At 44.7% G+C, this 144179-nt stretch overlaps 3 protein-coding genes across 5 annotated transcripts; 2 read left to right on the top strand and 1 right to left on the bottom strand.

Annotated features, from left to right (window-relative positions):
• Window positions 1-4306: 4306 nt before the first annotated feature.
• On the bottom strand, window positions 4307-32913 carry LOC135366350 (phospholipid scramblase 2-like). The gene is made up of 9 exons (XM_064599019.1): window positions 32829-32913; window positions 29421-29498; window positions 26848-26913; window positions 25497-25562; window positions 23185-23345; window positions 11097-11270; window positions 7162-7284; window positions 6456-6524; window positions 4307-4393 (listed from the first exon to the last, which is right to left on the bottom strand). Exons 1-9 carry the CDS (start codon window positions 32896-32898, stop codon window positions 4307-4309), a joined length of 894 nt encoding a protein of 297 aa, XP_064455089.1. The 5' UTR covers window positions 32899-32913.
• A 23140-nt stretch (window positions 32914-56053) lies between these two features.
• Window positions 56054-85198, top strand: LOC135366386 (uncharacterized). 2 transcript variants are annotated; one of them, XM_064599068.1, is made up of 4 exons: window positions 56054-56168; window positions 60693-60793; window positions 65120-65686; window positions 83377-85198. In XM_064599068.1, the coding sequence occupies exons 2-4, from the start codon at window positions 60788-60790 to the stop codon at window positions 83389-83391; spliced, it is 588 nt and encodes a 195-aa protein (XP_064455138.1). In that variant the 5' UTR covers window positions 56054-56168; window positions 60693-60787; the 3' UTR covers window positions 83392-85198. The 2 variants fall into 2 exon arrangements, with proteins under 2 accessions (XP_064455138.1, XP_064455137.1); XM_064599067.1 differs by lacking the exon at window positions 56054-56168 and adding an exon at window positions 56653-56710.
• A 13780-nt stretch (window positions 85199-98978) lies between these two features.
• On the top strand, window positions 98979-110209 carry LOC135365827 (uncharacterized). Of its 2 annotated transcripts, XM_064598529.1 has the most exons (3): window positions 98979-99021; window positions 101685-101908; window positions 109341-110209. In XM_064598529.1, the coding sequence occupies exons 2-3, from the start codon at window positions 101858-101860 to the stop codon at window positions 109770-109772; spliced, it is 483 nt and encodes a 160-aa protein (XP_064454599.1). In that variant the 5' UTR covers window positions 98979-99021; window positions 101685-101857; the 3' UTR covers window positions 109773-110209. The 2 variants fall into 2 exon arrangements, with proteins under 2 accessions (XP_064454599.1, XP_064454600.1); XM_064598530.1 differs by lacking the exons at window positions 98979-99021; window positions 101685-101908 and adding an exon at window positions 107707-107796.
• The last annotated feature ends 33970 nt before the right edge of the window (window positions 110210-144179 follow it).

The following is a 144179-nucleotide window of genomic DNA, read 5'->3' as shown; positions in this document are numbered from 1 at the left end:
CTAGATAACCAAATGGTTTCTGTGTTGCCTGCTGAAATCCACTGATAAAGTACGGTAATTGAGCTTTGCCAAAGATCTGGAGTCCTAAAAGTTCCAGCTGCGTGCGTGACCTTAAATTATTAAATAATATTATATATGTGCTATTGTGAGATAATGTTCTATAGTTGACGTCGTTGTAAAATAAGTACTGACAACGAAAAATAATGGATGCGTTCTGTGGGGAAAAAGAGGACGAAGAAGTTGGGAGGTTGGAGGTTTTGGGGGCAGTGTGGACGTGGAAGCACACGGTAACGGACCTCAAGACGGTGGACCTGGAAGCGCGCAGGAACACACTGTAACATGTGAGTCATTAAAGCAGCGGTTGTTAAGTATATCTTGTAGTTGCATTTGTGCCTCGCTTTCCACGGGAGTCGAATGAACGGGCTTTGCCCCCGAGAGTGGGAGTAGGCTCCCACAGTTCTTACGATGTGATGCTCTCGTATAGAGATGAACCATTTCTTGCATCACATTCTTCTCAGTCATAAGATCGTCGACTATAATCAAAGTAGGCACGCTCTTTGGCATGTCTTTGGTAGCTCTTTCTGGAATGGAACATCATTTGCGAATTCATTTTGCCAGGTCGCATCATATTTGCTAATGTAAAAGGTTTGCTGTGGGACTACAGTGAATACTGTAAGATTTCTTAGAATGGTATGAACGAGATAGGCTTTACCCGACATGGAAGGACCGCAAATAATAACCCTTGCAGGGTGGATAAAAGCAAACCGACTGCGTCAGACATCACGATGCAAAAGTAAACGAGACAATGAATAAGTGATGATGTGAGAAATGGATTTATTGTACATCTCACCAATCGATTTGATCGTCTTGACTTTTTGCGGAACGACGCTTCATTTCTATAAGAGGCTCGTGTGCGAGGAACCTCCTCACAGCTTCTGCTTTTGCTTCATATATTTCTTGTTTAAGTCGCCATTTTTTCTCGTCCGCCGTCTCCCGCTCATCATATTCCTTTCCAAAACATCGAGTGAAAAGCTTCCATGCAACTCCCATTTTATGTAGAAAGTTGATAGGTGAGTTGATCGTTGGTAAATGAGAATTGAAACTCTCCGCTCGGGGATGTAATAAAAGATGTGGAAAAGGAATAAGATGTATTTTGCATGTTCATGCATGTTCAAACGCGAGAAGGAAACCCCTCTCTACGCGCGGCAGCGAAACGCGCGGGGCGGTCTTGGCGCGCGCTCCTCCTTGGGCGCAAACTATCTTGCTCCATATACCCTCCGATATCAGACGAGGAGGATAGCGATGGTCGACTCTATCTCCCTATTTCATGGAATACAGGGAATCTCCTCCACCTTCTACTACTCACGAGCTATCCCATCGGAAAAAATAGCCGAATATCATGCTTTTCGGAGAACCGGACCATAGCGCGCGATGACTTTTTGAGCGCAATCGCCCGCAGTGCGACGAAAGGAGGTTCCGAAGCCAGCCCACAGAGTGATAGTAGAAAAAGTAACAGTTCCTAAAATTGGTAGAGGGAAAACCTTATCCCAGCGAAAGTCGGACGTGATGAGCTGTGCCTGTTTTATCTCTTTTTGAGATGTCGGGGAGGGCTGGGTTTCCAACCTCCTTTCGTCGGACTGACAAAGATTGCGCTGAAAAATTCATCGTGCGCTATTCTGTGCGACCTCCGTAGAGCATGATGTTCGGCTATTTTTTCCGATGGGATAGCTTCTGAATATCCCTGTCAATTATCATGAATTTGACTAAATTAGACACGCTCTTCGCATTGGTGGGGTAAAAAAGTGACCTTTACTAGGCAAATTTCCGACTTAAGCTCTCATAAATTTACATAATTAAATTTACGTTACACGACATTCACACGAGGAGGTGGCAAAAACCCAGTAAGAACAAATGCCATTGATCGCATGACTCTAGGTGGTGTAGTTTTTTTATTATAATTCAATGACACGTTTTCTGGGACACCCTGTATATACAGGGTGCCCGATGAGAAAGTGTAATTAAATTTCTAAAAATAGGTTTAACCTGAGAAAATTATGAAACTACTTAAAATACACACAGACATACTTTTGGCACAGATTCAGGCCGTTTGCATTCGCGTCACACATTAATTAAGTTAATTTTGCTAATTGAACTCGAAAATTAGCTAAGCAGAGGTAACTTCTTTCTTCGTGAACTAGGAAGCCAATGGCCAATGGCTGTTCCAACCGAAATCACCGTTTCTTTTTTTTTCTTTCGGAAGATTTGCATAAAAATTTGACACCCGCAAAACCGTCAGTTGGCAAGGCGTGCTCCATGAAATTTGCGTTTGCGTAAATGCTGGCTCTGCCTTTATCGAGCGGAAACAGCCATACCCGATCGAGGGCATTACCGCGGTAACCGACGTTATCAGTGGCTGGGGACTGACGGTATGCACGTTGATAAGGGCATGAAGGCGTGATTATGTCCTTGTTCGCATAGGAGGGAGGGTATTTCGATGGAACGAAAAGTTCCGCACACGTAAATGAGGTGCGCTCACCAAGCGCACCTCGCACGGGGACGGTTTTGCGGCTGTCAAATTTTTGTACAGCTCTTCTGAAAAAACCTGGGATTTCGGTTGGAATAGTGTGCTATGGACATTGGCTTCCGAATTCATAAAGAAAAAGCGTTACTTTTGCTTCGCTAATTTTCTAGTTCAATTAGCAAAATTAATCTGTGGCACGAATGCAAACAGCCTGAACGGCAAGTATGTGTGTGTGTGTCGTTTCATAATTTTCTGAAGTTAAACCTATTTTTAGAAATTTAATGACACTTTCTCACCGGACACCTATGTACATGTGTGTGTGTGTGTGTGCATTTACATTCTGACGTGCATTTTGTGTTTCACAACTGGCTTAATATGTACTTGTAATATCTTGATTTCGACGGTCACCTTCAATGTGTAGTATCTGTGTTGTCTTAGAAAGCAAGTACGCTACCTTTTTAAAAAACAATGTGGTCCATTATCCGGTTTTTGTGAAAGCTACCATTATATCTAAAAGCGTTTATTCGTTTCCGAATATTAAAGCCTACATGGGGCCAGCTTGCAATGAAAATTATGAGGACGCGAATGAAGAGAGGCAAGGCACGGACGACGCTCTACTACACTCTAAGTAACAGAACCTCACCGCATAGCACGCTGTGCGCCAACCATTGCCTCGAATGATATGGTTATCGTTTCTAATTCGAACAGAGACGGGGGCCAAACGCCTTTTTGTGGCAATTCGGATATATGAAAATTGTCACAAAAAGGCGTGCGCCCCTCTCTCTCTTCAAATCAGAAGCTATTACCCTATCATTCTTCGCAATGGTTGGCGCACAGCGTGCTATGCAGTCATGTTCCGTTTTTAGAGTGTAGCATCATAGTAAACTAGCACTGCAAGCGACGACAGACAGCTAGGGGTGAAGACAAACACTGTGCTAGGCTTCCAACAAACGAACAATTTATTCACAACCAAACATGCTCGTTTTATGGATACCTCCGTTGTTATCTTTCACGTGTCACATTTCAGTCTACAATTCAAGCCCCTAGCGAAGTAGGATAAAGGGGCGGAATGTTTTGGGGTCTGAAGTTGGGGAAGTGAAGGGGCCTAATTTACTACGACGGATTCACACCAACTTGCCCGGTTTACCACCGCCATGCAGGTCAACTAGCAACTGGTTAATCCAAAAGTCCTTCATCGTGGCCTTGAAGATACCACGGTCAGTGGGAGCAGCCTCTGTCGAATGCCTACCTGCAGTGGGACAGGAGGAGCACCACCGCAATCCTTACGCGGAGCTATCCCATTGAGTCATGAATCCCTTCCGTCAGGGACAAAGGGTGATCCCCGCCCTGCCTAGTTATCGTGGTCAACCCTGCAACTCAGCAGGCGAAACTACCGACAGGCAGCGTCTGCCACGGCACAGCAAGCTGCGGCGGTCTCCGTTGAACCGTTTGCACGACAGTATCTGCACGGAAAACCCTGGTAAGACGTCTATGCTGCAGCATAGTATAGACACCGGTAATGCGAGGACATGGCGCTGTAATTCAAGACGTTTGAGCTCACGTAAGCGTGCTTTGTTAGACGCTGCTTTAAAAGAAATGCTCCAAACCAGTGCAGTTCGGAGGTCCCATAGCCCGCCGGCTTTCCCTGCCGTCCTGGCTCCGAACCTTGATGCGTCGAAGTAATGCGTCGGCTGTCGTCGACTTAACGCAGTAACTGTAAGGGACTCTTATCCCTACCAGACCATCCAGTCAATCGTGTATTCCTTGGGCAACGGCGCTGCGTTTTCAATGCTTTATTGCATCAGGTGGGTCTCGCATATCCAAGTTGTCTTGGAGGACGTCCGGAAGACAGCCCTTATCTGTCATAGGGGTCTGTTCGAGATTGCACAGAGACACCTTTCAGTCTGTGCAACACACCAACCAGTTTCCAGCGGTTAATAGACACCGTACTCAGAGATGCAAGGTACAATTTCGCGATGGCGTACACGGATGATGTAGAAGTGTTCCCAGAAATTAACAGGAACACTTGTTAATTGTCCTTGCATGGACGAAGAAGCCGGGATTAACGATCAGCACCCGCAAGGTGCAGTAGGCATCGCATACGATCAGTCTGCTCGACTTCTTGATGGACAGAGGTACTATCAGTCCTATAATGATGACAAGCTAAAGATGATCGTGAAGTTTCCCGTTGCCGGTAACGCGAAAGCCCTGCAGTGTTCTCTAGGTGCGGTTGGTTTCCACTAGCAGTTCATTTCGAATGGTGCTCAGTTAACGCAACCGCTTAACCCGTTGTTGCGCATGCCACACAACCCTCTCGTCAAGATGCTGCATTAATCCACCGAATGCGACTCGATGTGGCCTTTACAGCTCAGTGTCGTTATCGCTTGAGACAAGTTGACACTCCCACCTGCTGCCGCTGTGGTGCCCCAGAGGATCTGGAGCACATTCTTCTTCATTGCCCCCACTACCATCCTTCCCGAACCGCACTCTCCGAGTCTCTTCGTCAGCTGGACTCGCGCCCCTTCTCCCTCTCGAAATTGCTTGGTCCCTGGCCCATTCGGCGCAGCTACGATCAGCGCTCAAAGCTCTTTGGACATTTCTGGACACCATCGGACTCCGATCGTTATTGTGAAGGGGCTCCGTATTTCATTCCCCACATCCCCACCAGCAATGGGGTAGAGCATCGCCTCTGGCGATGAGCCTCCCCACTCTCCTTCTCAATATAAAGTTGTTGTTACGCTGGCATTGTGGAGAAGAAGAGTAACAAGACCTTCAGAGCTGTATATCCTGCAATCGCTGGTACGGCCAGGGATATATGCCCCACCTAAGCGAACCATTTGTCGTGCAAGCAGATGCAAGCCATCACGATGTTGGCGCTGTCCTCTTGCGCGGGCATGACGCTACTAATTGTCGGGTGATCTTTTCAAGTCGCACCCACAATCCGGCGGATCGGAATTATTTCGTCACGGAGAAGGAGTGCATGGAGATCATAGTGTCTCGCGTGAAGTTCGATCTCTACCTCGATGACAGTACCTGTACCATTCAGGCAGACCACTAGTTACTCTCGTGGCTACTGCGGCTCCAAAACTTAGCTGGACGTCTCGCCAGGCGGGCCCTGAAGCTACAAGGCTATTCCCTGAAGGTGGCGTACAGGCGGGGCCCAGCAAATGTGGTTTTGAAGACGCACTATCGCGTGTGCCTCTATCGGAGGGAAGAGGGGGAAGGTACCGAACCAAGGGGCACACAATACTGGACCCATATTGGCTGACCATTTTCGACGCTGGTCCAATATGGTACCCGTTTTGCCAGGATTTTTCCCATATTCGCTCAAACTTCGCAATATGGGCCCCTTATTGCAAAGTCTGAGTCAATGTGGAGAAATTCGTGACAATATGGGCCCATATTGCAGGAGTACACCCCATATTGATTGAAAATAGTGAAAATGGCACCTAGCCGTGTTGTACAAATGCGCAAGCAGCACGACAAGACTGGCTGTTGGAGGGTGTGAAATGCCCAATTCAATGCTTCGTTACATCCAACAGTTTCCCGCAGCAGATGCGCACTGTTCGAAACAGTCAACATGCATGGCAATCCCACTGTAACATGCACTGGAACTCAGCTTTCCACTTGCTGCAAACAGCCGCCATATTGCTTCGCGATGCCAATGCCAACCGCTCGGACCGGCTGCGAGCGATACCACGCGTTCTACAACTCATGCGCATGCGCGGCACACGGATTGGACGCTTCATTAGGGCTAAAATGTCGTAAGTTCTTCTAATGACAATGAAATTGCGGCAGGTCAAGTAAAAGACAGAACGGAAATTAGCGGCAGAGGTCAATTGGACTACTGACGCGCACGCAGCGATCGCTTACTCTATAATAATTGGTGAATGATTAATTGACTGTATATACGTGATTACAGACTTGTACTTACTTCACTAAAATCCACGGTTTGGAAACAACTGAGCCCGTCCCATTTTTCTTCCGTCGTAGTACAACATTTCTGTAGTGATCACCATTCCGCCTTCACAGTCATCGTAAAGAACAAGATAAACTGAAAAACACCCTTATGGGTGTAAATGGCTTGTCCTATAACTCACACCACTTTTTACACCGTATGGTTTGGAACACACTTTTTACAGGGTGTATTCTGTGTAAAACACCCTCTGAAAGGGTGCCTTTCCTTGCAAATGCCGTCTTTTGTACCCTTTATACACCCTTTTAGGAAGGTGTTTAACAATCTTGCAACCTCCTAAAAGGGTGTTTAAATGGTGCAAGAAAAGGCATTTTCAATTAAAATCACCCCTTCAGAGGGCGTTTTGCACAGATTACATCCTTCAAAAAGGGTGTTTCACACCATACGGTGTAAAAAGTGGTATGAGTTATAGGACAAGCCACCTACACCCATAAGGGTGCTCTTCAGTTTACAGTGAGGCTGGACCTGAATTCTTGACACTCTGCCGTTGCCAAGATGCACATTTTTGCTTTATTAGTCATCCAAATTACTGTCAAGAGTGAACTATGCTATCAAGTGCGGGCAAATTTAAAACCAATATACAAAAACCAATATCTTGCATTATTTTAAATTAATTGCTGAGGAGACTGCAATGTGTCGAATGGAAACAGAATCAAACACTTACAACCAGAATTGCGCACCCGATAAGACACCCTTTGATGTGGACATCCAGGTTAACGGGAAAGGAGACGTTGATAACCCGTGAGACCGTTATCTGGCCCACGACAGTGCCTGCCACTGTTTTTACCTGTAATGGGAGTAAAGCATTACTTGCGTATTTGATAAGCCCCAAAAAGAGTCCATCTTGGCAATACTTCGGGGTTAGGAGTCATAAGTATGGTAATGCAGGCGTCAGTACGTGAAGTACTCAGATGCAATAATGAAAAATTAATGCATAAGGAATTATAGCTATACTTGCTGTTCTGGCATCACTACACTACGACAGAGTGCTCAGAGTTATCATAGCTTTGACATTTGTGCTTAGAATCACCAGGCGTGTTGGAACTCTGGCACTTTGTCACATGACATTATTGGAAATGTGAAAACAATTTGGACTACATGCGCTTATAGCAAGCAAGGTGCCACTCTCACATTTCAGAACTGCACAAATTTTGTAATGGTGTGCATGTTGGGTTCTCACAATTTGGGCTGGTACACGAATGAATGTATGAAGAACACGACAAACGCGATAAATAGAGGAAGCTGCGTATTTTTTGTTTTGTCGTTTTTCGCGGACTGAAAAACGGTTTTAAACTGCTGGTCCTAGGGAAGTCTGCCAACTCCCAGGCAGCATGAAAAATCCCAGAGGAAAAAAAGCAAAGGGAGGAGCGGGAGAAGACATTAAAGTAGGGACGGTTGTCTTTCTTACGGGGAGACAGCAGAAAGTAAGAAAATACGAACGTGCTCTATCTTTACAGCACGGAGGGACGAGACAATTACCAAACAGGTACAGCCTTTAGTTCCTGTACCTCTCTTTGAGAAGCTGGTCAACGCGCTAGCGACATAAGAGCTAAACAGCGCTAGAGATACGTAAAATACTACAACAGCGAGATAACAACAGATAAGCTAGGACATAACATCTCTTCCCCCTTGACAGAGTTATTGGATTGAACATAAAAAGAGGAGGCAAACAAGCAGGTGTATACGACTGAACGGAAACATCTCATTGAGTCTGAGCAGCAACGCGCGGACGAAAACAGGACGGGACAAGAACAGACGACAACGACTCGAAACCAGCAGGTGTAAGAGTTGGAGTTATTAAAGCAAGAGTTATTAGCATGATTACTTAGTACACAAGTTAGAGTACCGCAGCGTATTACAATCAATACGTAAATCCATCAGTCCTTCTAAACTTCCCGGTAACGCAAAACATAGCCCTGAAGGTACCTTGGAGGATATCGGTTACTGCGGGGCCTACCCTTCTGTCGATGTTCTGGAGCGCGTCCTCTCACAACCGGTTGACCTTCTACCCCCTCGGTGGCAGGACTCGAGGGCTTCTGTTCAGTCCCGGTCATCATGCCTTCACTAATCAGTTCACTGGTTTCCTTCCATACATCCACGAAGGAACCACAAATGTCCATACTTCAGCCGGACGTCTTGGCCGTACTGGTACCAGTTGTGAATATCCCGGTTGAATCCTGCTTCGCGCTATATCGAAGGTACGGCAACGGTACAGCGTGAACGTACACATGATGCATCCCTGAACGGCATACCGCCGCTCACTAGGTGGAGCTCGCAGAAATCTTTCGAATGACGGGATCTTCATAGCCTGCGCATGCGCGCGAGACGAAAGTTCCAACTCGCCATTTCAAAATAAAGTTGTTGTTAACTTAGGAAGAGAAACAAAGAGCCTGGTACGTTGTGTATCGCTATACCGTTCACGGGAACGGCTATTCAGTAGTATGTTTTAAGGCACATTACCGTTCTTGTGTCTTTTTTCTGTTTGGAACTGGTTAGCCTCATCTCTGAAACTTCAACTGATGTCTCAGATATATTTACCCACAACATGTTTGATACGAGATAAGTGTCCTGTTACTACACAGTCTCAGGTAGCTAGCAAGTTTCCTGACGACATCTCTTCCGTGCTCAAGCCTGCTACTGACTTGTAATGTACAGGGTTCGCCAAGATAAACTTCGGGGTTTGTAACGGAGATAAAACAAATAAGAACAGTGCCGGAAAGGTAAATAAAGTGTTAGAGGATGTATTATGCCCCAAAATTTTATGTCGATACTGCCATTTCGTCCGTTCATCTGCGGATAAATCGTGAAAATTAGAAAACCGCCGCTGCCTAGTCGGCGATACCTGTGTTTCAGCTCCTTTCCGTCAGATGGCGAAACGGTCGAACGCGGCGTTGCAGACGACATCGAAACCTGAACAAGTCAGAACCACGGTGGTCAGAACAAGTGGAACTGAATGCAGAATCGTACTCTGCAACGCCGCGTTCGAGCGTTTCGCCATCTGACGGAAAGAAGCTGAAACAGAGGTATAGCCGTTTAGGCAGCGGCGATTTTTTAATTTTCACGATTTATCCACAGAGAAACGGACCAAGCGGCATTGTCGATATAAAATTTTGGGACATAATACGTCTTTTAACATCTACTTTGGCTTTCCGGCACTGTTCTAATTTGTTTTATCTTCGTTACAAACCCCGAAGTTTATCTTGGCGAACCCAGTATATGTGTGCTTGGCTCACCCTCCTGTCTCACACATCCCAAATTCATATTGATGAGACGATGCGATCTGTGCTATTGCTGAATTCGGCAGAGGTTAATATGATTCCTTCCCTCATTGTTAAGGACCTTTTTCGCTCGCATATTAACAGTGCTATTTAACAGATCCCTTCATCTTCTGTTTTTCCCCATGTGTGTGGAAATCACCTGTTACGGTTCCTATATACAAAGGCGATTCGAGAGCTGAAATAGCAACTGCAGGCCATTTCGTTGTTGTCGTCCTTCTCCAAAAGCTTTGAAAAAAAATATATATATCTTGAAACATTTACCGTTCATTTCTGAACACTGCACAACATGTATTTCTACCGAGCAGGTTCGTTAAAAGAAATCTTGTTCCTTATATTAACTAACTAAGCATCGAAAGCAAATTGATTCTGTGTATTTTGTCTTATCAAGGCATTTGATACAGTTAACTATGGTTTGCTTACAATTACCATGCTATGGAGTGGCATTTGAACTGTGCGCTTGGTTTTGTCATATCTTCATAATCGCTGTAACTACGTTCGGTACAAGCGCTCCAGCTCTCGTCCCTACTATATGTCTCCTGGCGTCCCACGGAGAAAGTTGACTTGCAAACCTTGTCTCAACTGTAGAGCTTTTAAAAATTGCGTCGTCTCGTACAAGCTGGTACACACAGTACTCCCCTGATGTACTACGTAGAATTAATATCGATGCTCCATCTCGTTCGCTTAGATGTCATCTCTTATGTCGACCGGATGTACCAGCATTATACAGTAGATATTCAAGCCTATACAAGTAGTATATGCAAGTATATGCAAGTATCACTCATCTCCAAAATGGCAGAGTGGGCCTGTTGGTACATGACTGAATAAAAGAGGAGCTAGAAACACGGACAAGAACATACAAGGACATAGGAGCAAGTGTCGTCCTGTATGTTCTTGTTTGTGTTTCTAGCTCCTCTTTTATTTAGTATAACTCATCAGCTTACGTGCTTGAATAAGCTCGAAAATAGTGAAAGGGCGCAGACTTGCTGGTTCATACTGACGACTTGAAGACCCGAGACGTGGAGGAAATAAGACAATTTCTCAGCTGTTCGAAAATCATATTCGCGAATTTTTCAAATTATTATTAATGCAATCAAATCAATTGTTTAATGCTTAGCTTACGGAGTCTCCCCTTCAGCTGTTGCGTTTTTATCAAGACTTGCTTTAACGTGTGCTGCTTCGTCTACTGCATATGATGTGTAGGTTCCTGGTATTAATCGTTAGGGCACCATTACCCAGACCTTTGGGTCGTTGATGGGCACCTGATCAAAACTATTCTTACCTAGCTTTCTATCACGCATTGCTATCACTACGGCAACTTTACCTTGAACACCGCCGGGGACATCAAGCCCCAATAATACGATGGGAGGGCGGGGCCAATAACCCTTAATACACTTCTACCCTTGGCATCATAGATTGTGAGGGAGGTATTGAATATGGTCCAATTCTCAGAAATTGAGGCTATTTGTCTTCCATCCGGAATTCCAATCGTCATTTCCTGAAATGGACAAAGCATGATAATTAATACTGAACAATAATTCAGAAATGTATAAGGTAGCAAATAAGATGGATACATAAGGTTTACGAGTAGCCCGTCCTGACTCTGTCAAGACTAACCTTTCCATATTTTTCTTTCACATCCAATCCGATCCAATGAATGCTTTGCACAGTTCGAGGTTATGAATAGCATTACGGTAAAAACAAGGTAAGAAGAATAGGGTTTCCAATGACCACAAGTGCATTAAACAAGGTGATCTGCACACGGCAGTTCTCAAGTCGCAAGTAGAGTACTGTCTGAAAACTTAAAACAATAACATACAAAAACGTATTACTAGAGAGCGAACTTCACATCAAGACGCTGCCTACTCTATTCAAATTTATCCTAAGACGATGGCTAAAGAAGTCGTCTGCATGACAATGCATAGGGTATCCCAGAGTAACCATGTCAAAAAATTGCAATAAAAAAGTACGCCACTACGGCATTAATTTTATGTCCTCAATTTACCCATAGGGTGGGGCAAGTTGATGAAAATATGTAGCCTGTCATTTTTTGGCTCGTGCGAAATAAATATCTAGTTTAGCACCACAGTAATTTGTGGATCATTTCTCAAAGGTTCGGGGATTCCGTTTACATATTCACACGCGGCGTGAGGAAGTTGGTACACTCTAAAAACAGTGCTTCACCGCATAGCACGCTCTGCTCCAACCATTGCCAAGAGTGATAGGGTTATCGCTTCTGATTCGAGGAGCGAGGGGGTCGTACGCCTTTTTGTGGCAATTGGTGACGTTCTGTTTTTAGAGTGTATATAGGTTCATCCCAGACGAACGTAGTAGAAAAGGTGCAGTTTCCCAATCCGCGCCTCAAGATTTTTCCGTCCGTTCCTGTAGCCGTCGAGTGCTGACAAGGTTGAAGGAATCGCAGGAAGTCGACGACAGAGAGGCCCACGAGCGTGTAGAAGCTGATATCTTCCTGTTATTCTTCAGTTTTTATCTTTACTTTCCGATTGTTATAGAAGCCTTCTACGTCCAGCTAAAAGAGCAGTACTTCTTTCTTGCGCAGTAGTCACAGACGCGCACTGTTAAAACAGAACTTGACCACATAGCACGCTCCTAGCCAACCATCATTCCGAATGATATCATGCTGTGTTGTCATTTGCTGAAAATGGGAGGGGGCGCCTATCTGGGACACATTATGCGTGTCCCAGATAGGCTTCTCCCCCTGTTTTGAACGAATCATGACGCAGAATGATGTCATTCGGAATGGTCGTTGGCTACGAACCTCCTATGTGGCGAAGTTCCATTTTAACAGTGTACGGGGACGGATGTTTCAGAACCTATAGGGCATGCTGTCTGTGATATCCGGAAATGTGTAAAGGGTTAAGGAAAGGAGAAAAGGAAATGTGTCACTTTCTTCTAGGGATGTGCCAACCGAATCCGTGAATCCACATATCCTCGAATCCTAGGCACACTCTAAAAACTGAACTTCACCGCATAGCACGCTGTGCGCCAACCATTGCCACGAATGATAGGGTTATCGCTTCTGATTCGAGGAGAGAGAGGGGCGTACGCCTTTTTGTGGCAATTGGGATACATGATAATTGACACAAAAACACGTAAAAGACAGGTACGCCTCCCTGTCTCCTCGAACCAGGGGCCCTATTCCGAGGTGCCTCGCTCGCGCAATCGAGTCGTTTGCAAGCGACGGCACGTTGTGTGTGATGTCATCGAACGACAACGCCGAGAATTTGGTATTCCAGTGCTTCCAGACGAGCCGCGCGTGAACGATCCTGTCGTTTGACCGATGCGCACGCTTGTTCAGCGGGGAGAGCTCAGCAGAAGGGAACGTGAAAAAGAGCAACTTTCAACACGAACCACCAAAAGGCAATGGCAAAAGGGCAAGGGTGCAGGCCAGCTGGTACATGGTGAAATTCTTTTTGGTGAATTTGTTTTTGGTGAATTGGGGGGGGGGGGGTTCATGGTGAATTTCTCGGGTTCCAATTTTTTCACCACCAGAAGACGACTACCGCCTGGTTCTGACCCTCAGAAGCTAGCAACGTGTGTAATGATTTTTTTTTCTACATTCTATAGCGGCTTCCCGCTGTAGCAAATTTGTCCACGGCTGACAGTGAATACATGCAGTGAAAAGCAGTCGGAGGTGCGAAAGGCAAAGGCAAAGGAACCACTGACAACTTCCCAATCCGTTGAGCAGCTACCACATGTAGTTCCGGACCACCGATGGTGTCTGTAGGCGAAGCGATCGAGGCGGCGGGAACGATACCTGCCACTTTTGGTATTTCGGGTTACGTCTAACGATCGCGCGTTTGGGTTATTTACTATCGTTCAGCCCGTCGACGTGTTCAACGGCACTGTCACGCGGATCCGAGATGACGACGACAAAGCGATTGCACGAGCGCGTTCGCAAATATAACTTTGTGCATTTGAGATAAAAGCAAACATAGCTCAAGCAGCACAATGTACTGAAAGTCGGGTGCAATAGGGGTGGACGGGTAGGTGGAAGGCCTTGAACAGGCTCGTGAAACTAAAGAACATTGATAAGACACATAACGTCCACCCCTATTGCACTCGACTTTCAGTACATTGTGCTGCTAGGGAGGCAATAAGAGACGACGCAAAAAAAAAAAAAAAAAAGAAACAAGCTGTGCTTGTTTTTCTTTTTTTTGTATAATTTCCTCTATCTGCGATGGATTCACCGGTACGCGCTTCACGTCCCACCTTGGAGCAGTTTCACATTGTGCTCGACTATGCGGGGGAGCACCGTAATGTCTCTACGGGTGGGCTGTCCGCTGGCTTCACATCGCAAGACAGAAATAGGGAGTGGTGCGAGCTGCCTACACGTTTGAACGCCAGCGGTGGTGCAGTGAAACCCGTTGAGAGGTGGAGAAAGGTGCGTAAATTAGTATCAAATACGAAACACCAACAAAAATATCAAAATTCGCGGCAGCAGTGAAGACTGCAATATCCCCGTCATCGGCCCTTGGGACACCGCGGCCCACCCCAGGGCGACCTTACGTCTTGTAGTTGGCTCTTTTGAGGCGACAGGCCTAAGGAACTCATTATGACCCCACCAGCGCTCTCGGACATTTCCACCATTACGATCACGTTCATCATCGCCATCGCCGCTCCGATCATTCCCGTCATCTCTCATTGTCATCACTCATCATTGTCACCACTCACATTAGAACCCCTAGCTATGGGGTAGCTTTCCACTCATAGAGTGCAAAATCGCCCCCCTGCATCATCAGAATATATATGTTGTTTTTGTTGCAATATCCCACTGAAGTTGTGTTCAATGGGAACTTTTAGACGTGGACCAACTGGAAAAGCGCCACCAAAGTCAAGGCAGCTCGCATCTCACAACACACGCGGGAGACGGGAACAGGTCCCCCACCGAAAGAATCGCTCTCTGAGCTGGAGGAGCGGCTGGCCTCCGTGATTAGGCAAGTGGCGACGACCGGGATGCAGGAGACTCGGGATACGGGCACTGCCGGCCTCGGAGTCCGCATCAACGATCATTTGTATGGCACTGCCCGAGGCAGCTTCTGCCTCACAGAGCGATGAAGGCAGGTCGACGTGCACATAGGTTCCGACTGCGTTGGCCTCGATAGCAGCCACGCGAAGTAACTTGCAGCCATCTCCGTTGAATGCTCTGGCTACTCGACAGGCCAAACGACTGGGTCCGAGAAATCGCTCGTGCACCGACACTCAGCCGATAGCATCGTTCACAAGCGACACGTTTAGAAGTCAAGGAAATACCAAATGCTCGGTGCCGTCGATACGTGACATCACGCATCACGTGCCATCGGTTGCAAACAGCTCGATTCCTCGTGCGGTGCACCTCGCGATTCAAGCACGCTATCGTTAGACGCGCCGTCGGAATATCAAAAGTTGCATGGGTCGTTCCCACAAGGTCGATCGAGAGCGAGCGATCCTCGCCTACCGACAGTGTCGGTCGCGCGCAATCGGTAGCTCGGAATAGGGCCCCAGAAGCGATAACGCTATCATTTGTGGCAATGGTTGGCGCACAGCGTGCTATGCGGTGAAGTCCAGTTTTTTAGAGTGGCAGGGCTTCGAGATTCGCGAATCCGAGTCCCAGTGCCCAAAACGGAGAATCGAATCTTTCGAATCCACCAATCACGTTTATTCGTTTCTTTTTGAAATTGGCGCCTCCGGAGTCCGCCGAAAGCCTCATTGGACGACGGGTATTTTCTTGTTTCTTTATTTACATTGCTCTGAACTAAGAGAATTCAGTCAGGAACTGTTATGTTACAACCTGTTTCTTTTTTGTTTTTGTTTTTTTAAAGTAACCTGGTCTTGCTTTTGATTGTTGCTTAGTTTTACGGAAATAACTATATGGGTATATTTTTTTCTCCTGAAACTGAAACATTTAATTTGCTATTCGTGACGTCACCGGTAGTCTCGGGTGGGCCACCGGCTGTTTTTCGGGCTCGCGCTTTGTAACTCCTTCGTGTCGCATGGATGACCAACTCGTCTGCTTCCTCGATTTCGTTCTAAAATATTCACCAGCGGTAAAAGCAAAGCCTATACAGACAGCCGTACACGAGGAATACCGGTGAGGTGAAGCACAGTGTTGCTGGACTGCTTTTCCGCAGGAGGAGCGCCTAATCACTAATCATCGGGGCCACTTGGGGATCCGAAATTGTATTCACTAAAGTGTCATACGGTACGGATTGATGTCGCACTGTTACATCAACACGTTTTTGGTACGGAGTCTCCCTTTAAACTCTTGTTAGAGAAATGACTCGAAAGATACGAGATTCGTAAAATTCGTGGGTTCGTAGAACCTTCCTTATTGCATTCGGATTTGAAACATTTTGGATTCGTCTCATCTCTATACTTTCTTCTGTCCTTCGCACATGCATGGTACGGAACAAGGTATCGTCTCTCCGGGGATCTCTGTACTGTTTGGCTCCCTTTTACACAGAGCTCACTCCCTTTTGACGTACGCACGCGCACAGCAGAGGTGATATGCGAGAAGGGGAAGAGGTGCCCTCATCCAGGGTGCACGATAAATTCGCGTGTGAACGACAAGTGTCCAGGACGCACCAGCTCCGGTGGCGCAGCGGTAACGCGTGCGCTTGGAGACTGGGAGGTCCGCGGTTCGAATCCGCGGGCCGGCTGTGCCGTCTGGGGTTTTTCCTGGGTTTCCCTCAGATGTGTAATAGGCGTATGCCGGCACAGTTCCCCTGAAGTCGGCCCATGGACGCAGCTATCCTCCCCCCGAGCGGATTCCGCTCGGTCTTCCACTTCACCCTTTCCTCTCCTCCTCTCCACCACCTTTCCCTTCCCGAGAAACATGCCGCCTAATCAGGCAGGCAGACCTCTCGGGTTCCTCCCAACGACACTCCTCCTCCCCTCCTCCTGTCCAGGACGCACGAAAGCATTGCTAATGCAGGGGTGGCGACCACGCATTGAAAGTGCATGCTTTGAGGAACAGCCTGATGTCAGTTCAGAAAGAATAACAGAGAGAGAGAAAGCGTCGGGAAAGAGCGGCCGCAGAACTTTCGTATACGCTCGAAAATAGTACATTTACGCGTATCTTTTACCAGGGCACAAAAAAAGAGCTGCAGTTTCATATTAGATCGAATTAGACATTCGAGAACTGTGCTCTGTAGCTCGGTAATTGCGCGGTCATCCTAATTTCACTAATTATGAAGATTCATTATGAAAGTTAATTAACGACTGCACTAACTGCTGATAGACGACCACTTTTGAGTACGCCCACGTCCAAAATAGGTGTATTCAAAGTCTTTTCCGAAAGAAACTGCTGATCGCGAGCTTAATTAAATTCTGGTCACTTTTATGTGACGCACCCTGGCTATGCTGTCAGGCATTGAAGAACGAGATAAATATTAGTCACAATGAATGTTAGTTATAGCTTTTTCAAATTGATCGACGCCTTCCATTGCGCCAGCAGGGCCACGTAAATTGTTCCATTATTCTACGTTTCAAAATTGTTTCCATTCTAGTGTGCTGTGGTGTAGGCAATCCGTCTTTGTTGAGTAGGGTACGTGCCACTCCGTATCAGGTGACACATAAATTTCAATGTAGTGATAGTTCTACATGGCTTGAGAGTTGATATTTTATTACGTTTCTTTAGCGCCGAAGGAGAATCATGTCTACCATTCTTCTTAAAAGAGCATGGAAAGGAAATTTGAATGGCTGAAAACCGTTTTTAATTTGTCAAAAATCATTCTCGTAAAATATTTCGGCTGAACAATGTTTTGTTACAGCGCAATTCGATTTATAAAATCGCTTCCGTGGCGGGAGGCTCGCGTGCTCCAGCCACAAGCCACTCCCCATTGACTGTGACGTCAAACGTTAAAAGTGCTCTCATTTGCAACGGAAAATTCGTCTGCTTCGGACAGAGCATGCTCCTTGTTGACAGCGGTTCATTATGTTTTGTTGGTTTGAGGCATAAAACAGAGGTGCAAACGAACAATAAAGCATTACGCTCATAATGGTAACGCGATCGTGTGTCTTATAGTCATAGTTATTATATACGTCTCCAACTAACAAAAAGTACCAGCGTCTCACATGAGGCAATACGCAGGGTGGCGGTTCCTGCTGTTCGCGAAGCGATGCAACATGACGCGGCTCACCTCGTATCCGTTGCTGGAAAACAAGACAAACAAAGTGCGTTCTTTCTGTTTACAACTTCTTGTACTAGTTCAACGATCGCAACTTCCACTCGCACTGCACCTGCACGTCCCCATTCCCTTTTGGAGCAGTGCTGACCTCAATCCACACGCGAGTTCCCGATTTCGTTGCACTGCGTTTCTTCACTGTGCGATCGAAAAGAATCGAAGAAAGTTCACTGGCGGCAGACTGATCAGACGAACAATGTGGCCGACGCCATGTTCTGGAGAAAAAAGAAAAAAAAAAAAAGAAAGGCAGCCGTTTCTGATGCGCATGCGTCTCTCGGCAGAATAACGCGCGCGAAAGGAGCCCTCCGTCACCTTGACAGTTGTCGGTGTCAGATCGCAGCCGAGGTCACTTGCGAGCCCTAGGAGTGGACGCAACGTACAACGTCACATCGTGACGGAGGTGCCCGTCACTTCTCACGTGTCTTCCACAAGAGTAGGAGAGCTCTCCGCACTCGTGAGAATCAATCGACTGCTGCACGCGATATTTTTCTGCTACGCTCATATGTCTTGCGTGAAAACGTTATTTAGTGATCGGACATTCCATCACGATCAAAAACTATTATTTTTCCTCTGTCTTAGACTGCTCCTTTAATAGGGCCCGGATCTGTAGGCACTAACAGGGGTGCTCTTCACCGCATAGCACGCAGTATGCCAATCATCATCGCGGATGATATCGCTCTGTCTCCCGATAAGCTGACAAAAGGGGGCGCGCCCCTTTTATGTATCAACATTCCTTCATCGAAAGATAAAACAATACGGTTCTGAAGGTTGGTTGGCCTATATCCGACGAACAGCGCTACCTGATGGCGCCTAAAAATTCGGGTCTTACTATTAAAAATAAATCTAATTGCCATTTCCACTATTTTGTAACGTATTAATGTCTTCTGTACTGGCCGGATCTCAGATGGTTCTAGCATATTCGAAATTGCACCTTGTGTACGGATTATAAGCTGAAAGATTCAGGTCTGATGGAGCGTATTTCAATGCCTTCAAAAAATCCAAGCCTCCGCATTGGGGCAGAACTGAGATCGGAAGCATCCTCCGGTTACCGCGGATGAGAAGTGAGCGTAACTCCTAAGCATTTATATCCATCAACTGCTGGGGTTACCGTTCCGTCCATTACAAACGAGTACTGAAAAAAAAATTGTAAGTAAGATTCCCCAGAAAAAAAAAAATAATAATAAACGCAATTTCCTACAGATGTCCGAAAGAGATCCCAGTGTCCATATCCAGAAATGGACGTCAGTGGAACTTCCTTGAGATATTTACGAAGGGATAACCGAATATCCCCAGGAGGTCGTGTCGAGGTTGTTTCACGGATTATCCGAATCAGCTCTATGATGGTATGCTGTAGGGATCATGTTTTGCAAGAGAGAGAGAAACGGCGGAACGATGTGGGGCACTGCACAAATTTGACTTTCCATGAATCAACTCAATTTCTCGAACCAAACCAGTAAGAAACACAGACGTTACCTCCATGGTGACTTAATATGCCAATCAATTACTCATTTCAATGGTGTTCGTCTACGCAGTCGAATTGAGCATCTCAACCTTCATTTCGACTCACAGGCGAATAGGGCTGTCGTACGTATAAAAGCTCGCCAGAACACAAATGTACAATGTCTCTTTTTTCCTTTTTTTTCTTTTCTTTGCCATCGCCCTGTACTAAAGTTGCCGTTGTTTTTCTTTTTCAAAGTGAACGCCTCGTCGTTTCCGAAGCTCTTTGGCTGAGTGACCTAATGTCTTGTTGTTGTTATTGTTGTTGTTTTTAACCGTTTCGCTCATTTTCCGTCGCAAAGTGAAATTTGGAATGACACCTAACATACTCGTCTTTTGTATTGCCAACTGTAGGATGGGACAAGCATCTCTATTTTAATAGACCATTTTAGAAAAGCAAGCGCCACCTGTGGTACGCGAGGGCTCATGGGAACTTCGAGCGCCTCCAAGCATTACGATACGGCCAGAGGCGGAGGCAGAAGAACAACAACAACATTCCCGGTGTGCGCAGCATCAGCGTTAGCCGATATAAACCATATCCGAAGCAGACGACGGAGCAGTGTCCCTCAAAGTTCCCATGCTGCCTTGCGCCACGCGTTTGATGGCGCGCGCATCTTTTTAAAATGGTTTATTGAAGGTCGCGCGTGCGACTGAGTGTACACCCGGCAGAAGAAAAGAAAGTCAGTCAATTGGTGGTGCTGTGCGAGCGGACATTACAAGCGCGGCAACGCCGTTGCGTTGCTCGCCCTTTACCTAACCTCGGCCGCGGTGAGAATGGATCAGTGGTTAGCGTGCTGGCCATGTCACGTCGAGACTGGGAAGTACCCGGGTTCGAATCCCGGTGCCGGCTGTGCTGTCTGGGGTTTTTCCTGGGTTCTCCTCCGTGACTTCCTAATCTGCCGAATCCCAACTCGCCGAAAACTGGGTGACGCCGGTAATCCCCTGACCTGGAAGTATGGACTCCCAACTGGCCGAATGACCCAAGAGGTCCAGTCTTAGTTGGCCGAATAGAGAACCGTTTGCTTAGGAAGTTCGCCCTCTAGTTCCGCCTTCGCTCTTGACGGTGACATTCGGTAATAAGGGATAACTGAGCACCTTGACACTATCAACCATAGTGGGACCCCGGATTAAGTGAAATATTGTTTCCCAAAGGCTGTTACATGAAACACGACTAGTTTTCCATGTGCGCGATTTATTCCAAGTGCAAAAGGTAGGTGATGGCATCAATATATTGCTGAACTGTGCGCTGGCTGGCTGTAAGCTGCGCTTTCAGGGTTTCCCGCCTCTGGTTCAAGACGCGGTACTTCCTTCTTGGTGGCGGGACTACGTGGCGAGATTCGAGTAAAAGCTGTTGCCGCTCATTCGTTTGTTGATTCATTTGGAGGAGCTCCACAAGCCGGTATACGTTGCCATGACGAAGATGTTCAACCTGTAATGCCAACCTTCGACATCGTTGATAGTTCTTCTGTCGTCGTTTTCGAAGTGGTTCCAAATGGCTGTGAAGAGTAGAAACAAGAATTGACCGTCAGCGCTAGCTCAGCTGTGCATTACCTTTTCTGTAGGCAACTATAGTTGCCTACAGAAAACGTAATGTATACATAAAGGTAATGTATACATTACCTCGAAAACATGGCGGCTTCATCTACCCACGTGTCGACAACGTAATCATGAAACGCATGCACCTGCGGCAACGTTGGGGCATGTTCCTGCACCCAGAGCAAGACGTCCTCGACTAACTGGAGGGGAACAAACGAGAGTGCCGCGCACCTCCTTATCCACTGCCTCGCGTCTTCGTTCTGCATGTTGGATGATACCAAACACAGGCGTTGCACCTTTCTCCAGATGCACTGGCAGTAGTGGAAGAAACAACCTTTCAGCTCGCTTCGATGGAAGACATCGCTAACGGCGCCTATAGCTGCCAGCTTCGTATAGTCACATACGACTCTCTCCGGGTTGAATTCGTAACCAAACATGCCAGCCGCCTGTTTGACGTGCCTCAAAAGTATTCTATAAGTCTGCAGAGACTTGTCTGGCAGAAGCGCATAAACAACTGGGAAGATTCCGCCAAGGTACTCAGCGTGCAGTGTGTACAGTTGTGCGAAAAACTGCGGCGTGACCTTAAATGTTCCATCAATAAAGATTGTCGGTGCACGGCGGTGCTTCTCCAAGTTTGCTTTCGTTGAAAATATCTCAAATGGCAAGTAATAAAATGACGGTGTTAGTGCATTCACTACATTTGTAATTTACTGCGAATTCTCACCAGAAGTTTTTCGTCTGCCCCATCGTCAACCATGAGAAAGTTGTCGGCATCTAAAGTTCTTCGCCAGCGTCCCCGGAGGTTTATCTCGCTCCTCCAAGGTGGTAAAGCGGGGATGCATTTGTTACGGGTACGATACAGTACCGCAGACCTGACCGCACTGAAGGATGGCATCGTTGAGGCTGTCTCGGTGTTTGTGACGGATGAATCTGCCTCGTATCTGAAGGAAAAAACACCTTAATTTAACACCAAAATTAACTGCTGGCATTCTGACCGGAAATAAATGGCGTACAACAGAAGGCACTCTTACCTGTACACTTGAAGGATGGGCTTCATGGGATGGCGGAGTACGGTGTCTTTCAGGTTGGCAATATGACGACTTGATGTGACCTTTGCCGTGTCCGGGGGGCGGTCGTGCTCTCCACGGTGGCTTCTATACATGCCGTCAGATAACATGACAGTGGCACGGCATCCTTTCGCGCATTTATAATATGACACCACGTCCACCTTCTTTGAAATTTGATAGATATATCCTTCAAAAAGTAAATGTCGGCCACGTCGTTCCATCTGCAGAAACTCAAACTGCCTCTCTGCCATCCTGACAAGAAGTGAGCCTTCCTGTGGCATAACAATAAATGTGTCCACCCGAATAAATTTGAGTAATTGACGGACTCAGTATCTTCCCGTAAGTGCTACGGACCCCGCTGTCCCCTTGTTATTCAGGTCAACTCCGGGCTTTCCCATCTCGCCGAGGAGCTGCTGCGTCCCTTCCCATTCCGCCAAAAAGTAGTGACCTTCCCCCCCCCACCCCCCACCCCAACCCAGGATAGTCCTCTTATCAGCATTCGGCGAATTGGAATTCGGCAGATTGGGCTGTGACCGTTCTCCTCGGAGGCTTTCAGACATATGTCGGCACAGTTCCCTTAGAAGTCGGCCCAGGACACACATTTCCCCAGGGCGTCAGTCGTGACGTTGCCCACCTCTGTGAGGCTGAAAACGGAAAGCCCTTTGACCACCACCTCGCCGCAAAGGATAGCTGCTGTATTGCTCACAGACCACGAACGAGAGCTGGAATTGTGTCTGTGTGGATTGCTTTTCGTAGCTTTTTGCCAATATGGAATATATTTTATACGTGTGTTGTGCGGTCTTTAGGATGTGGTGCTGGTGTAAGGGGGCTGGCGTGGGAGATGGTAAAATCCCTGATCTTGATGACTGCGGAGGTCCAAGCGTTGTCATCCATTTGTGCCACAAGTCGTGTAGAAGGTCATACCTCTATGTACATCAACGCAAGCGTCGCTAAGTTATTTGTAGCGTTTATATCTGCACGTCACTCGTCTCCACCCTTCCTTATTGTGTCTTCTGATGCCGTTTGAATTCTACGCAATGTGTAGTTACTACCATGTTATGAATGCTTGCGCGATTCCATGCATTGAAGTCCGCCTGCAGCAAATCTCCATATGCGAGCTGCTTACCTGCCCGAGGCAACAGCAGAAACAGCCCTTAAGGCCGCCCTGAAGTCTCAGCAGGCGTTGAAAAGACATCGTCGCGGTGCCTTTCGTATCCACCATACGAGCAGTGAAGGATCCACTTGCAAGCGAGAAGCAGTCCTGAACCATCTCGCACGGCTCACTTTCTGCACAAAAATAACAAAATGAAATGGAACATATTATGTATGTAGAAGTTATTTATAGTGAGCAAAAGAGATAAATAAGCACGCACAGACAACTGAAGAACTAAATACAGTGCAACTCTCATGTTGTATTCTGTACTATTGCCAGCATTGATTTGGCTGTCTCGCTCATTATCCATCACTGTCAAGCACCATGTCTAGTTAGTGATGTACGCACACTTCCGATTTCATAATGAATCTTAATGTTTGGAGAGCACAAAAATTATAACATTCAACGCGACCTAAATTTTGATTAGTGAAGCGCGCACTGCATATTTCAAATGCTGGAACAACCTTATAGCAGAATAACATTTTGTAAAAAAAGAATGTACACAATACGTGATATACACGCAGAGAAACGTGTTTTTAGTGAATAAATTCAGCAGATATACTCTGCACTCTGTTGCAGATTCACAGGCATGGCTTCGGCTTCTTGTTTTTGCATATCTTTCACGGTATTACAACTGTTGCACACCAGTAGAATCAGTCTCGGTGTCACCCCACAATCGCCTCGGCACGCGTGCCTTCCACGCATACCACCAGATACCGGCCAACCAACCTCACATCCCGAAGACTGCCATCACGACGCCTTTCGAGGCCCATCCAGCCCGTGGGTGCCACCTTGCCACATGAAGACAGTGCCTGGGAACTGCTTGGCTTCTTCTCTCGCATACTGACAGCAGCTGAGACCCGCAACAGCACTTTCGGCCGGGACCTGCTCGTAGACCACTCCGCCGTGCGCCAATACCAGCACTTTCTCAAGGGCAGCAATTTTGCGCTATGCACGGACCACAAGCCTCTGATGTATATTCCTCGCATACCACCTCGGATAAACATTCGCCCAGCGAAGCTCGCCACATGGATTATATCATGGAATTCACAGGCGATATCAGACACATTGCGGACCGCCATACCGCAGAGGACGTCCTCTTGCGTGTAATGGCCGCCCCAGTCTCCAATATTCGGCAGCCCGCTACCATCGACTTCAAGGCGCTCCCCGTTTTGCGTCGTCATTTCGAGCAGCTCCCAGTTTCTGCTGCACGCGCCTCACTCTGGTATAAGACATCTACTGGCTCCCCACGACCTATACGTACCATACCACCTGTATTCCGCTGTCGTGTCTTTCATGCCTTCACCGTCCTGCGCACCTTGACATTCAAGCCTCCCAAAAGGTACTCCAGGAGCGTCATAACTGGCTTTCCATAAACCGTGACGTAGCCTCATGCGTTCGGTCCGGCCTATCCTGCCAGAGGTCCACGGTCACCGCCATACTATATTTCCAGGACGGTCTATAGTGCAGTGCTGGACAAAAGTTTACGGCACACGCTCCAGCGCACTCCTTCGTCAGGGTGAACCGCCAGCAACAAATGGGACTGTACGGGCTTACAGACATGTGCCTAGGTAATCCAGTCACCGGTTCACAAGTCCACGCGTTCCTATTCGCTGCTAGCGTGTCACTGTGATAGAGGGATGCGCCGAAACGTGTTCCGTAAACTTTTGTCTAGCTCTATACTTGACGCACGTTTCGACCGCGTTCATACTGAACAAGTAGGCCCACTCCATCCAGCCAAAGGCAACCGCCGCCTCCTCTCTTGTATAAACCGCTTCACCCATTGGCCAGAGGTCATTCCCATTCCAGACATGTCTGCGCTAACCGTGGCCTACGGTTTCTTGACTTGTTGGATAACACCGCATCAGGGTTCCCTCTAGCGTCACCGCTAACAGGGGACGTCAGTTCAACTCTAACCTCTTCCGCAGCCTCTACCACTTACTCGGAGTCAACCACATAAGTATCGCGACCTACCACCCTCAAACTAACGACATCATAGAGCGCCTCCACTGGCATCTTAAAGCCGCCTTAAAACTGCATATTATTATTTTTGCATGGAGCTAACATAAAACAGAAAACCCAAAATGCATTGAACTCAAAAAAAATCTTGGACGGCTCTTCACCCATGTTCTTTATTTTATGATTGGCATCCGTAAAGCATATATTACAAATAAGAGCATATCCCGGACGAAATTGGTCATAACTACCCTGACCCGTCATAGAAAACTTCCGTTGTCATTTCTGCTCTTATTTTGTGCAATGAATATTTCATGAATGCTACGCACCTTTGTTGACAATGAATAGGGGATTATTGTTGGAACCTTGCACGGTGAACATCCAGGCGGGATATGCTGCATGAAGAAACGAGTTAATTACAGGGCTCGCTCACTACGTATGCCGTGAAGGGAAATGTGGCACATAGCGGGTTCGCTTTGGGCATTCGGCACGCCGGACACTCGTGAAGTTTGTCGGCCTAGCTGAATATGTGTCGAATATGAGAGTGTTTGTGTGGAAGAGTGTTCCTGGGATGCCTGTTTGAATGGCATTCGGCCTCCGCAACGCCGCTCACACCCTTCCGGCGATCCACTCTGGGTGTCCTTCGCGGTCTGCCCTATTGTTTCGCCTACCCACGACGACATTCTCGTGGCCAGTTCCACTCCCGAGGAACAGGCCGAACAACTTCGCCAGTTGTTCCAGTGTCTACAGCAGCATGGCGTAGTCATCAATGCTGCTAAGTGAAAACTCAGTGTTCCTTCCCTCACCTTTCTCGGCCCTCGCATTGAGTGCACTGGTATCACCCCCCTCCGCATGAAAGAGGAGGCCATTGACGGCTTTCTCCACCGTACCACACGGCGGAACCTTCGCGAATTTCTGTGCTTAGTGATTTTCTATACCGCGGGTTCATACCGAACCGCGTGCACACCATCAAACCGCTATGTCATTTGCTTGCTAGTCCTGGCGCTCTGTCGAAAACCATCGCCGGCCGCTTAACAGGCTTTCCAGAAGATAAAGCACGACATCGCCTCCGCCTCACTCTTGGCCCATCCCATGCCGAACTCGCCACTAGCACGCTTCGTGGATGTTTCTTCACAAGCCGCTGGGGCTGCTCTGCACCAGCTGGGCCCACACGATCAGTTACTCCCGCCATGTTTCTTTCCTAAACCCCTCAAGCCATCCGAAGCATGGTACACCACTTTCGGACGAGAGCTACTGACAGGGTACGCGACTGTCAAACATTTCCGCCACCTTCTTGAGGGATACTACTTCATCTTCTTACTGCCGTGACCGATTTCTTACTGCCGTTACCTGACTTCGCGACAGGTATAACACTCCCCCACAGGTTGCAACGCTCTTCTCGAGCACATAATTACAAGAGTTAGCTCTCTGTGTTTTCGCAATTTGTCGCAGTACCTCTTCAAAAATAACGTTTATTTTGTATGACTAGCAAATCAGAGATGTTATGTCTACAAGGATGGTGTGTTTATCTTTTGTCTGCTCTCCAGAGTCAGTGAAACGTGACTTAAGACCACATTAGCGGTGGTCGAACGACATGCTTAACGATAAGTATTGCAATATCTTGTCTTCTTTTTCCTCATTTTTTCCTAATGACAAGAAAACATCACAAGTTCCACTCACTGTAGATCTTGTAGTAGTTCTCATAATCAGCATTAAATCCCGTGTATGTTCTTGTGTCGCCAGGACCTGAAAAACACACATTGAACTTAACATAGGTAATGATTGCAGCGTTTTTCGTTTTCGTGTATCACAAATTGGGGAGGGAAAAATCGAGTGCTACTTGAACACGAGAATTCGGGGAGAAATCGTGCGCTATATGATCTACGATATGTCGCCGGGAAATTTTCGGGTGAAGCGAAAGGCATATTAAACATCATTCGTTGGCATTATTTGGAAGTGGTAGTACAGAGTCAATGTAAAGGCTCTGTCCGATAGCACAGTTCACCCAGTCCCAGTTGCACCACTTGCAACCGGTCCATGTGAGACTGTAGAAACCAGTTGGGTCAACTGGTCCCTTTTCAATAACACAGTTTACCACGTCCTAGTTGCAACCGGTCCAACTAGGACTGGTTATGAGTTTCCAACGCATGACTCATCGAGGAAGCAAGAACTTGCAAGTGTAACTATAACAATGCTAACATTAGCTTTCGTTAACACTAACGAACCTTACAAACAATTGAAATATGAATTTTCTACGCTATAAAGTGACTTCCTGACCGTTCCACTAAATCCGTTTTGTAATCTTTGTAGATATTATTGCAATCTTGCCCCGGTACCGAAACCGAAACTTCCCCCAGGCGTGGGAACTAGTCCAGCTTGATGTGATGCCATTCCTGTCTCCAGTTGCGGTCAGTCCAGCTCCACTCTGGTGCCATGTAGTTGTTCAGTTGCCTGGAGCCCAGCTCAACCTAGTGCCAGTTCGCTTTCAAGTTGCCACTAGTCCAGCATGAACTAGTCCAGCTTGGTACAAAAGTTTGCGGGACACGCCACTGGCGTATTTCCTCATCGGAGCTTCCCCACGTGCTTCAGGAAGCGGTTAAATGAGAAACATGTCAATGGCTACTCCGCCCATCGCTCAAAATCTCTGTCCGCTCCTCTTTGTTGCTAGGGTGTCGCTCTAATGGAGAAATGCAACACCCGGTATTCCGTATGTTTTGTCCCTAGCTGCACTACACAGTGCCCAGTTGCCACCAGTCCAGCTTGAAGTTGAACCACATTGTGCCCAGTTGCCACCAACCCAGCTTGAACCTGTACCAGTTCACTTTCTAGTTGCCACCAGTTTAGTACCAGTTGGATCCAGCTGATCACCAGCAGAGTTCCCTGCTCATTTTTTCGCCCGAAATTGGTGGACAACCGAAAAAGATCAAGTTTAGCGCTGGGCAGCCTTGCATGATCACGACCAATGTTAAGCCGACAAGTTGAGAATGCAGCTCGACTGTGCTAGCGACAGCGCTATGCAGAAAGTGAAGTTGAATGTATTGTGCTTACGTCAAGGGCAACACGAAGCTCAACATTGGTTGAGTTAAGCGTAACTGTTGAAGCTTCTGCTTGATTTCCCATTCTGAGGCGAACTTACACTACCGTACTCATCCGCAGCACTATCTTCACACAACGACATCTAATGCATGTCACTATCTGATTATCCGCAAGTCGACAAAAGTCGATAGGGACTCTCAGCGAGGCACGACCTACTGCTATACTAAGGACCTGGACATCCACAATGCTCCCAGCACCGGGGTAGTAGTTCTTGCAATCGCCGCTTGGCTACGGGGTTTGGCGCTAGCTCGCACTATTCGTTACCACGTGACTTGTCGAAACCGCGGCGATGTATGGTAGTCTGTATTCACAACGACGAAGCAGTACAAGAGAGAGAATAGCGCGTGCTTAGCAACAGCCTGTGTATCCCTATATGTAGCAGACTAAAGACGGTGGCAAGGGTGACAGAGAGTGATTCCCTTTCCCCAATAATGCTATGTGGCGCTTGCAGCGGTCACTGACGTAACTAACCCGTGACCCGTCTCCCCAATAGGGGATCGCCAGCTGTCCATGTCTCTAGTATAGAGTAGGTCGTGCAACGAGGTGTATTAGTACAGCAAGGAGCATCCGCATTACTTGACTCTGACGACAAAGTTGGAACGTCTGTTTCTCACCAAAGCGCATGGTAACTCTCGATTCCAACACGCCAGGAGCAACCCCAGTGTGGAATTCGCATACCTGTACGATCTCTATACCCGTAGATAGATAGCCCATAACGGGAACCTTTCCTCGGGTTATCAAGAGAAACATATCTACCATAAGAGTGAATTTTTTCAAGGGTAATCTTCACGCTGTCATGAAGTTCTTATTCATGCAAAAGGAAACTCCTAGGGAAACTCTATGAATGTATTATACAAACACGAAGTCACAAGTGCTCGTTGTACACAGCCTTAAGATGTTTGAAGGCATTGCTTGGTCGTGCATGTGGAATCCATGGTGCAAGTGTGTTTAAAAATGACCGATTTCATCAAGGTTTTCTTTTCTTTCGTTTCTCTTTTTTTTTCATTTCAATCTGTTCTCCAGAATAAAGGGAATGCTACTCTGAGCTAGCCGAGGTTGCTTAGATTTTATGTTCAACGAGCGGCATTTACTATATTGTCCTCCTGCCCTTTGAAATAGTATTGTGTCGCATGAATGGATTTACGTTGTCGACTCACCTGAGACAAAACACAACACTACTTTGCTCTCCTGCTTCAGACCCTCAATGCCAGTTTTTCCTCGGGATATGGGGCCACCTGGAAAATACATATTAACCTTTACTTCACTAACGCATGGACAGTATGGAATGCACGCGGCGTATCTGTAGCCCGGTTGTACATATGAGACAGGAAAGTTTTTTTTTTTTTGTTTTATCATTCCGTTGGAAGAAGCAGATACATCCCACAAAAACGATGCATAAATATACACAATATCAACACAGGACAGAAGAACAAAGCCTATCAGCCAGGCTGCCAGGTAGAAAAAGCCCCATATGGCCAAGTTTTTAGCTCACGTAACCAAAAGGTAGCCAACCGGGCACCGCTCTTTGTAGCCGAAAAGCAGACTGTTCCACGACTGTTATTCCGTACTCCTCTATGAACAGAGGAGTGGTCGAGTCAGCTGTGGATGTGTAAGCGGCATTTCCTTGAGCGCGAAGAATAGTTATAAGGGGACAAGCAGCAAAAACAGACAGGTAATACAGCGAGGTTTTTGAGGCTGTGGTTTTGAGGCTCGAGTCATATTGCTGTGTGTACACCAAAATAATGCGGAATTCGACTAAGATTTACGCATATTCGTTGAAATGCCGCCATAATCCCGTATAAAATTCTGCCGCAGAGCACTCTGAACCCCTGGTGAGCGTCACCGCGCTGCCGTAGCAGACGACGGAAGTGACGCATATTGTTCCTCCTGTAGGAATTCCTGACGTTCATTTCGCGGCTGCATTGCGATCAGAGGATGATTTTACCGAGAAGAAAAACTGTGCATGCTAGTGAAGTGTTTCCTGACTGCGCTACAGCGTGTTGCCGACTTCCTTTTGGGCAATGCAGGGACAGAGTCTTTCTTGGACGAACGACACACGAACAGACAGCAGAAACATAGTGTCAGATATTAACTGACATTTATTACAGCCCTACCAAGGCTGCCCACCCAAATGCTTCCGAAGGAAGGTCACCTCATTCTCTCTAGGGGTGGAAATCTTGCTGCTCACATTGTTGTCTGACTCGCCTCGTGTTCGGCCAGAATATGTTTCAGAACCAACACGCTCTATACTAGCCTGCCGTTGTTCCCGTTGTCGAATTAGTCATCGGCTCTCGGCGGGTAGTCGAGACCCGATAGTCGTAGTCGATAGACCGGTAGTCGTCCCGGCAGTCGCGACTGGTAGTCGAGGGATGCGTAGTTCAAGTACCGCCAGTGCCTGACTTTTTCGATGACTGTCATATTTAAGTTATTTCCAAAAGACGGGAAACTTGTTCTCGCCGCGAATACGTCTAGGCCTACACTCTTAAAAATGAACTTCACCGCATAGCATGCTCCTAGCCAACCATCATCTCGAATGATATCGTTATCTTCCTTGATTTGTTGAAAACGGGAGGCGTATGCCTTTTTGTCACACTTATGCGGTTCATAATTGTCACAAATAAGGCGTACGCCTACCGTTTTCAACAAATCAGGGAAGATAACGATATTATTCGAGATTATGGTTGGCTAGGAGCGTGCTGTGCGGTGAAGTGCATTTCAAAGAGTGTACTTGGAGACAAATAGTGGGCGGCACATTTTGTTGAAGAATTGTTTTGAACAAATCCTGAGGTTCTCATTAGTCTCGGCTTGTCAACGAAGTACATTAGGCTGAAAGAAGGAGCGGTTCCTTCTGTATTTCCACAGAAACGGAAGGCACAAATCTTCACCTCCTCTTGGCCTTTTGGCGTACGTCTCGTTCCAACTGCGACGTAAAGAAAAATAATAGTAAAGAAAGGAAGAAAAATAACGAACCAATCTTTCATCGGAGATGTCTCCTTCAGACTTCGACGCGATCAGCGAATGGAACATATTCAGGCGTTGTTCGGAATTTGCCGTTTTTATCACGTTCGCATAGCAGCCGCCCATGGAGCTCGAGGGACATCTGACGTCACGCGCTCCTCAAATTCTCCCGCAATGCTTTGCGACAGCGGGCGCGCTCCACAGGCGATCGTGTCGGGCGGGCGGTCCTGCGGCCTCGTAATCGTCCAAAATCGGCCCGCCCGTAAGCCGCGCTCACAAAATACTGGGGGCACCATAATCGTACGTAAGATGTGCACCTTCTTCCAGCCCTTTGTTGCAATAGACAAATTTCGCTTCCGTTGTCCTTTAATCGTAGTGCCAAAGTCATATTATGAACGACTTATGGCGCGCCGTTCAACTGCGATTGCAACAGACGCGACTTGAAATTTCGCGAAAGGCTGCAGCCCGAGAGAAAAAAAAAAACCCTATAATTATGTTGTCAACGTGTACGTCATGCCATTCCACTGTGACTGTGACAGAGCCCACTGCATAATTCGAAAATGGGACAGCAGAGAACTTTGAAACGGACAAAACCATTTTAATCACTGTGCCGGTCATATTATGATCGACTTATGTCACGCCATTCCACTGGGACTGTAGCAAAGGAGACCATAAAATTCGAAAAATGGCGGCAGCAGAGCGCTTTGAAACCGGCAGAACACCTTTAATCATCTGTGTAATCATCCAAAGACGTATTATGAACAACTTACGTCACTGTGATTGTCGTAACAGAAGCTACTGCATTATTCGAGAAGCCTGATAACAGAGTCATTAAAGGGAGTAAGCTTTCTTTAGTCATCATGTCAAGGTGATATCATGAACAACTTATGTCAATTCGATTTCACTGGGATTGTAGTAGAGGCGACATCAAAATTCGGAAAAGACGGGCGCAGAATCCTTTAAAGCGGGCGACACCCCCATGTGCCATGATGCCAGCCGCATATCACCAACATGATTCATTTGACGTTTAACATCACATCGTAACGCATAACTCATCATCAGTTACATCATTGCCCATCACTAAAGTCAAGCAGAACATCCATCTTCCCCATCATTCAACATCAAACTCAGTATCACATCACGCCATTTCCACCACACCACATCAAACGCAACATCCCATCACGTCACTTCCATCACTCAAGATCAAACGCAGCATCATATCACATCAAACTCGCCATGACATCACATCGTTGTCCATCACTCCACATCAAACTCAACATCACATCACGCCAATGCCCATCACTCAACGTCACATTATTCTGAGTGATTAGTCTGAGTGATGTAATGGTGAATGATCTCGGTGAGGACCATCATGATTAAATTCGCCCACTTATGCAGAGGCGCCCCTTAGCCCTCCCGACCCCGTACCAGATGGGCTTCATACAGAAACCCCACTTGTCGTATCCTAACGTGACCTAGCTGCACATTGAGCTTTGCCACGAACGCCGTAGCCTTCAGTCTACTGCTCCTGGCACAACATTATGCATTGCGTCAACATCGGTGCGCTGTTGCGCCAAGTCCTTGCCGTACTTGAGTCCCAGACTTACCTTGTAATTGTGTTTGTGACCGCTCTTGCTGCGCTTTCATTGTTTCTCTAACTGGGCGCATTGCAAGCATACCTTCTATGACCAATGTACCCTGAACACTCAGCTAGAAACCTCTTCTTCCTCACACATCCTGAGCCTCATCCACCAATACCGCGGTCTCCTGAACGTCTCGTTTATTTGTTTTTATTGTACAGACTCTCACTGAATGCGTAGCAGAGTATTGAGACTGCGTCGAATAGCCCGTGCAAGGGTAGTTAGTCATACCGAAAAGCAATCGCTTCAGGTACTAACCTTTAGGACGTGTCAAGATGATGGAGCGCAGTAGCCGTAGGGTTGTCAGAAAATGAAATGGTAAACAGTAAAACAGCGGGGCAGGCGTTGCGGAATGCCCGCACCCCCTCCACTATAGGCTCCGCGCGCTAACCAATGGGCGCGGCGAAAATTTTACACGCGCGCCACTTGTGCAGAAAATCGGTATGACTGAACTGAGCGCTGGCTGCTGTCGTGCGTTGCGCAGTGGCGAACACAGCAGCTAGCATCAAGATCAGATGCGACTTGCGACCTCCTAAAAAAGCAAGGTTTTTCTTTTTTTGATGTACAACGGTACAAATGTAGAGCAAGGAAGGCTTTATGAGTCCGGACACGTTTCTGAAGAGGGAGACGTCTTCGACACCCGGTAGGGGGAGAGTGCGGTAATAGCCAACGTGCCTTTTCTCAACTCGTCTTCCCGTTTCAGCTTCATGTATATCTCAGGCGTAGGTTTTGTGGTTTTTGACATTTTCCGAAAAATGTCAAAAAACACACCCCGAATTATTATTATATTATTATTATTTATTTTGATTTTTTTCAAATTCGGCATATTCCGAAAAACCGGACTGCCATGCGGAGGTGAGTATGCTCATGTATACCCTTGCATTTATTACGACAAAAGATAGGTATTCCTTGTTTGCCTGTTTTGTACTGACTATAAACAGCATTGTTCATTTAGTATTAAACTTTTGCTTGTTGGTTGTTTCCCTCACTCACAAAATAGCCATTACTTCGCGTGCAATTAAATCGACGCTCGCATTCGGACATCGCGTCCGTCTCGACGGAACCCAGTTGCAGAAAGAATCCGTTTTTTAATAAACCATATAAATGTCGATAAACACACCCTGAATTGGCTTGAAAGTAAATGCCGAAAACCACAAACCCATGAAGGGACACTGCGAGCGTAAAACGGGAGCGGTGCTGCACTGGCGATATTCCTCAATCTGCACGAATTTGCGTCTGTCACCGATTTGCCACAGTGGCGAGTATCAATCCCAATCTCGAAAGGAACTAACACAAGCCTTATTGTTTTCAGCACCAGTTATTTTCTGCTATACGATGAAACTAGTGTTCAAACATTACGCACAGCAGATGACGTGTGTACAGAAGTTTTACGTCGATGCTTTTGATACAACGTAGTAAAATAAATTATATGCAGACTGCAGAAATGAAGACGTTCACATTTATTGTAGAACAGGACGCATGTATCACATGAGTAGAATTTGCAGGGTAGATCATACTTCGTTGTCGCGCCAAGTGACGTCTATCCACCGTTGGCTGTGGCCGCGCTTGTACAGCCGGGCAGGGAAACGATAAAACCTCATACTTCCCTTGGTTCTCGGAGCTGCAAAGGCGCAGCATGCGAGCCATGCGGATTATGGGTACCCAAACGTACTGGTAATTGCGAAAGTCGAAAAAAATCAACAGCAGCTGCATACGGCAGGAAGGAGAGAGCGGATTCGCCTTCAGTGCCGTTTCGCACCTCCTCGCCGCTTGGGTGGCTTGGGGCGCTGTCTTCGCCTCCTCGAAACACTAGCGCACGGTGCCTATAGGAACTGTGCGACAAACTGGTGGCGCTGCGATGCGGCCTCCGGAGAAAGTACCTTGCGTGATAGCCGCCGGGTAGCCAGCTTTGTTTACATGTGAAGCGCGGGAGTATTTTTTTGCAACACTGGAACTGTTGCGTCGCTAACTGTGTCAGCACCTAAAAGAACTCTTTATTAAGGACCAGATGTTTCATTTCTCGTGATTTCTATGCTTCCAATACCACCGAGGGCACGCAGCGAATAGCGTTTGTGACGCGCGTTCGGCCATTGCATGAGGTGTGCACAACATGAGCGAATATATTCTATTTCTTTTGTTCTAGTTTCAATGAAACTGAATGAGGACCTGCAAAATGATCAGTGATTTACAGTTGCCACTTTCGTGACGGTGAAACGCCGCTGGATACTGTATCACCGTCAAATGCACCGACCAAACGGCAGCCTATTTCGAGATCATGATTGAGGTGTTTCATCGCCAGTGCCCAGAGCTCATATTGCTCCCGGTAATCTGGTTGACGAGTCTCACAGTGAGAACAGGAGTTCTACGTTGTCCAAAAGGTTACGCACCGACCATTTCACAGCTGTCGTGCCGCCGGCGGTAGCCGAGGTAAAAACTCATAGAATTTCTTCTTTGAGCGTTATCTGAAGATATTGGAAATACTGCACTACAAGTTCAGACAATAAGTTGTGACCTTACGTGTTTATTTGTATGGATCAAACGGACGCACGATGTAGATTTCAGTGACGACGGTATGTGTGTGCAAAGAGGACGAAAGGAATACAAGACTCTGTCAACAACATGATATTACAAATGGCTGGAGTCAGAGAAATACAGGTATAGTCTTCGCCAGCAAGCCAGGGGCTTAATCGCTTCATCGTCGTTACGGTCGTTACAACCTAACGAGTGGCGGGAAATTGAAAAAGGTGGGCACGTGACACATTGCGCCTGACGTGTACCACGGCATTCACGTATCGTGCGAAGAGCGCCGTGCACATGTGTTATCACGTGCCCACCTTTTTAAATTTCCCGCCCGCCTTTTTGAATTTCCCGCCACTCGTTAGCTTGTAACGACTGTAGCGACGATGAAGCGCAAATAACCATTCTCTCGACGTATCACTTACAGGTGTTTTGACCAGAGAGACGCCAGTGGCTGTTCTCCTTCCGCACTGTTAGATACATTATAAATACGGTGGTTGCTTCTGTGCAGTTTGTCTCCATTATCTTCGTTCGCGCCCGAGAAAGGTTCCACATTATTTGCACTTCGAAAATTAGCGCTTCTAATTACGGCGGTCCCCACGCAAGCTACGGTTCCACTTGAGAATGCATAGAACGAGCGGCGTGGTGTCACGTCGGATACTTCCAAGACCGCCACTGGCGGCGCTGTCGCGACGGAGCAGCGCGCCCCCTTTAGGTGTCGCACGGTCCCTATACGTCTCGTGACCATTATCATGAGCGACGGCGCAGTGGTCGGTCTGCGGATTAATTTGTGCCGCACGATGGTTGTTTAAAGGGACGGTCTCGTACCCCCTGCCCCTTTCATAAAGTGTACCATTCGATTACCCTTTGCTGAAAATGGAATACTGCAAATTTACCCGACAAAACACGCCACAGTTATTAAATAACTGAAATAAATTGAGAAAGATTGTAGAGCCTGCCGCGATCTGGGTTGGCAATAATAAGAACGGCAACGTCGACCTGCGGGAAAGTCCATGATAGGATACAGTTTTGACGTGCGCTATAGTGTATCGGCGTGAGCAGACGACTTTCAGAAGTTACTGGGCACCGCGGCAACTCTCGCACGTTTTCTTTCAATTCTCAGGTGAAAAACGCACATTCTAAGAAGTGGCAAGCATGGTGGCTTACAGTGATGGCCACAAACTACTTCTACAGTAGTTTAACTATGACTACTAACTACTTTACGACGGAGTAGCTTAACTAGTAGTTCGGCTACTTTTCAGAGGAGTAGTTAAAGCTACTTCTTTAACTACTGTAATGTAGTTTAACTACATCTATAACTGCTTAAACGTTGTCCATCAACACCAATCCCTTGTAGTGTTCTTGGACACCTAAATATGAGTCACAAGCAATGATGAACTTTGGCTCAACCCATTGCTACGATCGTCAAATACAAAGCTTGCGGCGGGATTCTTTCTGTGCCTACTCGATAAACTAAGTTGCAGAATTACTTCACAGCAAATGAGGCTTCACTGGACAAGCATTAAAGGGACCATGAAAGGATATTTGACAAGCCCACGATCATTTTTAGTTTGTTCCCCCGTACTAAAGCATTCACTCTGTGAAATTTCAAGTTAAAAATGGTTCAAGTAGCGAAGATAATCTATATTAACCACGGCCGTGAATGGCAGCTGCTACGGCCGGCCTCCGAGGCGATCTGGCCGTGACATCATACACAGAACATGTTGCCGATTCGTGAACAGGCTTTTGCGAGCAAACTGCAAAATTTGCAAACAAGCTTGCATACTTCGCCATGAAATATGTTTTAATTTGACCTGGAGACAAGATTGTATCTAACCATTGACACAGAATCCTACGAGAAATGTAATATAGCCGTTGACTGTCAGCATGGTTATCGGAGCACGTTTTCCTCTTTGAACTTCTTCTTCGTCAGAACATACCTTCGTCGGTGACATTCTACGAGCTGCTGCGTACCGAACGATCCACAGACGCCGTGTGTGTTGCATAATCTCTTCCTCCATTGCTGACAATTTGCCTTTCGCCATATTTCAAGTGATTTCGACGGCAGATATACAACGTCGCTGTTGTCCAAATCGAAACCATGCACCCACATGGTCCCGCGGGGTGTGTCCTCCTCATCGTTCACAGTTGGATGCGAGAATTGGATGGCGATGACGTAAGCCCGCTTCGAAGGCATATATCCAGCGGTCACGCCCTGTTATTTTTGTCTGATAACTGCGCTCCCGTTGTACTGAATACAGTAAAAAGTCGATATGTGTACGATAGTGAGAGATCATGAGAACGGTTTCCTGCAGAATACTCGGAATTCGCGAAAATCATTTCATGGTCCCTTTAAAAGTGAAGGTTTAGTACACATGCACGGCACAATTGCTCTGCACTTCCGATCTCATCAGACAAGTAGCTCAAGGTAAAAGTCAGAAGCACAATCGTGCCGTAAACCTTGCGGCAAAATCAGAGGTAGTCGACACCTTCAGTAACCTAACTAGTGTACTTAACTACTTAAAATAGTAGTTTAACTACATGTAGTTAACTACTGGCCATCACTGGTTGTTTAGAACAACTATGTTAATCATCAGAGACAAGTTAAAAGTCGCAGGACAACCCCATCCACAATCACAAATCTGAAGTCGCTGGCCATCGGCGCGTGCGGTCACATTACAGCTCCGACCAAAAATATATTACGCCTGCTTCCATTACACTCCCCGTTGCTCACTGATCATGCTTCGAAATGAAGTGCCGCTGACGACGTACATGGAGAAGGAGTGTGTGTTTATTTAAAACCCGCATTAAATAATCGCGGAAAGAAAACACGTGACTTAGCTTCCACGTATCCGATTATGCGCCACATTATCGGAGACCCCACTTCATTCTCGGCTCGCGGAGGTATAAGCCTGAGTGTCCCCATTTCGAGAGCAAAGGGGATGACTCAACCCAACGTGCTTCTGCAAAAATACAATTACCATGACAACGATGACGTAGCCGCAGGCCGAGGTCATACGTGACGTATGCATTAGAGAAGCGCAGCTTTCGTCGTCTGCTATTACGGCACGTTTCGACAAATTCCTCGAAAACGACTTGGTTATTCCGAATGAAACTTTGACGGTTGTATGTGTACAGTACTCGTGAAGATAGTTTTGGCTAAGTTTCAGAGTCGCCCCGGCTGTACGAGACCGTCCCTTTAACGTGCGCAATCCCTGCACACAGCACACCACATCGAATGTCACTCGCTGGAGAGGGCGTGTCTTAGCAATTTGTAGCTACACTCTTAAAAATGAACTTCACCGCATAGCACGCTTCTAGCCAACCATCATCGCAAATGATATTGTTATCTGCCCTGATTTGATGGAAACGGGAGGCGTACTCCTTTTTTTTTTTTTGTCACAATTATGAACAACATAAGTGTCAAAAAAGAGACTTACGCCTCCCGTTTTCAACAAATGAGGGCAGATATCATTCGAGATGATGGTTGACTAGGAGCGTGCTATGCGGTGAAGTTCATTTTTAAGAGTGTACCTCCAAGCTGTCGGAGCGTTCGGCCGGTGTAAGACCAATAACCTCCAGGTCGGCTTCACACATGTGGATCTTCAGCAAGGGATCGGCAGGCAAACTGCGTCTTTCTGTTTGGCGATGTACAGCGTGATTCACGAGCTATGTCATTTGGGGTTTATAAGAAAACGGTAGAACGGAAAAATATGCGGTCAACGTCTCCCGCGCGGTAATTAAGTTTGCAATCTTCAAAAATTTTGTTTTCGAATTTCAATTGCAATAAATTGAAATTTCTGAATTGTACCCTAAATTTTGTCTAGTCAACATAACGTCTTTTTTTTTTTTACAGAATCGGGAAGTCCGTGCACTTTTAAAAATGAACTTCACCACTTAGCACGCTCCTAGCCGACCATCATCCCGAATGACAACGTTCTCGCCCTCGATTTGTTGAAAACGGGAGGAGGAGCCTATTTTGTGGCCATTATGTAGGCACAAAATAGGCTCCTCCTCCCGTTTTCAACAAATCAAGGGCGAGAACGTTGTCATTCGGGATGATGGTCGGCTAGGAGCGTGCTATGTGGTGAAGTTCATTTTTAAGAGTGTGGCGAACTTCGTCGAATACACCGGAAGCTGAAATCTCTAATGCTACAGCGAGTGCAAAAAAAAAAAAAAAACTGTGAAAATCGGCTTTTTCTGACGCGCGCACTTCAACGGCGCACGAAATCGGTCGCAAAGATGCGATGAGAGGAGGACATGCCCCTTCCCTGTACCAAAGGAATCCATATATGTAGGCTCCGATTATTATCGCGATGCCTCTTCCCTTCCACTTGTGTTTTTTTTTTTTTTTTGTTCAGTGTTTTGTCTGTCATCTCCGCTCCTGCTCAAGGATCACATGTGATCCTTGAGATGGAACATTACCGCGAAGGTTCCTAGAGATGCAGAGCGTATACTGTTACATAAGCCAGTCAGATCATTGTCAAGAAGAATAGAGCAAGTCGACTTCTTGATCTTGGTCTAAAGCATGATCATACGGTTTCAAATCATTTCCAACAGCTGCCGATCTCTTAGAGGCAAAAACACTTTAAGGAAGAACAGCGAATTTTGCAGACTTGTCAGTGTGTAATAGACGTAAGTTCCTCTCAGACAATTCATTGCACACTGCCTTAACAGGAGAGAGATTACGGCTTAAGGGATGGTTTCTGGAACCCAAAATGTGCGAAATGCGGTACCTGAACAATGAAATACGAGGATAAGGAGGGATCAGTTATGACAGATGAGACCTTATAAATGCAAGCACCTACATCTAAACGGGAACTAACCTGCAAGAATCACAGGAGCAAATTCGTCCCCTGTTTTCAAACGTTGCTTATCAGATCCCCCTAGCTTGTGGTTTCTGTGATATTGGCCAGCCAAAATGTTGCTGAAATGATCGTTCGCAAGAACATCCATTCAAACGAAAAAAAAATAAAATGAAACTTCAAACACCAAAATTGCTAAGCATTTCGAGGAATGTTCAGATCGCTTCCCTCTACGTGATGAAACGAGATCCGGACATTTCGGTGCACGGACGTTTCGGTGCACGGACATTTAGGTGCAAAACGTTGCTGAGATGTCCCGGAAAAAAGGTATCGGGAATGGCTGTCACGATGTCGACATATCGTAATAAAAAAAAAAGGAAGAGGGCGGCTTGGTATCAGAAGTGGTGTTGTCAAGGAATTTTGTTTACATAGAGAAGAGCGTGCTTTGTGTATTTTTTTGTGTATTGTTATAGATTTAAGACCTGATCTGCATGTGTTCGTGATCTCTCGTGGCTTTTAAATTTTGGGGAACTTTTTTTAAATATTGTGCGCCCGACGTTCTGGTCGGTGCTGTACAGATATTCATTTTTTATTTATTTTTTCAAGAGTAGATGAAGATTTGCTTTGTCCTTTGAAGCGACCACACGGAACAGCGGCAGCGGGCGGGGTGGCGTCGAGCGACGGGCTGAGATCCACGACACACTGCGCTGATTACCAAGCGATCCTTCCAGAAGCATCTGCTCCTTCGCTGGCATCAATCTCTAGGACGGGCCGACGACCTTGGAGAAGCTTCGGTATTTCCTCCTCTCCACAGCCGCGTGTTTTCCACAATGTTCACCGCTGTGTATAAAAGCTTGTGAGCTCCCAGTCGGAACATTATTCGTCTTCGTTCTGTTTAAGAGCTGTGTTAAGCAGCTAAGCAGCTGAATAGAGTGTTCGCCGATTATTTGCCGTCTCGCTCGTCTGTTTTCATCCGCGGCAATATTACGTATGCAGATCTTCTGTGTATTTTTTACATGTAGACTTTTAAAAGGTCACTTGTGACGCCGGTGCGCGTCGTGAAAGCATTGCTCCACGCTATTTCATGTTTCTGGTACTATGGCAACTTTAAAAATTCGTCACGCGTGATAAACAAAAAATGCACCGGAGATACTTTCAGTTTTGGAAGCCGACATAATGGTGAGTACCACGGTGCAAAATTCGGACCCGTAACTCGTCCACAATGCCTTTTTTTTTTCTCAAATTCTCAAATTTTATTTTATGTGCCCACGAACAGCGGTAGCCTCAGTAATGGTGCGCAAGTCAACTGATGGAAGACTGACAATTAACAAGTAAAAGTGATCGATAAAAAATGCACGCGTTAGCGTTAAAAAAAATCAACATGCGGAGAACGTTTCATATAGGAAGCAAGCATACGTGACAATGGGGAGAAGGTTTATCGAAATCTATGATCAAAAAGAGCGCTATTACGGAGAGTTCGCCCAGGAACACGTATTGGAATTGAGCAGGTCAATTCAAAGCAATCAAACATTCCGTGCTTGAGTCTTCTAACATATGTACGATGTACAATGTAATAACTCCAATAAGCAGTAGTAGTCATATAGTAAAGAGATCGACCAATGTACCTGTCATAATAAATCCCAACAGAGCGCCGTTGCACACGCTCAATTTTATTACTGATTGTCTTCGAAAGAGAATTCCAGCAAACGGAAGCAAATTCCAATTTTGTACGAACAAAAGTATTATATAGTTGAACGAAACAGTGAGGATTTTTAAAGGAAACGGTTATTCGTGACATGGACGACAAGCATACAGTAACTTGCACTAAGGATAGAACTGACATGTCGACCAAATCAAAGAGAGGAATCAATGTATACACCCAGATCCCTAGTAGCAACTTGTTCAATAACTCGATAATTCAAGGTATAGGCATTTTGAGTGAGAGCACGCCGAATTTGTCGATATTTGCTCAAAAGGCGAAATTCGCATTTTTTTTTAAGGAAATGAACCATTTGTTACAGCACCTGATATATTTTTCTGTGCAATGTATTGGTACCTTACTCTCCGAGAAAAATATAATGGGGTGCTTTGAGCCAATGGTTGTTAAGGGGAAAAAAATCATAACTTGGCACAATGCGCGTTGACCTTGCTCGTCCAATATGTTTTAATCCGACGATCGCTTTAGGTACGGAAGCTGTCAGAGATGAAACTCTCCTTCTTCAACACGACCTAATTCAATTTTTTTGTTTATTTACAGCCGTGTTCCCCCATCAGTGCCCAAGCGCCGCCTTGGTTTTTGACCCGCAGCAGACATTCGGTCCCGCCCTACGGCCGTTCTACAGTGCGTTGGAAAAGAATATTTTTTCTAATAATAATAATAATTGGGGGTTTACGTCGCGAGAAATATTTTGTCTGGTACACAATTACGCATGTCCCAACATCTTTTTTTTTTTTTCCTCTCGGAAATTGACATTGGTCGAGCAACACCACTGAGACGATGTACACGCTTGTGCTATAGCTCAATGCCGTTTTTGCAGTTGAGCCCTACGGCCGGGCTGACGTCCCCTCGAAGAAAGTATGCAACTGTGAGATCACTAATTACCTAAAATTCATTAAAGAACCTTTAATTAGGGGATTTCGGGAAAAAGCGTGAGGTCAGAATCAGAGACCGTGTACTGTACTCTTAAAAACTTCACCGCATAGCACGCATCTACACTCTTAAAAATGAACTTCACCGCATAGCACGCTCTTGGCCAACCATCATGACGAATGATATCGTTATCGGCCCTGATTTGTCGAAAACGGGGGGCGTACGCCTTTTTTGTGACACTTATGCTGTTCATAATTATCACAAAAAGGCGTACGCCTCCCGTTTTCGACAAATCAGGGCAGATAACGATATCATTCGAGATGATGGTTGGCTAGGAGCGTGCTATGCGGTGAAGTTCATTGTTAAGAGTGTAGCCAACCATTATCTCGAATGATATCGTTATCTGCCCTCATTTTTTTAAAACGGGAGGCGTAAGTCTCTTTTGTGACACTTATGCTGTTCATAATTGTCACAAAAAAAGGCGTACGCCTCCCGTTTTCAACAAATCAGGGCAGATAACGATATGACTTGAGATGATGGTTGGCTAGAAGCGTGCAAAGAAGTGAAGTTCATTTTTAAGAGTGTGGTTGAAAGCCATTCCACGGTGTTTCAAAAATCCCGAAGCACGCACCTGCATCCCCAAATTTTGATGTGCAAATGAGCGGAAACTGAAAAAAGCGCGCTTCAGCAGACATTCTGCACTGTTAAAACAGAACTTCACCACATAGCACGCTCTTAGCCAACCATCATTCCGAATAATATCATTGTGTGTCCTGATTTGTTCAAAACAGGGGGGAGGCGCCAATCTGGGACAAGATAATCTGTCCCAAATAGGCGCCTTCTCCCATTTTCAACAAATCAAAACACAGAATATCATTCGGAATGATGGTTGGCTAGGAGCGTGCTATGTGGTGAAGTTCTGTTTTAACAGTGTGTATTACCAAAACTTGGGGCGCACACACACACACAGGCACCTCACAGGTCAGTCAACATGGACGCTTACACAAACGGGCCGCTTACGAGATCCCGAAAACCCGATTGGGTGCATGTCTAGTTTATGTCCGCCACTCGATTTGAACCTCGAAATCCACGTACCTGAATACAATTATCCAAGGTGCATCAATAATAATCGGTTCCACAAATTCTTCTAGAGAGCATTCTTCGACGCACGCTTTCGGCGTTGGGGGTAGCTAGCACGTACATGCTTCCTTTCTTTACAAATTTGTGCCTTCGCACGTCTCCTGTCTCCTCCCTCGCCTCCTCGCCCTCTTTCTCTTCACGTGAGAACAGCTAAGCAGGCACACTCTTAGAAACGAACTTCACCGCATTGCACGCTCCTAACCAACCATGATCTCGAATGATACCGTTATCTGCCCTGATTTGTTGAAAACGGGAGGAGTATGCCTTTTTTTGTGACATTTACACTCTTAAAAATGAACTTCACCGCATAGCACACTCCTAGCCAACCATTATCTCGAATGATATCGTTATCTGCCCTGATTTGTTGAAAACGGGAGGAGTATGCCTTTTTTTGTGACATTTACACTCTTAAAAATGAACTTCACCGCATAGCACACTCCTAGCCAACCATTATCTCGAATGATATCGTTATCTGCCCTGATTTGTTGAAAACGGGAGGCGTACGCCTTTTCTGTGACACTTATGCTGTTCATAACTGTCACAGAAAAGGCGTACGCCTCCCGTTTTCAACGAATCTGGGGGCTTAATCGCTTCATCCTCGTTACGGTTGTTACAAGCTAACGAGTGGCGGGAATTCAAAAAGGTGGGCACGTAACACGTTGCGCATGACGTGTACCACGGCCTTCACGTATCGCGCGAAGAGCGCCGTTCACATGTTTTATCACGTGCCCACCTTTTTAAATTTCCCGGCCGCCTTTTTGAATTTCCCGCCACTCGTTAGCTTGTAACGACCGTAACGACGATGAAGCGATTAAGCCCCCAGGGCAGATAACGATATCATTCGAGATAATGGTTGGCTAGGAGCGTGCTATGAGGTGAAGCTCATTTTTAAGGGTGTATGAACAACTAAAAGTGTCATAAAAAGGCGTACGCCTCCCGTTTTCAACAAATCGGGGCAGATAACGATATCATTCGACATCATGGTTGGATAGGAGTGTGCTGTGGGGTGAAGTTCATTTTTAAGAGTGCAGGTTGAAAGACTCACTGTTGCGGGTTACAACCGTATTCTAATCACGCGAAAACTTCTCGCCGAGTTTTCGGACATGCCCAAAACAGTGTCGAGCGATAGCAAATGTGTGTTGTAGTCCCATACTTTCACTAAGTGCCTCATAATCTCAAATCTATTTCTCAAACTTATGGTGTACGGCTTTTCTTCAGAAATATTTTTCGTCTTGATCGTCTCACTGAAGTACGCTTTAGTGTGTGGGGTTAATCACAGTTCATTAAATTTTGTGCCTTTTGCTAAGAATGTGGTTTATTGCATCCCGTTGGCCTGTGGGTTTGCTTATATCGGCCAAACGTCGCCGTGCCTAAATCAGAGGTTGGGTCAGCATTGAGAAAATCCTGATTCAAAACTTTCTAGCCACCTAGAGTCATGCAATAATGGACCATTTCCATATTCGCTTCGCCCCTGGCGGCGGAATGTCGAACGTTTTGTCTTTCCCTCACGACCTACTAGATTATAATGATCACGTCATAATTAGCAACCCCTATGAGGAGCCCGTCCGCACGATCCGCTTGGGGCGCTACACATCGGCACGCGAGATCTGCACCACGATTGGACGATGGAAATTTGAATTCTGAACGCGCAGAAGCGCATGTACGAGTACCGTAGCAGACGATAGCGATAGCTCCGTCGCGCAATAGCGATAACGCGTAGAATGATGATTATAATCAACCTCAGAATGAAACATCTGTGGAATATTCACCGCTTGTACAGAAATACTAAGGTAAGTTGAAGTACAAAGTGTTGTAGAAGTTGAGGACGCAATAACTGGGATGATGAGAAGCGCCACTGTTACGTTCCAAAAATGCGGCAATGGGAAAGGGTACCTACGACATGGCCGTTATAATCTAATGGGTCGTGCTTTCCCGCAATACGCTGTGCAAGTAACCGAGCGTTCTGCGCAAATCTCCTCTCCCGGTTACTCCACTCGGGAAGCCCCATTGGCTACGGCGGCGCACTCCCTCTTCCCTCTCACTACCTCCTCTCATGCGCGGAGACGCACTTGCACAGCGTATAAACATGGTGACGCTTTTCGGACCGGCGCGTAGCGTGGAGTTGTAGCAAGCGAAGATTGGAAGAAGAATGCGTAAAGAGTGAAGGCGCATTATGTACTTATTACCAGTACAAAGATTTGTCAAATGTAGACCTCAAACGTCCGCGTAACCTCGAAACCGATTATCTCCCCCCGATGAACGTGACAGTCGCCAGCAGGTGACTGCGCGTGCCCATACCCTTATTCGGAAAAAGTCCATAGCGATGTCCTCCACTCAAAGATCGCGGACGCAAGGATTGGGCATGCGCATACGGATTGTCAGAAATGGTCCATTGCCAACCTCTCTGGGCTGAGACGCCAGTCATATAGCGTGGGAACCAGACATTCGAAGGCGACTTCAGAACGAGGAAAGATGAAAGATGGAAGTAACTGAAAAGGTTAGTCAGGCTGTAGGACTCGAAACCACACCTTCTGGGTTCGAAGAGGATATGGGTTCGAGTCCTGCAACTGGCTAACCTGTTCAGCGACTTCCATCTTTCATCGTTAACTTCTTAGGCAAATTGAGGCTTTGTATGTATTTGTCATTTCTATGTTGTTCCAGCCTCAGAACATCAGTTCTCTCAAGAACGAGGCTTTCGCGATCCGCAATGAGGAAAACTGTGTCAGTGTCGCTAGAGTCACTAAATAAGCTTCGCTTCAGAGTATCGACACTGAGGTCCAAGGGCGAGCAAGAGCGCCATCTTGTTTCCGCGTCACACGGGTACCATCCCCAGTTCAGGATCAAAGACGGCTAACATAATGCCCCCCTTGGGATAGAGAAACGTGTGTGATTGGCGTGCGATAATCCATGTATTGTCCACCAGAGCACCCGAAGATGTTAAAGGGACTATGAAATTTCCCGAACCCCCATACCTTTTTTCGATGGAAACTGTTCTTCCCGCAGAGAAACTAATATGCCACAAATTTTTCCGGACGAAATCGCTCCACTCTGCGAGGAGCGCGCGCTGGAAATGTCTCTTCCGCGTTCCTCCTCTCCCGCGCATATTTCCCTGCCGATGGTGTAACTGTACGGACCGCTCTTCGGTTCCCCGTTACGTCACCGGTGTTGCACAATGGCAAGTAATGCCGCGAGCTCGCGCTGTGGCTGCCGCCACTGCCGAAATCTGCCGATCGCGCGAAAGCTGCTGTCATGGAGATTTCCACTCCCGATGAACGCATACGCGGGATCCTACGGCGCATGCTCCTGGCGGGATTCCTCGGCTCGGCATCACGTCACGATGACGTGTTGCTGAGCCGGCCGTGGTCGCGTCAAGTTACCCGTTGTGTCTCCGCTCGGCAGCTCGTCACGGCGCGGCGCCAGCTGTCCTCCCTTCGCCGCTCCGTTTAAATTCGCTCCCGAGAAATCCGCTCGCGCGACGAAAGTAAAATTTCGGTTCTAGACTCAGAAAAATGTCTTCTTTCGAACGAAACGAAGAAAAAAATCGTTTCATAGTCCCTTTAAGGTGAGCTCAAGGCCGTCAACTGCTGCTTGTAGATGAAAGGAACATTTCACACGCGCACGATAGTCGGCATCGTGCGCTAACGTGCGCAGTGCGCGTGCGCGTGGGTAGCGTGGCGCGGAAACAAGATGACGCATGCTCTCTCTTGGAACTCAGTGTCGATACTCTGAAGCGTAGACTATTGAGTGACTCTAAGTGTCACTTCTGTGGCAGTTCATCCGGCTTTGCGACGCCTTTTGTAACCCGTGCGTTCGCTTGACCTTCTGCGTAGTATATGCCCTTCCTTGTTACTTTCCTTTTCCTCCTTTTCTCACGCTGTGTTCACTATATGTAATTGGTGCTCTGTTGATTAGTAAATCTTGCGGGCTTGAGTCGTGTGTTCGTGTCGTCCCTCTGTGTTGCTCAGACTCAGGCTTTTACATAATGGAGTTCTTCCACCAGCTTGCCTGCATATACGTCATCTTGTCAGTACGGTATAACAGCTAACACTTTCCTTGATATGCATTTTTCAATAGAGCGGTGAACAATGGTACTGTTCGGGGCGATTACGGTGGCGTCACATTGGGGGTGAAGGAAAGACGCGCGTCCAAAGGTGCGCAATGAAGAAAATAAAGGGAAAAAATGGTGTTTCTTCACGAAGTCTTTCTTCAGTCACGTCTTTCGCGGACAATCTACTGAAGGGATTTTTGTTCTGAAAACTGCTGCAATATATGGCCACCGAAACAAACAGATGCAACAAACATTGCCACAACTTCGTAGGTTTTATAACTAGGTGATTCAGGGAGGGTGGTCCGGGCACCATCACCGATTTACCTTGAGAAAATATATGTTGTACCGCTACACCCATCCACGCAGGAGCTATAAATATTTTGGCTCTATGCGTTGTGGTTCGCCAGGAAAAAATTCCCAAAGAAATTGATGTCCGCCCATTTGTTCGAACGCCGTTTGGTCGAAAGCCGTTTGATCGAAGCCGTTTGATCGAACGGCGCTTGGTCGAAAGCCGTCTGATCGCAAGCCGGTTGGTCAAACGGCGTTTGATCGACAGACATTTGTTCGAAGGGATTTCAAAGCTTGCAGCGTGTCCTTAGCACCTCTTTTTCTGTAACTCTTGACTCGAGCATACGGAAGCAGGCAATCAGTGTCCTCTGCTTCTTTTTCTTGTTTTAGCTAAACAGGGGAGACTTCTGGTTATTTGCAGACCTTTGCCTTTTACGAACAGCACAGCTGAATAGAACAATGCGGAATAATCCGGCGAACCGTAGGGCACACATTGAAGCAAATGGCCTCAGGTTGCGAGCAGCCGATAGCCTGTGCTTCTTCTGGGCACCTTTTTCATTGCTGGCGACAAATTTAAAGGGAACCATCGGAAATGGGATAGCCATATGTGCGCGAAAGCCACTCCAAGTCTGTGGATTCTAAGAAAGAAGTTTCGTCATGGTACAAAATAATTATAAAACCTTAGTTCAACATTGGTTAGAGTATGCATCTGCAGTCTGGGATCCCTACACATGCACGCAATAAAAAAGAAGAAGAAGAAGAAAAAAGTAGACAAAGTACAAAGATCAGCTCCCCGGCTTATATTGTCTGGGTTTCGAGGGACTTCTTTGGTTCCATGTATGTTGGAAAAACCAAATTCAGATTCACTTGCACATAGGCGCAAAGTAAATAAACTAAAACTGTTCTTTCTTCTATACAATGTCAGTTATTGACTACAAGCATTAACAATACATTGTTAAAATTTGTCCACGTTCGACGCGAATAAATCATTCATGAATGACATTTATTTATTTGGTTGATTGATTTGTCAAAGTTGTTTGTCATTTGAATTGACATCAATTGACATCAATTATTATTTGACAAAGTGTTGGGGGACTAGGGGTGAAAGGCATGTATGCCATGTTTAGTCCCTATCTGTCAGAAAGCAAAAACCTATCAAGTTGTCGAACTGGAGAGGGTGAAAAACCCAGGCCCTTGGACCACTTTCTGGATGTGAAGAGGTAGGTTAGGATGAGGAATGTTTTTATGGGCAAGCGTATTACACAGAGTTAAATATTTTTTAGGATAACAGCATTTAGGACTGACGCTTTGTTTTCTTTTCTTCTTGTTTTTTCTTACATCAACGCTACAAGCGAACCAATAAAAAAAACGACGGCTGCCGTTTCGATCAAACGGCGTTCGATCAAATGGCTTTCGACCAAACGGCGTTCGATGAAATGTCCCGGAACTAGAGAAATTGACTCGGCGACGGAGCTTTCTGACGGAGCAACTTTGACATTTTATTCCCCGTCATTGCACGGTCCCAAACTATAGCTTTCTCTTGCACAATATGTCAGGTGTAACGACTTCTAGTGTGCATAAACAACACGGGTCAATTCTATTTTGATCTTCAATTAAAAATCGCCAAAATTGCAATAAAATTCACATTTTGCTCATATTTGTCTTTGCGCTGCACACCTCCTATACACGCCATCGAGATATATGAGATACCGGCGTGTAGGTCGAAGCGTGCTCTTTAAATTGATGTCAAATTTGCACGTCTGTACTTTGTCGCCTTTCGGCAAGGCGGTGTAGAGTACAGCTATGTTCCCAAGCATGGGGTGTTTGGGGCTCTCGTTTCTCTAAAACCCCATCTCCAATTTCCTTCATATTTGGTAGTTATATAACCCAGGGTATGACCTACATGTGTTCGCAAAACGGAACGTTCCCTCTCAGCATAACTCGGGATATTGCGCAACAAACGTGGAGTTCGTAGCACACGATGTACACAGCGACCGGGAGAACCACGCCGCGGATTTAACAGGATCAGTGGCGTCTGCTACTGCCGACGTCTCCGGCCTTGAATGACAGAGCTCAGGATGCAGACCTACCGCAAATCCCATCGTAACAATATATTTAGAGTCTTTCTGTCTCGTTTTTCCCACAGCCGAATCTCAATGCCGTTGACTTGAGGTTCAGTCACGTCCTGAGTCGGTGGCTCCAGTTTCCGACATGAACTCAAAGTAGAGTATGGATAGCGTGTACTATGCCGACTGTGCGGTGGTATCGTAGCCATCTTAAGCCAAAAAATCCAAAGAACTACACCTTTGTTATTACCACTGATCTCGATTGTATCGATTGTGATCTCGATATGCTTGAAAGAGCACGTTACACTACACAGGTAGTGTTGTCATCAATACATGTGCGAGCACTCGAGCGCTCTTTTGCATGCATTGCTAGCATGGTACACAGTGTTCTCTGCGGAAGCAAGTGCCACATTCATTTCTTTGAATTACCTTTACGCACAAGTTCGGTATTACGTCATAATGAGACCACGATTGTCATCCTTTTTCATGTATTGATATTGTTTTGTGCCTTGGTTTGATCTGTGACAAAGAATCCTACGTAACGGTGGTGTGGCGCGACTTGAATAACGCCTTTGTGTCTGAGCTGTATCGTCAGCTTGTTACGATAGTAATAATTTGTAGCGTGTCGCGCTGTTTGAAGCAGTTTTTAAGGCAAAAGTGGTCTCTCAATACAGGTTTCGTCATGAGGGCTACCCAGTGAATAATCTGTACAGTGTGATACGGCTGGGTGTACAGGTAAGTATCACGTTCCTCATCCACTGGTTTCGACTTTACAGGAAGGAACAACCTCAGTGGACGCACTGTGGTTAGCCTCTCTCAGTTTTGCATATTTTCTTACATGTTCACATCAGAAACACACCTTACACTTTAGGATCCTTCACCCAGCAATATAATAGAGATTATAATTCTTTTTAGAAGGGTTCCCCATATTCTTTTTTAGAATAGTTTTTAATCTTTTTAATTTTTAGACGATACAGGGATTGTAAACCATGTTTTAAACTGATGTTTTAACATTTGTCCAATGCATTTATTAAACAACATATTCATTTTTAACTGGTTGCACCCAAACCAATGTTCTGATGTATTATTTCCTTTGTTGTTGATGCACCATAAAATTGGAATAATCATCATCAATGCAGGTTACTTCACAGCTGCCTCGACATACTCAAGAAATGGGTGCAGAACCTGCGTAATGCCCACAAACTTTGACTACCACAGCACTTCCAGAAAGTAAAGGCATATGTGTCACATGGGATTTTTAAAGGCATTCACAGTATATAATACCTTGTATGAACTGTTGTAGATCTAAGCAACCTCTACAGTACACTCTCAGAAATTAAAACTTGTCAGGGAACTGTGATAATTGTTTCAGTTAATAGGCATGCACATATACGCTATAAGAAGAAAATTATTTATTGAGAATGCACTTCTCTGGCTACTCATGTTGTTTACATCTACTGTTGATCACATTCATTTATCACATATTATATTCTTATATATTATTATTATATTATCACATATTCGATCACATTAAATTTAAAATTTAGCATATATGAGAAAATATCAATAGGGAAGTTGCTATTCATTGCTCATTCCAACCTAAAATTGAGTGCTACAAATTTAGAGAGCGTACCTGACCATTGTCATTCCTAAAATATATATTGCCATTGTAGCAAGGTCACAAAACAATAAATGTAGTCTCTTGCGACCTCCCTGCACGTTCATTGTATCCTGAAACTCATAAGTGCAAGAAATAAATCTTGAACTTGAATAAACTTGACTGTTGTATAAACTTGACATAAAATGTTGAATAATATAATGAATGATATAAAATATTAAATAAACTTGAACTCGTATATTCTCTTTACTCATCATCAGTGATCTTCATTACAAAAGCATATCGTGTTAGACTTTTTTTGTTTGCGTTTCACAGACTGGGTACACGAGGGCCAAAATGACAAAATCACAACTGTTTCAAGCTCCAAATAGTCCTGTTGCAATTTGAAGACCATACGTGGAGCTGCATTTTTTGGAACATGCTCCACATAACAAGCATGACAAAGTCAGCACTGGATAGCAGGACCCCGTCCCCAAGCAGCTTTTCTCACGCTGCAGTTGTATTCAACAAAAGCATGTGAGTGCTGGAGAAGGACATTCAGTTCGCCATTTCATGTGTTTTTGGTGGGTGATCAAAGGGGATCACGCTACCAACACTCATCATTATGGCGGGGGCCCTGATGTTGTTGGGCCCCAAGGTCACCCTATTTTTGCCTGTGAAAACACCAAGTGGTTAGCCAGGTCTTTGTACTCTGTTCACAAATCATTCGCTCTTATCATCATTCGTCTCATTCATACCATTCACTCACTCATTTGCCCGAGACCGGAATCGTCCTTCGCCCCCGAAAATAAGACATTCAGTTTGGCACAACCGCGCCTGCAAATAATCAGAACAAATAAAGGAAGAAGCAAACAAACATAGAAGGGCTGTACTTCAAAAAGAGATAAGTCCTGTGTCTCAAGGAGGTGTTACCACTTTCTAAGTAACTTAATTGATTAAGCTTACATCCTGATTAACTGTCCTAACGAGTGTGATCTAATCGCGTGAAGTAATTATTTGGGCTGCTTCGGTGTGTCCATATTTGCGAGGCAAAGCACCGCTGTCGTTCACTAAAAGACTCTTTCTAAGGCGATGGTTGATATAAATCATACTAAACGCATACACGGCTAAAACAACGGCTGTGATTCTACAGAACTCTCTCTTTCTGCCATGCGAGTATATCTTTTCCCGGACCGTTCTTTATGGAACAATTTTTGTCCAGAACGCAGTACGGGATATTATATACATGGTTGTTGTTAACCTCAAGTCGTTTCTTATCGAAATATTGGCTGGGAAACGTACTGTAGTACAATCCCCAGCGCTGCACTGCAGTGACGGTCTAGTTTCGGAATGCAAAACATAACGTAATTAAGAATCGAACGACAGGACACCTGTGAAACACTGTTAGGATACATCAGTATACTGGCACCTTACAAAATTGTGTGATGACAAACAACGATCAATGCTAGCAGCGCAATAAATACTCACAATCTCCGTTGCCTCCCATTGTTTTCTATGGGCACACACAGCACTTTAGGGCCCACCAACATGGCGGCCCGAAGGCACGCCTCTCCCCCACGAGCCCCTCTCCCATGCGCGATCCAGCCTTTATACATAGAGATCAGTGGTTATTACAAGCAAGTTCCCTAGAAACATATCGGTCCTCAAATAACGGGGAAAAGAACGAAGAACGCAAGGCAGTGCGAGCGGCCGTCACGATCCAGTCTTGTCACATGTGGACGAAAAATGTGGAAGGAGATGGGCGCATGCTCGCTAAATTGACATCAAAGTTGCATGTACTGTACCTTGCTCCCTTTCGGCAAGGCGGTGTAGAGTACAACCAACCCCTCAAAAATGTTTTCTCTTTCTTTCTTTTCTTTTTGCTCTCGTTTCTCACAAAACTCCACTTCCGATCTGCTTCGTATATTCTAATTACATAGCTCAGGTTATGACATACATGTGTCCGCGAAACGGAAGGTTCCCTCTCAGCACAGTTCAGGCTAGCACGCAACAAAATTGGGAATGCCAGGCAGAATGATGCCCTGAACCGTGCCATCAAACTGTAATAAGCGCGTGAAACAGAACTACACACTTTTTAGGCACCCAGTCGTCAAACAATGATTTATTTATATAAAACATTTTTCAGAAAAACGATAATACAGACCACGTAACTTGTAAGGTATAACCTGGCTGGACGCGGTTCGGAAAGTACTCTGGTCGTTCCTCGGAAACTCTGGACATCTTGACAGTGATGCGTCCATCTCCTTCCACGTTTTTCGTTCACGTGGCAAGACTGGATTCCGCTCGCACTGCCTTCCGTTCTTCCTTCTTTGAGGCCCGGTATGTTTCTTGGGAACTTGCTTCCAATAACAAAAGCGTAGTTCTTTCGATTTTTTAGCTTAATATGGCTACCACAGCAGCGCATAGTCGGCACAGTGCAGGCGATCCATACTCTACTTGGTATTCATGTCGGAAGCACAAGCCACCGACTCAGAACGGCACTGAATTTCAAATGAACGGCATTGAGATTCGACTCTGGGAAAAACCAGTCCGAAAGACTCAAAATATATTGCTACGATGGAATTTGCGGTAGGTCTGCATACTGAGCTCTGTCACTCAAGGCCGGAGACGTCGGCAGTAGCAGACGCCACTGATCCTGTTAAATCCGCGGCGTGGTTCTCCCGGTCGCTGTGTATATCGTGCGCTACGCACTCCACGTTTGTTGCGGGCTATCCCGAGTTGTGCTGAGAGGGAACCTTCTGTTTTGCGAACACATATAGCTCATACCCTGGGCTACATAACTACAAAATATGAAGGAAATCGGAGGTGGGTTTTTTGATAAACGAGAACAAAAAAAAAAACATTTTTGAGAACAATGCTGTACTCTACACCGCCTTGTCGAAAGGCGGAAAAGTACGGACATATAAATTTGACATCAATTTAAGGAGCACGCATCGACCTACACGCCGGTACTTCATGTATCTCGATGGCGTATATAGGAGGAGTGCAGCGCAAAGACAAATATGAGCAAAATGTGAGTTTTGTTGCAACTTTGGCGATTTTTATTTTAAGATCAAAATAGAATTGACCCGTGCTGTTTATGCACAGTCAAAGTCGTTGTACCTGACATATTGTGCAAAAAAATATATAGTTTGGGATCGTCCGATGGCGAGGAATAAAATGTCAAAGTCGCTCCGTCAGAAAGCTCCGTCGTCGAGTCAATTTCTTTGGAAATGTTTTCCTTGCGGACCACAACACATAGGGCCAAAATATTTATTGCTCCTGTATGTATGCATGTTGCGGTACAACATATATTTTTTCAAGGACCGCCGTGCTAGAGTTGAGATGGAATTACCCAAGTAGAGAGGTAATTAACGATTTTTGGGTACTTAGTCATTTGACGTTTGAGAAAGATATGGCCAAGAACGTGCGCCGGACCAGAAATGGTAGAAGTGAAAACAGCATCTCTATATCCCTTATAATATTTTTTATGAAAAATCTGTATCGAAAGAAAGACACCCTGTACAATTAAATTAATTTGGTCAAATAATATAGCTAGATTAATTAATTTAATTGATTAATAACGCTTAATAACTCACTCCACGGGCAATGTAACGGTCCTAGAAGTGGTCTCGCACACGGCGCTGTTCTCATCAAGCAGCTTGTCACTACGGTGAAGATTCCTTTCCCAGAGCTTCTTACGTTCTCCACCTTTACGTGCGCTGAATAGCGAGACCGTCCTCGAGACGCTTACACCGGAGTATCCAGAGCGATAACCTGGAGCATAACAATGACGGTTTCTCTCACTCGGCATGATTCAATCATCAGGCTACAGCAACCGCACGAACACGTACGTAAGTAAGCACCCACGATGAAAATCACGTGCTCCCTACGCGAAACGCTGGGCAACTGTCCAAGCCATGTCTATCGCAGTGCCCCCACTACCCTTCACACCACGCGCGTCACCGGAATGCTTGGGGTGAGTCATCAGGTGGAGCCCTGTCGCTCTTCCTGTACGCTGCAACTAGCCAATGGGAGCTTCTCTTTAGCTGTGCGCACAGTGATAGTGATACTCTGTTTCCAGCCGTGATTGTGGGAACTTCCGGCGGATTTGGCAGGAAAGTAAGAAGAGGACAAAGCGCTAGCAGATATCTGAGCTCTCCGCACGTTCCTTTTTCTCTGCAGCTTCGTGAACTGAAGGAAGCGTAGCCAAGCTTCTAAGCGGGTGTCATGACTGTATCACAAAAAAACACAGAGTAAGTTGCACAGTTATGTACTTTTGCCTTGTTGTGCATGAAATGTTGGAGAAATCGGTTGGGTTCTTTGGGTTTCGCTGTTTGCAAGCACATTTCATCATCATGTTCGAAACATGAACGTGTAGGTGTAGGACCAACTCTTTTCAAAATCTGTCATGACTGTATCAGAAAAAAACACAGAGTAAGTTGCACAGTTATGTACTTTTGCCTTGTTGTGCATGAAATGTTGGAGAAATCGGTTGGGTTCTTTGGGTTTCGCTGTTTGCAAGCACATTTCATCATCATGTTCGAAACATGAACGTGTAGGTGTAGGACCAACTCTTTTCAAAATCTGTCATGACTGTATCAGAAAAAAACACAGAGTAAGTTGCACAGTTATGTACTTTTGCCTTGTTGTGCATGAAATGTTGGAGAAATCGGTTGGGTTCTTTGGGTTTCGCTGTTTGCAAGCACATTTCATCATCATGTTCGAAACATGAACGTGTAGGTGTAGGACCAAGTCTTTTCACAATCTGTCATGACTGTATCAGAAACAACACAGAGTAAGTGGCAGAGTTATGTGCTTTTCCTTGTTGTGCATGAAATGTTGCAGAAATCGGTTGGGTTCTTGGGTTTCGCTTTTTGCAAGCACACTTCATCATGATGTTCGGAACATGAACGTGTAGGTGTAGGACCAACTTTTTCCACAATTGGTCATGACTGTATCAGAAAAAAACACAGAGTAAGTGGCAGAGTTATGTACTTTTCCTTGTTGTGCATGAAATGTTGGAGAAATCGGTTGGGTTCTTGGGGTTTCGCTATTGGCAAGCACATTTCATCATGATGTTCGGAACATGAACCTGTGGGTGTAGGACTAACTCTTTTCACAATTGATTACTCGACTGCCAATGATTCAAAGAACTCTGCGCTTTCGCGCAAATATGGCGACATCATTCGAATTATATGACGTGGCATCATTTCTCAGACACAAACAGTTGCTTCTAGGATTGGCCGAAAACGCCTATTGGTCAACTAAATGACGTCACCAACGACGATCGCGTCGTACGATTTTCTCGAGTCTTGGCCTCCTTGTTCTTTTTTCGGTCTCGTCAGCCTCTCAGACATGAAGGAAGCTAAGAGAGGAGGAGCCCGATTGCTCCGAGAAGTGAAACCGACATCACTGCTTCCCTTCCGGTTTCTGTTACATATACATCTCTATGGGTGCTGCCAAAGTATAGTTTCGGGATACTTTTAGAGGTGAGCGCGCCGAAGTGGCCCCCAAAAGTGACGTGTGCAAGCGATCTCATTGGGCTGGTCAGGTAACGTGACCCTCGCGTGGTTCCAAAGGAGCTACAGCTCATCTCTTATGCTCACGTCACTTACCCCACGCTCTTCTCTTCTGTCGGAGAGCCGTTGCGAGGAGCCTCTTTTTCTTCTTTCCTCTATGCTCTCAGATGTGTTTCGTGCAGTGTCGCCTTTCTCCATAGCACCGAGCGACTTCAAGTCGCGGGGAGTGTTCCAGCTACGGGGTCGCGTATGTAGGCTCCCTAGTTCTCCCAGCATCATGGATGCCGGCTGTGTGCGAAGTGCGCATAACTTCTGCGAAACTTCGAGCTTCATGCAGAGATGCATGATTTGCAGCGGATACGAATCATGAACTCCGTCGTGAGAGCTATTTTGTATTGTAACTGTGTGGCAAAACTTGAGTGATGCTTTGCAATAAACGCACCGACGTAATGGAACTCCGTGGTTTATCCAGAATCCCAAGGACTGGTTTGTTCCAAGAAATACGGGGGAGGGGCACATTAACTTATCATTATCGACATGTGTCAAGATCAAATCTCAAGGGCCCCACCCCCCTATAGGCGACGCAAAGGTAGAAACTGTTAAAGGAGCATGTAAAGAAATTTTGAATGGCTGAAAACCGTTTTTAATTTGTGAAGCACTGTGTATAAATCGTTCTCGTAACATATTTCGGCTGAACAATGTGTTGTTTTTTGTTTTTTTTTTGTAGCGCAATTCGATTGATAAAATCGCTCCCGTGGCGGGAGGCTCGTCCGCTCAAGCCACAAGCCACTCCCTATTGAGTGTGACTTCAAACGTTAAAAGTGCTCTCATTCGCTTACGGAAAATTCGTCTGCTTCGGACACGGCGTGCTCCTTGTTGACAGCGGCTCATTATTTTCTGTTGGGTTGAGGCATAAAACAGAGATGCACTTCCAAGTGACCGAGCATTGCATAGCCGTATCCTACATCCGCTACATAATGCCGGCGCCAGCAGTACTATTTTGATTTATTTATATTTTTATTATTTTTTATGTTAGCTTCTATAGGTGTACACGTTGCACACCCCTGATTAAAAGAGCTGCAGCATGTTATGTACATCGCGGGCATCCATTTATGCTCATTTCGCACAAGGTGAATGCTTTAAGGTGCACTGATACAATGCATATCATCTATAAAACCTAGTGATAAGCGGGCTAAAGTGTTAATAGGGACTGTGTACTCCTATGATGACACGCTCGGTCAAAATATACGGTCGAATTCTAGTCCGTTCCTCTGCAAATGTCATGTCATATATGTGATGTAATCTGCAGTAAGATGTCCAGTTGGATCCGAGAGCGTCCAGCAAATAGTGTCTACTGTTTTCCAGTTTCACCAGTGTCAGTTCCAGTCGTTCCAGTGAAGCCCTAGTATGCCCAGTGACCCGTGGACACTGTCTCCACTGTGTGTTGCCTCGTATGACTTCTGAGAAAACCAGTAGTACCAGTTTGACGAGTAGGAAATCCAGTCTAAGCCTTACTGAATTTTTGTCAAGTTCTAAAGAATACAAGGTGTTAAACGATACAGGAAATCAAATGAATGTGCGGCACAGCGCCAGGTCGCAAACGGACGAGTCAAGATGACACACAACAACAACGACTACTACATGAATGACGGTGCGATGAGGTGATTCACCGCAGCAATTGCGGTACACATAACATACATACACACACACACAGCACACACGCATAACACCAGTGATGGCCAGTAGTTAACTACATGTAGTTAAACTACTAGTTAAACTACATGATTGTATAGTTAAAAAGTAGTTATCAACTACTTGCAGAAATGTAGTGGCAACTACTAGTTAAACTACTATTTTAAGTAGTTAACTACAGTAGTTAGGTTACTGAAGGCGCCAACTACTTCCGATTTTGCCGCAAGCTTTACGGCACGATTGTGCTTCCGACTTTTACCTTGAGCGACTTGTTTGATGAGAATGGAGGTGCAGAGCAATTGTGTCGTGCATGTGTACTAAATCTTCACTCTTAATGCTTGTCTAGTGAAGCCTCATTAGATTTGCTGTGAAATAATTCTGCAACTTAGTTTATCGCGTAGGCACAGATAGAATCCCGCCGCAAGCTTTGTATTTCACGATCGTAGCAATGGCTAGAGCCAAAGTTTATTATTGCTTGTAATTCAGTAGTTACAGATGTAGTTAAACTACATTGCAGTAGTTAAAAAAGTAGTTTTAACTACTCCCCCGAAAAGTAGTTGAACTACTAGTTAAACTACTGAATCACAAAGTAGTTAGTAGTTATAGTTAAACTACTGTAGAAGTAGTTAGTGGCCATCACTGCATAACACACGTATAGCACACACTGGGAACCGAAACAACGAATCAAGTGCTTACGAATCAAACTTATTCATGTGACGGAGCTGCTTTTCGTTGAACGAGAGCGGCAACTGTGACAGGAACACGTAGATGTGTGCTCCGCACCGCCGGTTCGGCTGATCGGCGCGCCGCCATTGGTGAACAAAATATTATTTACCTTTTTTTTCTGCGGATTTTACGAGTCGACAGGGCGAACACATGAGTGCCTGCCGGAATAATATTGCGACCCTCCCATAGACACTCGAGTTATAGCGGGCCCCCACTATTGTAAATGCGGCACTGCATGGCACGAACCAGCTTGGCTCTCATGGGTTGACTGGGAGCAAGAGTCGTTTTTGAAAATTGATTAGAGACTCCTCCTGTAATTCCAGAGAAACACGAGCACAGAAAAACACACAGGACAGTAACTTTCCATTCGTGTTTCTTTTCTCTTTGCTATAGTCAGCGTTGTTGCCTTTTCTTCTTGTTTTTCTTTCGCTGACTTTCTTTCGTCGAAGTACGCAATTGCCGCAGGTGGGTAAAGCGAATGGGCTCTTCAAATTCATTCACTGATCGGATTCCAGTATAATGAAATGCCCCTTGGTGGTACCGTAATAGCTACTTTCAGTTAAGAATACAAAGTTGGGAAAGGCTGCTGTCTCTGGTCTCTGCTGTTTTCAAATAATCATTCCAAAAAAGACAGAAAAACGCACCGATTCGCAGATCCATCTGCTACTTTCAGTGCGATATGTGTCAAGAAGTGGGAATAACGCGAGGGAGAACCAGATGGAATAATATGGTTCTCGTCGTGTGTCACTCTGCTACGTATCCGACTGAGCGTTTCTAAAAATTATGTCACTAAATATGTACAAATATGTTATTCAAATAAACTTGTTGTCATTGTTACAGATAGCGAGAAATAAAGAGAAGGAATGGTGCTCGGAATGGAGACAGCTAAAGGATGAAAGGGTGACAACTACGAAGAAGAGGAAGAAGAAGAAAGGATGAAAGTGAGACACCACACGGTATGGTGAGCTAGAAGGACTGGTGTGCTTACCGGCCTACCCAATGCATGGGAACGCTTGGTCGCGGAAATGGCACCCGGTGACGTAAGATTGTTTACATGGATGCGCTGACGCTCGCTGCGCGCCTTGCGGAACGATTTTTGTGGGGCTCCGAGAAGCTCTTCTGCTTCGAGTCACGTGCCTTCCCGTGAAACGCAGAACCTTGCACCGTGCCGACTAAGAAATCTAACAGCGTCGGTGGATGGCCTATCGCGGCATCACGAGCCGCGAGCTCTCGCGCAGTTTAACTTCGTTTTCGTTTGCTTTCGCTGTTTCATGCTTGTTGCATGATGTTTGTAACGTAACATTATGAATACAAAGGCATCATGACAGCTTCCAATTCCTAGTGAAACTCTCCATTCCTAATCTTAAAATTAAAGTTGTTGGTGTATGGATGCGTTTCATTGCGTGTCTCAGAGTAGTGGTGCAGGCAGCGCTGCTGCCACACGTCTAAGCTACACTTGCAATAATAATCACTGGGTGGGTAGGAAACAAAGGGTGCGAGTAGTGCGAGTGTCACAAAACATTTGGCGGCTGTAAAGGGGGGGGGGGGCTCGATCCTTATTGTATGGTACGGGTACTTGGAAGAATCATTTGTTTCAAGCTCGCTTCGTTGTCAGCAGTTTATTTATTTATTTCAAGTATCCTGCAATTCCACGTGAGTGGCACAACGTAGGGGAGAGGAGAACATAACAGTGCATACAAATAAACATAATTTCAAGTTACAAGACTACAATAACGTTTAACGCAACAGAAATTCGTGCACTCTTTTCAAGAAAATGTCCCTGGAGGCAGAATAATCGGGGATCGTTCTAACAAAAAAAAAAAAGAGTTTTGAAAAATTGTTGAGCTCAAACGGTAAGGCTCAATCTTGTGTACGTGATCTAGGCGTGTAGAAATAAAATCCGAAGGGAACAAGTAGTTACGAGAAGGAATACCAGAAAGATCGAAATAAATATCATGGAGAAATTTCAACCGAGCTTGCGTTCTTTGAGTCTCCAAAGACACCCATCCCAGTATGGATTTTAAATGCGCAGACCGTACGTAAGGTGAATATGAAATGCCGTTTTTCGACAGGGTTACAGGTGGCATGGGCTCCGCAATGTGTACGTTGTACTCAGGGTGTGAAGCTACACCAGGGGAGCGAAACAGAGACTGAAAATAGTTACTTGAGGTGCAAGCTTTAGCGAGATCGTTATCAATAAGGCCGTGAGGCGTTTTAATTGAAGAAATGCCCATGGGCGCCTTGTTCACAGATTTTATGTACTTCCACAATAGCTTTGAATTGCCCACCAAATTCAACTTAACTCCTGTAAAATATGACGGTTTTTCTTTGCGAATTGCGTTAGGAATACATTTAGATAACGTTTTTATCTGATCATAGTTCAAAGCACCGCCGTCCTTTTTGACCGTGGAGAGGGCTGCGGATTTCCGCCTGATCATCCTTTTTACATTCTTCGTAAAATAAGGTTTATCGCATTTGCGTTTGTGCTTAATTCTCCGTCCCGGCACATATCTCTGAACAAGACTAGTTAGCATATCTCGAAAATGCTTGAACAGAAAGCCAACACATGAGGATTGGCTTAACGTTTCGAAATCAGGGTAATTAGCTACCAGATTCCTAGAAATAGCCTCAAAATCAGCCCTGCTATACAAGAATATGTTTCTCTGATGCTGATTTGATACTACCTTAGAGTGGATCTTACCACTAGCAGTCACACATTCGTGATCCGAGAGGCCCGGAAAAACACAGTACACAGTTTCAGAAAAACACAGTTACACAGTAGTAAATCTAAAATGTTGGAGCCGCGTGCCGGAAGATGAACAAATTGGTGCAAAGAATGCATAGATAACATATAATCTCGGTAAGCAGATGAATTATTCAATCTCTCATATCCGGTAGTACATCATTTGAAATCCGGCATGTTAAAATCCCCAAATATTAACACAATATCATCAGAGATAAAAGATGTTTGATCGCACAAATTTCGCAACCATTCTTCGCCTGCGCTTGGCGGACGGTAAAAAGAACACAATGCAATCGATTTCCCTTTCGACAAGAGACGATACCATACAGACTCACAGTTGTCAAAATTAATCTGAATTTCCTCAGCGTGCATAGAACTGCGTACACAAATGAATACTCCACCACCATGGCTATTTCTATCCTTTCGAAATGCCGTATAGTTTGGGTATGGTGAGCAAGCCATAGTTCGGGGGAAACACTTCGGAATCACTCACGTAATCATCAAGCCATGATTCACATCCCATAGTTATATCAGGATTTATCGTAGACAAAAGCGCACAGAAATCATCAACTTTATTTTTTACGCTTCTGGCATTCAGACACAAAAGCGACAAATCACACGTCTTTCCAGTGACATTCTGATAAAGCTATGTTGAGGGCTTATCAAGTTTATGAGTTTATCAAGTTTACGATGTGTGCGCAGCGTGATCCACCAGCACGCGCACATCTTTCTTTTCCTCGAATTTGCGGCGTACTGCTTCAATTTCGCCTATCGCAGGTACTCCCGGGTTCTCCGCGGTGCTCTTTACACATGGGGTCACGTGACCACGAGGGCGTGCGCCGCGACAGCGAGCCGAGCCCTTCGTAGCCACCTGTCGGCAGGCCCGTCGGCGCGACCCGTTTGCAACCGCCGTTCAACACACCAGTCCTTCTAGCTCACCATACACACGGCTTTTGTTGTTGATGCTTTTGTTGTTGTTGCGGGTGCTAGACTTCTCCCATTTTTTTGCTTTCGATGCTTACTTTAGTATTATATATTAAATAACACTTAGTCCCTAGTATCACATAGTAAGCCTTTTGGAATTTGCTACGCTTGCCAATCTCAGCTGCGAACAGAACGCGAGGTTCTCGAATAGATAGCGGTCTGCGAATAGATTCTCCAAGATCTAGATAAACACCTGTAGTTGGTTAAAGCTGTAATGTGGAAAATTTCGTACCAAGGGGAAACAGCGCATAAGACGAGAGGAAAGGAAAGAGGAAGTTGCTAGTCGGCGCTGGAGGAGCGGAGGCCTTCTCGGGACACCGCTGAGGAATCTCAACTTCCGCGCAAGTGGGTCCCACCGATAAAATGCAGAAGCGTCGAGAGTGGGGAAACGGGTAATTCTATCACCCCCCCCCCCCCCCCCATCAAGTGTATGCATGCAGTTGTTGCAACTGTGCGTCGTGGAGCTCAGTGGGGTCGAGATTAGTTACATAATGCGTCTTTTAGCAGAATTAAAGCTAGTCATTATTCGAATTCTACCGCGTGTTTAATATGGACGGTGCACTTGAATAATGACTGGCACCAAGTCAGCTATCATTTCCCAACATTTCCTGCATTTCGCAGAAAACATACAATTAATTAGCGAATTAATGGATTTTATCCTTTGTGGGCACCACGGGGCTTCCATCCTTATTGTGAAGGAGCTGGCCTTCTCCATGCCCCCCTCTCGCACAAAATTGCTTGGTCCCTGACCACACCCAACACACCAACGGTCTGCCCTCAAAGCTCTCTTCATCTTTCTGGATACCAGAGGACTTCGACCCTTATTGTAAAGGAGCTCATTATTTCATTCCCCGTATCACCACCAACAATGGGGTAAAGTACCGCTCCGGGCCGGGTCATCATCCTCTAATATTAAAGTTGTTGTTTTCTGGAAGTTGAATACGAAATCCTATAGGATGTCTGCGTGGCCGTACAACCCAGCTGCGAAAACCAACTTCACGTTGCACTAATAGCATTTTTATATTTGAAAAATCTGTAATCAATAGAAAAACACCCCCCGTATAAACGCATGTTTCCAGTGCAACCCTTTTGTAGCATTGTAGCCAGCTTACCCAATATACATATACGAGCTTTGATGCCGGAGAGCATTTCTTTTTTTTTTCCTGAAACACAGGCTTACAGAATCTTACGTGCCACCCGGCTTCCTACTTCATGGCTTTCTCAGCAAAGTTCTGGCCGCAGTCCGCCGAGTTACGGGCTGATACGCCTAACGGACGCTCTGTCAAAACGAAGAAGAAAAAAAAAAGAAAAGAAAAAGCATAAATATAAACCGATTGCCATGTCTTCTCTGTGAAGTCGAAACGGAGACCTTGGGTAAACATTTTCAGTTTCGAGTAAGCGCTTCCCGACGGACGGATTATTTATTGCTGCTTCCTGAACTGTTGAATGGAAATTGAGAGGCGGACGAAAGTTGATGATATATTGAGCCAATCGTTAAATCGTTTATTCTCTCGATGTGACCTTTTCTATGTGTTTGCAGGAACCGTCAGACATCGAGAGGGGAGCGGCGCAAGGAAGAGAATCTCCTCAGTCTAGCACCAACATGGAGAAGTCCCCAGAGACGAAAGCAATTCGGAAAGCGATGCAAGACGCTATCGTCAAAGGAGACCTTGGTGCGGTGGAAAGATGCCTGGAAGAGAACAAAGATCTGAAGCAGTGGCTGGACCCAGAGACTGAAAAATCAGCTATATGTAAAGCGGCAGAGGTGGGGCAACCCAGAATACAAGCCCTTCTAGTGCATCACAACTGCAGAACTAACAAGGAGAAAGGAGTAGAGCAATTGGAGCAAGTCTGGGACCCCAAAGATCTCCCAAAGACCAAAGATATCGAGGAACTGCAACACCTCCAAGATATCGAATATCGTTACCAACTCGGATGTTTTGCGCCCAAATGCGGGCATATTCCGCGCCTAGTTAATAATTCATCAAGCATAAGACACTGCGGTTGCCCTGAAAGAAAGGCAATTGAAGCACCCTACGAGGCATTGCAGAAAATTGCGATGGTGGACACTTCTCTGCAGGTTGCAGCCGCAAGGTCGTGGTTACAGGTCAGTTTCGATTTTCAAAGTGAAAACTTAGGGAGCGTGATGGGTGACAAATGCAGTAATGCCTGGGGCGTGACTTTTCCGCGAGAAGGAAGGATCTACGTTGGAGCTAAGAGGAAGCTACCTGATCTTGTAGGAACTATGGCGCATGAATTTTGTCATTTTGCTCTTGCGGTGGTTTACGGAAATGATTCGAAGCCCTACAAGCGAGAGGACGTAGAGCGACGTGAACTCCAACATCCTGAATGAGATCAAGTCTCAGAAACAATATTTGCACAATGTAATACAGAGTGCGTTTGACGACAGCAGTGTTGAAGAACAAGAATTGGTTGTGCGGATTCTACATGTGCTTGCAATGCAATCCGAAAGATGTGGCCCCAGTACAATGAAAAACGTGGCAGGAACAATGTCAGGAGAAGAGCTTCTGAAAAAACAAGTTCCTCAGCTGTTGCAATTCTGCGAAGAGTTCGTCATTCCCGACATGAAAGAGTTCATAGAGAAGAATCGTTCGGGAAATGATGGAGAACAAATAAGGGAACAGAACGTACGATTGGGTAAAGCTGAGGGAGCAAGAAAGCTCGAAATCGAGTTTAAGACCAAGTACGAGTTACGAGACGAGCAACTTGTCGTTCTCGAAGCAAAGATTAACGATGCTGTTAGTTTGACGGGAAAATCGTACGTATTTCTCGACACGAATGAGTGGGACAGTAAACTGAAGGATGCTTTGTGGACATACAAGTGTCACTATGTTGTCCTTTCATCTGGCAATGGATATTACAGGAAAAAAAACTCCGAACTCAGATGCAGGACGTGTTGAAAAAATTAACTAAAGCTAGGGGTACAAGAGTGATCGTGTTAACTGAAAACGCGGAGCAAGACCAGTTTGCGAAAGACATTAGGGAATGTTTTGGTAACAACGTGGAATTTACTCCTGTCCCTAATTGTGGGCTTGACGGTATGACAGATGAATGCAAAGCAAAGGTATGGAGATCCTCCTCAATTTCCTTGCAAGACGAAGTAGAACTGCGAGTTGATATTCAAGTACCGCAATCAGCGGGTGAAGGATCGCAAATGAGCGCACTGGCACTTTTCGGAGGCACAATTTTGAACGCGCTGGACGAGTCCGCATTTCTAAAGTTCTGTCGGGACAGTGAAAACCGAGTGGGACCCAAGCTCCAGAAACTGAACGAAAACATAGCGAGATGCTACGTTGAAGGCACATGCGAACGAGCCACAAAGGTGGACCTACATGCGGCATTACGTAAAATAGCGAACGAGGCATTTGCCATCGTGGGTATCTGCCGCAAAGACCTTAATAACTTCCTTCCCCACGGCTGCCACGCGTGCCACCACAGTGCAGTCAAACAGTTTGAGAGATGTGTGCTTCTGAGTAACGCGAACGATTACGATGCACTCACGCGACGTACTTTCTACGAAGACAGGACATTCCATCTGTTGCAGTATGATTCGCAAAGATCAGAGTTCCACTGGGTCTCATCGAACGGCTCTCTGAGACATCTAATGAATGTGACCTCTGCCGCACGCGAAATTCGCAGCACAAGAGCTCTCCTACGTGACGTTCCTGGTAAAGTCATGGTCATATGCGACGATCCAGGAATGGGAAAGAGTGTTATGTCGTTACGGATGGCCCACGACATCAAAGCTCTTGATGAAATGACGTGGGTGCTCTATGTGGACCTGTCGACTAAAATTGGAACTATGCATATGAAGTTCCCAAACACTGAACTGAGTACGGGGAAAATAGTTTATTGGCTGCCTTGTGTGACATAAGGGAGGGCACCTTCGAGTTAAACCTTCTCAAGAGCAGCATCTCCAGTGCAATGCCCTTCAAGGTCGTTGTTAGGTTTGATGCATTTGACGAAGTTGACGCTGAGAATCGCGAACATCTGATACAACTAGCGCTTGCCCTTAGTAGATCTAAGATTTCGAAAATTCTTGTGTTCAGTCGGAATTGCTCTAAGCTCGCACTGCAAGACAAGTTTAGCACAATAACTGTTGAAATGCTTGGATTCAAAGAGGAAGAGCAACTGCAATTTCTAAAAAAAGTTTTGGATACGAAATGGCCGTCAAATCGACGACCAGAACCTGAATTCATTCGCGGAGAGGTGCCTAAGCAGGTTCTACTCACGGCGGCGACGTAGCATAGCCGCAAACCCGCTGCTCTTGCAAATCATCGCTGAAATATATGAACCACAACTCGACCAGTTTGGAACTCGGACACCCAGAAGAGCAGATATATTTACTGGGAGCGCAGACCACCACCTTAAACATCTATGAGAAGTTCGCAGAAATGAAGTTTGAAATTTATCAGGAGAAAAAGCTAGGAGGAAGACATCAAAACAAAACGACTGCTGCTGTGCAAGATGAACAGGAAGATGCAAAGCCTTTCTTCTACAAGAGTCACGATCTTCTAGGCCTCAGGGTTGTTTTCAACGACGAATGGCTAACCTTGTTGATAAGCGAAGCGAGCTAAATAACTCGAACCCAGTGAAAAGCTAATGAAACTTGTAGGTGCTGGTCACCTATCCTCTTCACCGTATACGTTCGGAATCTTTTTATCCTGTTTCTCTTCAAGTTCCTCCTAAGTTTCTAAAATGAAACATCTAATCAATAGGCATCAAAACATCACGGTCATCACTCATACCTGCAAACATTCGCGACGTGCAGTCCGATTGGCGTTTCACAGTGCGTTCTTGCCCCTACGCCGTTTACGTCTTCTTAGCGTCAAAACTGTTCCGGGAAATCGGCAATGTGATGCATAGGAACCATTGTCATCGCATTGTCTTAGAAAGCGCACTAAAACACACGCAAATACTGCACAGGAGATATACCATCCTTGCGACGGCAACTGAAGACAAAACGAACTTGCTACGACGCGCCCAAGTTCCAACTGCCACCCAGTGTTGCCAGGTCACTTAGGCGGAAATGCAGGAGGTCGGCATCAGAAAATTCAGTAGAATTCACTAGATGTACTAAAAACAAGGGCGAAACGCTCCACGGTGACCTAACCCAGGGAGCACATGGTGGGCTAGTAGACGTCTAAATGATGTCTAAAAAAGAGATAAGGAATGTCTATGGAATGTCTAGGCACTAGACCAAATGTCAAGTATCCGTCCACTAGACGTCAAATAACACGTCTAACGTTGGGCCACCTAGCCATCTAGCCCTAGACATCCGATGTCTATGTACCTAGCTGAAATTTAGACATTCTTTTGACCTGGATGTCTGGAACAGGGTCAGACACTTAACCATGTACTACACATGAAGTCTACAGCTAGACCAATTTTATCCCTCCATTCAGGCGACAGGTCTAGGGTTATACATTTCCTGTACAGTCAAACTCCTTTACAACAAAACTCGGGGGACAGCAAAAAAAAAAAATTGCAGTAAAGGTATTTTAGTTAGAAAGGATGTCCATTATTGGACCTATAGGGCTCCAGCGGGACCGCAAAAAATTTGCTGTAGTGGTATTTTCGTTAAAAAGGTGTTCGCTATAAAGGAGTTTGACTGTACCTTACTTTAGCCACCCTTAGACCTACTTTAGACCATGACTAGTCCTGCTACCGTCCTGGCATGCATTCATGCAGAAATGTGATATAATTGATAGCAACACGGATCTCAGCATAAACGTTTATTCACAGTAAACCACACACGAAGTCTACGGTACAAAACCCAGTCTAAAACTGGATTGACTTTGCCGCCAAGCAGGCGTCTTGTGTTTTGACTGAGGAGTGTTGAACTGGCATCAGGGTGTTGAAGGCCACCTCATTCCTTTCTTCCAATGAGTGATTGTTGGTGCTGCAGCACTGCCTCCAATGACTCACTGTGGCTAGAAAATAGAACAAAACATGTCAGAAAGCATTATGTAGCCTTGTAGTTCTAACTACCGTAATTTCACGCGTATTAGCCGCGGCTTATGCGCGATTTTTTTTCTAACGGGCGCTCTGTGGCTTATCCACCGGTGCGGCTTATCTGATGACTATTTTTTCGTGGTATCTTCCCCATAGACCGGTTTTAACGAAAGGGCCGACAGTGTCTCTGGGACAGCACCGCTCTGCCGATGCACGAACATTACATAACAGGGGCGCGTCCCCATTCGAGTAGATTGACCTTCCTGGTGTCTTCTGGAAGACCACTGACCCAGCGATCCATGAAAAACACGCAACAAGGGAATCCGATCTGGGTAGACCACTGAACCCCTTCTTGTACACCATGCCGACTCCGGAGTATGGACCACATGGTTTATGTCCTTCGCTATGGTCTCCCTTGTCGCACAAATCAGTCGCGTCATATTGCCCGCGGCTTATCTGGCAGAAAGTTTTCAAAACGTTGCTAAAAACGGGTCCTGCGGCTTATCTGCGGTGCGGCTTATACGCGTGAAATTACGGTAGTTTGTTTAGTGGCTATGCACACTTTTTCACGAGATGCTTGTCTGGCCACATAAAAGGAAAAACTGTATCATCACTCATCTGAGAGACACATGAAGAAAAGGAGCTGCACGTACAAAAATCACAGGACTGTTACAGCTACACAACACGAATTGCAGCAACAGCTGAAAATCTGTTTGTGCATGACTACCTGATGTCGACGCTAGAGCCCTGCACCATCCGCGGATATCCGCAAGATACTTGCGGATTCGGATGAAAATGTATCACTTTCTGCGGTGTGCGGATTGCTCGCGGTCGGATGCGGGTCAGCGGATCGGATGCGGATATACCGCATGCTGTAATTTTACTACTAGCAATTTATTTGAATTGCGCGCCGACAGCAAGCGGACGCCTGGCTTCACCTTTGACCATGCACAGCCAAGACGGGAGAGGAGGCATTCTGGCGTCCACACGAGAACCGGCGAGGTAGCATTCCATGCGTTGCAGAAGTCTCTCCATATCGCGTTTGTTGAAAGGTTTACCTTTTTCTTGTCGTCGTGAGTCCTTCCGTGAGAGCATAGAGGCATCCGAAATTATACAAACATTCTTCCGGCGGTGTTTACGCGTCCTTCGAAACTTGCGGATCGGATGCGGATGTAAATGGTTGTGTAAGCAGCGGTGCGGTCGGATAACGTGTGCGCGGATGCGGGTCGGATGCGGGTCGGATGCTAAAAATCTTATCCACGCAGGGCTGTAGCGGACGCCGCCAGGATCTCAGGGAAATGAGGATGTAACAGCTGTCGCTGTGAAAGTACATCAATGTGACAGGCGTTTTCTCGTGACACACGACCTTACCTGGTCGAGCGGGCGACCGCGAAGCACTCCATGATTGGCGCAGTACTTCCACCACTGCATTCGCTAAAACAACATCTGTGCTGCTCTCATAACTTTGGTGCAAAAATTCTGTACAGGATAAAAATAAACACTGTATATATTATAAAAGACAATACAGTGCAAGAGCTGTATCACCACGTCAAATATTATAAGGTTTATTCACATGACATCATCCGCAGGAAACTGCCACTGTCGCTAACAGGCAGATTTGCTGCCATCGGCCTTTGTAGATCTCGGCCCTATTGTAGATCTCAGTCAAGCTGTCACCCATATTATACTCACCGTATAGCTGGTGTTTAAAACTTATTGCTCTGTGATTTGTAGAATATCCAAGCAATTTCCATGTTCTCGGTGTTAATAGTCACCAAAAAAGCATAATGCAGCGAACAAATGCAAGGACTTAACATTGAGGGACCTATAGTATGGCGCTGAGGTTACTTCAGTGAATAAACCTTTTAGGAACTCAAATCTTGCAATACTGCCAGATAGCTGTTTGGGTGAAGTAAGACGGAATGACATAGTCACGCTGTTCTCCATACAATACCAAGGATGTTTCAAAACGACAAAGCACAGAAATACTAGTTTTGTACCGTTTGATGAATATTTTCTCTGCTGCCCATACATGTTGTGCGGTTCTTTAGCAAGCTTCTGGCAGTCATTTCTTCTACATCGCACCTCCCTACCGACTTTCACAGCATCTGAAAAAAAGTTCGATTTCGTTAACCACACGACAACCATGTAAATGGAAAGCAGTTAGAGCTTTCCACCAACTGTATCTGCAATACTTTGTTGACAAAAAATTTAAAGAGGCTCCCTCTAGAGTAAGATTAGGGGCCACATCGAACACCAGGAACATTGGAGGACAACAGAGTCACACATCAGAGACAACTGCTTCCCCTTACCTCACAGCTGCACTGCTTCCCCTTACCACTATTTTCATATCCACCGATGCAAGATAGTCCAAGCACCTATAAAAAGAAAAATGCAGTTGCTATTAAACTATGATATGCAAACAAAAGTACTTGCGCAAAATTTTCAGTGTGTGGTTTCACTACCAGCGAAAAATGCAACAACCGAAGTCGGGCTGACATGACAATGAACTAACCAGCATTAATGTTCCGGCGTGTCCGCCCTGCAAACCGTAACTGTCGACTTTCGTTTACTCAAGACTTCAACAGTCATCGAAAATTCGTGAATCTCGAATTGTTAATTAGTGATACCGTACTTGTTTTAGCACCAAGACGAACCAAGGCACTTACTGAAACGGTGTACTGCCGAACATACAGCGTTAATCACTACTTCGAATGCAAGTGCAGTCAGGTCACCCCACACTTCCAATGTGCTTCAATCGGTGATACGAAGCAGAAATAGATAAAGGAAACGATATTCCGATATTATGCCACGCATCTCTACTACCTGCGATTTGGTGCACAGAAACAGGCACATACTTTAATGAAGAGTGAACTCACCCCTTAAACTTGAAAGCCAGAGAACAAAGAAACGCTGTCCACCAGAGTGTACTCTGGGAGCTCTGCTGCGCTCAACAGTTTTTATCACTGGACAGCACGGCGTACGTTCTCGCTATGCTCAAAACTTGCAACATAAAACGTGCGGGAGATTAGAACTTTCAAAGATTTTCGTATAACAACCAGTAGAATGCAGCCGCCAAGACCCAACTGCTACCCGTTGCGCGTCCGGAAAGTTTGAAGTTTCAACGGTTGAAACTGAACAGGTTCGAACTGGTTGGATGGATGGATGGTGGATGGTGATTGGGTAGACCGGCAGACGTCATTGACTTTGCTTTAGCTCGTGCTTATTGAGTACTTATTTTTTGTAATATTCTTTAATTTCCGTGGCAGTTCATTATAATTGGGTGGTGGAGGTTAAATGTTAAATAACACATATGCCAATCCAGCGGAAGTGACACCAACATCATCATCATTATGCATTATCGCTATCGCCATCGTCGTTGCAGTGACGAGTGTCGTATTTTGGTGCTGTGTGTGTTGAAAGTCGCTGTTCTTTTTGCAAACATTTTATCAGTGCCTTTGCTATTGAGCTACAGGTGTGCCTAATATGTAGCGTATTGCCTGTTCAGCGGTTTCAAAGAGATACCATGGGCAGTTTCAAGATTTTTTGAAGGGTCCTGAAATCTCGGAGTCACGTCAGATTCCATTTTACTGCTGCAGCTGTGTAGCTTGTGGGAAAATGTTATGTGCAGTAAACAAACATCTGCTATCTGCTGCCCACAGTACGTGCAAAGTGCTTCTGTGTTTGTGGAGCAATGGTTTATGGTGCTGCGCTGAACGATTCGTCGGAGTCGTTGATTTTTTTATTGACGTTTCAGTGATTCAAGAATTTAGTTGCTGATTTCTTTAAGTTGGTGTAGCGTAGTATTCCGTAGGGGAGTTACTGACGTACAAAATTTACATTTACCAGCAACGGTAACGCCATCAGGAACGCTAGTTCAAGAAACATTGCCCCGAACAAATGCGGGCTTCCGTTAAGAAAAAAGATATATATTCAGTAAAATAAAATATTACTTCACAGCACTTAGATTCTGGTAATGTCTTCTAGTTGTGGATGCTATATATATGCATGTCAGTGAGCCAAAAAAACTCGGATCATCATATGTATGGACATTATTTAAATTATCTACGTACCTCAGTCAGACTGCCTTTATCTGACTGATCTTTTGTTACAATATATGGGCATACAACTCACATAGCATGAAAGAGTACATACTATCCATTTGGTCATAATATAATAGGACAAAGTTAATGTGGTCCACTCATGCATAGTTTCTGAAAGTTGTTGCAGAGTCCAGTTTTATTACCTCAGTATGATCATTTGCAAACAGATTGTACTTGCCGCTTCACACACGTGTGATGGAAAGTAAGAGAATAAAGAATTTCCTTCATGTATGAGGATCATCCAACAAAAGTTCCTCTGCTGTGAACAAAATAATAAATCTATAGCATAACATTGAAAAAAATTATGTTCAGATTAGAGCTCAATGTTACTCCCTAATGTAGTCACTTTATTTAGCTGAACATTTTTGATACTGTGATACCAAGTATTCAATACATTGTCTGTGCCATGCTATGTCCTGTTTACAAAGTGAGGCATTCACTTTGCATTTCACCCGATTAATTTGTGTTTCATGATCACTTGCGAATTGGTGACTGCCGAGGGGCACTTTTTGAGGAAGATGGAACAGCAAATTGGACAAATTTTCATTGAAGTAGGAATCATCACCTTGAGCATGAGGAGAACGAAGTATACAGGAAGCTCACGAAAACGAAAATCACGTTTGTTAGTCTCCTGTATACTTCATTCTCCCCATGCTCAAGGTGATGCTTCCTACTTCAACGTTGTACCAGCTCGCTTGTGTACTTTTTCTCTCTTTGGCAAATTTCCAGATGAATTTGTTGAACAAATCCCGAGTCTTTCAAGACGAGTGCAGACAGCTTTGACGTGGTACGCTACACCCTTCCAAGTCCTGTGCGTTTTTGTTTCATTGTAGTTTGAAGCTTTCCCAGGATCTCGCGGTACATCTGCATTTACTGTGATTGTGCGTGTCAGATAACCTACAAGTTGCACACAACGATATTTCCTAACGATAGTCCTAAAACATTGTCGGCATAGCCTTTCCAGACGAAAACGCAAGTTTGACCTCCTTCAGAATGCTTTCACCGGGCACCCACCATGACTTCCTATGGTATTTTGTCTCAGCACATGCATAACGCACCCACGTTTCATTAATAATAATGGTTCCAAGAAATTCGTCTTGACCGTCTTGGTACCATTGAAGGAAAATTCAAGCTGCATTCATTTGTTGCTCTTTACGAACGTTACCGGACAAATGTGGCCCCCATTTCGCATAACTTTCGTTGACCAAGCTGAAGGAAATTTGTTCCCATGAGTATCAGAGTGCAGTACCAGTGACCCGCCAGTCTCCGTTAACAATTCTCGGAATTTCAGAAAAGAAACGTTGTTTCGTGGTGTTACAGCTGATCTCCCACTGTACTGTTCATTGTGCAGATTTTCACGACCCTGTATAGAGGACACACAATTTCAATGCCTGTAAAGTGTTTTGTATAAACAGGTGTTAACTGTCAGTGGATATTCTCTAAAGCACTCTTTTTTCTTTAACGAAAAGTAGGATAGCTCTTACTTACTAGGATAGTCAGACGTACTCGGAATATTACATCCATACTTGAACGCCTGACACATAGGTGAACGGCACTCCATTAACCAACGTTTGCAGTGCCGGGATGGCACACCCAACTACTACACCATTCAGTTTGTCCCAGTGGTGTTTCCTTTGAATAACAAATATCGGGAAACTTATTTTTGGATGACCCTCCTAATTCCAGTTCTCTTTCTGCATTTGGCTACATTTTTTAGATTTCTTGTGGTGACTCTTGTGGACAGATACCAGCATGGAAGACTTAATAATAATTGGGGTTTACATTGCGAGACAACTGAGATCATGAGCGACACCACAGCAGTCGGTCTGCGGATTGCCCACCTGAGTGTCCTTAAATGTGCAATGAAAGCTCACCACACAACACAACGTATTTAATGTCCCTTGTGGAAGATGGCATGTCTAAGCAACTTGTATCCTGGCACTAAGTTGCTGGTGTTTTTGGCCCGGTTCGAACCGGCGATCTCGGGGTCAGAAGGCGAACACACTACAGACTCAGCCGCCAAGGTCGGTTCACGGACAACTTGAACAACACAATTATGTTAACTCTGTGATAGGCAAGCCTGAGCGATGGGCAAGAACACGTAAACAAACACAAGCCTTCGTGTTTGTGTTTGTTTACGTGTTCTTGCCCATCCTCAGGCTTGCCTATAATGGAATTTATCCACCAGCTAGCCTGCATTTACGCCATTCTGTCTATGTTAACTCTGCCATCAAGTAATTCAGTTTCCTGCATATGTTTTGGAACAAATGAACTTCAGTTTTGTAAGCCTGAAAGCTAAGCTTAGAACCACCTCTTATAATTTAGTGACGCTATTTGATGTGTGAATGTGTTCACACCTCTTAAAAACCTAATAAGACAAAATCTTGATGATTTCTAATATGTGGTATATACAAGGCCAGCTACAAGACGTCTACAATTAGACGTCAATTACTAAATGTCTACCAGATGTCTAGTAGATCACTAATTTTAGACGTCTAAATAATGGTAAGACGTTTAGACGTCTTGTCAACGTCTAGTTTGGGCACTATCCCTAAAGTCTAGGGTTAGAACAGGTCTGGACGTCTAGTAGACTACCACGTGTTCTCTGGGCAGCTACGGCTGCGATGATTTTTCGAGATCGCCATTGCACATAGCAGCACTGTACGGGAATGAACACGTACTGGACATTATATTGTTCTTAGGGCACCGGATATGGAAATAGCTGTGGAGATAGCAAGGAAAGACATATTTGGACTGACGCCTTTGCAGTATGTTTGCAGGAAGATTCAACGGTACCTCATCGATGCGCTGCAAAAGGGCAGTTGGATGCCATCAAACTACTGTTTCCTTATTTATGAGTCAACAAGCTTGACAAAAGAGGAAAGAGCGTACTGCACTATACTCTGAGTGGAGATAAACTAGACGTAGCAAAATTCCTGCTTCTCAGTTCATCAGTAGCAGGGACAGATAGGACAATCCTCCATTTCAGTGCTAGGTGTGACTATATATCAACGCTGCGAGATTTCTCCTACATCGAGCATCGAGCAGCGCTCCTCGTGAAAATGCATGTGTGCCGAATTGTTGTGCCAAAGAAAATGGCGTTGATATCGCTAGAATGCTACTACTCCATTTATCCGCCTCTACAGTTGACAAACACGGGTGCGTCTTGCTGCGTATTAGTGCAGAACATGTTGACGTGGAAGTAATGCAAGTGACTCTCCCTCACTGTGATGCTAATATGTGTGATGTTGTGGATAGCGGCATTCCCGTACAGTGCTGCTATGTGCAGTGGCGATCTCGAAAAATCATCGCAGCCATAGCTGCCCAGCTCTGCGCAATTTTCAACGCTTTGCCGGTCATTGCTCATGATGTGACGGTGGAGTGCCTGAGGTCTTGCACCCATTGCAGTAAAGAACATGAGGACCCCATTATAGCAATTATGCATCTATAGTGACGTCTAGTGACACTACGTCAACGGTGACACTGCCCTGTACATAGAGGCGTAAAGCGAACGTCAGGACGTGGTTAAGCTGCTGCTTCCTTATTCTGAAGTAAATGCTAGGAGTAAATGCGGCACCGAGGACGGACACCTGGTAAAGAACAAATACAGGGTGTTCAAAATTAAGCTTTCATGTGCGCTACGCAAACACAGCGATAACAGGAAATAACTTTACGCTACTTGTGTAAGAAACACGTGCTGCTAATTATGTAGCACCTGTTTCTTACTCAAGGAACAGAAAAATATCACAAGTTTGTACATGTCTGTATCTATGTATTCTTTGTTATATTACCCACTCGGTCATGGAGTGCCCAACGGGCAATATGCGCGTTGGGCCCTTCGCGGATGTTTAATAAATAAATAAATAATTAATTAAAACGTGAACAAATTACGTTGCACGTTGTCTGCATTGTGAAACTGCCTCTTGGCCATCAATCACCCTGTAGAGAAGGCAGACAGGGATCCCCCATGCTGCATATTAGCAAAAAATATAGTATCGTGGAAATAAGGTAAGTGATTCTTCCTCACTCACATGCTAGCATTTGTAATGACAGCGGTGACACTGCCCCGTATGTAGGCGCTCGTACAGTAAATGTCCCCGATACGAAGTTAGAAGGACTGGTACGTTTACCGCCATATTCAATAACTGGAATGCGCGATGCCCTCCCCCTCCGCGTTTTGAAGCCAAACTCCTGAGCCATGCTCTCGCTGCGAACCAAGCGGGCTCTCGTTGAACTAGCAACATGTCCCGTGTGAGTACTTCACTCTTTATGGTGCGACTTGTATAGAATCACACATGGAACATGAAAAACTATGAGCAACTACCTGAGTAGTATGAGGGCGGGCCGAGACTCAAACGTGGCGAAACTCAGACATGGACCCCTGGCCCCTGCATTGAGCCCTGCGCGTATTTTTCCCCGCGCGGCGCGTGTGCGGAGGGTTGTCCGCACGCTTATAACATGCATAGACATGCAAAGAAGGGTCATACACAAAAAGTACGAGTGAAAATATGTTTATTAACGCAAATTGTAATTCTAATCAAGTTGAAATATATTTATTGAAAGCCAATTGTGCTGGGAATTGTGCCAATTGTGATGCCAATCAGGTGAAGGAGAAAAATCCAGCCGGAAAACCTTCACGACCTGTAACAGAAGAAACACAATACACATAATAAAGAATATTTACATTTATTAACCTCTAAATAATTCATTTAATGTATATATAATAACACTTTTTATAAAGTCTATCATTTCAGCCCCTGGAAGAAAACATAAAATTAACATCGTCACATTGCTTACCATATGATAACTCACGTTGGACACAACACTGACGTGAAAAAATGCGGTTAATATTATTAGATGAAATCACACTTGTATTTCAATAATACATACAATGTAGTGGCGGCAGACTCCAGTAATCTGTAAGTGAATCTAAATTAATATCAACTTATTCATTTTAATAATACATACAGTTCACTAGATCCAACGTTGGACAATCTGAAAGATAGCCAGATTATCAACATCCATACTCGTTTTATAATAATAATAATACATACATTGCAGTGGCGCACTCCAATGATCTGAAAGAGAATCGCATTTATTATTGTAATCGTGTCCTATAACTTTTACTCACATTCGGGCGTTGGCTGTGGTACAGGCGTGTCAGCTGAAAACTATATTATAAATTAATAATACACAAACACACGCAACTACAAAACAACTATACACAACACAACTGTACACATCTATATTCCAATAATACATACATAATGAGGGTGGCGACTCTGGAGCTGAAACAAGAAATCAAATTTAAACACCTTTTTCATATCCATTACAATTCCTTACCATTTTCAAAAAATGTTGGGCTTGTAGTAAATACTGAAAAAGTCAACAGTCATGAGAAAAAAAGAACTACATTGCAAAACAAAAACTTACTACTCTCGTCGGACACTGGCATGTAAGCTGAAAAGATATTATCAAATAATAATAACTAAACATGCACAACTGTATTCCAATAATACACACAGTTTGGTGGTGGCGACTCTGGAGCTGAAACAAGAAATAAAATTTAAACATCTTTTTCATATACATTACAACTTCTTACCATTTTAAAAAAATGTCGAGCTTGAGCTAAATACTGAAAAAGACGACAGTCATGAGAAAAAAGAACTACGTTGCGAATCAAAAACTTACCGCTTTCGTTGGACATTTTTTTGGAACATGAGTCATTCAAGTGAGGAAGAAACTTTTAAACGTGCGCATCCTCATTATTATACAACCTCCTCTCCACTTTTTCCTATTTATTACATTTCGGGCGAGCCTACCTTCTCATTTTCCTATTTGTTCCCCAGACCAGGAGCTCACTCCCAAAATAATTATGCGGAAGGTCTTTAGTCGCTGTTTCGGAAAGAAATGCATGAGTTAAATATAATATTATTTAATAATTTAAGATCTCGTGCGCAACTCGCATGAGTTGCGCACGAGATCCCGTGGACAACTTCGAGGACGAAAAATCTACGGGAAATCACGGCTACCATACTTTCTGAATGCATTCGAACAAGCAACAGAGAAACCATTTGGTTATCTAGTGATTGACCTACACCCACTTACCCAGTCTGATAAAAGATTTTGAACAGGTATAATCAAGCTCGACTCGCAATTTGTTGTCATACCAAAATGAGAAGTCTACGTCACTATTTAACTTTCCTTAAAGTGCTTGCAACCTGCACTCCAAAAGAACGGGAAAACATATTGAAGGAGGCTCCTCCGCACAGCATTGAAGCTCTTTCCGAAGTTTGCAAGAATATATTGAATGGTAATGTTAAACTGTCACCAACACTATACAAAGATTTAAAGAAATATAAAGCTACAATTCGATACATCGCATATAAAACATAGCACAAATCACCAAAGAAGCTACAAAAGTTTTTATAACGACAACGAGGAGGTTTGATCCATTACTCCCGCTAATACTGACAGGATTAACTAGTATATTAGGTGGTGTAGCAGGGCGGGCTATAGTTAAGGTAGCCGGTGTTTGAAAATGGCAACAAAAATAGAGGTATTAAATCCAGTGGACACTATTTTGGCATCTAATGAAAGCGAAGATGTAAAGGTAAAACGTATGCTAACAGCTATGTACTACACCATAAAAAATCAATTGAAACTGACAACAGAATCAGATCCGCCAATAATAAAACTATTAGAAATACAGGAAAGTATTAGCAGAAAAGTCGATTATGATGCTCTACCAGATAATATAAATATTAAAAAAGTGAGACGCATAGTGTCAGCGATACCAAGGAGTTTGTCATGGAATGAAAAAGGAGAAATCATTCATAACAACAAAACCATTCATGGCTCTAGTATAATGGAATTGGTCTTGTACCTATCCGGTCATAAACGAGTGAGGCGCGCTTGGTTTCTAAAGGTGTCAAAACTTCTACCATCACACAATCAGACAGAAAAGAAAATCAAGGAAGAAAATATTGTGGGAGATCTACAAGTCGCCGCAGAGAACAAAGTTAATTTCACCTTCGGACGAAGAATATTTCTCAGAAGAAGAATGAGCTACAGGTCACGTGACGGTGGGCTTGGAGAGGTTAAACGTCATCAAAAGGCACGGAAAATCACAAGGAAAGAAGCACTACAAGAATTACAACGTGACGACGTCCCCTGCTGGAAATAAAGGGCATGATCTCAATGAATTCTCCCGCACTTCCAATGAGATTCAATGTGAAATCAGACGACCAATTTATTCAATGTGCATAAGAGGAGCATTACTCATTGAGGGAATTGGGAGTTTTGCAGGGAAGCGGCCTTTGCGACAACGTGTTCCACCATGTTGTGTGGTGAAGGCTGCGCACAGGGAATAAAGAACCGATTCAAGGAATTGGTCAAATGAGTATCAATGAGAAACGCTGACTTCCAATTGATTTAATGAGATACTCCACCAATACAAGGAATGCGAAGCCAATTGAATGAATTGGCCCAATGTGAACGAATGAGACACGATCATTCCCAACTGAAGGAATGAGATGCTACCTTTTCGGCGCCGTAGCACGTTTCCCCATCCGCGCTCCAAAATAGTTCGCGTGATTTCAAATGTTTTTGAATATTTCCTCAAAGGTACAGGAGCCGTGGTATAACCTACTGTTGCGCCCCCCACTTGAAGCTATTGTGTTGCAATTCATGCAATATTGCACTGCACAGAAGTGGAAGCGTCCGCCAGTCGCCAGCGGAATAGTCAGTCTCTTATGAATCGTCGAAGTGTGAGGATGGCGGTCGCGCATCTGCATCAATTCGCCCTTTATCTTTATGATTTTTGCCGTTTTAAGGTACGTAGTTGACATGTAAGGCGTTCCTGCTCTTTGTATGCCTTTACTCCTGCAGGTATTATGAGCGCTGACGGAAAGATAGCAAGATGAAGTGGAGTGTTTTAGTGACTGTTACCAACCGCGCTGTGTGAAACGGTACGTAATATGCTTTTTTGCCTTCTGACATTATAGCGACGTCATTTGAAATTGTACTTGAAATATTATATGAAGTGTATCTGAAATGCTCTTTCGTGCAGGTTGAGCCTGTACAAGGCGACAGGGAAGGCAGTCTTTGTCACGATGTGACTATCACGACGTCGTGGGAACGCAGTCTCGCCTAAGTTGGATATGCGTTAGTTTTCGCTCAAGAACGGCAGGCTAGACCGTAAATCGTGAGGCGGCAGGTGTACAAGACAGTGAAGAACATGGTCGTCGAAAAACTCAGTGATTGAAGAAAATTTTTCCCCTGCGTTGTGCGCTGTTCGTTGTTTGGACGTTGCGAGAACGAGCCTCCATGGATTACGGTAGTGTGTGTTGGTGATGAACGTAGGTACGCCTTCAAAGACGCGTAAGTGCTGAATTGAGTATTTGTTCGTGCTATTTATTGTTTCGTGTGGTTTCTCAGTTCCATGAATACTCACACATGTGCAAGCAGTGTGCAAGTCATTTGAAATAACTTTTCATTTTTGTGTCTTGCTATTTGTCATAGTTTCACACCTACGTATTGTTATGTGAACAATAAATTTTCACGAAGAAACCACACCGAGTGTATTTCATTTTTCAGCCACAACTTCTTTCATTCTTCAACGTAACTTTCATTAGGAGCAACGGTTTTGAATGTTACTACTCATTAAAAAAGTGCATTGGCAGGGAGAATATCAGGGTGACTTCAGTGGGAAATTCCATAGTGCAGCACGTTGGCTCAATGGGACGCAAGACTGACCTCGAATGAATTTGTATGAGTGCTATTCAATGTGTCTCGAATTGGGCCCCATTGACTTCTACAGAGGATTTTCATTGAGACCAATTAAAACACCAGTTGTGTCCAATATAATATTTGTTCCAAATCATCTATTGGGAATTGGAATTTCAGTTGATTTTTTAATGGTGTTTGTCTGAAAGACGTCCAATTGAATTCAATGAGTTTTTCGGAAAAGCTTCAATGGGACCATTTCTAGCAGGGTCTATACTCTCCACAAAAATGCAAGACGAAGATTTAAGAGAAGGAAAGTCATCTCACTCCATTTGAACGACCTCCATCAAGCAGACCTCATTTCATTTATTCAATACAAGAAATACAATAAAGGATTCTCCTAGATACTGCATGTGATAGACTGTTTGTCGAGGCAAATCATGGCCATGCCTCTCAAGACCAAACGAGGTGAAGACGTGAAGAAAGGATTTATGTAGCTACATCGAAATAGGGGAAAAAAACCCGGCTAATCCATGTCGATCAAGGGCGTGAGTTCTTCAACAAAGTTGTGCAGGCTTGGTGTAAGCGTCATGGCATCCATATGTATGTGACTAGAACTGGCCAAAAATCTTGTTTGGCTGAGAGAGCAATTAGGACAATTAAAGGTCGCCTGTTCCGCTATTTCCGTAGTAAAGGACATCACAAATACCTTAAAATTCTTCCAAAGATTATAGAGGATTATAACAATTCTTACCATAGAACTATTAAAATGGACCGAATGAAGTGAATGACAGTAACGAGGTTGAACTCTTCAATAGACTCAAGAGTAAAAAAGATGATGACATCACAATACCATTCAAAATTGGCCAGCAAGTTCGTGTTCTATTGAATCGATCAGTCTTTGACAAGAGGTACACAGGACACTGGTCTCACATTATTTACACAATTACGAGGTATAACAAAACAGATCCCCCTGTGTTTTACATTGCAGGCCCAGATGGTGTAGAAGAAGAGGGCACATATTATGCAAATGAAATGCAACGTGTGATCAAAGAGGCTGATGACCCATATCCTATTGAAAAAATTATATCCAGTAAGAAAATTGATGGAGTCACTCATTATAAAGTGAAGTGGGCTGGTTATGACGATTCATTTAATTCGTGGATTCCAGTGCAAGATGTTGCCAGGCTCTGAGTTTTATACATACCTCCTATCCAATGACTGTACCGAATTATATCCGACAAATACACTGGACAACTTTACAGTTGCTTTGAATGCACTCCTACAACTGAGTGGAAAGTATGAAGTTGGATTACAAGAACTATCCATTTGTAATCTATTCTACAATATATCGCGGAGTGATGACGGTGCCATGCAGGTTGATTACAAACACTTTGCAGAGGTTCGCAAGACTATCGTCGTTAAAAGAACCCTATAAATGGTCCTTCTAGAGCTTTTTGAAGACTTGAACAGTTCTTTCAATTATATTGACGGGAGATATGTATTCCGTTTGTCACATTCCATTCGGTCAATTAAGTTTATAGATGAAAACTTACAAGAAGCTACTGGAGTATCATCCATTCAAGACAATACTATAATAGGTTCTAAGGTGCCTCGTCAGAACACATTCCTTCGAGAGGAATTCGCTTCGCAGCTATGCATACTAGAAGAAATTTCTACTCTTGCTTCAACTGGTTTAATCGCATTCATTCCAGGTTGTTCCATCGAGACCACATTAAATCGTTTTTCTTAGAACACACAAAATTGAAGCAAGTGTAACGTTCCGAGAGAATAGTTAAAGATTGTCACAGTCATTACACAGTCTCTTTGCTATTCCAGAACAGGTCAAGAATCTCCTCAGATTAAATAATTTTAATATAAAAGGTGATACAGCCTACTACTATGGAGATCCGTTTGAACGCACTCATGACTTGATTATAGAGAAAGAAGTACACGTTACAAAAAGAATAACTATTCCCCCAGATCATTATGAAACTCCGAAATTACTGCTACATACAATCAACAATCAATTAGAGGGCAAAGCTCTACTCACATATAGTAATGACACAAAGCTCTGCACTATCAACCCAATTGATGGTGCTACCATTCATCTATCAGAATACCTCTCTAATATGTTGGGTTTTGCACCACTTACAACTTTTGCAAGCAGCACAACTGGAAACATGCACCTCAGACTTACATCATTATTATTTTATATAGTTTATTGTGACCTTATCGAATCATCACACCTGGGTGCAAAGAAGTTTCCAATATTAAAATTAGTCCCGTATTCTGCAAAGGAAGACAATATCGTTCATTACGCTTTCCAAAACATGCAATATTTTAAGCTATTGCATAATGAAATAAATTTCATTTCAATTAAGTTGTGTGACGACTCTGGTCGACCTCTCCACTTCAAAGGACCATGCAAAACAGCTCTAGCTCTACACTTTAGACATGTATCTTAAAGAAATCCCAGAAATCCACTACGGTCGTGGACTTACACTATACTTGGGACCAATGTTTCAGAGGGGCAGTGGATTCTTTAAATAATTGTGCAGGTTTGCATTACCAATCCTGCGACGAGCACATCCATACGTTACTAAGACCGCAATGAATGCAGGAAAAAACCTAGCACGAAATCTATCAGATGGACAACATTTGAAAGAAGCCATTAGATCCAGTGCATCCGAGCTTAAGGCGCAAGTCTTAAAATATTTTGCTGGCGGCGGTGGCAGAAGGAGTAAAAGAAGAAGAAAAGATCGCCTTTGACAAGCAACCCAATTGGAGCGAGGAATAAATATTTTCGTCAACGCTAGTGTCCGTTTGTCTGACTGGATAGGAAAAATGAGCCGTCCAAGATATGGCGAAACGGGAAATAAGGCAAGATAACGGATTGCGGCGGGGATAAGTCAACGCGTTCCCGACACAGGACCGTCCACTTAAAAAAAAAGAATCGGTGCATCGACACTGGAGGTCGCGACATGGGATTGTCCAATTTGAAAGAAAACCATTAGAAGCAGTGCATCGGCGCCGGAGGTCACGACACGGGGTCGGATTTTTCACTCGTTACCATAGGTCATGGGAAGATACGATAAAAGAACTGCTTCGAAAAGGAAGAGCCGCTAAACGATTCCATTTCTCCTTAGAAGCGGTGCATCGACGCCGGAGCTCGCGACATGGGGTTGTTCACTTAAAAAAAAGCCATTAGAACCGGTGCATCAACGCCGGAGGTCGCGACACACTGTCTTCCGCCCTGAAAGGAGTGCCGGGGGGAGAAAATCGGAAATAAGTGGCGACAGATAAATGACCTGTCAAGTCCTAAAAATAAAACAAGGGAGAGGGTGATACTTGTGTTCAGTCGCAAACATGTCACTGGTCAACGTAGTCCACGCTCAGTCCGAATTGGTTTTGAAGGGGGAGTGTGAGCTTTTTCAAATCCCCCCCACTCAAATTTCTATAGAATCATGCGAGAATCAATTGTTCTACCCTGTATCGACAATTACAGGCAGCGAATCTACGATTGAATGGAATATAAGCAACTTATCTGATCTCTATCTCGATGTTTCTAGTATGTACATTGTAGTAGTATGTATACTAACTATGCAGATATTGAGAAGCGACGGGAGTGATCTGTCGATGATGTTGTATTCCCTGTGAATAACTCGGGAGCTGCAATGTTTAAGTATATTAATGTGTATATCAATCAGCAATTACTATCGTCAAATTGTCTGAATTCCTACCGATGTATGCTTGATATTTTGCTCCACACCAACATGCATCTTCAGAAAACAGTAGATGATTGTAGTATGTATATTTATGATTCAGGTGAACATGCCGCAAACGATCCAAATTCGAATGTTGCTAAAGCACTCATTTCTAGAACAAGGGGCAGTAAACTATTTGAAGTTGTCATGCGTGTTAATACAGATTGGACACATCAAATTAAGCTATTATTACCGGGATTAGATGTTAGGGTGTCTGCTGTGCACGCCAGCGACATGCATCGCTTATTGACTGGACCAGGAGAAACGCATCAACATCAAATCAAGATACACAATGCAGTATTGTCATTACGTAAAGTCAAAGTCAGTAACTCAACTTTCCTCTCTCACCAGTCTATACTAAAGAAACATCCAGCGTGTTATACTATGCGAGGTTCAGAGAGCAAAATTAAGACATTAACTGCTGGCTCAATGGAGGGAATTTTCAACAATCTATAAACCGATCGCGTTCCAGATCGGATCTCAATGGTTATGACACGGACCGACGCCTATCAGGGTGACTTCAAACTGAGTCCATTCAATTTTGAGCATTTCAATGTGAGTTCAGTAACACTAACAATTGATGGACAACTAAAACATCTCTCATACGATTGGGACAATGACCTATGCAGGGGAAGCTATTATGATTTCCTATCTCAACTGAATGATAGAAGCGTCGAGCTACGATATCCGAATTATAAAACTAATTCATTCATATTGCATTGGAATCAGTGCAGACGAGTCCACTGCTGGCTACTTTAATCCGATACAAAAGGGAAATTGTAGAATTGAACTTAAATTTGCAAAACCATTGCCTCACGCCATGTCGGTTATACTTATAAGTGAGAGCCCCAAGATATTGACAGTCAATGCCGACCTTGCAGTTCATTTGGATTAAATCATGGACGTTCTAGATCTTGAATTATTGTTTCCAATGAATCCTCAAACTGTGAGAATGTATCGAGGAACCTACGCTGTCGACAGAGTTTCGTAACTTCAAGAAGAAGGCTTCATTGTCATTAATACACATCCACACGACGGCCCGGGAGAGCATTGGTTGTTGTACATGATGAATCGAAATGATAGATTCATCTACGTGGACAGCTTTGGTCTACCACCAATTGAAGAGGAACTGCTAGATCTACCTGTTGGCGAATATTGTGACAAGTGTATACAGAGTCTCTACAGCTCCCGCTGCGACCTCTTTGTTTCCGTATTTGCTTCTCGTCTTTGTACGAATTATCCACTCAAAAGCATTATGTCATTATTTGACAATTACCTTGTACACAACGATCTCAAGGTAATAAAAATGACTGAATAGGAATACCTCATTTAAAAAATTCTCTAATTTATTCAGTGTACAAGCACTTTGAAGATAACTCCTCACTATCTTGCTCACTATCTTGCAAGAGCCGTCTTCTTTTCGCTGGACGATGTAGTGCGAATGCTGAATGTAATAATTCCGAGGGATCGGTCTTCTCAAACCGGCATTGATAAGGGTCGGTGAAATCTGTTCACCATCACGATAACGTCTTAACAAGTCACATTTCACGGCGACAAACTTTTGTAGTCTCTTCCTTAGTTGTCCCCGTCTTGTTTTGAGTTGATACGGTAAACTTCGCAAGATGAGTATGAAGTCACTCTCAGGTCCGTTGCAATTCAAGTACGAGTTTAATTTCATCAGGTCCTTATACATCGTCCACTGTATAGTCAAGTGAAGTCTCTCAGCCGAGTTCATACTCAATCCGAGTTGGGATGGCATCCGAGATATTGCCTGATGTTATGATCTAACCAGTCTGACGATTTCGTTGAAATCAATCCCCCGCAGCGACATTGTCTCAGATGGTCGCCATTTTGTATAAAGAAACTTCTGGGTGGTCTCTTCAATGTTTGCACAATGGGCAAGTCGCCTGTCAGAAGACACCCGTAATCTAAAACAAAAATCTCCTTAAAGTTAGTGGAAAGAGAGGAGAAAAGCTATAAAACTCACAGTCCTCCAGGAAGAGTGAATATCACTCGTCTGTTTCCATCGCTGATTTGGGACAGAATGAGATGGAAAGGATGCCTATTGGTTTTCTTAATATACCATTGGTTAACGATGTTTTATATACAATTTTCGGATCCGCCCACATTTATTACAGAAAGCCAAGTTCTGTTGCCCAGGTTGCAGTGCTTGTTTCCTTTGCCAAAAATTTGTTTTGGTGTGCTGCTGAGATCTTTGAAGAGTAAGTCTGCTTTTTTTATTATTATTCTTATTTTAATTTAGGGAATGTTTATTCTAGTGCCTCGCTGTGGAATCTGTGGGTACGATTGCGTTGAGGAGGTAATTCGTCGTATGGAGGAGGAAGCTAATGTTCCAAATTTAGATCCTGTTTTGTTTGATGAAGATTGGGGTTTAGAATTTGATCAGGTTTTGATGCATGGAGTTTTTGATGATAATACGCTGGCAGATGCCGTGCAAAATCCAGATAGCCCAGAGCCTGTTGTGAACAATCTCGCGGAAAATGTTTCGGTGGCTCATCCTGGTGTTAGCGTACCATGCTTTCCGTTCTTTGAAACCACTGCGGCCTTTGTCGAGGATCTGCTCGAATACCTGGTACATTACTGGCACGATATAGTTTCCATATTACAACAATACCCCATACGTTTTAAATTTTATATGCGCGTGAAAGTATTGATGGTGAAGCAAGTTGGCGATTCGATGAGCAGCCATTTTGCTTTTCTAAGTGCCGTGTCGCGAGAAATTCATAGTCTCGCGGGTATAATGCTTGCGCTAAATGAAATGATTAGCGAGTTAGCGCGCAACCTGGAAAATTATCAAGGTGAAGGTAGCGGTTACGTCTCCCGGGACGTATCCGAAATCGAATTGAACATAAGCACGATTGAAAAAAAGAAGATTGGTTGTGACAGTGTAATTCCTGGCGAACTGAAAAAAAGAAGAACACTCACAAATGTAAAATGCCCAGACAACGAGTAAACACTCGTTGTCTGGGCATTTTACATTTGTGAGTGTTCTTCTTTTCGCGTTCTTCTATTCTCGCGTTCTTGTATTCGCCAGCAAATACAACACTCTAGCACTATTGCATCCTCAAAAAGCGCATGCAAGTGATTGTAAACGATATCGCAAATATCTCGTTGGTCTCGAATCGAATCCCGCGGCTAGACTCAAATGGTGGCCCGACGGTCCGGTAACGTATTAGGAGATTGCAGAATTTGAAGAACGGATCCAAATTGAAGTGTATGTGTACTCACATCAGTTTGGGAGTATCCACACTTCCCGTGTTCCGCATCTCGCATTTACTGACAAAGTGCAATTATTAGAATTTGATAATCACTTTTTTGGTATAAAGAATTTCAGTACCTTGTTGGGTTACAAAAATAGATTTTGTTTTGCGAAAAGTGCACGAGGGGATTTAAAACACAGCAAAACCTAGTGTCACATAGGAGAGTGTGCAAGAATTTTGAGGAACTTTTGTTGGAGTTCCCTCAGCCAGGTAAGAATGTTCTAAAATTTGACAAGTTTGGTCACTTGTTTGCATTTCCATATGTTATCGGACTCGATATAGAGTTTGTCCTCGACCCTAATACGAACGTCAAAAGTGTCGTGCAGAAGCATGTTATGAGTTCCTTGTGCTGCATTCTAATCAGAACCTATGATTCGAAAATACTCGCAAATGAAAAATATTTAGGCTCCGATTCATCTTTGTTGCAGGCAGTCAACGCACCTTCCAGGTCCGTCGACTGCCTGTTGCGTTTTCATAACAAGGTGGTCGATATCAGTCGTTGCCCTGCCCCCATTAAACTTACAGACGAAGAAACTCGTAAACATGTTGTTGCAACGCACTGTGAGTATTGTGATGTTTATTTAGTGTAGGATAAAGGTTCACCATCACGATCACAGTTGTGAAAATAGTGTCAGCAACTGTTTGGCAACCCTTTGTAACGAATGTAACATCAGTTGTAGCAATCACGGCAAAATTCCAGTGCTCATCCAGAACCTTCAATATGACATCAGCTCCCTACTGCATTCCTTCCATGCTTTGAAGTGGAAACAACCACCCAAGCTCATCGCGACGAGTTCGGAGAAGATTCGGAATTTTGAATATGGGAATCATATTCAGGGACACTATGCAATTTTTGAATAGTTTCCTTTCCTGCTTGGTGGATAGTTTGAAGGTGTCAGAAGGAATTGAGGCATTTAAGTGCCTACAGCAGGTGTATGGTAATGACTTTGCACGTTTAACTAGGAAAGGCGTGTACCCTTATTCCTGGATCAAAAGCTTTCAAGTCCACAATGAAGAATGCCTGCCCGCCAAGGAGGGTTTTTATGATGATTTGAATTGAACACACATCAGCGATGATGAATATGCTTTTGCTCGGGAAACATATGATCATTTTGATTGCAAGTCATTGAAAGATTATACTTTGATCTATTTGGAATGTGATGTCCTGCTCGTGTTAGATGTTATGCAGCATTTTAGACAGCTTTCTATGAAAATATATGGCTTGGAAGTGCTGCACTTTGTCAGTCTACCCGGATCCAGTTGGGAGGCTGCTCTCAAGTATACAAAGGCCGAGATCGAGCTGCTTACAGATGAAGATATGTATCGAACCATCGAGTCTTCTATTAGAGGTGGTATTTGCCAACTAGGATTGAGGTATGCTGCTGCCAGTACCAAATATTGTGCAAACTTTGACCTGGAGAAACCACAAAGTTACATCTCCTATTGGGATGCAAACAGTCTGTATGCCAGTTGCCAAACATTGCCATTGCCTATTGGAAGATTCGAGTGGGTGCCCGAATCCGAATTTTCGAGTTTGGACATCATTAACCATCCTCAGGATGCTGAGTATGGCTACATTTACGTGTGCGACCTCGTCTACCCGCCGGAGCTACACCAGAAGACCAGGTATTTCCCACTAGCTCCAGTGAAGCAAAAGGTTGACAAGAGTTGGTTGTCAGAGTATCAGTTGGCTCTAAAAGACCACTTGAATTACAAAGCTGCAGCACAGGGTGAGTTACTTCTCACTTGTAATGATAAAACAGTGTATGTTGTACATTATCATTTGTTGAGTCTATATTTCAAGTTAGGTATGCGGGTGAGCAAAATTCATAGAGTGTTAAAATTTCGTCAGGGTATGGTCTTTGGTCCGTACATTGAAGTGAACATTCAGCGGCGCATTGCAGCACAAACGGATTTTGAGAAGCAAACGTATAAAATGAACTGTAACTCTTTGTACGGTCGCTGTTTACTTTCCCCCAGGCGATTTAGATCAATTAAGATAGCATTCACCAAAGAAGAGGCCCAAAGATATAGCTCCTCGAACGACTGCATTCGATTTGAAATTTTGTCAGAGAATTGTGTCTTGTATAAAATGAAGAAAAGGAAGGTAAAATGTAGCTTTCAATTGCAGATTGGTTTTTGTATTTTAGATTATAGTAAGTTGATAATGTATGAAGATTGGTTTTTATATTTTAGATTATAGTGAGTTGATATTGTATGAATTTGTCTACTGCACTCTCTTGGAAAAGTTGAACTGTCCCATTGCCATCATGTATTCGGATACCGATTCTATCATTGGTGTGTTTCATACGTCAGAGTATGAAGAGGAAATCAAAAAGATTGCAGATGATCACCTCGGTCTTTCATCCTATTCCACTGATCATCCACTCTATAGTAATAAAAATAAAAGGGCATTGTTCCGCTTCAAGGATGACACTGGATGTAGGACAATTGAAGTGGTGGTTGTATTGAAAGCAAAAATGTATACTGTCCGATTGAGTGACGATAGTCAAATTGCTAGAGCAAACGGTGTTAAGAAAAGTATTGCTCGTAAGGAGTTGCATCACGATGTATATAAAGATGTTTTGTTTAATAGTGTGAAGGTAAGTCATCCACAAAGGATTATATGTAGTAAGCGCCAATGCATGTATACAGTGGAAACAACTAAGCTTGCACTCATGCCCTATGATGATAAGAGATATCTGTTTAATGCCATTGAGTCATACCCATATGGAAGCTGTGAAATTGGTAATGAGTAAGTATATTCCTTATTATGTGTATTGTGTTTCTTCTGTTACAGGCCGTGAAGGTTTTTCGGCTGGGATTTTCTCCTTCACCTGATTGGCATCACAATTGGCACAATTCCCAGCACAATTGGCTTTTAATAAATATATTTCAACTTGATTGGCATTACAATTGCCGTTAATAAACTTGTACTTTTTGTGTATGACCCTTCTTTGCATGTCTATGCATGTTATAAGCTCGCGGACAACCCTCCGCACACACGCCGAGCTGGGAAAAATACGCGCAGGGCTCAGGGCAGGGCCCAGGGATCCATGTCTGAGTTTCGCCACGTTTGAGCCTCGGCCCGCCCTCATACTACTTACCTGCAGAACCTGCAGTCTCTTGCACGAAAGTTCTTGTTCAAAGAAATCCTAGTTGCTCCTAACCGTTTTTGATGATGCGCGTGTGATTCCCTCATCGCGGGCTGCTTGACAGTGTTTCTCTTTTTTTTGTTTCCCTTTCCGATGTGACTGATATAGTGTAACTTGACCGTCTATATACTTGACTATTTTTATAGGGAATATATTTGGACCAGCACTACGTTGGTTTGCGAACTTCCTGTCTACTACCATCCGCAGTTCTTTGTAACAAAACCAGGTGAAATTTGCTACCGTAAAGTCCGCTTGGCTGAAGATCCCTGCAAGCGAAAGATATCGGAATGTTGTGAAGCACCTGACCGCATGTCTTATCTTCATTGGATGATGACAGACGGGTCAAAAAACAAAATAAAGAGCGGCTACTGCGTTCCTGAGCTCGCCTCCTGGATGGTTTCTTTCTCTTAACCATTTCTTTTCAACCTAGATTATCGAGTTGTTGTGCACAGGAAGCTGGGAACATTTTGTCATGGAACATAGGTCGATGGTAGATTGTTCGATTAAATTGTGATTTAGCTAAACTATGGCGCTTTCAATACAGCGTACCTCGCCGCACATCTTAGTTGTTATGTGATTCTTTTGCTCCTCATGTAACTATAAAGGAACACGGCATGGGCGATAAAACACGAAATTGTAGCACCGCAGTAGTACTCTCTCTGCACGCTTTTACTGTTGATCAGTAGAACAACGGAGTCATATATATATAGAACAAAAAGTCCCACCCTTGTACGATTAACCGGAAATGCTTGAATGGAATTGATGCGATACAAAGGGTTCCGAGAACATCATGTGAAATTCATTTTATCCACTGATTGAGCGGCCTAAGAGCAGTGTTAGTGTGACATTATAAAACAACAACAAATTCACTGATGACGATAAACGGGGGAATTCGCCACCTGGGTTGTGGCCCACTGGCGACAACCTCAAATGCCGACATTATAACGATTCAAGTAGAAAAGCGTAATATCGTTCGCCCTATGACTCGCTAAGTGTGTGCTTGGTGTGCCCGCCCCCCCTCGCGTCACAATACTTCTGTCACACTACCCTCGCTCCTTTTGAGGCTTTTGTCCTACACTTTGCCCGTTAACCTGTCCGCCGTATGTGCATCTGTTTGCATTTCCCCCACTTGTAGGCGTCCTGGTGTAGCCAGTCCGACCCTGTCGCGATTCATATGTCGCCATCTTTATCTGTTACCTCATCACCACCACCACCACTATCGGGTTATATTAAAAATGATGAACCTATTGAGATTCGGTACGGTTAAGGATGAATAATGACATTATTGTTGAGTATATGGTCCCATCTTGGGGCGTATATTAGGGAACCCTAACCGGAGTTTTAGACTTCATAAATGAAAATGCACTACTTGATATTGCCTTTTGCTATGATCTATCCCAAGTCGTCAAGAACTACACTAGAATGCAAGAATCTTCTGCTTCAATGCGTGATCTGTTCCTGGTGCCTAACACCTTTGACTGAAAATGGAACAGCGAAGTACTTGGGGGGGGGGGGGGCATTCAGATCACAAGATGGTTCTTTTGAGGTGAACCACATAATATTTAAGCATGACAGACCTAAAATCTAGGTATTCCGTGATTTTTCTTTGGGCATATCCTTGTACAATTTCAACCAGGTCTGTAGCATTTCGAGAAATGTTAATATGGCCTGATTTTTTTTTTCAATGCCGCTGTATGCACATGCCTGCAAAAAAAGTTCGTGTCCAAGAAGGCTTACAAGGTTTACACTCAAAGACCATTGCTGACATTCGAAGTTTAGCATCTTAAACATCGCATAAAGCTAATTAGACGGCGAAACTAACTAGATGGAAACTAACTCTGGTTCCACGTTTGAAGAAGGCTCTAAAGTCTAAAGCAGGAAATTAAGTGAGACTAAACAGAAATATTATGGCTACGTCCTTGTTGCATACTCCCAGCAAATTTGGCATATGATTACTCAAAGTATCCACCAAAAGAAGAACAAAATGATGCAAAGCAGAGAACCGGTTAAATAGAAGATGTGGCAAACTCCTTTAATCGTAGATCTATCACCGTTGTCTCACAACTTAAACCCCCGAATTATGATTAGTATCACACTACCTTAAATCAGTGTATCTGTGTTTCTTATTATGCCACCGAGGGAGGTAAATATCAAGAAGTCTTCTGCTGGTTGATTGGCAAAGGAAAAGAGTGGATATGCTAGCCCAAAAAGTTATTGGACTGGTTACTCCAGGATGTGATATTGTGGTCTTATAGGCAAGACAATACTCCGCTACTACAAAAACTTTTCGAGCTCACCGAACACAGATGTAGAATTGCTCTCACAACATCACACTCAGAATGAAAAAAAAAATGGCTAGGAAGCAAGTGAAGTGAAGTGAAGGTGGTGCATAATGTAAAACCCCGAGACTAGGGAACACAAAGGGACAGACACAACACGAAGTTTCAAACACAGCTAAAAATTTTACTTCCTCTCACTACTACTTTTGTCCTCAACTGGTAGTTTCTCTTGCCTCTGTTTGCGTATATATTTCTTGTATGTGAAGTAAAATTTTCAGCTCTGTTTGAGACTTCGTGTTCTGTCTGTCCATTCGCTTTCCCTATAGTCTCGGAGTTTTTACATTATGCATCACACTGAGCTTGATTAACCGATGAGTCCCCGCAAGAGTTCTATGAGTTCGCAGTTGCCGCACTGTTCAGTCATCGCTGAGCTCGGCTGTCCGCCATCTTCAAGCAGAGAAATGTGAAACAACGAACAGTCGAACTGCTGTAATCCGCGCTGACAAGTATACGAAGGCGCGAACACGTCACAGTGCCCGGTACCTGCACGTCTGCGCCCTTGTGTGTTTCAGAATGGATTTTTTTTCGTTTTGTTTTGGGCTTTTTTCACCCAACAATATATTGAGACGGTAGGAATAATGACGTATTTTGGAGGGGGTTCGCTGTGGGCTTGCAGAACTTGACAAACGTTCCAATTGTTTCGGATATCGGCGCGTATCTGACATTTAACCACGATAAACGTGAAGTACCTCTCTGAAGGCCTGCTTCCGGAACGACTGTGTAAGAAAAAATAGCCCAGCAGTAGCCACTAGTTATTTTGGACGTACACCCTAGTTTCATGTACATGTTCACCGTGTATCTTCCTCACCTCTGCTTTCAATAAGCAGACATATTTGAAGAAAACAGATAGCTACGAAACATATTGATGTGTTCAGCATAGGCGTTCTGGAACTAATTTGTAGCTACGGTGCCTTACAAGAGGTGTGATAGATTTACTGAGGATTTTCATTATACGTAATGTGTATGTACACTGACCTTCCTTACTGGAATCGTTGCACGTTCAGTTTGTGAGTTTTTAACCTTTAACCTGTAATGTTTTCACCGCTTTTATCATATATTGTAACCTATGTTCACAAAGACATGAATCGCCATTTGTTAATTATATTGAGGGTCATATAAATATTTGTTGGAGATACGCAATTTACGTGCTATAGCGTAAAGTGGTCTATGTTGAAGACAGTTGAGCTATTTCCTTCATAGCAGTCTAATCCCCTAAATTGTACCACTGTTAATTGGTTAACTGAATCCTCAAACATTTGAGAAATGATGCGCGAATGACTGCGGTGTTAAACCAGATATTTATATCGCACGAGCCAAAAATGACAGGCTACATATTTTCGTCAACTTACCCCACCATATGGGTAAGTTGAGTACATAAAAAAATTAATGCCGGGTTTATATTTTGCGTTTTGTTCGTGGCAGCCGAAACGGTCAGCCACGAGTAATGCACGTAGAAACACAGGGCAGTGACACAGCATCATCAGGGTGAGGTCATAGTTTTTTTGCCGAGGAGCAGAAATGAGCAAATCGGAAGTCAATACTCGCGAAAGTTACAGATGTGACAAAAAAAAAAAAAAAAAAAAGAAGAGATCCCTCTTACCTCGACCACGTCTGCAAACCAGCGTCTCATGTCTTTCTAAAAAGCCACGTGCAAATCGTCAACATGCCTAGACAACGACTGTGCTCACCCTAGTGTCACGGACGGGAAAAAATATTGTTAAGACATAGCCTCCTATATTTGAGAATGCCTGTTCAACGGCGCCGAGATCAAAGAGCACCGCCCGTCCAATCCGTTTCCGGCGCCCACCGCAAGGGGCGCTGCCTCCCTAGGATACTCAGAGCCATTTATAGCCATTTATAGCTATAAACGGCTCTGAGGATACTGCGCTGCGATTGCCATGCTTTTCTATGAGCGATGTTGCATCGCGAAACTAATTTTATGTCGCATATTTTCGACATTTTAATACTGCAACGCGAACTAGGGCTTACGATAATTAGTTGAGAAGTTGATAATAGAAAAAAAATAAGCGCTAGGTTATTTTCGAGGGTGTTTAGTGATGAAAGGCGCAAACGTCGGAGCCGCAAAAAATACCCATATTCCGGCAGTAAGATGTTTCACGTCGAATTGTAGCTGACGTTATGAAGCAGGGGAGATTATGTGAACATGTTGTATTGTGACTAGGGAGTGAAAAGGGCTGATGACGACGGATTTTAGTATGGATGCCCCGAGATCTGAGCGAGCTTCACGAATGCACAGATCATCATAGTGCAGCGGTGTATATTATATACGCATAGAATGTGCGACGCAAAAATGACAGTAAAAATACAAGCAAACAAAATACAGACAAATTATTTATTCGGTTATATATATTCGGGTTATACTCCGCCCCACTTGTTATCGCATTTCTTCATAGTTTTAGTGCCTTCGGTGAGAGGGGCTCGGAGGCGAAAAAGTTTGCCATGTCATTCTTGTCAGTTACTCCGAGAGCAAAATTTGTGAACAGTGTGCGGAAAAACTTGGTAAGCAACGCTTCCAGAAGCTGACGGTTATGTCAAGGAACAGAGCATTTTAATACTTCCTGCTCATTTAATATTTCGGTAGCATGCTCCACAGCTGCTTTAAGGGGATGTTTCAGGTTCCTCCTCTTTGCTAGCATCACTTGAATGTAGATTTTCAAGCAATGTATTTGTTTTCCAATGTATTACTATTACCTTCCTCGTAATGCTTTCTATGCCGGAGGCATTTTAAATAAAAATGAATAAATAATCTCATGGTGGTGGAAAGCAAAAAGTACAAGAATAAAATAAAGCCGTTTGCAATGCTGCCAATGCATGCTCACGTATGTGTGCTTTATGTGTGCCTCGTGGCCGGGAAGGCGTAGCCGCGAAAGCTTGGCCACGAACAGGTGCGCTATCGTTCGTATCGCACATCCTCTGGCAGAGAAGCGCATTTGCATGTTGAAGCCGTTTTCATGAAGTTAAGTCTTGTGAAAAGAAGTACTTACTTTAGGAGATTTAAAATAATTTAGCCAAATAATCCCGGGGCATGAGCAACCGCGGTATTTTGATCACCCGCTTCTCCTTTTTCTTTTTTTTTTGTCCGGTGCACAATAACTGCACCTTGACGTAGCGGAAGATGCTGGTACAAGAGGGCACGACAGCAAGCAGCCTGCTTCTTTGTAACGATCAGCTTTATTATATTTCTTGAAAGAAAGAAATAAAGAAATCAAAGGGCGGAGTTAACACCACTTCGTAATTCCTGGAGTAGTTCGTTACAATAATGTGTACACATGTACGCATGCAACAGCAGCTGTCAAACCTGTAGGCACCGTATTTGCGCATACAGTTCAAAGCAAGACGCAACTGCAATTTTACATAATGTGATGAAAAATACACATATGACACAAAGAGCGCCGGCAGCGTTGGGTTCTCCACTTTTCAATTAGGCTTTTGCGCAGCTCAGAATCAATATCCCGAGCAGTCGAATTTCTTAAAAAATACCTGATTTAATATTAATAGATTTCCCAATCATCCATCCCAGTAGTGGCAGTCGTCAACGCATATTACTACTAATTGCGCGAGCGCTCCATAGCATTTGCATTGAGGAGAACCCTAGGATGCGAGCGCCCCAAGCGGCGCGGTGCAGAGGAGGATAGGGGAGGAGGTTGAACGGGCGCTTCGAGGCGAATGAGCAGGCATTCTCAAATATAGGAGGCTATGGTTAAGAAAATGCCACGCGAAAAACCCAAACTGTCCTCAATTTGCCCCCGTCTTCAAGTGGCCCAACTTACCCAATATACACAGAGGTCAGGTTTTCACCTTCATTTTCTGTTGTTGTTTTCTCCCTTTCTTTTTTTAAAAACATTTACACAGCAATTGCGAGATTGTAAGAAATGGTCGAGCAATTGTGTGACAGAGCACGTCGGTAGACACGTATACCTTTTATGGTAATTGGAGCTCGAATAACACAGACATAGCGTCATCAGACACTTGTGCGTTATCTGCCGGTGGAGCGCGCAGATGACGAAAACATGAGATAACGAAGACATAGTCGGCTTCTATAGCGGGTGTGGCTGCACCTGAAGGCACTCAGGGTAAGTGATGGAGCTCGTGTATTGTTCGTTGCCGTGCATGAAATGTCGGTGAAACCTTGACTCTGGTATCGCCCATAGTTAACGTTTGTTATCTTGCGATGGCTATCATTGTAACACGAGTGTAGCCAGGAGGGGCTTTGGGGGGTTGAACGCCCCCCAAATCGTACCTCCTCCGGTAGTGCGTTTGCGAGAGGGAAACACTTCCTCCTCATATGAAGCTATCATCGACCCCCGTTACCCCCCCCCCCCCAATATTTTCCCAGCTACCATGCTTCTTCATAGATTACACAATTTATCGTGGTGTTTGGAACTCTGTATCTGGGATTGGGAGTGAAACACAGGAACATCGAGGAAGGTATGCGACAGGCAATATTACCTTAAGCGTATTAACTCTCCTACACATAGAGTTTCCAGAGAAATCACATAGCTCATGAAATTGTGTACACTGTTACACGGCAAAGCGAATGTCATTCCGAACGAAGGACAGTGGCTTTAAATGTCCTCTGCTCAAGCAAAATGGGGGAACGTGGCAAAGCGAATTACGACGATGGCAATCTGTGAAATAGTATGACCGTGTTATATGCGAATATTAGTGCATTAGGGCATTTAGGGTAAATTTATTGACTACTTTAAAAACTGGTATGGGAAGCCTAAAGAGGTACGCAACGGAATACATATCAACGGGAATGATCCGCCCGATTGCAGCGCCACCACAACTGGTGGCAGACGAGGCGTGGAACATGGAGGAAGGAAACACAGCTAAACTAAGTAATATGCATATATACACAATGCAGAAAACTCGATAATGGCTGAAGACGATTTGCAACTCTGACATGAAAAGGACAAGACAACAGAGGGGTTACCAGAGGGATATTTTCAGCTCCAGTAAGTCCCCAATTTTTGTACTAGTTCAGCAATTCAGAAAAGTATATACACACGACTACTGAACGTCTTGTTAAGCTTTTCATGTCTTGTGATGCAGGAGTGCAAGTGTTTCATAAAATGTGGCAGTACATAGATATTTTGCCCTGAACACTGCAATTAACGACATGGATGTTAAGAAACGCTTTATGCTTTGATTCCACGTTGAACCTCGACCGTTTCCAGCTAATGTAAAAGTCACCAGGGCTGGGCAGTAATAGTAATACTTTGTATTATAATACTATTACTCTAATACTTTGAGTATCTGTATTATGTATTATAATGCTGATTCTAAAAATGCATTTGTATCTGTATTATAATACATGAAATTGGGGTATTACGTGTATTATATCACTTGTGAAGTCGTAATACTTTTTGTGGAGCTTTTGGTCCTAACAAGAGCGCCACATGTGCGGATGATCTGTAATCTTCCTTCCAAGAAGCCCATCTCCCATTGGTGACAAACAAAAGCGCCTGGTATGCGGTCACGCGGACAATAACACAATAAGACCCCTATCTAAGATTACATGGGACTGGATCAATTAGTTCAGAGTTGAGCACACTCGTTTCCAGGCGTTTCTTCGGGTCAGCGACTGCACCCCCTCATGTTTAGTCACCACACGTGCAATGTCTTCGTAGAAGGGTGCTTGCAGCCGTGACCCATTAACAGCGTGCCTGATTAGAACTGCACAATTTTGGACGGCCGTTTTTTGTGGTTCAGGCCGAGCCACATGAAGACTGTGCCACACTGAAGGCAAAATGTGTATTCTGTTCGAAAGTTTTCAGCGCATCGAAGCAGTCAACCTCGAATTTGAAGGTATCTCAAAGTGAATCTCTATTGTTTTTATTTATGTTGTGTGAAAAAGTGAGGACATAACCAACATCACCCTAATAATGATGACGCGTCATTCTTCTGCAACTTAAACGGACCACGCATGTGAACGGGATCCGTAGAACGTTCTTGCACGACATCCGTTTTTCTTTCTTCTTTTTTTTTTACATTTCAGAGGTTCAATCCTTCTACACACCTTGAGTATGAAGAAAGCATGAAGGAGAACCCTGTACTACGAAAACGGGCTCACAATCAATCCAGTAAATTGTATTACTAGTATTACTCAAGTAATACATAGATGTATTATTATCATGTATTATAATACCTTGGTGCCAAGTGTATTTGTATTATAATACCCATTGCCGTCACGTATTATGTATTTGTATTATAATACAAAATATCAGTATTACTGCCCAGCCCTGGAAGTCACACATGTGCTACAGACTGTAAGGAATGTGACCACACTACGCACAGCATTTTCCCTATTATTCGAAGTCGCAAAACTTTGATATGGGTATCCATGTACTTCCATTTCCATGGCCAACCTACTATTGTGCTTCCTATTCAGCTATGAAATGAGGGGACTGATGAATCCTTCCAATATGGGAGCAGCAGCTTCTTAAACCTGGTGTCGACTCTAGTGTATGCCATTAAAGTATGGTAACTATTGCCCCTTAAACAGCGTCAATTTGGTGTACATTTGCCGGAGTCTTTCTCTGTGGAGATCTGCTCTTGCTTTTCTGGATTCATTATGCAGGCGTATGTCCAAGTATTTATGTGAAATGCCTTTCATCAAGTGGTAAAAATGACATTCAAGTGGTGCGTGCTCAAACGTATGATTACTCTGCAGTGATTGAAATATATTGCTGAGAATGACAGCCTGAAGAACCTGTATTAACATTTTTTGTAGAATCCTATCCGATGATAGTCCTGAATGTTCCACAAAAGATCGGAACACCTGTTCACTGCGAGTACATACCTGAATGACGTCATCTGATGGGTACACCAACCAACCCATGCTCTTTCAGCGAATGAGAGTGTGTTGTGGAATGGAAGCCGCGGGAACACTCAGAGCTTCAACACATGTTTCACACTTCAAGCATTTTGCAAATAACGAACGACATATCCCGCAATGTAAGTGACGATCCTGTCAGCAAATGGTGAGAGAACAGTGGGATCTGGGAGGTAAGCATGATCGTGGTAAACTGCGCTGTCGTCATTGTCTGGAGAGTCAGAGAGCAGATTTCGTGGTGTTGACCAATTGATGATGTCTTCGGATCGAGGCATAGCAGAACTGGTGACATGAAGGATGCTGATGTTATCCAGAGGAAGACAATTGCCCGTACGTTGCTGTCCAATCTCGTTCGGAACAACCAGTTTTTTAAATGCCGATTCGAACTGTGTTGCTGTTGGGTTATTGTTGCACTTTCCATATGCACGAATTGCAGCAAAAACACAGTTCCTGGTGATCGACTGAGTTAGTATGTTGGGAGATACTGCAATTTGGAAGTGTTCCTCACCAGGTTCTTGTACAGGAAATCGAGGCTGTTGAAGCACACGAGGAAACCGAAAAATCCTTTTTTTGCGGTTTGGGTTCAGCACTAGCGGTCCGTCTCTATTGGTTCGCAGTGTTGAAATGTATGTGGATGCCTCTTCCATGAATTTCCTAGCCTGATTAATATTTTCTGAGCAAAGTGGCTTTTTCCAAGATCGTTGTCTTATATCTCTTGAATTCAGGATGTCAAAGCTATTGTTCACAGTGCGCAGAAATTTTTCTGTCACCTCTGTGTCTTGGAATCCAGGTACAGAAAGTTCGCGGCATTCCTGGAGTGCGTCCGCTACTGGTGTACCGATAAGTTGTGCAGCCAAGCGGACTTTCATTGACTGCTTCTTCCAATTAATGTGCACTTCCCTCAGCTTGTTTCCAGCATGGATGCCCTCTTTTTGCTCTAGTGCATGAAGGTCCTTGATATGGCTCCAGCGGACCATGCCTCCATCATTTGTGAAAACACAGTGTTTATCACAGAGTGCATTCCTAACAAGCTTTAACACGTGGCATGCATCCAAAAAGGCGACTTCTTCTTCTCCTGAGTCTGGATGAGTGAAGCTAGTCTTCAGTCCAGTTGCATAATTCAGATTGCAACCAAGGCTTCTTAGCATGGCTATGTTTGCACCAGCTCCGTCACACGTCAAGGGCACGACATGTGCCCCATCTTCATGAGCAATTGAAAGTCCCTTTGTTCGATCCGGCAACAGTGGAGAGCACATCTGCATTTTCTTGGAGTAGGATATTTTTTTATGTCAGATCCTCAATAACATTTTCAGGATTGGCAATTTTCTGCTTCTTTCGACGCTGTTGTTCCTGAAGTGCCTTGACTTGTTTCTTGCTTGCTGTACGGAGGTTGCCCAACCGCTTTACTTCTTTCTTCAGGAAGGCTTTGACAGGAGTGTCCTGTGGGTGTGATGGCCCCTGGAGCAGCAGATTGGTGCAATACTCCCATTATAATTTGGTTGTAATGATAGTCGGCACAATTATTCCACTCCGAATAAGATTATATTGAATTTAATAGAAATTAATTGAAAAAGAGACACAAAACAACAAAGAACCATGAAAGGCCCATGTTTCCACAGTGTATTTATAACTACAGTAACTGTCCCCAATTGTGGCTCACTACTCGCCCCTGTGCCAGTATCTACAAGGGCGGAGGGAAGGGGGACAACTGCCCTGCCAGAACATTCCTAGAGATGGACGCGCACATTTCAGGGAGGATGCCCATTTGGGGGGTATAACTTTCCCACTTCTCCCACTACCAATACAACAGAGGCGAAAAGCAATTTCTATCCTGACTCACCCTTTTCATTATTGTCTTTTCTCAGTGTATACAAGTCCACAAGCCGGTTGTCACAAGTCTTGAGAGTGTATGGTCATGTGTATAGCACTCAGCAAACAATAAATGACGAAGTGTTCATGCGTCACGTTCACCTAAGAGGTGGTCACATAGAATGATGAACAGCTTTGATTTCCGTTGTCATGCACGATTCATTGTTTTCATGCAAGATCACACAAGCACACCGTTCACGCAATGTTCTCTTTATTCACATCTTTATAAAGGTACACTAACTTTGTTCCAGAATATATAGTACACATGACGGTAACATGTTAGCTGCTCCCATCGTGCACATCATATCATAGAAAAACTGGCGCACATACCTGTTAGACGTTGTCTCATCACTGAGTCACATGCAAATCAACCTGACTCACAACTAATTTGATATTCTTTGTTAGATAAATCATCAAACATGCAAATCGTATTCCATAATGTGTGGACATACATGCTTGTCCTTGAGCAGTGATCATGCAAGTCGCCTTTAGCTCTCTGAATAATGAACTACATGAAATGAAATACAAGTTAAAACAAGGGAACATGCAAACCGATATCCTCTTTTGTAACTTCAAATTAACCAGGTCCTGACAACAGTGAGTTTCTGTACAAAGCTCCATGTGGTGTAGTACCTCAATTTGAAGTGACAAGAACATCTGTACAGTTAACTTCTTGCCTGTGTGTTCGCTGTGTGTTTCAGGTGTCTTAAGTTCAATTAAACGGTTCACTTCAGCATCCAGTCTGAACAAGAACACAATCTAAACAAGTAAACATTCCACCATTACTGAGCTGCACCAATTGATCTTAATGTGAGGAGCGTCGCTTTCCGTATATGGGTCGTCCTGATGCAACAATGCTAAACTAACAATGCACTGGAAATAAAGACTGAACACTTGTCATTGGAGTTCGGACTTCACTAAATTTCTTACCACTTGAATATGTCCACTTGTGCCTGGTGTCACAGGTTCTCAAACACTTGACGGAGTGCTGTGTTGCTGCAAATATGATTTAAACTGAAGTTTTAAACTGAAGATTTAAACTGAACTGAAATCTGATCCGAAAATAATCATGAACTTTTCTGCGTTGTGAGAGCTATTTTGAATTGTAACTGTGTGGCAAAACTTGGGTGATGGTTTGCAATAAACACATCATCGTAAAGAACTCAGTGGTTTATTCGGAAACCCAAGGACTGGTCTGTTCCAAGAAATACGGGGGAGGGGCGGCTTAACTTATCATTATCGACATGTGTTAAGATCAGATCTCAACCCCCCCCCCCCCCCCCCCCATAGGCGATGCAAAGGTAGAAACTGTTAGAGGAGCATGTAAAGAAAATTTGAATGGCTGAAAACCGCTTTTAATTTGTGAAGCACTGTGAATAAATAATTCTCGTAAAATATTTCGGCTCAACAATGTTTTGTTGTAGCGCAATTTGATTTATAAAATCGTTCCAGTGGCGGGAGGCTCGCGCGCTCAAGCCACAAGCCACTCCCTATTGAGTGTGACTTCAAACGATAAGGTGCTCTCATTCGCTACGTAAAATTCGTCTGCGTCGGACATGGCATGCTCCTTGTTGGCAGCGGTTCATTATTTTCTGTTGGGTTGAAGCATAAAACAGAGATGCAGTTCCAAATGAGCGAGCATTGCATAGCCTTATTCTACATCCGCTACATAATGCAGGCGCCGAAAATACTATTTTTATTTATTTATATTTTAATTATTTTTTATGTTAGCTTCTATAGGTTTACACGTTGCACACCCCTGACGAAAAGAGCTGCAGCATGTTATGTACATCACGGGCACTCCATTTATGCTCATTTTGCACAAGGTAAATGCTTTAAGGTGCTTGTTAGAATGCAAATCATCTATAAAACGTAGTGATAAGCGGGCTATAGTGTTGACAGGGACTGTGTACTCCTATGATGACACGCTCGGTCAAAGTATACGGTCGAATTCTAGTCCGTTCCTCTGCAAAAATGTGATGTACGTGATGTAATGTTCAGTATGATGTCCAGTAGGATCCCAGAGCGTCCAGCAACCAGTGTCTACTGTTTTCCAGTCTCACCAGTGTCAGTTGCAGTCGTTCCAGTGAAGCCCTAGTTACGTCCTGTGACCCGAGGACACTGTTTTCTAGTATTGCCTAGTATTATTTCTGAGAAAACCAGTAGTACCAGTTTGACGAGTAGGAAATCCAGTTTAAACCTTACTGGATGTTTATCAAGTTGTAAAGAATACAAGGGGTTACACAATACAGGAAATCAAATGAATGTGCGGCACAGCGCCAGCTCGCAAAGGAACGAGTCAAGTTGACACATAACAACAACAACAGCTAGATGAATGACGATGGGATGAGGTGATTCACCGCAGCAATTGCGGTACACATAGCATACATACACACACATAACACACATAAAGCACAAGCGGGGAACCGAAACAACCAATCAAGTGCTTACGAATCAAACTTATTCATGTGACGGAGCTGCTTTTCGTTGAACGAGAGCGGCAACTGTGACAGGAACACGTAGATGTGTGCTCCGCACCGCCGGTTCGGCTGATCGGCGCGCCGCCATTGGTGAACAAAATTTTATTATTTTTATTTTTTTCTGCGGATTTTACAAGTCGACAGGACGATGTACATGTCGTCTTAAGCTGTCGTTGGTCCATTTTCTGCCGTTCATTTTAGTTCTTTGTGTTTTCATCCTTCCTTCATCATCTGCACATAATCTTCCACGTGTAATGGGGTAGGGTACGCACCTCCGTTGTGAAACTCCCCATCTCATTGTCATCATTTATTGTTTTTGCTGTGCCTTTCACTCCGACCACACCTTTATGTTTTGTTTGATTGCTCACAGTTTAGCAGATACCAACAGACTTCGTAACAGCCATAATGTACACACGTTTGCTCTTTATAACAACCTCAACGATGTTAGTTCTCCTAACAGTTGTCAAGTTTTTAGCTTTTTATATCCTATACCCTTACCACGTGAGGTAACACACAAATCTTTGCTCCTCGTATTGTTATTTCTTATTTGTCTTCTTTATCTGTTGTTGTCTCTTCTGCGGCGAGCCTTTTCCCAAACCTGTGGTTGCGCGTGGCCTTGAACGTAGGCTTCGCCTCTACGCGATCGTGCGGCGATTGAAGGCTCCTTTACATGTTCAAAATTTGGTACCCGAATGGAACCTTGAAGATGCCACTATTCATGCCAAAAAAAATGCTCAAAAGTTTTGTCTTGGCAGAGGCAACATGCCATTAGAGAACGAATACAAAGCGCTGCCAGCAGAATATGTAGCATGCGCTTTTCGTTCCAAAATACACAGGCTCTATGGGAGCCGTTTTAGGTGAAGCCTGCTTTACGTTTTGTCCCTAATTCTTGGGCATGCACATGAGTGCGTGCCGGAATAATATTGCGACGCTCCCATAGACACTCGAGTTATATCGGGCCCCGACCACTGTAAATGCGGCACTGCATGGCACGAACCAGCTTGGCTCTCATGGGTTGACTGGGAACAAGAGTCGTTTTTGAAAATTGAGTCAAGACTCCTTCTGTAATTCCAGAGAAACACGAGCAGAGAAAAACACATGGGACAGTAACTTTCCATTCGTGTTTCTTTTCTCTTTGCTATAGTCAGCGTTGTTACCTTTTCTTCTTCTTTTGCTGACTTTCTTTCGTCGAAGTACACAATTGGCGCAGGTGGGTAAAGCGAATGGGCTCTTCAAATTCATTCACTGATCGGATGCCAGTATAATGAAATGCCCCTTGGTGGTACCGTAATAGCTACTTTCAGTTAAGAATACAAAGTTAGGAAAGGCTGCTGACTCTGGCCTCTGCTGTTTTCAAATAATCACTCGAAAAAAGAAAGAAAAACTCACCGATTCGCAGATCCATCTGCTACTTTCAGTGCGATATGTGTCGAGAAGTGGGAATAACGCGAAGGAGAACCAGCTGAAGAATATGGTTCTCGTCGTGTGTCACTCTGCTAGGTATCCGACTGAGCACTAAATATGTACAAATATGTTATTCAAATAAACTTGTTGTCGCTGTTACAGATAGCGAGAAATAAAGAGAAGGAATGGTGCTCGGAATGGAGACAGCTAAAGGATGAAAGGCTGACAACTACGAAGAAGAAGAAGAAAGGATGATGGTGAGACACGACACGGCTTTTGTTGTTGTTGTTGAGTGCTAGACTTCTCCCATTTTTTTTTTCTTTTTTTCCTTTTCATGCTTACTTTAGCAATATTAAATAACACTTAGTCCTTGGTATCACATAGTGAGCCTTTTGGGGTTTGCTACGCTTGCCAATCTCAGCTGCGAACAGAACGCGAGGGGCGAATAGATTCTCCAAGATCTAGATAAACACCTGTAGTTGGTTTAAGCTGTAATGCGGAAAATTTCATACCAAGGGGGACGAGAGAAAAGAAAGGAGGAAGTTGCTAGTCAGCAGTGGAGTAGCAGAAGCCTTCTCGGGACGCCGCTGAGGAATCTCAACTTCCGCGCAAGTGGGTCCCACCGATAAAATGCCGAAGTGGCGAGAGTGGGGCCTCAAAACTGGTAATTCGATCCCCCCCCCATCAAGTGTATGCATGCAGTTGTTGCAACTGTGCGTCGTGGAGCTCAGTGGGGTCGAGATTTGTTACATAATGCGTCTTTTAGCAGAATTAAAGCTAGTCATTATTAAAATTCCACCGCGTGTTTAATATGGACGGTGTACTTGAATAATGCCTAGCACGAAGTCAGCTATCATTTCCCAACATTTCCTGCATTTCGGAGAAAACATACAATTAATTCGTGAATTAATGGATTTTAACCTTTCTGGGCACCACGGGGCTTCCATCCTTATTGTCAAGGAGCTGGCCTTCTCCGTGCCACCCTCTCGCACAAAATTGGTTGGTCCCTGACCACACCCAACACACCAACGCTCTGCCCTCAAAGCTCTCTTCACCTTTCTGGATACCATAGGACTTCGACCCCTAATTGTAAAGGAGCTCATTGTTTCATTCCCCGTATCACCACCAACAATGGGGTAAAGTACCGCTCCGGCCGATGAAACACCCCGGTCATCGTCCTCTAATAAAGTTGTTGTTTTCTGGAAGTTGGATACGAAGTCCTATAGGATGTCTGCGTGGCTGTACAACCCACCTGCGAAAACCAGCTTCACGTTGCACTAATAGCATTTTTATATAAAAAAAAACTCTGTAATCAATAGAAAAACACCCCCCCCCCCCCGTATAAACGCATGTTTCCAGTGCACCCTTTTGTAGCATTGTAGCCGGCTTACCCAATATACATATATAAGCTTGGATGCCGGAGAGCATTCCTTTTCTTTTCTTTTTTTTTCCCTGAAACACAGGCTTACAGAATCTTACGTGCCACCCGGATTCCTACTTGATGGCTTTCTCAGCAAAGTTTTGGCCGCAGTCCGCCGAGTTACGGGCTGATACGCCTAACGAACGCTCTGTCAAAAGAAAAAGAAAGAATAAAGATAAACCGTTTGCCATGTCCTCTCTGTGAAGTCGAAACGGAGACCTTGGGTAAACATTTCCAGTTTCGAGTAAGCGCTTCCCGACGGACGGATTATTTATTGCTGCTTCCTGAACTGTTGAATGGAAATTGAGAGGCGGACGAAAGTTGATGATATATTGAGCCAATCGTTATTCTGTTGATGTGACCTTTTCTATGTGTTTGCAGGAACCGTCAGACAACGAGAGAGGAGCGGCCCAAGGAAGAGAATCTCCTCAGTCTAGCACCAACATGGAGAAGTCCCCAGAGACGGAAGCAGTTCGGAAAGAGATGCACGACGCAATCGCCGACGGAGACATTGCTAAGGTGCAAAGATATCTCAACGTTTACAAAGCTCTGAAGCTGTGGCTGGACCCAGAGACTGAAAAATCAGCTATATGTAAAGCGGCCGAGGTGGGGCAACCCAAAATACGTGCCCTTCTAGTGCATCACAACTGCAGAACTAACAAGGAGAAAGGAGTAGAGCAATTGGAGCAAGTCTGGGACCTCAAAGATCTCCAAAGACCAAAGATATCGAGGAACTGCAACACCTCCAAGATGTCGAATATCGTTACCAACTCGGATGTTTTGTGCCAAAGTGCGGGCATATTCCGCACCTAGTTGGTAATACATCAAGCAAAACACAATGCGGTCACCGTGAAAGAAAGGGAATTGAAGCATCCTACGAGAAACTGCAGAAGATTGCGATAGTGGACACTGTTCTGCGGGTTGCAGCGACAAGGTCGTGGTTGGAGGTCATTTTGGATTTTCAAAGTGATAATTTAGGCAGCGTGATGGGTGACAAATGCAGTAATGCCTGGGGCGTGACTTTTCCGAGAGAAGGAAGGATCTACGTTGGAGCAAAGAGGAACCAATCTGAACTTCTAGGAACCATTGCGCATGAATTTGGTCATTTTGCTCTTGAGATGGTATACGAAAATGATTCGAAGCCCTACAAGCGAGGCGACGTAGAGCGACGTGAACGCTACAAGGCCATCGTGAATGAGATCAGGCTACGGAAACACGATGTGCACGATGTAATAAAGAGAGCGTTTGACGACAGCAGTGTTGAAGAACAAGAATTGGTTGTGCGGATTCCACATGTGCTTGCAATGCAATCCGAAAGATGTGGCCCCAGTACAATGAAAAACGTGGCAGGAACAATGTCAGGAGAAGAGCTTCTGAAAAAACAAGTTCCTCAACTGTTGCAATTCGTCGAAGAGTTCGTCATTCCCGACATGAAAGAGTTCATCGAGAAGAATCGTTCGGGAAATGATGAAGTACAAATAAGGGAACAGAACGTACGATTGGGTAAAGCTGAGGGAGCAAGAAAGCTCGGAATCGAGTTTAAGACCAAGTACGAGTTGCGAGATGAGCCACTTGTCGTTCTCACAGCTCCTAAGTTATCCTTCCTCGAAGCAAAGATTAACGATGCTGTTAGTTTGACGGGAAAATCGTACGTGTTTCTCGACACGAATAGGTGGGACAGTGAACTGGAGAATGTTTTGCGGACATACAAGTGTCACTATGTTGTCCTTTCATCTGGCAATGGATATGACACGAAAAAAAGTCTCCGAACTCAGATGCAGGACGTGTTGAAAAAATTAACTAAAGCTAGGGGTACAAGAGTGATCGTGTTAACTGAAAACGCGGAGCAAGACCAGTTTGCGAAAGACATTAGAGAATGTTTTGGTAACAACGTGAAATTTACTCCTGTCCCCAATTGTGGGCTTGACGATGTGACAGACGAATGCAAAGCAGAGGCATTGAGATCCTCCTCAATTTTCTTGCAAGATGAAGTAAAACTGGAAGTCCAATTACCGGAAACAGCGGGTGAAGGATCGCAAATGAGCGCACGGGCACTTTCCGGGGACACAATTTTGAACGCGCTGGACGAGTCCACATTTCTAGAGTTACGTCAAGACAAAGAAATTCACGTGGGACCCAAGATCCAGAAACTGGACGAAAACATAGCCAGATGCTACGTCGAACGCACATGCGAAAGAGCCACAGAAGTGGACCTACATGCGGCGTTACGTGAAGTAGCGGACGAGGCATTTGCCATCGTGGGTATCTGCCGCAAATACCTTAATAACTTCCTTCCCCCCGGCTGCCACGCGTGCCATCAAAATGCAGTCAAACAGTTCGAGAGATGTGTTCTTCTGAGTAACGCGAACGATTACGATGCACTCACGCGACGTACTCACTACGAAAACAAAACAATTCATCTGCTGCGGTATGATTCGCAAAGATCAGAGTTCCACTGGGTCAGGTCGAACGGTTCTCTGGAGCACCTAATGAATGTGACTTCCGCCGCAGGCGAAATTCGCGGCACTGAAGCGTTCCTTCGTGACGTTCCTGGTAATGTCGTGGCCATATGCGGCGATCCAGGAATGGGAAAAAGTGTTATGTCGTTACGGATGGCCCACGACATCAAAGCGCTTGATGAAATGACATGGGTGCTCCGTGTGGACCTGTCGACTAAAATTAGAACTATGCATATGAGGTTCACAAACACTGAACTGAGTACGAGGAAAGAAAGTTTGTTGGCTGCCTTGTGTGACATAAGGGAGGGCACCTTCGAGTTCAACCTTCTCAAGAGCAGCATCTCCAGTGCAATGCCATTCAAGGTCGTTGTTATGTTTGACGCATTTGACGAAGTTAACGCCGAGAATCGCGAACATCTCATACAACTAGCGCTTGCCCTTAGTAAGTCAAAGATTCTCAAAATTATATTGTTCAGTCGGAATTGCTGTAAGCTCGCATTGCAAGACAAGTTTAGCACAATTGCTGTCGAAATGGTTGGATTCAATGAAGAAGAGCAACTGCAATTTCTAAAAGAGTTTTGGGTACGAAACGATCGTCAAATCGACGAACAGAATCTGAATTCATTAGCGAAGAACTGTCTAAGCAGGTCCTACCCACAGGGGCAACGTAGCGTAGCCGAAAACCCGCTGCACTTGCAAATCATCGCCAAAATAATTGAACCACAACTTGACCAGTTGAAACTCGCAAACCCAGAAGAGCAGATATATTTACTGAGAGCCCAGACAACCACCTTAGATATCTATGAGACGTTCGCTGAATCGATCCTTAAAATTTATCAGGACGAAAAGCTAGGAGGAAGACATGACAACAAAATGGCTGCTGCTGTGCAAGATGAAGAGAAAGATGCAAGGTCTTCTTTCTACAAGAGACACGGTCTTCTAGGCCTCAGGGTTGTTTTCAACGACAAATGGCTAAGCTTGTTGCTAAGCGAAGATGAGCTCAAAAAACTCGAACCCGGTGAAGAGCTAATGAAACGTGTACGTGCCGGTCACCTTAAACACGGTTTCGTGGATGGACTCCTCAATGGAGTTCCTGTCTTTCCGCACAAAACTTTTGCAGAGTTTTTCGCCGCGCGCTTCCTTTATCGGAAGATAACGTCCTCCAAAATAACGGGCGATCAGATCAGACGGTTAGTCGGTACCTGGAACGGACGTGATTTCTATAATGGGGTCAACATGTTCTTGGATGCAATGGGCGCAAGATCTCAGGCACTCCACCGTCACATCATGAGCAATGACTGGAAAAGCGTTGAAAATTGCGCAGAGCTCGGTAGCTATGGCCTCGATAACTTTTCGAGATCGCCACTGCACATAGCAGCACTGTACGCGGACAAACACGTACTGGACATTCTTCTTAGGGCACCGGATACGGAAATGGCCGTGGAGTTTGTAAGGAGAGATATGTTTGGAGTGATGCCTCATAAGTATGCTTGGATGACGCGCTTAAAAGGAAAAATGAATCAGCTTAGAACACTACTATCCCATTTATCAGCCTCTAAAGTTGTCGAATACGATAACATCTCTAATATTTTGTCAAAACGAAGTCAAGGGGAATCAATTGAAATCATTTGGCTACGTGATGCTGATACGTGTGATGACAACCATAACAATTGCACGTACATGTTGGTGCACGGCGAACGTCTGGACGTGAGTAAGGTGCTGCGTCATGAAGTGAACACCATGACTGATCTGGCACCGGGAATGGAGATCTGTCCTCAACGTCGTTGCGATCCATGTTGTTGTTGACGGTTAAGATGTTCTCACTGAGCTTCATCTGAACTCCGTGTCTGATTGGATATTGTTGCAAACGATCACTTCCTTGCTTTGAATTAGTTTATCATTTTTTGTTCATGTACTGCTTTGTAATAGTTTCCGAACGTATATAACTTTCTGTATCTATGTATTTTTTGTTGTTTTATTACCCACTGGCTGCCCAACGGGCAATATGCGCATTGGGCCTTTCACGGATGTGTAATAAATGAATAAATAATTAAAACGTGAACAAATTGCGTTGCACGTGCGTTGTCTCCATTGTGAAACTGCTTCTTGGCCATCAATCACACTGTAGAGAAGACAGACAGGGATCCCCCATGCTACATATTAGTAAAAAAATATAGCAGCTTGGAAGTAAGGTAAGTGATTCTTCCTCACTCAGATGCTAGCATTTGACATTTGTGATGACAACGGTGACACTGCCGTGTATGTATGCGCTCGCGCAGTAAGTGTCCTCGATACGAAGTTAGAAGGACTGGCATGTTTACCGCCATATTCAATAAATGAAATGCGCGATGCCCCCCCCCCCCCCCGTTTTGAAGCCAAGCTCCTGAGCCATGCTCTCGCTGCGAACCAAGCGGGCTCTCGTTGAACTAGTCCAACATGTCCCCTGTGTGCACTTCACTCTTTATAGTGTGACTTGTATAGAATCACACATGGAACATGAAAAACTATGAGCAACTACCTGCAGAACCTGCAGTCTCTTGCACGAAAGTTCTTGTTCAAATAAATCCTAAGTGTGATTTAAGTGTAACTTGACCGTGTATATACTTGACTATTTTTATAGGGAATATACTTGGACCAGCACTACGTTGGTTTGCGTACTTCCTGTCTACTTGCATCCGCAGTTCTTTGTAACGAAACCATGGGACATTTGCTGCCCTCAAGTCTGTCTAGCCGAGGATCCCTGCAAGCGAAAGATATCGGAATGTTGCGAAGCACGTGACCGCATGTCTTATCTTCGTTTGATGATGACAGACGGGTGGAAAAACAAAATAAAGAGCGGCTACTGCGTTCGAGAGCTCGCCTCCTTGATGGTGTTTCTTTCTCTTAACCATTTCTTTTCAACCTAGATTATCGAGTTGTTGTGCACAGGGAGCTGGGAACATTTTGTCATGGAACATAGGTCGATGGTAGATTGTTCGATTAAATTGCCATTTAGCTAAACTATGGCGCTTTCTATATAGTGTACCTCGCCGCACGTCTTAGTTGTTATGCAATTCTTTTGCTCCTTATGTGATTATAAAGGAACATGGTATCGGCGATAAAACACGAAATTGTAGCACCGCAGTAGTACTCTCTCTGTACACTTTGCACGTTAACCTGTCCGCCGTATGTGCATCTGTTTGCATTTCCACCACTTGTAGGCGTCCTGGTGTAGCCAGTCCAACCCTGCCGCGACTCACATGTCTTTATCTTTATCTGTTACCTCATCACCACCACCACTACCATCAGGTTATATTAAAAATGATGAACCTATTGAGATTCGGTACGGTTAAGGATGAATAATGTCGTTATTGTTGAGTATATGGTCCCATCTTGGGGCGTATATTAGGAAACCCTAAAAAGAGTTTGAGACTTCATAAATGAAAATGCACTACTTGATATTGATTTATGCTATGATCTATCCCAATAAGTCGTCAAGAACTACACTAGAATGCAAGAATCTTCTGCTTCAATCCGTGATCTGTTCCTGGTGCCTAATACCTTTGACTGGAAATGGGACTGCCAAGTACTTGGTGGGCATTCAGATCACAAGGTGGTTCTTTTTGACAGACCTAAAATCAGGTATTCCGTGATTTTCCTTGGGCATATCCTTGTACGATTTCAACCAGGTCTCTAGCATTTCGAGAAATGTTAATATGACCTGTTTTTTTTTCAAGGCCGCTGTACACATGCCTGCAAACAAAGTCCGTGTCCAAGAAGGCTTACAAGGTTTACACTCAAAGACCATGTGTAGGAGGCTATGTTTAGGAGAGCTAATATACGCTTAAAGCTCAGCTACGTCGATTTTCGAGTGTTACTGAATGGAATGGTACTTACACGATGTGTTCATAAGGGAACACTGATTATGTGTGCAAAATAGTTATCCCAAACTCCTCGCGGTTTTTCGAAAAAGTGAATTTTTAGTTTCACTGACATTCCGTCTTGTGGCCCGCAAGCCCTGTGTCGACGACACATTCGTGGTCTGGCCGTGCTTCGGCTTGGCATGACATTTGGCTTGATTTCTTCCACCAAGCCGGCCAGTTTCTTCTGCAAAGCCGTCTGCTGCGCACGTTGACATTGGGGAAGTGATCAACAGTTGGCTATTAGGGAGCCAGTATATTTCTGGACTTCACTGAACCCACGAGGAACGAGTGTTTTAGTTCCTTCGACTGCAAAGCATTTGCTAGGCCAGTACAGAGTTCCTGGTGTGTTTCGTGTTCCCTACTGCGTGCCGAGAATGCGTGAGCGTTTTACTCCCGTCTGCAAGAACACTTCGGCATGCAGTTCCAATGTTTCAAACCACAACTTTCCGAAAGGCGGAAAGAAGAAGCTAGTGACTGCAACAATCGTTACAACTCCGAGTGGGTGTCACCTTCGAAAACAGCGATTTGATCTGTTCATTTCGCTCATACGAATGTTACAGAAGCAATGCGCAACTTGTTTCACACGAAGCCGAAGATGTCTCGAAGCTGTGCCAACCTTATCTGCAGCAGGAGGTTGCAGGGGCAGAACTAGACATCAGATAAAGGTAAGACGCACCATGTTAGACAAGTCAGTCATGCGGTGCAAATGCCATCGCATAGAAAAGAAAAACACGTTATCTGTCAGTTACTGCGTCATCCTTTAGAGGTTGGGCCCCAGCGGGTGTATTCTCAGTACAGATTTGGAATTACTTGATCTGTTAAATGATTTTGCAGGCATTCTGGCACCACCGAAAAGTTTGCAAGTCTCAAGTGTCACCATCTGGGTTTCAAGCTGAAGGTTGTCACCAGTGCCAACCAGACGCCCCTTCAAAGTTCATCTGTTGTTGTTGACGGAACAGTTACACCTGGTACTGAGACATTCCATTTTCTGATGAGTCAAGTGCATTGCATCACTTGTGCTCGACTTATTGTGATTGTATACCCTTGCTGTTGCTCGCTATAGAGCAACAGCGTACAAGGAAATTTAAGCAGTATCATCGTATCATATGCATGGCAGCACATCTTGTGTACTTTGAGTAAGGCATAAATTAAAATGTTTGCTCAACTGTTGTATTTTGGTCACAAATAACGTGTTCTTCCAGAGTCCTCAAGGACAGTTCAAGCAGTTTCATGTGTGCAGCAGCACATTCGTTTTCTCAGTTTTGAGTAGGGTAAATCGAAACCTTCCAGCTGATGTGTTTCGGTCATAAATTATGTTTTTCGAGAAGTTTCAGGATTACATTCAAAGAGCATCAAGTGTGCAACGGTACATACTTTGTCTCAGGTGAAGGTAAATCTGTCCGCTGTTGTATTCTGGCATTGCAGCAGAAGCTTGTGTTGCATTCAAGTGGTATCATGTATACAAAAACTTGTTTGATGCATTTCTGTAGCTGCTGTACTAATATTGTGAGTACAGAGACATTCCTGCAGAACATATCGGAGCATCTTGTGTGCTATTGTTGGTATCTGCAGCAGTATATTGATAATGTTAATTATTCGATGACCACAGCTAAGATGTACATTCCTACTTCCAGGTAAACCTGTCACACAGATGCCCTAGCCCTTGGTATGCTTAGTTCAAGATTGTACCAAAAAAATCCACCTGGAGCATTATTTTGCAATTGGCAATGGCATTACTATCACAACACACTGCATGTCTAAGGTGCGTGTACAATGCATCAAACCTATTCTTAGGTACAGGCGAGCTGGTACGCAATTACAACATGAAACAACTCACACAGAGATCATAAAGTCATGCTTTTCCTCTGCGCCTCGGTTTTCATGTTGTTATCCTCGCATGCAGCTCATTTCGCCTGTGCTGTGCATCATGAGAAAAAGCACATATTGTTTTTGGTCACATGACGCGGGACATAAATACAGTGAAACCTTCCTATGTTGGACACCCGCGGTGCAGCCGAAGAGTGTCCTACTTATAGAGGTGTCCGAGTTAGAACATGAGAGAAACGAAAAATGGAAAAGATCACAGCTGTGTTGCCAGAAATGTACCCCTTCTTCAAGTTATATGTTCCTTAGTGGTACCTGGTGGCTGTGCTTGGTAGTGGTACCTGGTGGTAGTGGTACCTCTACCCACTCTTCACTGATAATTATTACTGATTTTGGTAGATTCAATTCACTTAACAGCATTACTTCTGGAGCTTTTCGAGCAGCGAGGACTTTTCTCTGAAGCGTCAGCCCACTTTTCATTGCTTTAATGCGGTGTGCATTCAGAGGCTCTAGACAAACCGAAGACAAGTGCTCAAACAAACAATTACAATGTAGACTGACAGCACTTGTTTTTGGACTCGAAAAACTAAAACAACAAAATGCTGAGACCAGTACAGGGGAAAAGGGGGGCGATAGTCAAGGCCACTGGCTCATTTTGGGTCTGTTTGGTGCAAAGATGGGCCGAGATTGAGGTAACTCGGCCAGGGTTTTGTCCGATTTAGCCGGGAAAACCCTGTCCTACTTCCAAGATAGGGAGGCGTCAGACATACAGAATTTCGTCCCCATGTAGTTTCAATGGGAGCCTGCCCGTGCAATGAAATCATGGGGAGTTGTCCGAGGTAGGGAGGTGTCCGACATTGGAGGTATTACTGTACTATACAGCATTCTACATCATGTAATCTAGCAGTTGTTCACGTTTGGATATTTTTACCATGGTATTTACCCTGCATGCACCATACCATGTCCAAACACGAACAACTGCTGGAGAGCAGCATGTACTGTTGCTGTATAGCACTTATGGCTTGCGTCCTGTGATGGGAAACAGTGGAATCATTTTTTTTTCTACAACCGGTAAACTACAGTAAAGATTTAGAAATAATGTGTCATACCATAAAGCACTATGGAAAATGGCAGATTGAAGAACTGGAGAAGACTGTCATTAGAACGCGGGACATGTTCTATGGTGAAATTGTTTGCAGTGTGTGCTGTACCACGTAATGCACTGTGGGCCCACCACAGTATAGTAACACTCTGAACACTGAGCTGCTCAAAAAAGGAAAGCGTGCACTTCTTGTACTAACTTCCCCTTATGCAAAGTAGTAGAAAAAATTTTTCAGCCAATGGGGAGAGAGAAGACATCATTCTGGAGTCTCGTTGACCAGCAGTGTGTCGTGTGAAGGTCATTTTGAAGAGTGTAGGTGGTACAAGACTTTGTTCTCTCATTCTTGGCAGTGTTGACTAATAACCATAATAAAGTAGAGGGTACATTTGTTGCTTCATATATTTGTGTCATGGCAAAGTATGTAGAGATACATCTGTCTCAACATGCAGGCGCCAAAACTGCTTTTTGTGCCTAAAATATGACAAGTATTTGTCTGTTCAACACCACTAATCATGTGCCGGCCTCTATGACATGTCTGTGACATCCCAAAGTGATTAACATGCCCCATACATGTGTGCAATGCTGAAGATGACTATGCACCTTCTATGGATTCTTGTTTCAAGAAAAGTACTGTGTGATTTGCTAAGAGTGCTTGGCTGTACCTTCACAATTCCACATGAAAATATGTGAAGTTTCCGGAAGGAAACATCATGAAGGTCCATAGCGAACAACCCTGAGACGAGGGATAGGAGGGGACGTACACAATGTCTCAACATAGTGTGTATATGTCCCTTGTATCTCCTCTTACAGGTCTCGTCATCATGGACACTATCACCAGCTGGCTTACTGTTGAACCGTTCTTTCAACAATAAAGGTCACTTTCATGAACTGGATGGCAGCAACGTGCTGTCAATAAAAAGAATAATGGAAGGAGCTCAGTATGGTCCTTAGCTGTGCGTGGTCATTGCTTTCTGACAAATAGTGACTTACAATTTCAGAACAGTGCCTGCAGTGGCAGTATTCTTGTGTTCTTACCCTTGACGCCCATTGTGTGTCATCAGTCACCTGTAATCTGCTAACATGCACATAGCTAAAACAAAGTACATTTGTATTTCTTTGAATACGGTTGGTAGAGCACATCGTTTTTTGCATGTTCTTTGGAAAATATAAATACAAAAATTCTCTACTCTGCAAGTCTCCTGTCAGCTCTACAGAGCAGCTTGGAGTTTCACTAGAAGCCACGTGTGAAACCTAGACCAAACTAGTGTTGAAGGTTCATACAGGTCATAGATAGATACTATTATTATTATTATTAGATCATAGGTCAGGCTCAGGTGCTGGTTGGTAGCAACGCAATTGAACCTTATTAAAAATCTGTGCAGGAGGTGACCAACATAACTAAATACACAAACTGACTCTCACAAATTTTGTGGTGTTATACTTTTGAAACATTATTATGCCGCAGTGGTCTTTTCTCCTTTGTTCCTTTTAACCTTGAAATATTAGGGCATTTGTGGACAAGGAAAACATTTGAACTCTGCATTTTGCTACGAAGTGCACCGTACAAGGCAGAGGACAGCATCAACCATTTCCACCAAGGTTATAAAATGTGTGATAAAGTACATATACCTTTTGGCACCGACTAATTTGGTCGCAAAGTTACTTGAGTGCAGTTGTGCAATTTTAAGCACATGTTAAGAAAAAATTAGGGTATGGGAAGTACTGCCTGGTTCCACATGTGGAGTAAACAATATAATAATTGGGGGTTTACGTCGCGAGACAATTGAGTGTGGAAACACTCAAACACCCCTCTCTTTCAAAACTGCAAGGGAGAAAAATGTGGGTGAGTGGAACAGGTAACCAGCTTGCCACGAGCAGTCACCTTTCGAGAACAAAAAAGAACGAAAAATGCGAATGCCCAGGAATGTGGCCAGAAATGCCCTCTCTTTCAAACACTGCAAAGGAGAAAAATGTGGGTGAGTGGAACAGGTATCTAGCTTGTCACGAGCGGTCACCTTTCGAGAACAAAACAGAACGAAAAATGCGAATGTCCAGGAATGTGGCCAGAAATGCCCTCTCTTTCAAACACTGCAAGGGAGAAAAATGTGGGTGAGTGGAACAGGTAACCAGCTTGCCACGAGCGCTCACCTTTCTAGAACAAAAAAGAACGAAAAATGGGAATGTCCGGAATGTGGCCAGAAATGCCCTCTCTTTCAAAACAGCAAGGGAGAAAAACGTGGGTGAGAGGAACAGGTAACCGGCTTGCCACGAGCACTCACCTTTCTAGAACGAAAAAGAACGAAAAATGGGAATGCCCAGGAATGTTGCCAGAAATGCTCTCTCTTTCAAACACTGCAAGGGAGAAAAATTTGGGTGAGTGGAACAGGTAACCAGCTTGCCACGAGCAGTCACCTTTCGTGAAAAAAAAGAACGAAAAATGGGAATGCCCAGGAATGTGGCCAGAAATGCCCTCTCTTTCAAACACTGCAAGGGAGAAAAATGTGAGTGAGTGGAACAGGCAGCCAGCTTGCCACGACCAGTCACCTTTCGAGAACAAAAAAGAAAGAAAAATGGGAATGCCCAGGAATGTGGCCAGAAATTCCATCTCTTTCAAACACTGCAAGGGAGAAAAATGTGGGTGAGTGGAACAGGTAACTAGCTTGCCACGAACAGTCACCTTTCGAGAACAAAAAAGAACGAAAAATGGGAATGCCCAGGAATGTGGCCAGAAATGCCATCTCTTTCAAACACTGCAAGGGAGAAAAATGTGAGTGAGTGGAACAGGCAACCAGCTTGCCACGAGCAGTCACCTTTCGAGAACAAAAAAGTACGAAGAATGGGAATGCCCAGGAATGTGGCCAGAAATGCCCTCTCTTTCAAACACTACAAGGGAGAAAAATGTGGGTGAGTGGAACTGGTAACTAGCTTGCCACGAACAGTCACCTTTCGAGAACAAAACAGAACGAAAAATGGGAATGCCCAGGAATGTGACCAGAAATGCCCTCTCTTTCAAACACTGCAAGGGAGAAAAATGTGAGTGAGTGGAACAGGCAGCCAGCTTGCCACGACCAGTCACCTTTCGAGAACAAAAAAGAACGAAAAATGGGAATGCCCAGGAATGTGGCCAGAAATGCCATCTCTTTCAAACACTGCAAGGGAGAAAAATGTGAGTGAGTGGAACAGGCAACCAGCTTGCCACGAGCAGTCACTTTTCGAGAACAAAAAAGAACGAAGAATGGGAATGCCCAGGAATGTGGCCAGAAATGCCCTCTCTTTCAAACACTACAAGGGAGAAAAATGTCGGTGAGTGGAACAGGTAACTAGCTTGCCACGAACAGTCACCTTTCGAGAACAAAAAAGAACGAAAAATGGGAATGCCCAGGAATGTGGCCAGAAATGCCATCTCTTTCAAACACTGCAAGGGAGAAAAATGTGGGTGAGTGGAACAGGTAACCAGCTTGCCACGAGCAGTCACCTTTCGAGAACAAAAAAGAACGAAAAATGCGAATGCCCAGGAATGTGGCCAGAAATGCCCTCTCTTTCAAACACTGCAAAGGAGAAAAATGTGGGTGAGTGGAACAGGTATCTAGCTTGTCACGAGCGGTCACCTTTCGAGAACAAAACAGAACGAAAAATGCGAATGTCCAGGAATGTGGCCAGAAATGCCCTCTCTTTCAAACACTGCAAGGGAGAAAAATGTGGGTGAGTGGAACAGGTAACCAGCTTGCCACGAGCGCTCACCTTTCTAGAACAAAAAAGAACGAAAAATGGGAATGTCCGGAATGTGGCCAGAAATGCCCTCTCTTTCAAAACAGCAAGGGAGAAAAACGTGGGTGAGAGGAACAGGTAACCGGCTTGCCACGAGCACTCACCTTTCTAGAACGAAAAAGAACGAAAAATGGGAATGCCCAGGAATGTTGCCAGAAATGCTCTCTCTTTCAAACACTGCAAGGGAGAAAAATTTGGGTGAGTGGAACAGGTAACCAGCTTGCCACGAGCAGTCACCTTTCGTGAAAAAAAAGAACGAAAAATGGGAATGCCCAGGAATGTGGCCAGAAATGCCCTCTCTTTCAAACACTGCAAGGGAGAAAAATGTGAGTGAGTGGAACAGGCAGCCAGCTTGCCACGACCAGTCACCTTTCGAGAACAAAAAAGAAAGAAAAATGGGAATGCCCAGGAATGTGGCCAGAAATTCCATCTCTTTCAAACACTGCAAGGGAGAAAAATGTGGGTGAGTGGAACAGGTAACTAGCTTGCCACGAACAGTCACCTTTCGAGAACAAAAAAGAACGAAGAATGGGAATGCCCAGGAATGTGGCCAGAAATGCCCTCTCTTTCAAACACTACAAGGGAGAAAAATGTCGGTGAGTGGAACAGGCAGCCAGCTTGCCACGACCAGTCACCTTTCGAGAACAAAAAAGAACGAAAAATGGGAATGCCCAGGAATGTGGCCAGAAATGCCATCTCTTTCAAACACTGCAAGGGAGAAAAATGTGAGTGAGTGGAACAGGCAACCAGCTTGCCACGAGCAGTCACTTTTCGAGAACAAAAAAGAACGAAGAATGGGAATGCCCAGGAATGTGGCCAGAAATGCCCTCTCTTTCAAACACTACAAGGGAGAAAAATGTCGGTGAGTGGAACAGGTAACTAGCTTGCCACGAACAGTCACCTTTCGAGAACAAAAAAGAACGAAAAATGGGAATGCCCAGGAATGTGGCCAGAAATGCCATCTCTTTCAAACACTGCAAGGAGAAAAATGTGAGTGAGTGGAACAGGCAACCAGCTTGCCACGAGCAGTCACCTTTCGTGAACAAAAAAGAACGAAGAATGGGAATGTCCAGGAATGTGGCCAGAAATGCCCTCTCTTTCAAACACTACAAGGGAGAAAAATGTGGGTGAGTGGAACAGGTAACTAGCTTGCCACGAACAGTCACCTTTCGAGAACAAAAAAGAACGAAAAATGGGAATGCCCAGGAATGTGACCAGAAATGCCCTCTCTTTCAAAACAGCAAGGGAGAAAAACGTGGGTGAGAGGAACAGGTAACCAGCTTGCCACGAGCACTCACCTTTCTAGAACGAAAAAGAACGAAAAATGGGAATGCCCAGGAATGTTGCCAGAAATGCCCTCTCTTTCAAACACTGCAAGGGAGAAAAATGTGGGTGAGTGGAACAGGTAACCAGCTTGCCACGAGCAGTCACCTTTCGTGAACAAAAAAGAACGAAAAATGGGAATGCCCAGGAATGTGGCCAGAAATGCCCTCTCTTTCAAACACTGCAAGGGAGAAAAATGTGAGTGAGTGGGACAGGCAGCCAGCTTGCCACGACCAGTCACCTTTCGAGAACAAAAAAGAAAGTAAAATGGGAATGCCCAGGAATGTGGCCAGAAATGCCATCTCTTTCAAACACTGCAAGGGAGAAAAATGTGAGTGAGTGGAACAGGCAACCAGCTTGCCACGAGCAGTCACCTTTCGAGAACAAAAAAGAACGAAGAATGGGAATGCCCAGGAATGTGGCCTGAAATGCCCTCTCTTTCAAACACTACAAGGGAGAAAAATGTGGGTGAGTGGAACAGGTAACTAGCTTGCCACGAACAGTCACCTTTCGAGAACAAAAAAGAACGAAAAATGGGAATGCCCAGTAATGTGGCCAGAAATGCCATCTCTTTCAAACACTGCAAGGGAGAAAAATGTGAGTGAGTGGAACAGGCAACCAGCTTGCCACGAGCAGTCACCTTTCGAGAACAAAAAGGAACGAAGAATGGGAATGCCCAGGAATGTGGCCAGATATGCCCTCTCTTTCAAACACTACAAGGGAGAAAAATGTCGGTGAGTGGAACAGGTAACTAGCTTGCCACGAACAGTCACCTTTCGAGAACAAAACAGAACGAAAAATGGGAATGCCCAGGAATGTGACCAGAAATGCCCTCTCTTTCAAACACTGCAAGGGAGAAAAATGTGAGTTAGTGGAACAGGCAGCCAGCTTGCCACGACCAGTCACCTTTCGAGAACAAAAAAGAACGAAAAATGGGAATGCCCAGGAATGTGGCCAGAAATGCCATCTCTTTCAAACACTGCAAGGGAGAAAAATGTGAGTGAGTGGAACAGGCAACCAGCTTGCCACGCGCAGTCACCTTTCGAGAACAAAAAAGAACGAGAAATGGCAATGTCCAGGAATGTGGCCAGAAATGCCCTCTCTTAGAAACACTGCAAGGAAGAAAAATGTGGGTGAGTGGAACAGGTAACTAGCTTGCCACGAGCAGTCACCTTTCGAGAACAAAAAAGAAGGAAAAATGGGAATGCCCAGGAATGTGGCCAGAAATGCCCTCTCTTTCAAACACTGCAAGGGAGAAAAATGTGAGTGAGTGGAACAGGCAGCCAGCTTGCCACGACCAGTCACCTTTCAAGAACAAAAAAGAACGAAGAATGGGAATGCCCAGGAATGTGGCCAGAAATGCCATCTCTTTCAAACACTGCAAGGGAGAAAAATGTGAGTGAGTGGAACAGGCAACCAGCTTGCCACGAGCAGTCACCTTTCGAGAACAAAAAAGAACGAAGAATGGGAATGTCCAGGAATGTGGCCAGAAATGCCCTCTCTTTCAAACACTACAAGGGAGAAAAATGTGGGTGAGTGGAACAGGTAACTAGCTTGCCACGAACAGTCACCTTTCGAGAACAAAAAAGAACGAAAAATGGGAATGCCCAGGAATGTGGCCAGAAATGCCATCTCTTTCAAACACTGCAAGGGAGAAAAATGTGAGTGAGTGGAACAGGCAACCAGCTTGCCACAAGCAGTCACCTTTCGAGAACAAAAAAGAACGAAGAATGGGAATGCCCAGGAATGTGGCCAGAAATGCCCTCTCTTTCAAACACTACAAGGGAGAAAAATGTGGGTGAGTGGAACAGGTAACTAGCTTGCCACGAACAGTCACCTTTGGAGAACAAAAAAGAACGAAAAATGGGAATGCCCAGGAATGTGGCCAGAAATGCCATCTCTTTCAAACACTGCAAGGGAGAAAAATGTGAGTGAGTGGAACAGGCAACCAGCTTGCCACGAGCAGTCACCTTTCGAGAACAAAAAAGTACGAAGAATGGGAATGCCCAGGAATGTGGCCAGAAATGCCCTCTCTTTCAAACACTACAAGGGAGAAAAATGTGGGTGAGTGGAACTGGTAACTAGCTTGCCACGAACAGTCACCTTTCGAGAACAAAACAGAACGAAAAATGGGAATGCCCAGGAATGTGACCAGAAATGCCCTCTCTTTCAAACACTGCAAGGAAGAAAAATGTGGGTGAGTGGAAAAGGTAACCAGCTTTGCACGAGCAGTCCCCTTTCGAGAACAAAAAAGAACGAAAAATGGCAATGTCCAGGAATGTGGCCAGAAATGCCCTCTCTTTCAAACACTGCAAGGGAGAAAAATGTGAGTGAGTGGAACAGGCAACCAGCTTGCCACGAGCAGTCACCTTTCGAGAACAAAAAAGAACGAGAAATGGCAATGTCCAGGAATGTGGCCAGAAATGCCCTCTCTTTGAAACACTGCAAGGAAGAAAAATGTGGGTGAGTGGAACAGGTAACCAGCTTGCCACGAGCAGTCACGTTTCGAGAACAAAAAAGAACGAAGAATGGGAATGCCCAGGAATGTGGCCAGAAATGCCCTCTCTTTCAAACACTACAAGGGAGAAAAATGTGGGTAAGTGAAACAGGTAACTAGCTTGCCACGAACAGTCACCTTTCGAGAACAAAAAAGAACGAAAAATGGGAATGCCCAGGAATGTGACCAGAAATGCCCTCTCTTTCAAAACAGCAAGGGAGAAAAACGTGGGTGAGAGGAACAGGTAACCAGCTTGCCACGAGCACTCACCTTTCTAGAACGAAAAAGAACGAAAAATGGGAATGCCCAGGAATGTTGCCAGAAATGCCCTCTCTTTCAAACACTGCAAGGGAGAAAAATGTGGGTGAGTGGAACAGGTAACCAGCTTGCCACGAGCAGTCACCTTTCGTGAACAAAAAAGAACGAAAAATGGGAATGCCCAGGAATGTGGCCAGAAATTCCCTCTCTTTCAAACACTGCAAGGGAGAAAAATGTGAGTGAGTGGAACAGGCAGCCAGCTTGCCACGACAAGTCACCTTTCGAGAACAAAAAAGAAAGTAAAATGGGAATGCCCAGGAATGTGGCCAGAAATGCCATCTCTTTCAAACACTGCAAGGGAGAAAAATGTGGGTGAGTGGAACAGGCAACCAGCTTGCCACGAACAGTCACCTTTCGAGAACAAAAAAGAACGAAAAATGGGAATGCCCAGGAATGTGACCAGAAATGCCCTCTCTTTCAAACACTGCAAGGAAGAAAAATGTGGGTGAGTGGAAAAGGTAACCAGCTTTGCACGAGCAGTCCCCTTTCGAGAACAAAAAAGAACGAAAAATGGCAATGTCCAGGAATGTGGCCAGAAATGCCGTCTCTTTCAAACACTGCAAGGGAGAAAAATGTGAGTGAGTGGAACAGGCAATCAGCTTGCCACGAGCAGTCACCTTTCGAAAACAAAAAAGAACGAGAAATGGCAATGTCCAGGAATGTGGCCAGAAATGCCCTCTCTTTGAAACACTGCAAGGAAGAAAAATGTGGGTGAGTGGAACAGGTAACCAGCTTGCCACGAGCAGTCACCTTTCGAGAACAAGAAAGAAGGAAAAATGGGAATGCCCAGGAATGTGGCCAGAAATGCCCTCTCTTTCAAACACTACAAGGGAGAAAAATCTGGGTGAGTGGAACAGGTAACCAGCTTTGCACGAGCAGTCCCCTTTCGAGAACAAAAAAGAACGAAAAATGGCAATGTCCAGGAATGTGGCCAGAAATGCCCTCTTTTTGAAACACTGCAAGGAAGAAAAATGTGGGTGAGTGGAACAGGTAACCAGCTTGCCACGAGCAGTCACCTTTCGAGAACAAAAAAGAACGAAAAATGGGAATGCCCAGAAATGTGGCCAGGAATGCCCTCTCTCTCAAACATTGCAAGGGAGAAAAATGTGGGTGAGTGGAACAGGTAACCAGCTTGCCCCGAGCAGTCATCTTTCGAGAACAAAAAACAACGAAAAATGGGAATGCCCAGGAATGTGGCCAGAAATGCCATCTCTTTCAAACACTACAAGGGAGAAAAATGTGAGTGAGTGGAACAGGCAGCCAGCTTGCCACGACCAGTCACCTTTCAAGAACAAAAAAGAACGAAAAATGGGAATGCCCAGGAATGTGGCCAGAAATGCCATCTCTTTCAAACACTGCAAGGGAGAAAAATGTGAGTGAGTGGAAGAGGCAACCAGCTTGCCACGAGCAGTCACCTTTCGAGAACAAAAAAGAACGAAGAATGGGAATGCCCAGGAATGTGGCCAGAAATGCCCTCTCTTTCAAACACTACAAGGGAGAAAAATCTGGGTGAGTGGAACAGGTAACCAGCTTTGCACGAGCAGTCCCCTTTCGAGAACAAAAAAGAACGAAAAATGGCAATGTCCAGGAATGTGGCCAGAAATGCCCTCTTTTTGAAACACTGCAAGGAAGAAAAATGTGGGTGAGTGAAACAGGTAACTAGCTTGCCACGAACAGTCACCTTTCGAGAACAAAAAAGAACGAAAAAATGGGAATGCCCAGGAATGTGGCCAGAAATGCCATCTCTTTCAAACACTGCAAGGGAGAAAAATGTGAGTGAGTGGAACAGGCAACCAGCTTGCCACGAGCAGTCACCTTTCGAGAACAAAAAGAACGAAGAATGGGAATGCCCAGGAATGTGGCCAGAAATGCCCTCTCTTTCAAACATTACAAGGGAGAAAAATGTGGGTGAGTGGAACAGGTAACTAGCTTGCCACGAACAGTCACCTTTCGAGAACAAAAAAGAACGAAAAATGGGAATGCCCAGGAATGTGACCAGAAATGCCCTCTCTTTCAAACACTGCAAGGAAGAAAAATGTGGGTGAGTGGAAAAGGTAACCAGCTTTGCACGAGCAGTCCCCTTTCGAGAACAAAAAAGAACGAAAAATGGCAATGTCCAGGAATGTGGCCAGAAATGCCCTCTCTTTCAAACACTGCAAGGGAGAAAAATGTGAGTGAGTGGAACAGGCAACCAGCTTGCCACGCGCAGTCACCTTTCGAGAACAAAAAAGAACGAGAAATGGCAATGTCCAGGAATGTGGCCAGAAATGCCCTCTCTTTGAAACACTGCAAGGAAGAAAAATGTGGGTGAGTGGAACAGGTAACCAGCTTGCCACGAGCAGTCACCTTTCGAGAACAAAAAAGAAGGAAAAATGGGAATGCCCAGGAATGTGGCCAGAAATGCCCTCTCTTTCAAACACTACAAGGGAGAAAAATGTGGGTGAGTGGAACAGGTAACTAGCTTGCCACGAACAGTCACCTTTCGAGAACAAAAAAGAACGAAAAATTGGAATGCCCAGGAATGTGACCAGAAATGCCCTCTCTTTCAAAACAGCAAGGGAGAAAAACGTGGGTGAGAGGAACAGGTAACCAGCTTGCCACGAGCACTCACCTTTCTAGAACGAAAAAGAACGAAAAATGGGAATGCCCAGGAATGTGGCCAGAAATGCCCTCTCTTTCAAACACTGCAAGGGAGAAAAATGTGAGTGAGTGGAACAGGCAGCCAGCTTGCCACGACCAGTCACCTTTCGAGAACAAAAAAGAAAGTAAAATGGGAATGCCCAGGAATGTGGCCAGAAATGCCATCTCTTTCAAACACTGCAAGGGAGAAAAATGTGAGTGAGTGGAACAGGCAACCAGCTTGCCACGAGCAGTCACCTTTCGAGAACAAAAAAGAACGAAGAATGGGAATGCCCAGGAATGTGGCCAGAAATGCCCTCTCTTTCAAACACTGCAAGGAAGAAAAATGTGGGTGAGTGGAAAAGGTAACCAGCTTTGCACGAGCAGTCCCCTTTCGAGAACAAAAAAGAACGAAAAATGGCAATGTCCAGGAATGTGGCCAGAAATGCCCTCTCTTTCAAACACTGCAATGGAGAAAAATGTGAGTGAGTGGAACAGGCAACCAGCTTGCCACGAGCAGTCACCTTTCGAGAACAAAAATGAACGAGAAATGGGAATGCCCAGGAATATGACCAGAAATGCCATCTCTTTCAAACACTGCAAGGGAGAAAAATGTGAGTGAGTGGAACAGGCAACCAGCTTGCCACGAGCAGTCACCTTTCGAGAACAAAAAAGAACGAAGAATGGGAATGTCCAGGAATGTGGCCAGAAATGCCCTCTCTTTCAAACACTACAAGGGAGAAAAATGTGGGTGAGTGGAACAGTTAACTAGCTTGCCACGAACAGTCACCTTTCGAGAACAAAAAAGAACGAATAATGGGAATGCCCAGGAATGTGACCAGAAATGCCCTCTCTTTCAAACACTGCAAGGGAGAAAATTGTGAGTGAGTGGAACAGGCAGCCAGCTTGCCACGACCAGTCACCTTTCAAGAACAAAAAAGAACGAAAAATGGGAATGCCCAGGAATGTGGACAGAAATGCCATCTCTTTCAAACACTGCAAGGGAGAAAAATGTGAGTGAGTGGAACAGGCAACCAGCTTGCCACGAGCAGTCACCTTTCGAGAACAAAAAAGAACGAAGAATGGGAATGCCCAGGAATGTGACCAGAAATGCCCTCTCTTTCAAACACTACAAGGGACAAAAATGTGGGTGAGTGAAACAGGTAACTAGCTTGCCACGAACAGTCACCTTTCGAGAACAAAAAAGAACGAAAAAATGGGAATGCCCAGGAATGTGACCAGAAATGCCATCTCTTTCAAACACTGCAAGGTAGAAAAATGTGAGTGAGTGGAACAGGCAACCAGCTTGCCACGAGCAGTCACCTTTCGAGAACAAAAAAGAACGAAGAATGGGAATGCCCAGGAATGTGACCAGAAATGCCCTCTCTTTCAAACACTACAAGGGACAAAAATATGGGTGAGTGAAACAGGTAACTAGCTTGCCACGAACAGTCACCTTTCGAGAACAAAAAAGAACGAAAAAATGGGAATGCCCAGGAATGTGACCAGAAATGCCATCTCTTTCAAACACTGCAATGGAGAAAAATGTGAGTGAGTGGAACAGGCAACCAGCTTGCCACGAGCAGTCACCTTTCGAGAACAAAAATGAACGAGAAATGGGAATGCCCAGGAATGTGACCAGAAATGCCATCTCTTTCAAACACTGCAATGGAGAAAAATGTGAGTGAGTGGAACAGGCAACCAGCTTGCCACGAGCAGTCACCTTTCGAGAACAAAAATGAACGCGAAATGGGAATGCCAAGGAATGTGACCAGAAATGCCCTCTCTTTCAAACACTGCAAGGGAGAAAATTGTGAGTGAGTGGAACAGGCAGCCAGCTTGCCACGACCAGTCACCTTTCAAGAACAAAAAAGAACGAAAAATTGGAATGCCCAGGAATGTGGACAGAAATGCCATCTCTTTCAAACACTGCAAGGGAGAAAAATGTGAGTGAGTGGAACAGGCAACCAGCTTGCCACGAGCAGTCACCTTTCGAGAACAAAAAAGAACGAAGAATGGGAATGCCCAGGAATGTGACCAGAAATGCCCTCTCTTTCAAACACTACAAGGGACAAAAATGTGGGTGAGTGAAACAGGTAACTAGCTTGCCACGAACAGTCACCTTTCGAGAACAAAAAAGAACGAAAAAATGGGAATGCCCAGGAATGTGACCAGAAATGCCATCTCTTTCAAACACTGCAAGGGAGAAAAATGTGGGTGAGTGAAACAGGTAACTAGCTTGCCACGAACAGTCACCTTTCGAGAACAAAAAAGAACGAAAAAATGGGAATGCACAGGAATGTGACCAGAAATGCCATCTCTTTCAAACACTGCAATGGAGAAAAATGTGAGTGAGTGGAACAGGCAACCAGCTTGCCACGAGCAGTCACCTTTCGAGAACAAAAATGAACGAGAAATGGGAATGCCCAGGAATGTGACCAGAAATGCCATCTCTTTCAAACACTGCAAGGGAGAAAAATGTGAGTGAGTGGAACAGGCAACCAGCTTGCCACGAGCAGTCACCTTTCGAGAACAAAAAAGAACGAAGAATGGGAATGTCCAGGAATGTGGCCAGAAATGCCCTCTCTTTCAAACACTACAAGGGAGAAAAATGTGGGTGAGTGGAACAGTTAACTAGCTTGCCACGAACAGTCACCTTTCGAGAACAAAAAAGAACGAATAATGGGAATGCCCAGGAATGTGACCAGAAATGCCCTCTCTTTCAAACATTGCAAGGGAGAAAATTGTGAGTGAGTGGAACAGGCAGCCAGCTTGCCACGACCAGTCACCTTTCAAGAACAAAAAAGAACGAAAAATGGGAATGCCCAGGAATGTGGACAGAAATGCCATCTCTTTCAAACACTACAAGGGACAAAAATGTGGGTGAGTGAAACAGGTAACTAGCTTGCCACGAACAGTCACCTTTCGAGAACAAAAAAGAACGAAAAAATGGGAATGCCCAGGAATGTGACCAGAAATGCCATCTCTTTCAAACACTGCAAGGGAGAAAAATGTGAGTGAGTGGAACAGGCAACCAGCTTGCCACGAGCAGTCACCTTTCGAGAACAAAAAAGAACGAAGAATGGGAATGCCCAGGAATGTGACCAGAAATGCCCTCTCTTTCAAACACTACAAGGGACAAAAATGTGGGTGAGTGAAACAGGTAACTAGCTTGCCACGAACAGTCCCTTTCATCTTTCAAACACTACAAGGGACAAAAATGTGGGTGAGTGAAACAGGTAACTAGCTTGCCACGAACAGTCACCTTTCGAGAACAAAAAAGAACGAAAAAATGGGAATGCCCAGGAATGTGACCAGAAATGCCATCTCTTTCAAACACTGCAATGGAGAAAAATGTGAGTGAGTGGAACAGGCAACCAGCTTGCCACGAGCAGTCACCTTTCGAGAACAAAAATGAACGAGAAATGGGAATGCCCAGGAATGTGACCAGAAATGCCATCTCTTTCAAACACTGCAATGGAGAAAAATGTGAGTGAGTGGAACAGGCAACCAGCTTGCCACGAGCAGTCACCTTTCGAGAACAAAAATGAACGCGAAATGGGAATGCCCAGGAATGTGACCAGAAATGCCCTCTCTTTCAAACACTGCAAGGGAGAAAATTGTGAGTGAGTGGAACAGGCAGCCAGCTTGCCACGACCAGTCACCTTTCAAGAACAAAAAAGAACGAAAAATTGGAATGCCCAGGAATGTGGACAGAAATGCCATCTCTTTCAAACACTGCAAGGGAGAAAAATGTGAGTGAGTGGAACAGGCAACCAGCTTGCCACGAGCAGTCACCTTTCGAGAACAAAAAAGAACGAAGAATGGGAATGCCCAGGAATGTGACCAGAAATGCCCTCTCTTTCAAACACTACAAGGGACAAAAATGTGGGTGAGTGAAACAGGTAACTAGCTTGCCACGAACAGTCACCTTTCGAGAACAAAAAAGAACGAAAAAATGGGAATGCCCAGGAATGTGACCAGAAGGCCATCTCTTTGAAAGACTGCAAGGGAGAAAAATGTGGGTGAGTGAAACAGGTAACTAGCTTGCCACGAACAGTCACCTTTCGAGAACAAAAAAGAACGAAAAAATGGGAATGCCCAGGAATGTGACCAAAAATGCCATCTCTTTCAAACACTGCAAGGGAGAAAAATGTGAGTGAGTGGAACAGGCAACCAGCTTGCCACGAGCAGTCACCTTTCGAGAACAAAAAAGAACGAAGAATGGGAATGTCCAGGAATGTGGCCAGAAATGCCCTCTCTTTCAAACACTACAAGGGAGAAAAATGTGGGTGAGTGGAACAGTTAACTAGCTTGCCACGAACAGTCACCTTTCGAGAACAAAAAAGAACGAATAATGGGAATGCCCAGGAATGTGACCAGAAATGCCCTCTCTTTCAAACACTGCAAGGGAGAAAATTGTGAGTGAGTGGAACAGGCAGCCAGCTTGCCACGACCAGTCACCTTTCAAGAACAAAAAAGAACGAAAAATTTGAATGCCCAGGAATGTGGACAGAAATGCCATCTCTTTCAAACACTGCAAGGGAGAAAAATGTGAGTGAGTGGAACAGGCAGCCAGCTTGCCACGACCAGTCACCTTTCAAGAACAAAAAAGAACGAAAAATTGGAATGCCCAGGAATGTGGACAGAAATGCCATCTCTTTCAAACACTGCAAGGGAGAAAAATGTGAGTGAGTGGAACAGGCAACCAGCTTGCCACGAGCAGTCACCTTTCGAGAACAAAAAAGAACGAAGAATGGGAATGCCCAGGAATGTGACCAGAAATGCCCTCTCTTTCAAACACTACAAGGGACAAAAATGTGGGTGAGTGAAACAGGTAACTAGCTTGCCACGAACAGTCACCTTTCGAGAACAAAAAAGAACGAAAAAATGGGAATGCCCAGGAATGTGACCAGAAATGCCATCTCTTTCAAACACTGCAAGGGAGAAAAATGTGGGTGAGTGAAACAGGTAACTAGCTTGCCACGAACAGTCACCTTTCGAGAACAAAAAAGAACGAAAAAATGGGAATGCCCAGGAATGTGACCAGAAATGCCATCTCTTTCAAACACTGCAATGGAGAAAAATGTGAGTGAGTGGAACAGGCAACCAGCTTGCCACGAGCAGTCACCTTTCGAGAACAAAAAAGAACGAAGAATGGGAATGTCCAGGAATGTGACCAGAAATGCCCTCTCTTTCAAACACTACAAGGGAGAAAAATGTGGGTGAGTGGAACAGTTAACTAGCTTGCCACGAACAGTCACCTTTCGAGAACAAAAAAGAACGAATAATGGGAATGCCCAGGAATGTGACCAGAAATGCCCTCTCTTTCAAACACTGCAAGGGAGAAAATTGTGAGTGAGTGGAACAGGCAACCAGCTTGCCACGAGCAGTCACCTTTCGAGAACAAAAAAGAACGAAGAATGGGAATGCCCAGGAATGTGGCCAGAAATGCCCTCTCTTTCAAACACTACAAGGGAGAAAAATGTGGGTGAGTGAAACAGGTAACTAGCTTGCCACGAACAGTCACCTTTCGAGAAAAAAAAGAACGAAAAAATGGGAATGCCCAGGAATGTGGCCAGAAATGCCATCTCTTTCAAACACTGCAAGGGAGAAAAATGTGAGTGAGTGGAACAGGCAACCAGCTTGCCACGAGCAGTCACCTTTCGAGAACAAAAAGAACGAAGAATGGGAATGCCCAGGAATGTGGCCAGAAATGCCCTCTCTTTCAAACATTACAAGGGAGAAAAATGTGGGTGAGTGGAACAGGTAACTAGCTTGCCACGAACAGTCACCTTTCGAGAACAAAAAAGAACGAAAAATGGGAATGCCCAGGAATGTGACCAGAAATGCCCTCTCTTTCAAACACTGCAAGGAAGAAAAATGTGGGTGAGTGGAAAAGGTAACCAGCTTTGCACGAGCAGTCCCCTTTCGAGAACAAAAAAGAACGAAAAATGGCAATGTCCAGGAATGTGGCCAGAAATGCCCTCTCTTTCAAACACTGCAAGGGAGAAAAATGTGAGTGAGTGGAACAGGCAACCAGCTTGCCACGCGCAGTCACCTTTCGAGAACAAAAAAGAACGAGAAATGGCAATGTCCAGGAATGTGGCCAGAAATGCCCTCTCTTTGAAACACTGCAAGGAAGAAAAATGTGGGTGAGTGGAACAGGTAACCAGCTTGCCACGAGCAGTCACCTTTCGAGAACAAAAAAGAAGGAAAAATGGGAATGCCCAGGAATGTGGCCAGAAATGCCCTCTCTTTCAAACACTACAAGGGAGAAAAATGTGGGTGAGTGGAACAGGTAACTAGCTTGCCACGAACAGTCACCTTTCGAGAACAAAAAAGAACGAAAAATTGGAATGCCCAGGAATGTGACCAGAAATGCCCTCTCTTTCAAAACAGCAAGGGAGAAAAACGTGGGTGAGAGGAACAGGTAACCAGCTTGCCACGTGCACTCACCTTTCTAGAACGAAAAAGAACGAAAAATGGGAATGCCCAGGAATGTGGCCAGAAATGCCCTCTCTTTCAAACACTGCAAGGGAGAAAAATGTGAGTGAGTGGAACAGGCAGCCAGCTTGCCACGACCAGTCACCTTTCGAGAACAAAAAAGAAAGTAAAATGGGAATGCCCAGGAATGTGGCAAGAAATGCCATCTCTTTCAAACACTGCAAGGGAGAAAAATGTGAGTGAGTGGAACAGGCAACCAGCTTGCCACGAGCAGTCACCTTTCGAGAACAAAAAAGAACGAAGAATGGGAATGCCCAGGAATGTGGCCAGAAATGCCCTCTCTTTCAAACACTGCAAGGAAGAAAAATGTGGGTGAGTGGAAAAGGTAACCAGCTTTGCACGAGCAGTCCCCTTTCGAGAACAAAAAAGAACGAAAAATGGCAATGTCCAGGAATGTGGCCAGAAATGCCCTCTCTTTCAAACACTGCAATGGAGAAAAATGTGAGTGAGTGGAACAGGCAACCAGCTTGCCACGAGCAGTCACCTTTCGAGAACAAAAATGAACGAGAAATGGGAATGCCCAGGAATGTGACCAGAAATGCCATCTCTTTCAAACACTGCAAGGGAGAAAAATGTGAGTGAGTGGAACAGGCAACCAGCTTGCCACGAGCAGTCACCTTTCGAGAACAAAAAAGAACGAAGAATGGGAATGCCCAGGAATGTGACCAGAAATGCCCTCTCTTTCAAACACTACAAGGGACAAAAATATGGGTGAGTGAAACAGGTAACTAGCTTGCCACGAACAGTCACCTTTCGAGAACAAAAAAGAACGAAAAAATGGGAATGCCCAGGAATGTGACCAGAAATGCCATCTCTTTCAAACACTGCAATGGAGAAAAATGTGAGTGAGTGGAACAGGCAACCAGCTTGCCACGAGCAGTCACCTTTCGAGAACAAAAATGAACGAGAAATGGGAATGCCCAGGAATGTGACCAGAAATGCCATCTCTTTCAAACACTGCAATGGAGAAAAATGTGAGTGAGTGGAACAGGCAACCAGCTTGCCACGAGCAGTCACCTTTCGAGAACAAAAATGAACGAGAAATGGGAATGCCCAGGAATGTGACCAGAAATGCCCTCTCTTTCAAACACTGCAAGGGAGAAAATTGTGAGTGAGTGGAACAGGCAGCCAGCTTGCCACGACCAGTCACCTTTCAAGAACAAAAAAGAACGAAAAATTGGAATGCCCAGGAATGTGGACAGAAATGCCATCTCTTTCAAACACTGCAAGGGAGAAAAATGTGAGTGAGTGGAACAGGCAACCAGCTTGCCACGAGCAGTCACCTTTCGAGAACAAAAAAGAACGAAGAATGGGAATGCCCAGGAATGTGACCAGAAATGCCCTCTCTTTCAAACACTACAAGGGACAAAAATGTGGGTGAGTGAAACAGGTAACTAGCTTGCCACGAACAGTCACCTTTCGAGAACAAAAAAGAACGAAAAAATGGGAATGCCCAGGAATGTGACCAGAAATGCCATCTCTTTCAAACACTGCAAGGGAGAAAAATGTGGGTGAGTGAAACAGGTAACTAGCTTGCCACGAACAGTCACCTTTCGAGAACAAAAAAGAACGAAAAAATGGGAATGCCCAGGAATGTGACCAGAAATGCCATCTCTTTCAAACACTGCAATGGAGAAAAATGTGAGTGAGTGGAACAGGCAACCAGCTTGCCACGAGCAGTCACCTTTCGAGAACAAAAATGAACGAGAAATGGGAATGCCCAGGAATGTGACCAGAAATGCCATCTCTTTCAAACACTGCAAGGGAGAAAAATGTGAGTGAGTGGAACAGGCAACCAGCTTGCCACGAGCAGTCACCTTTCGAGAACAAAAAAGAACGAAGAATGGGAATGTCCAGGAATGTGGCCAGAAATGCCCTCTCTTTCAAACACTACAAGGGAGAAAAATGTGGGTGAGTGGAACAGTTAACTAGCTTGCCACGAACAGTCACCTTTCGAGAACAAAAAAGAACGAATAATGGGAATGCCCAGGAATGTGACCAGAAATGCCCTCTCTTTCAAACACTGCAAGGGAGAAAATTGTGAGTGAGTGGAACAGGCAGCCAGCTTGCCACGACCAGTCACCTTTCAAGAACAAAAAAGAACGAAAAATGGGAATGCCCAGGAATGTGGACAGAAATGCCATCTCTTTCAAACACTGCAAGGGAGAAGAATGTGAGTGAGTGGAACAGGCAACCAGCTTGCCACGAGCAGTCACCTTTCGAGAACAAAAAAGAACGAAGAATGGGAATGCCCAGGAATGTGACCAGAAATGCCCTCTCTTTCAAACACTACAAGGGACAAAAATGTGGGTGAGTGAAACAGGTAACTAGCTTGCCACGAACAGCCACCTTTCGAGAACAATAAAGAACGAAAAAATGGGAATGCCCAGGAATGTGACCAGAAATGCCATCTCTTTCAAACACTGCAAGGGAGAAAAATGTGAGTGAGTGGAACAGGCAACCAGCTTGCCACGAGCAGTCACCTTTCGAGAACAAAAAAGAACGAAGAATGGGAATGCCCAGGAATGTGACCAGAAATGCCCTCTCTTTCAAACACTACAAGGGACAAAAATGTGGGTGAGTGAAACAGGTAACTAGCTTGCCACGAACAGTCACCTTTCGAGAACAAAAAAGAACGAAAAAATGGGAATGCCCAGGAATGTGACCAGAAATGCCATCTCTTTCAAACACTGCAAGGGAGAAAAATGTGAGTGAGTGGAACAGGCAACCAGCTTGCCACGAGCAGTCACCTTACGAGAACAAAAAAGAACGAAGAATGGGAATGTCCAGGAATGTGGCCAGAAATGCCCTCTCTTTCAAACACTACAAGGGAGAAAAATGTGGGTGAGTGGAACAAGTAACTAGCTTGCCACGAATAGTCACCTTTCGAGCACAAAAAAGAACGAAAAATGGGAATGCCCAGGAATGTGACCAGAAATGCCCTCTCTTTCAAACACTGCAAGGGAGAAAAATGTGGGTGAGTGGAACAAGTAACTAGCTTGCCACGAACAGTCACCTTTCGAGAACAAAAAAGAACGAAAAATGGGAATGCCCAGGAATGTGACCAGAAATGCCCTCTCTTTCAAACACTGCAAGGGAGAAAAATGTGAGTGAGTGGAACAGGCAACCAGCTTGCCACGAGCAGTCACCTTTCAAGAACAAAAAAGAACGAAAAATGGGAATGCCCAGGAATGTGACCAGAAATGCCCTCTCTTTAAAACACTGCAAGGGAGAAAAATGTGGGTTGAGTGGAGCAGGTAACCAGCTTGCCACGAGCATTTTTCATTCGCATTTTTCCTTCTTTTTTGTTCTAGAAAGGTGACTGCTCCTGGCAAGCTGGTTACCTGTTCCACTCACCCACATTTTTCTCCCTTCCAGTGTTTGAAAGAGAGGAAATTTCTGGCCACATTAGTTGGCATTCCCATTTTTCGTTCTTTTTTGTTCTAGAAAGGTGACCTTCTTTTGAAAAACCTTTCTAGAACAAAAAAGAACGAAAAATGGGAATGCCAACTAATGTGGCCAGAAATTTCCTCTCTTTCAAACACTGGAAGGGAGAAAAATGTGGGTGAGTGGAACAGGTAACCAGCTTGCCAGGAGCAGTCACCTTTCTAGAACAAAAAAGAAGGAAAAATGCGAATGCCCAGGAATGTGGCCAGAAATGCCCTCTCTTTCAAACACTGCAAGGGAGAAAAATGTGGGTGAGTGGAACAGGTAACCAGCTTGCCAGGAGCAGTCACCTTTCGAGAACAAAAAAGAAGGAAAAATGGGAATGCCCAGGAATGTGGCCAGAAATGCCCTCTCTTTCAAACACTGCAAGGGAGAAAAATGTGGGTGAGTGAAACAGGTAACCAGCTTGCCACGAGCAGTCACCTTTCGAGAACGAAAAATGGGAATGCCCAGGAATGTGGCCAGAAATGCCCTTTCTTTCAAACACTGCAATGGGGAAAATGTGGGTTACCAGAACAGGCAACCAGCTTGCCACGAGCACTCACCTTCTCGAAGAAAAAAACAACAAAAATTGGAAATGCCCAGGAATGTGGCCAGAAATGCACTCTCTTTCAAACACTGCAATGGGGAAAATGTGGGTTACCAGAACAGGCAAGCAGCTTGCCACGAGCACTCACCTTCTCGAAGAAACAACAACAAAAATTGGAAATGGCCAGGAATGTGGCCAGAAATGTACTCTCTTTCAAACACTGCAATGGGTAAAATTAGCAGAACAGGCAACCAGCTTGCCACGAGCACTCACCTTCTGGAAGAAACAACAACAAAAATTGGAAATGCCCAGAAATGTGGCCAGAAATTTCAGCTCTTTCAAACACTGGAAGGGAGAAAAATGTGGGTGAGTGGAACAGGTAACCAGCTTGCCAGGAGCAGTCACCTTTCTAGGACAAAAAACAAGGAAAAATGGGAATGCCCAGGAATGTGGCCAGAAATGCCCTCTCTTTCAAACACTGCAAGGGAGAAAAATGTGGGTGAGTGGAACAGGTAACCAGCTTGCCACGAGCAGTCACCTTTCGAGAACAAAAAAGAACGAAAAATGGGAATGCGCAGGAATGTGGCCAGAAATGCCCTTTCTTTCAAGCACTGCAATGGGGAAAATGTGCGTTGGCGGAACAGGCAACCAGCTTGCCACGAGCACTCACCTTCTCGAAGAAACAACAACAAAAATTGGAAATGGCCAGGAATGTGGGCAGAAATGCACTCTCTTTCAAACACTGCAATGGGGAAAATGTGGGTTAGCGGAACAGGCAACCAGCTTGCCACGAGCACTCACCTTCTCGAAGAAACAACAACAAAAATTGGAAATGCCCAGAAATGTGGCAAGAAATGCACCCTCTTTCAAACACTTCAATGGGGAGAATGTGGGTTAGCGGAACAGGCAACCAGCTTGCCACGAGCACTCACCTTCTCGAAGAAACAAGAACAAAAATTGGAAATGCCCAGGAATGTGGCCAGAAATGCCCTCTCTTTCAAACACTGCAAGGGAGAAAAATCTGAGTGAGTGGAACAGGCAACCAGCTTGCCACGAGCAGTCACCTTTCTCGAACAAAAAAGAACGAAAATTGGGAATGCCCAGTGTAGTGTTGTGAAGTAACCACTAGCGCCTCTAGCCTATTGCATAATCCAAGAGAGGAGCATTCCTAGAGAGAGAGAGGGGAACTTAAAGAATGGCGGCGGCTTTAGAAGATGTAACAGTGCAATCTAAATGTAATCTTGTTGAATCCTAATAAAGATAAAGGATGACAATACAACAACTGGCGACGACGATTAAGCTCAAACCGAGAATCCGACTCCGCTGAACATGGTGAGGTGCTAGCCCCTTCAGGAAGATATTTCGTCGTTGTTGCGTATTCGACCGCGTTGGTTTGACAGAAGACGACATGACACCTCCGGCCGCTGGTACAGCAGCAGTTGCTGCTCCTGTTCCGAATTTGCCACCACCGTCATGCATGAACGTCAATGCAGCTGATCTATATACCGAATACAAGCTGTGGATGGAAGGATACGAAAACTATGAGATAGCCAGTGGTCTAATCAAGGCCGACGACAAAGTAAGGAGGGCGACGCTGCTTCACTGCATTGGACCAGAAGTCAGAAGAATCCTGTCGAACATTCCTGGAGAAAGGACGAAGTACAAGGAAACCAAAAAGGCACTGGACGAATACTACACGCCGAAAAAGAACATCGTTCTTGAGCGACACAAGTTTAGAAACCGAGAACAGCGACCGGATGAGCCTGTAAGTGCATTTGTAAACGCACTTCGAGAACTGGCAAAATCTTGTAATTTCGGTTCGCTTGAAGACGAAATGATAAGAGATCAACTTGTGGAGAAATGGTCGTCCAAGGCGCTTCAGGACAGGCTCCTTACTGCAGAAGATTTAACTCTAAAGAGTGCACTTGAAATCGCCCAACGCCATGAAACAGCCGTTGTTGACAGCAAGACACTGACCCATGAAACACCGGTGCAGCACGTCAAAACGCACAAGAAACGGTACGAAAACGGTCACAAGAAGAAGAAAGAACAGAGCCACAACTGCTACCGCAGCTACAACTGCTAACTGCTACCGCAGCGGTGGAGTAAATCATACTGACGATGAATGTGGTGCAAAGTCACTGAAATGCCATAAGTGCAATGATATTGGACATTTGGCCAGAATGTGTGAACTAGTGACAAAGAAAATGCTCTATAGCCCACACACATCCAAGGGCTTCTCTTGCAATTTGGGAATACCTCCTTTCCGTGTCCGTCAGTGACTTGCTGGCGTATGCAATTGGTTTCATAGAACCATCCTGCTGACGAAACTGTCTTCTTGTACGAGTACGGCAGAAGTCGCCAACTCAATCGACGTACCCTTGGTGGAAGGTTCACTGCTTTTTCAGAGTTCAGCATCTAGATCAGGGGCTTGTGATCTGTAGTTAGGATAAACGATCGTCCCCACAGATAGATGTGAAAATGCTCTATAGCCCACACACATCCAAGGGCTTCTTTTAGTAAGCCAGTAAAGGTCGTCATAGATACTGGAACGAAGCACAACTTGATGGCAGAGAAACTGTTTCGTCGGTTGTACAAGAACCACAAAGAACTGTTCGACACAAAAATGAAGTTTTACGCCTACGGACAGGAGAAGCCTCTACAATGCACAGGATATTTCATGTCTCGTATAACATGGAAAGGCAAGACAGAAGTCCACAAGATTTACGTCATTAAGGAGTGCGGAGAGTTCTTGTTCGGAAGCAAGTCTTCATTTGAACTGGGCATTTTGCTGAAACCCAGCACAGTTCAAGCAGTTAAGGCACACACAGTTCACACATCTGAAAGTACAAGGGTGCAACCTATTCAAAAAGTTGGTTCAATACAACGAGAACCTTTTCCAAGGCCTTGGCACCATAACGAACTACCACCATGTGGTTACTGTAGACAAGACAGTTGCACCCGTTGCACAGCGTCTGAGAAGAATTCCTTATGCTCTGAAAGAGGCAGTGAGCCAGGAGATAGAGAATATGCTCTATAGCCCACACACATCCAAGGGCTTCTCTTTCAATTTGGGAATACCTCCTTTCCGTGTCCGTCAGTGACCTGCTGGCGTATGCAATTGGTTTCATAGAACCATCCTTCTGACGTTGCATGAGGATTCCACCTATTCCAACAGGGCTCGCGTCAGCGATTACTTCAGTTTCGGCCTCCAAGTCGTAGAAAGCCAAACAAGGTTGCTCTGCTAGCTTGAGTTTCAAATGTTCGAATGCCTGGTCAACGGTTTCAGTCCACTCCCACGGCACTGACTTCTTTGTCAAGTTATGCAGTGGCTCGGCTAACATAGCATAACCAGGAACAAATTTTCTCACAAAGTTGCACGTTCCCAGAAACGATCTCAGCTCATCAACATTCTTAGGCTGGGGAGCGTCCACTATGGCTTGTATCTTCTGCGGGTCTGGCTTAATGCCATCTTTTGAGACAACATGTCCCAAGATGTTTACGCTGGGTACTTCAAACAAGCATTTTCTTTTGTTCAGTTTCACACCATATTCTTGAAAACGAGCAAAGACATTCTTTAGCCTTTGTGTGAGCTCGTCGTCATTAGTTCCATGCACAATGATATCATCGAAGTACCACACAACGCCATCCAGACGGAAAAAAGAAATACAGAGTGGAAGAAGAAATAAGCACATTCTCTTTTCGTCTAAGAAGCCTCGACGGTCAGGAGACATTGATAAGAAATGTGAAACATCTGCGTCATGCACAATGCGACAGCAATGGTTTGGGCCAACAAGATGATGACCAGCAGGACTTTAATGTGTGGTGTGACGAAACTGTAGTCCCACAGGAACCTGCTGTATGTCGTCAACCCATCCTACACCCTAATGAGGAGGACAGCCTGTTGTCCCAAAATAATAAGAGCACCAGCTATGTAACACGGTCAGGAAGAACCGTTAAAGCTCCTCCTCGCTATGAATAGCTAGAAAAGCATACATTAAAGAAGGAAGGGAGTTGTAGTATTGTGAAGTAACCACTAGCGCCTCTAGCCTATTGCATAATCCAAGAGAGGAGCATTCCTAGAGAGAGAGAGAGGAACTTAAAGAATGGCGGCGGCTTTAGAAGATGTAACAGTGCAATCTAAATGTAATCTAGTTGAATCCTAATAAAGATAAAGGATGACAACACAACACCCAGGAACGTAAGTATTGCCAGATAGTGCATATGACGCCAGGGGATAGAAATTAAGCAGTGATTCTACATTTACACAGCAGTGCGCTGCTGCCTCTTCTAGCATATAGATGCCCAGCTGCGGCTGGAAAGCCCCATTGTTCAGTTCTAGCACAAAGAAGACATCTGCGTCCGAGCGCACAATAACAAGAAGCATTTTTCCAAAAGGAAGGTGGTAGGTGTCTCGGACTGCCACAAACAAACCTTCGCTGTACGAAGTTCCTTTGTATGTGACCTCCATAGTGATCACATTTACTGGCTTCATCAATGCCACAAGACATGACATTTAATAGCTGCGCAGTATGGTGACAGGTCAAGTGGTACCGCAGCTACGACGGCAATCGTAGGCTCGAAGAATTCCCCTGATAACAAGTACGCTTGAAGCAGTTGGTGTCGATTTGCAAGTGTCTTGTACACAGATTTCAAGTTTTTCCATTTGTGTATGCAGTGCTCGAAGTAAGAATGTGTGCTTTCAAAGCGCATTATCCACATGTTGATGAGGGGCCCAAACTGAAGGATGAGACGGGATAATGAAGTAAGTAGTGGTGTTTTGGTAGAAGTGGACGTGACTCAAAAAGCTCCTTCCTGTCACAGAGGTACTCCTCTATCAGAACCTACAGTGTACTTTTGCAAAGATGGCGAACAAACAATGTCCACTATCATCCGTAAGTTCAGCATTGCTCACCAGGTGGAAT

Source organism: Ornithodoros turicata, chromosome 8 (genome assembly GCF_037126465.1).
Source record: "Ornithodoros turicata isolate Travis chromosome 8, ASM3712646v1, whole genome shotgun sequence".
In the NCBI taxonomy this organism is placed as follows: Eukaryota; Metazoa; Arthropoda; class Arachnida; order Ixodida; family Argasidae; genus Ornithodoros; species Ornithodoros turicata.
Note: the sequence above shows the minus strand (reverse complement) of the source record. Positions and strands in the feature narration are given on the sequence as shown.

Bases quoted from the DNA above. Each gene is read 5' to 3' on its own strand.
- LOC135366350 (XM_064599019.1), bottom strand. From the start codon at position 32,898: ATGCTTGCAATGCGCCCAGTTAGAGAAACAATGAAAGCGCAGCAAGAG. The intron at 6,525-7,161 runs GTAAGTGTTTGA...TGATCACTACAG, and splicing joins TCGGGTGCGCAATTCTGGTT to AAATGTTGTACTACGACGGA. The intron at 4,394-6,455 runs GTAAGTACAAGT...AATCTCGAACAG, and splicing joins AAACCGTGGATTTTAGTGAA to ACCCCTATGACAGATAAGGG.
- LOC135365827 (XM_064598529.1), top strand. From the start codon at position 101,858: ATGTTTCACACTTCAAGCATTTTGCAAATAACGAACGACATATCCCGC. The intron at 101,909-109,340 runs GTAAGTGACGAT...ATGTGTTTGCAG, and splicing joins CGAACGACATATCCCGCAAT to GAACCGTCAGACAACGAGAG.